At 43.9% G+C, this 144,179-nt stretch overlaps 2 protein-coding genes across 2 annotated transcripts in view; both read right to left on the bottom strand.

Annotated features, from left to right (window-relative positions):
* The window catches only part of LOC146812384 (WAP four-disulfide core domain protein 15A-like), a 45,105-nt gene extending 22,414 nt beyond the window's left edge, over nucleotides 1–22,691 (bottom strand). The window contains exons 1-2 of the mRNA XM_085619389.1: nucleotides 22,556–22,691; nucleotides 8,869–9,009 (exon numbers count right to left, since the gene is read on the bottom strand). Of these exons, the coding sequence (XP_085475515.1) occupies nucleotides 8,869–9,009; nucleotides 22,556–22,667 (253 nt within the window). The 5' untranslated portion in view covers nucleotides 22,668–22,691. The remainder of the gene's footprint in view (nucleotides 1–8,868; nucleotides 9,010–22,555) is intronic.
* Nucleotides 22,692–55,475: 32,784 nt separating this feature from the next.
* Nucleotides 55,476–120,937, bottom strand: LOC146812383 (uncharacterized). Its single transcript, XM_085614595.1, has 4 exons — nucleotides 120,797–120,937; nucleotides 119,498–119,711; nucleotides 63,465–63,640; nucleotides 55,476–58,136 (listed from the first exon to the last, which is right to left on the bottom strand). Exons 1-4 carry the CDS (start codon nucleotides 120,914–120,916, stop codon nucleotides 58,068–58,070), a joined length of 579 nt encoding a protein of 192 aa, XP_085470721.1. The 5' UTR covers nucleotides 120,917–120,937; the 3' UTR covers nucleotides 55,476–58,067.
* Between the last annotated feature and the right edge of the window lie 23,242 nt (nucleotides 120,938–144,179).

The raw sequence follows: 144,179 nt of genomic DNA, 5'->3' as shown, positions 1-144,179 counted from the left end.
AGGAGAGGGGGGGGGAAGTAATTTGCGTGAGAAAAAAGGGGGGGGGGGGCAAGTGACTTCAAATTTTAACAGTCACAAATCAATTGTTCGGCATACTATTCAATTGCCACATAATCAGACAGAAGTGCATTCGTTGGATATACAATCTTTTGAGCAACCATGTACGTTAGAACAAACACAGTGCAAAATACACTATTGAAGGTACTGGTATCCGTTATATGTCGACGTTTCGACCCCATAAACCCAGGTAGGTTGATTAGGTCCTTACTGACGGGGTCTTCTTCAGGACAAGGTGACGGTGGGGAGGGGGGGGGGCACCCTTTAGGAAGGATTAGAACCAATTAGGTACTGGCTGGACGTCGAAGACAAATGGGCTGAAAGGCTCCAAGGGCAGTGGAAGTAAAAGACACTTAATGAAGATAATTCTGGAAGGGTAACTTTGAAGCAATGTCGCTGGCCGTGAGATACCGTGAAATGGATTCACAGTGAATTATAGCCTCATCAATCACACGAGGGGCTTGTTTCTTCCCAGAGTGAGAAAGGAAAAATCTGCTGCATCAGTCACTCATTTGTAACGCGGGAACGCCGGCCGCAACCCATAATTACAATGCACACAATACGACAAACCCACAAAACAATAACACTCAATGCCATATAATTACACATCACAAAATTACTCTTCACTAATTGCAAGATACACTCTTAATACCAGTAAATGCCACCTACTTACATGTGACATAATTACCCTACACTCAATGCAACATGCAATCCAAATAGCACTCAGTTCCTCATAATTACACTGCGCTCAATGCAACATACACTCCAAAAACAACTCAATGCCACATAATTACACGCAACATAATAACACTGCGCTCAATGCAACATACACTCCAAATACCACTCAGAGCCACATATTTAGACACAACGTAATTACACTGCACTAAATGTAACATACACTCCAAATGCCACTTACTGCCACATAATTACACACCACATTGTTACACTGCACTCAATGCAACATACACTGCAAATGCCACTTACTGCCACATAATTACACGCCACATATTTACACTCCACTGAATTCAACATACACCCCAAATACCACTCAGGGCCACATATTTACACAACACATAATTGCATTGCACTCGATGCAACATACAGTCCGAATGCCACTCAGAGCCACATAATTACATGCCACATACCTACAATGCACTCAATACAACAGACACTCCAAAAACCAATCAGTGCCACATAGTTACACACCACATAATTACACAGCGCTCAATGCCACATACACTTCAAATACCACTCAGCACCACATAATTAAACACCACATAATTACACTATACTCAATGCCACATGCACTCCAAATAACACTCAGTGCCAATTAATTACAATGCAAACAATGCAAGATACACTCAAAATAACACTCAATGCCACATAATTACACGCCACTAAAATCAACATACACTCCACACAAAACCACTCAGTGCCACATAATTATATTCTACATAATTACACTCTATCTATCGCCCTCACTCTCTATCTATCTATCTATCTATCTATCTATCTTATCTATCTATCTTATCTATCTATCTAATCTATCTATCTTATCTATCGGACTATTGCACTCTATCTATCTATCGCATCACCACAGCATCACTTAGCACCACCACAGCATCAGTCAAGGGCACCACTACATCACTATGCGCTACCACAGCATCAATTAACGCCACAGCATCACTCGACACCACCACAACATCACTCACCGCCACCACAGTATCAATCTGTACAACCATTCAACAACAACTGGCTCTAATATGTTCTCTCAATATTTAGGCTTTATTACAATTGCACAAAAAAATGATAATATTTAACTTCCGTTCTTGGATTTTAGGTGCAATTAAATACACTAAACATAATCTTCACAAGAGTTATTAACAAAAGTTTAAACGATTGCCATTATAATATACATTAACTTTTATTTAAGTATTAATTATTTGCAAAAATTAAAAGCCATTGTTATTTGTAATATCAATACATCTAAATCACGTAAATACAACACATATTGCATTACAAATGCTATAGGTGTCACATTTGCAACAGTTAAAACTATTGACATTGTACATGACAAAGCTAGTAATTTCAATATTTTCAATACCAACACATAAATAAAAAATTAGTCAATTTACAATACAAAAAGCTCAAACTCTCCTAATGTGAGACCTATTGCATTGCAAATGCTTGTTTAATAAAGCAACATTTTCTTTTTGTACTGTAGCCCATTTTCCTAAAAAGGGAAAGGTACCAGCCGGAATCATTTACTCCTGCCTTGGTATCTCTACCTCTTTCAGAATGTCTCTCAATGGGGTCCTTTGTCTCAATGTTGTCTCAATATTGTCTAAATCCCTCCTCCCCTATCCCTCCTTCACAGGGCCGGCTTTAGCACTGGTGGTGCCCAGTGCGACAATGGTTGTTGGCGCCCCCACCGTGACCACCTCTGCCATGCATTCCCTCACTACCACCCTTTAACAGTGCCCCTCATGTCTCCATAACCACTCCATCGCTCAGATGCATTAAAATAGTTCTATAGCGCCACTTAAACCAGTGTAGGGTGTCAGACCACTTTACATCACACGCGCAAAACACAGAGATAATCATAGGTGTGCAAATCAGTGTATAGGAAATGTTACATAAATAGAGGACTATTAGGTGTAGGAGTCACAGCCACACTGGTAGACAGTATAGTTTAATAGCTCACTGTTCCATGCTAGGATGTTAACTTTTTAACTGCAAGTAATAAAAGGATCTCTCAGACAAAAGCAATGACTCACTGAGCTATTGAAATTCTACTTTGTGATCTGCTGGTAAAGGATCGTTTGTGATCTGCTGTTACAGGTTCTTTGCAGCAGGCATATTAACCATCTGCGCTACCCTCAAATCTTCCACTAGACAAACCTCCCATCTTTCTGTGGAAAGAAAATTAATCACGGAGTTATCTTGACATTTTTATTGACGGCTGAAAACTGCTGGAGGCCAGAACGCTGGCAGAAGGTGCTTTTAAAACTATTATTAACTTGCAAACACGGCGCCCCCACCGAAAGTCAGCGCCTGGTGCGGTCGCGCCGGTCGCACCGCCCTAAAGCCGGCCCTGCTCCTTCACATGCTTAATTCTTCATGATGAGGGAGTCTCATCTGTTACAGACGGGACGCACTGCCTCTTGCAGTGGTAATCGCAGCACTTCTGGGTCCCTTGGCATGCCCCGTCACTCTCGCACAGGTAGGGCTCCCTAATCCCGCACTTCCATGTGTTGACTGGGCAGTTACCAGGTTTCTCTGCAACAGAAAGAGGTCCCATTAAAGAATGCTGGCGAGTGGTGGGAATTTAGCTTTGTTTCTATAAAAAACAGTGTTCAGTACAAAAACAGTGTTCAGTACAACTACGGGTTAACTAAAGCTAATATCACATAGTTAGAATTCAATCTATTTCAGCTTCCTGCTAAGAATCGCATGTCGAGTTTCTGTGAAAATTAGAAGAGAAACAAACAAATTAATTACTGAACGATCCAGCCCTTTAATGCTGCAATCAGAGCACATGTAGCTTTAAACATGGAATAGCAGGTGGAAACTGAGTTTTTGGCACATTACTCTGCATGTTAAACAGCAGAATTGGCACTATTATAAGTTACATCTTTCCAGTGATTTATTGTGGCATTACCACATTGCAAATTTAGTATTAAATACCCAATGAAAGTAGTAGTGACATGCAAGAATTTCTGGGCCTGGACATGACATATTTTTAGGCCCCTTCTTAAGAGCAAACTTGAATTTTATTACAGTTTTTCCTTATTTAATCCCACACAATAGCAAATAATTTTGAAATATCTTTTAAAGTTTAAGAAACCGTGTCACATAAAAGTAGGTGAAATATGTCTTGCCCAAGGCATTAAAAAATCCACAAGGCGAGAGTGGGCAGGTGGAGACAGAGGAGGAGATTTACCTACTTTTCACGTAGCTCACTGCAGCAGCCACAAATGCTGCACTGCGCTACATGAAAAGGAGAGAGAAGGAGAGCGCCTTATTTACTAAAATAAGACACTCTCCTCCCCTCTCACTAGTGCCGGCGGTGGAACCAGCTGCTGTGTGCCACGGAGACACCTTTGCGCAATGGTGTAAGGGTGTCTCCATGACTCTACCATAGGTCTTGTACTGGAAGGATACCCTTCCAGTACAAAATACTATGCTGAGACTCACCTCAAACTTTTTTTCCTCTTTGAATGTGTGCTGTACAGGGCAGCACACATGCTAAGTCGGGGATGAAAGGAGAAATAAAAGCATTTCTCCTTCCTTGCGCCAACTTGCACAGCGCGCAGTTTTCTAATGCTAAACTCAATCTACTTTAGTTAGTAAATTGGGTTTAGCGTGAGAAACCTCGGGTGGTTGCATGGGAATGCCCATGCTCCACCTATCGTACTCCCTCATGGCGCAAAGTTTGGCGCTGGAAAGTAAATTGGGAAAAAAAGATTTTGCACCTATTTGCATTACTACTCAAACACAGCACACAATATTAGTAAATCTCCCCCAGAGTGAGAAGCTGAGGCAGGCAGAGAGAGGAAGAGAAGTCAAGGTAACAAAATAACCACAGGAGTGAGAAGGAAAGAGAAAGATAACGTCCCTCCTCAGTTGCCCACTTTGTCCACGCTGGCTCTGCAAGAAATCAATAAATGTGTGATACTTTTACTGCAATTTAACGTTACTTTTGCATGAGTATGACAGGTGATCTCCTCAAACTCAATTAAACAGTTCTCTTTTATATATCACATACTGTGGAATTTCGGGATATGCAGGGAATATTTTGACCTAAAACAGTCACTTCATAACTTGCTGATCCTGTCTTACTCGTAATGGAAGGCGTGTCCAGCTCGGGTCCAGGAGAGCTAGATCTATGTCGGATTTTCAGGAGATCCACAAAAGCTACATAGGCATAAAAGGAATGGAAATTATTTATGTTATCATTGGATGTCCTAAGAATCTGGAATGAATCCTAACTGAGTCCTCCATGGAAAGAACAAATTCACAGAATTTTACTGTTTGCGACAGATAAAAATGCATTTTGGTATGCATCAATCCCAAATTGGGAATCAATAACATGTTACCAAATCGCAGTTTGGAATTGCAATTACGTAACAAATCGGTTGCAGGCAGGGGCTTGTTTAGGGTGTCTCTTCACAGAATCAGTATGGTATGTATTACCATTATGTAACCAAATTCCGAATCCCCTGGTGACCACTTCCCCTTCGACAATGTAAATAAAGTTATTTTGTAAGATCAGGCAGTGATCCCACAGACTACTACCTACTCTTAAAAAAGAAACCGAAAAAGTTTCATTTGTTCTTTTTAAATGCATCCCGTTTTCCATTGCGGCAGCTTTGGAAATGTAGTGGTACAGTGGGGCAAGCTTCATACCAGGCTCTTACCTGCAGGCTGTCTTATGAATTCCAAAAGGTACATCTCTTGCTTTTGCTTTCATATTTAAATTTGCTCATTATCTATTCTCTGTGATGTCAGCAAGCATAAACCCACCATTGTGATAATTATAAGTCATGGATGCTATAAAGAATTATGCTCACTATTTCAAAACGTCTATGGGTCATTAAAAGATTGAGAATAATCAATAAAAATCAATAAAATACTTGTTAAATTTTTGATTTTATACAGGTGAAATTGACTAAATTAATGAGGATGCCCCCTATGCTGACACAAATTGAGAGTCGGATTTAAAGGCAGGCAATAACATATAGAATTGTAGACAGGGAACCATGCATTATGGGGTTGTTCTTCACCGCAAAGTTCTGAGTGACATCAATAGACAGCAATGGCGAAGCTCGAGTCAAGCCTGTTCTCTGGATCACCAAGAATCAGCACAGTGAGGTGGATCTGTGTGCCCCTACCTTGACAGGAGATGGAGGTCACCCCAAGTCGAGAACCAACAGCAAAGGGAGGAGGAAGGTGGCGCTGGCTGGCTTCATGGTGAACTCGGCTTCTGTATGGATCTCAGCAAAGTCCCAGGTTAAGCTGGAAATAGCCCTATACATTGGGCTGGAGCAGGGTTTGGCAGAATGGTTTAGCAATTCCTGTCAAAACTGAATGTCACAACTGTGGGAACTCCTTTGGTTTGCCAAGACAAAGAAATGTCCAGATCAAGAAAATTGTGAAATTATTTGTGTAATTTTGCTCTCCTTATTCCACTGCATGTATGCAATTCATTATTTTGCTTATTCATCTTCTCATTTCTGTTTGCCAATCCAAATGTCAAGTGTGCTTGATCATTTCCTAGTTGTGAGTGTCACAAACGTGGTCTTTACTTCCATGTTGCAGCTACACAAAGGAAAGAAGAGGCTGGTGCACTATGTGCAGACAGCCCTTCCAAACTATTCTCTAGCCATGCAGGCCTCTTTCATTGTACCTCTAGTCTTCCCAGCCCGATTGCACTGTAAATGTACATTTTGGGAAGCTCTGCTTTTCAGAAGTGATCAATGATACACCCAACTCTCAGGATTCAAGCCAGCACAGGTTGTTCCCGTTCACCGTGGTTGCATCACTTGCACAACAATAGGGATCTGTGCACAGCAGACGTTTCTTTATGTCAAACATATAATCCATTGGCGCCCAGCCCGATCTGTTGTATCAGTCAGTGAGGAGGAGGGCTGATCTAGTAACTAAAAACAGTTCTGGCAAATTTACTTATACTATACTCAAAGTGCAAGGAATGAGTTGCAATAAGCCCAACTTTCTCCTGCGAGGATATTTGGGCATCTCATCTTAAGAAAAATGAGGCAAACAACGCATCTCTCAAATACAATATCTAAAAAAATCATAGGTTTTACAAATAGTTAAGAAAACCAAATAATGGAATATTCCAGTGCATCAGTTCCCAAAAAGACTAACTGTTATCAGCAGATCATGCATGTGTGCAAACATGGAGATCCCCATTCATAGCAGCGGGTGCACCGTGAGCAAACCTATTTGTACCACAGTGCAAAATACCTGTTTGATCCCCGTGTCACAACTGGAAAAAAATATAAAAAATCCGATGACAGGAAATTAGCATGAAGCTGCTCAGTACTCAGGATGCAGGTGTTGTCTCTCAGAATGAAAACAAATTACAGGTTACTTCTTTCACTTTGGTCATTGGTCTCAGTCAGATTGCCCAGTGTACACAGCATCCACAGCAGTTTCCCTTTATTACATAGGTTACACATATATTAGACGCAGAGAGAGAAATCCCTGAAGCTGCAGAGATCTTGTAGGCTCGGGCTTCAGAGATATTGCTTAGGCTACATAGGTTGTACAGGCTCAGACTTCAATCAGCAGAGGTTATCCACCATATTAGACAAGTTTTAAAGTACAAAGCCATCATATTGGTTGCACATATCTTCCAGAACACTAGCTTCTGACAGCAGTGTTAAACCTCAGATTACACTAATCTTACAGACTCAGCCAACACACAGTTGAGTTGTCCATGTTAAAGTAACATGAAAGCTCAAGCAACAAACACTAGAGGTATCCCTGGTTTTGGTTTGCTCGTGGGCTGGTTCAGGGAAGATGTGGCCTGGCGGCTCAAGCTAGACTTTTCTTATTGGACCAGGGTCAAGACAATGTTCTACATAGCTGGATCCAAACTGAGGTGGCATGGTGGGTAAAAGAATGATGGGTTGGAATAATAACACAAGTGATTGTCAGTGATGAGACTATTTGCAAGCGTACCTGCCATCACCTTTTATGTATTTGATGTACTACCCTAAGTGGCAGGGGAATGCCCAGACATGCTCAGACATGGGTCACGTACTCACTGTGCCACTGGAACCAAGCTACACCTGGCTGATGAGCCCAATCAGGGGAAACGTGTTTTAGGTTGTTTATGTTTCGGTTCAGTGAGGACCTGGCCTGGCAGTTCCGGTTGGACTAATCCTATTGGGGCAGGGTGAAGACTGATTTACTTATAGCTGGATCCAAACTGAGGTGGCAGGACGATGAGTTGGGATGCTACCCGAAGAGATTGCCAGTGGTTGGACAAATTGCAAGCCTTTTTCCCATCACCTTTTAGGTGTTTCATGTACCACCTTAAATGGCATAGGTGTGCCCAGCTTGGTCCCATTCCCATTATGTCACTGGAATCAAGCTGTACACAGCTGATGAACTCTTAACTAGGGCAAAACAGTTCCTGGGCTACTTTTGTTCTGGTTCAGGCAGAACCTTACTTGGCAGACCGGGCTGGACTGCTCCCATGAGGAGCAGGGCAAAGACTGATTTGAATCTGGTTGGGTCCAAACTGAGGTGACAGGCAAGTAAAAGACTGATGGGTTGGAGTGCTAACCTGAACTATTGCTAGTGGTTTGACTTATTGGAGGCAGCCTCCCATCACCTTTTGTGTGTTTCATAAGTGAGAATTGAACCTGACTGTCAATATCATAATCTTAGCCTACCAGACTGTCATGGAAGAAAACACATTGTGCCTAGGTCTGTGACTTACACATGCCAACATTTGGGAGAAAACAAAAGAATTTGTTCCTGAGAAAACACTGAAAATGTGAAATCGAGGCAGCAGTCTAACGCTGGGGTCAGCAGACCACCATGTTTGTGATTGCTTTTTTAATTAATCAACATTTTCTTTTTGTACTGCAGCCCATTTTCCTTAAAAGGGAAAGTTACCAGCCGGAATCGTTTACTCCTGCCTTGGTATCTCTACCTCTTACAGATGGTCTCTCAATGGGGTCCTTTGTCTCAATGTTGTCTCAATATTGTCTAAATCCCTCCTTCACAATCCCTCCTTCACATGCTTAATTCTTCATGATGAGGGAGTCTCACCTGTTACAGGCGGGACGCACTGCCTCTCGCAGTGGTAATCGCAGCACTTCTGGGTCCCTTGGCATTCCTCGTCGCTCTCGCACAGGTAGGGCTCCCTAATCCCGCACTTCAGTAGGTTGACTGGACAGTTACCAGGTTTCTCTGCAACAGAAAGAGGTCCCATTAAAGAATTCTGGCGCATGGTGGGAATTTAGCTTTCTTGCAATAAAAAACAGTGTTCAGTAAAACAACGGGTTAACTAAAGCTAATATCAATATATCAATGTATGGAAGGAGTGGGCAAGTACTCTGTCAACAATAAATTATTGTAGTCCACAGAAATTATTTTCTGAAGTCCAAGAAATTTCTTCCAAAAAGATTCTTTTATTCTTTCAAATTATTTTCAAGTTGACGCTCCAACACATTCTTAGAAGTCCAAACACAATCTTAGTTACATATAAACACAGCCAACGCGTTTCGTCCCCCTTGGGACCTCATCAGGGCTGCAAGAATAAAAAAGAAATTATCACTAATGAGTAAATCATACGTTTCTATAACCCAATTCCTGCTTACAGTCAAATTAATGTTATCCAGTACATCTATAACCTATACATCCTGCCTATATGGCAATCTTAAATTTGCAGATTTTACCTCTACATCCTGCCTAAATGACAATCTTATTTTTGAAGAATTTACCCAAAACCATAATCACATAATATCGAAAAGAATAACATGTTAATTTGTCATGCTGAGATTTAGATCACACAAAATGATCTGATAGAAGATTCAAAACACATCATTGAAATCATTGTTCATGTACTTTATTACAATTCTCTATCCAATTTTGATTATAATAATCTCTCATTGTCGTTTCAATATATTGACCTGTCACATACCTCCTAAATAATGACACGACGGCTTTAAATACCAATCTTGGAAGGATATCAGTATCATCCAGGTCTTATTTAGTTCTCATCAATTTAAACGTTATCTAAATAGGATAAAATATGATTGTCAATTTTCTAATTACTTTATTCCTAGACTTTATTATAATTAGGGCTCCCGGTTTTCCGTTTTTACGGATTTTTACATATAAATACAGACGGAAAACAAGTTTTCCTTCATCTGTATTTATATATAAAAAACGGGAAAATACTAGTAAATGTTGCTCTGCTGCCGTCTGGTGTCTCCCCCCTCCTTAAAGGGTTAAGAGGTGTCAGCCCGGGCTGAGAAAGCTTCCCGGGCACACACAGAGCTGCCGAGTACTTCAGATGTCTTTGAAAGGTTAATGAGGCGTTGGTTTTATTTCACCCCTTTTAGAGCCCCTGCCAGAGTCAGATTAGGAGCCTCTATTCACAGCATTGTGGTGTGAGTTGTGGCTCTTGCACCATGTTGTGACGATTACAGCAATGGAGCATTTGGTGACAGGGTGGGACTCTGCTCCCTGATGGAATTAGCAGGTCTGGGAGGCAGCAGCTGCCTCTGGGGATGCAGAGACGGTGCTTGACACCTGGATATCTCGAGAGGGGAGGGGGATGTGGGAATGCAGACAGCAGACCGGGCTGTGAGCCGGGAGGGAACTCGAAACAGGAGCGCTGTGTTCTGACACATAGAGGCAGCCGTCTGGCGCAGTGCGGCCCTCTTAAACTCACATTGTACATCCTCCGCTATGGATACAGCACTTCTAATAGCACCATTTAGGTGTTTCTAGTTACACCTGGCCAGGGACAGCTTTTAGCACTGGTGGGGCACAATTGGGTTGCAGTTGAAGTCCGTGTGAGTTTCTCTCTGTGGGGCAGTATGACAGAAACTGCAAGGCTCTGAGACAAATGGCTTGTGATAGCACTTTTAAGCATATTTGGGACATTTTGCAAATGGCAAAGTTTTCAGGTGAATATATAGTGTTGACCAATAAAAACTGAGCGCATGTGTGCATTGTCCATTTAAATAAATGTGGAAAAATACTAGCTGTAGCGTTGTCTTTTGCTTGTGGCAAAAATAAATGTGGATAAATACAGAAAAAATGCCCGAAAAATAAATATGGATAAATACAGACGGAAATGGCAAAAAAATAAATACCATAAAACCGGGAGCCCTAATTATAATTGGCTATCCCATTTCATCCTTAGTATCATTAATTCTTTTTACGATAAGATAATCTATCGCATACCTCCTAAATATTACTGCGGTGGTGTGAAATATTAGTTCTGGATTAGTGCCAGTATCATCCCAGTCTTTGTATTTCCATCAATTCAAAAGCTTTCCAAATAAGAAAAAACATAATCAAATTATTCCCATATTACTATTTACTACAGTAGCCTTCGTTTCCCATCCTTAATCCTCACCTCATTCTGTGTCCGTTCTAGTTAAATAGAGGGTATTCTCCACATATCAAATCCTGTAACATGACACAGAAGAACCATATCAGTATTCCTTTCTGAACCTAATTAGACAGAACATCATCCTGAAACAACCAAATCTTCAGTTATATCCTCATACCTTCTATTCTGGCACTGGGTTCCTCGTGACCTCCTCCTCCTTTCGAATAACACCACTATTACCTTGTGTCTTTTACTTTTCCTTTATATACTATTATTCAGCCAATCACGTGTCCCGCCATTCCCCTCCTTAATTAACATAAACAGTTTCCTCTCTGGTCCGTACGTTGTCCACCAATCAAATTCATTATTCAGCCTTCTCCATTGAACCACTATACTGGTGCGTAGAACGTTCCCCACAAATATCGTTGGCCAATCATCTTTCCCACTCTCTAAGCCTGCAATTTGCATAACACAAGAGTGCTTCCAACTCGGTCCTCATACCATTGGCCAATCAGATCCGGCTTCCCGTATCCTTACTATTCTCAAGCATTCTCACAATCCATCATGATTGTAGTGCGCTGTGTCTTTAACTTAATGAATCCATTAGTGCTTCCTGCCTGGTCCGCATGGGAGCGGTCGCGCAAATCCAGCGTATTCCCATATATTTACTTCAACAGAACAATAATATTATCCAATAACTTTCACAGTTCAGCGCCACTAATTGCGAGTTTGTCAAGGCTTTACAGTAATCCACGAGTGCTTCCTAGCCGGTGGCCCATCAAATCAGGCATATATAATACTTGCTACCCTTGGGAACGGTGATCCTGTGTGCTAAATTTTTTAAAACTCAATTGATAAATCCAGTACTAAGACAACTGCAGTGGTATACAATTTGTCAATCATAGATGCTTTCAAAGTATAAACAACTAATCTTATTCTCTAAATAAATAACTCATCGAGAATACTGAATGTTCCAAGTTAATTAAAATTCACCTTCTTACTGTATGCGTATCCCTGGTTGCTATTGTTTCCAAATTTAAAGTATACACTGTCTTATTTGACACATTAAAAAAAAATCCACAAATTATGTGGTCGATGGAGGGATACGTATTCGCTGGGCCACAATAAACCAATCCCCAGAAATAATGTCAAAAATGTATAATAGTATTATTCCCCTTCTAGAAAAGGCAAGCTTCACATCCGGTAATCCTGCTAATCCAAGACACGGTGATGACCTGGGGAAAATTAACCAGGTAATGGTTACAACCTTGGCGAACTTCTTTTATAGTAGTAGGCCTTCCAAGTGTAAACACCGTGGTGATAAAAACCTCTGGTTTAGCAGGGGGTGTAGGGAGGCAAAGCGAACCCTGTTAGCATCTCTTATGGGGGGCGACAACCTGTGTATCAGGGAAGCTAGGACTGCTTTTAAGAAAATTCTTCGTAAAGCAAAATCAGAATGGGAAATAGATAGATGGCAGGCTATTAAGATTGCCCTAGACTCAAAAGACGCGAGAGCTTTCTGGAACTTGATCCACACTGGAAAAATAGAGGGCAAGACTAATATTGAACCAAATATTGGTGAGGAAGCCTGGCGTCTATATTTTAAGGCGTTATACTCAACTTTGCCAATTGAATTGAGTGAGCCTCCGGTCCGTTGTCTTACCCCTGATACTCTATGGAATATACCATCTTGTACCTTGGTTGGGGTATTATCAGCCTTAGCTAAACATCAACTGAATAAAGCGCCAGGATTAGATAGAATCCCCGGGGACCTGTACAGAAACGAACAGGTAGTGTGGGCTCCTTATCTCCAATCACTTTTTAACGCAATTCTTCATGGTCTCCCAGCTCCCCCCATGTGGGCCGGGGCAGAGATTATCCCTATCTAAAAAAGGGTCCACCATCGAACTGGCCAATTATAGGCCAATTAGCCTCATCGATGTATCACAATTTTTTTTTGCAAGGGTGCTATGGGAAAGATTGCAGGAATGGATCCAAGACCATGACATCCTGACCCCGTTGCAAGCAGGCTTTAGAGCCAAAACTTCCACTGTAGACCAGTTGTTCAAGCTCCAGTTAATTTACTGGAAGCATGTAGTTCTGGAAGATGGGAGCCTGTACCTAACCTTCGTGGATTTGAAATCAGCATTTGATATGGTGGACCGTAACCAGCTGTGTAGTATTTTGCTGGCCATGGGAGTTCCACCATATCCTTGCTTTCAGTTTAAATGCCTCCACGAAGGTACATTTGATAGAGTAAGGTATGGCAAGAACGGGCAACTGACGGCACCGTTTCCCGTTGGCAAGGGGGTGAGGCAGGGCTGTGTGCTTGCTCCGACCCTTTTCTCCCTCTTTCTCAAGGGGCAATTGAAGATCTACTTGCCATCAAGGATATAGACTCCCCGAAACTGGCACTCCGTAAATTTCCCGCATTAATGTTCGTGGATGATACCCTGCTGCTTTCGAAGTCAGATATGGGACTGCATCGCATGCTAAAGGAATTTAGCCAGTTCTGCAAAAAGAGGAACCTTGTGGTTAACATCAACAAAACCAAATATATGGTCTTTAATGCCATTTCCACCAACTGCCCGCACCCTATGATGGATGACAGACCCCTCGAGAGGGTCCCTATATTTGATTATTTGGGCCTCTCCTTGAACGACAAAATGGGACGGGGTCCTCAAATCAACAAGGCTAATTTAAAGCTAACCCAGGCTGCCGGGGGAATTTTAAAAGTTCAGAAGAGTTGCGTTTTAAAGATTATAAGCCTACCGCTTGAAATTTACAAAGTTCAAGCTAGGTCAGCATCCCTATATGGGGCGGAACTTTGGGGGCACAGTCCATCTAATGCTCTCACACTAACTGAAAATAATTTTATTAGACAAATTCTGACCCTACCAAAAAATACACCACTTGTACCGCTAAGGATGGATTTGAATATCCTCCCAATAGCGGATCTTATCTCGTCTCGTCCGTTGCTTTATTGGGGGCGGCTGTGGAGCACTCCCGAGTTGGGCTGCTACAGGGAGGATCTAAAAGCGGTAATGACATCATTGGGGGCTGGCAGTATACCCTGGCTATCATTTGTAAGGCACTGTTTCCGTGCAATTGGAAGGGAGAATCTATGGATCAACCCAGAAGAATCCTGCCCAGCCATTTCTAAAAAAAACTTGGCAACTGCACTGAAAGAGTATAAACTGACTAAAATCTTGCAGTCAGTTAATCCTAAGAGTTTAATTTATGGGTTCCTGGATTTTAAGTGTCACTATGAATTTGAGCGGGTGCTGGACTCTATACAACCGTCATTAGCTAAGAAGTTGCTTTTGCAATTTAGGTATGGGACACTACCGCTATATGCGATAACAAATAAGTGGGCGGGAGTATCCCATCGCCTTTGTCCTGGTTGCCATGTGGAGGAAGAGGCAACAGTCCATGTCATGCTCTTCTGCGTGGCATACAAACAGGTTAGGCTGAAATGGATTATCCAACTTTGTAGAAACCTGGGCATTAGGAACTATCGTGAATCTTTTAGGATCCTAAAATCTGACACCGACCCGGTTCATGTGGTTGCAATTTCGAAATTTCTATTTTCTATGTGGTCAATATGAAGGAACTTGTTAAAACCGGATCAGACCACAAGCAATTCTTAGCCTTTTTTTCTGCACCCGCCACATTGACTTATCCTGTGATTTTTATGGTTAGTAGGATGTTACTGGAGGTAAACTCAAGAGAGTGGCAGAAGTATATACCAGCAGGCTGGAAGTCGACCCTGGGCTTTTTAGATTTTTATGAATTTTTTTAACCCAAATTATATTCTTATAGTATGTTGTAACTTATGAAATTCCCATAATGGTGATTTTCTGTTTTTTATTACCGTAGTGGTATTATTATTCATATATGTTTACATTCTAATGTATCCTATGATCTTGTATTTTTTATGTAGCATGGATTCAAAATTGCTGTAAATTTTCAATGTGCTTTTATGGCTGTAATAGCCACAATAAAGTTTTCATGAATTAATGTAACTCATTTACCTTTGATTCTTCGATTATCCAAGATGAATAGGGGAGAGGAGTTGGCCTAAGGGCTCGGTTGCTGGACCTCGGACCTGGGGAACTGGGTTCGAGTCTCGGTAATGACGCTAAACATCCAGTGATTCTGGGCAAATCACTTAATCTCCCTGTGCCTAACAAAAGATGAATGTACCCGCATGTAAGGTAACTGTTGCTATGTAAAGCGCTCTGATACCTGAGTGGATTCGGGTCAAGTTCGCGCTATATTAAAAACAAGCATTTGCAATGCAATAGTCTCGCATTTATGCGAGTTTAAGCTATTGGCATTGTAAATGACAATGCCTTTTAGTTATGTTTTAAAAATGAAAACAAAAATAAAAGGCATTGTCATTTGCAATGTCAATAGCTCAAACTCGCGTACATGCGAGACCTATTGCATTGCAAATGCTTATTAATGTAGGGTAGGGTTGAGGGGGTTTGTCTTCCTCCTTGCTTTCGAGACAACTTTTAAAAGACTTTGGAAAGGAGCAGCTCAACCCTTACTGGACTCCTGCTGTTCGCAATCAATCCCTCCCTTTCTTCTCTCACTGCTTGAGGCCCACCTGGGGGGAGTGTAGCTCTAACACCCCTCACCTCCAGATACAAGCTGCGAGAGAACCGACTCAAACAGGCCAGAGCAGCTCCGGCCCCAGTAACACCTTCCCCCTCCCATGAGTTCGCACTTCAGCACTGCTCACATTAGAACCTATACACACAGTGACCACTGCTGAGTGCGGAATTCTCTTCCATCTGGGAGAGGAAACGTAATTAAACAAGTGCTGAAAGAACAACAAAAGTAGCAGCCGTAACAGCAAACTCTGAGCTGGAATGCTATTTATTCAACTAGCGCCAACCAGACGGCCAACTCGTGTTGCTACAAAAAACGAAGTTGTGACCTTCGGTAACGTGACTGCTTCTTGTGCACTTATGTAAAGCACTGCGACGCCTTTGGGTCGGTTTCTCACTATATAAAACGGCAAAAATAACAAGCGCTGAAAGAACAACAAAAGTAGCAGCCGCAACAGCAAACTCTGAGCTGGAATGCGATTTATTCAACTAGCGCCAACACAACTAACACCTCTGATACAAAGTATGTGCCCCGAACAGACTGTGTGAGTGCGAAAGGCGAACAGGAACAAACAAGAACACAAACAGCTGTCGCCACGCGTGTTACAGCCGGGGGCAGTTGGTGTGCACGGACATGGATGCCTAAAAAACCATTTAAACCGTTAGCGTCGCAAGCGAAGACATGATACACGTTCACAGCTGCCGCTTTCCGACCGTCATATGGTCTTTGCGCTATGGACATCGTGTTGCATTCTGGTATTCGTAGTTTCATTCTGAAATGACAAATCCCGTTTAAAGTGCTGGTGGTGTATGACGTCACACACGGCCTGGGGTCACCTGAGACCTTTGTAGCACCTGGTATCCTTTCTTTTGCGCTTGCTGCGGTCATGACCGCTGCGACCAGAGATAGCAAGGGCAGTTCCAAGGATAGCAGGGGCAAGCGAGGGGCAGCGGCTGCTGCCCCTGATTATCCTTGGCATCTCTGAAGGGACCGCCTGAGGTCGGGTCTCTCCTTCACGCAGCCCACTGAAGGCTGCTTTTAATGTGATGAGTAAGAGTGCCTGCAGCTTCTCATTTTCCCTTAACTAAATCCTAAAAAAGGATGAATACGTGTCTGTCACCTTCTTCTTCTGCTGCTGGGATCTAAGGTTATGGGCCGGGGTGGGGGTGAAAAGCGCTCAAGTTTCCCTACTACATTGATACTGTAAACCTGAATTTTTATTAACATGAATGCCCGTTTCATATAGCTCCTCTCCTTCCCTCTTGCCCGTGTGCGTGTTTAGATTTCTGAGTCTCTCTTCACGGAACCAGAAACAGAGCACCTTTGATGAACGCGGCCGCGAAAGCGAAAGTGATCACGGGGACGCGCGCTGTGGTGGGGCGGACCGAGGCGCGCTGAACTGCGACGGGCAAAGGCAGAAATGTCAATAAAATAAAAGTCAAATGAAAAGAAGCGGGACGGGACAATTCAACATTTCTGGGCGGAAGGCATCAATGTAAAAAAAACATTCAAATTAAAAGAATGCAAGACGGCCAAATGCTATGTTTCTGTCACAGACAGAAGATAAACGCAAGATAAAATCAAGAGTGAAAGCAAGCGCGGCGCGCGCGCTTGGTGGGGGGCGGGGGAGCGCATTACAGGCGGGGGAGCAGACCCTTTGAAGTTTGATGCCAATTCCCCGCATTCCTGGGTGGCAGCGGGTGACTGGATTCGCTCGGCCGCTTCCATCTTGAGCCTTGTGGGGGCATTTGAGCCCAGGCTGGACTGCATGCAAGGACTAGGCGAATACACAGGAACGCCGCCGGGCTCTCGGGGTCCGTATGCACATAGTAAACGCTCACATTTATCCTTTCAGTTGTTTGTAAAGCACGTAAACTAGCCGATTTTAACATATGCTATTTTTAACGCATAGAACAACTCAAGTACGGTAATTGGTGCTATATAAAACCGGTTGACAGGCCACCTTTGGTAGGTTTAATCATAAAGGTGGCCTTCTATCCCCGTCAGTTGCCAGTCCCTGAAATCATCAGTCTGGGCGAGTCGGTGGGACCCTGTGAGGTGTTAAGGGCTCCCTTTGGGAACATACCGAGGAAGGCGACGGAAGAAGATTACGGGGTGGGGGCGATGGGGAGTGGTTGTCTGGGGTGGTGTCAATCCTTGTACACAGTAACCTGTGAGTTCCCCCTAGCCCGGGTAGCAAACGCCTTATACACAAAAAAAACACCACACACACTCCTCTCTGGGATGCCCCTATTTTGGGCTGCAGACCTGCATTACACAAACAGCTGTGCACCACGCTGCCTGCATGATATAGTGCAAATAGCAACCAGACACGCCATACTAAGGCCTGTGCTACGTGCCCTCAGAGCACCTCTATGTGATAGTGCACACAGCCATCGTCCACGGTCTGCACTGATGACACTACTAGTCTGCAGACAGTAATATCCAATCTGGGCACCATGCTGTCTGCATGCGAGCACGCAAATAGCACCCCCAGCACAATAAACAGATGCTCGTGGTTTCTATGCGGCGTGAAGCGCCCCACGACTCTTGCTCCGTGCTGCCTAAATATGTATCCTGCCAACATACACTGCATATCGAACCTTACACATACTTCCTACTCTGGGCTGTAGACGTGCACCACCCAAGCAACAATGCCAGCAAAAAGACCAAGTAGAGAACGGAGAAATAACCAGGGAGAGAGGGTTGGAGAGATGCGGGGGGGGCTCGTCGCCTCACAGGCACAAGATGGGACAGGCCAGTGAGATGAGTGGGGGGGGTTGTCAGTCCACTACCATCATAATCATTGCTGATCTGGCTCCAACCCTCACGCATAAGGAGAGGACGCAGGTGCCTTGGATAGCACATGCAGGGAAGAGCGCAAATGAGGGAAGAGAAAAAAATACAGAGGGAAGAGCTCATGTGAGAGCAAAGAGAAAAATACAGTGTGGGTAGAGCGCATTTGAGACCAGAATGAAAAACATAGAGGGTAGAGCATATGTGAGGGTAGTGAGAAAAATATAGAGGGAAGAACACATGCGAGAGCAGAGAGAAAAATGCTGAGCGAAGAGCGCATGTGAGAGCAGAAAGAAAAATACAGAGGAAAGAGCACGTGAGAGGAGAGAGAAAAATAAAGAGGGAAGAGCACATGTGAGTGAAGAGAGACAAATACAGAGGGAAGAGTTCATGTGCGAGCAGAGCACATGAGGGGAGAGCTCATGTGAGGGCAGAGAGAAAAATACTGAATGAAGAGCATGTGAGAGGAGAAAGAAAAATACAGAGGGAAGAGCACTTGAGAGGAGAGAGAAAAATACAGAGGGAAGAGCTCATGTGGGGACAGAGAAAAATGCAGAGGGAAGTGCATGTGAGGGAAAAGAGACAAATACAGAGGGAATAGCGCATGTGAGACCAGAGAGAAAAATACAGAGGGAAGAGCACATGTGAAGGCAGAGATTAAAACATAGAGGGAAGAGCACATGCGAGAGTAGAGAGAAAAACAGAGGAAAGAGCACATGTGAGGACAGTGAGAAAAATACATACGGAAGTGTTCATGTGAGGGTAGATAGGAAAACAGAGGGAAGAGCACATCCTAGGAAAGAGAGAAAAATACAGAGCAAAGTGTGCATGTGAGGGCAATTAGGAAAACAGAGGGAAGAGCATGTGATGGCAGAGAGAAAGCTGTAGAGGGACGAGAACATATGAGGGCAGAGAGAAAAATACAGAGGGAAGAGTACATGTGAGGGCAGAGCGACAAATAAAGAAGGAAGAGCACATGTGAGGCAAGAGAGAAAATATAGAGGGAAGAGCCCATGTGAGAGCAGAGAGAAAAATACAGAGGAAAGAGCACGTGAGAGGAGAGAGAAAAATGCAGAGGGAAGAACACATTTGAGGGCAGAGAAAAAATACAGAGGGAAGAGAGCAAATGAGGGAAGAGAGAAAAATTCAAGGGATGAGTCCATGTGAGGGAGGAGAGAAAAATACAGACGGAAGAGCTCATGAGAGAGCAAAGAGAAAAATACAGAGGGTAGGGCGCATGTTAGACTGGAGAGAAAAACATAGAGGGAAGAGAGCAGTGAGAGCAGAGAGAAAAATATAGAGGGAAGAACACATGCGAGGGCAGAGAGAAAAATACAGAGCGAAAAGTGCATATGAGTGCAGAGAGAAAAATATTGAATGAAGAGCACATGAGAGGGCAGAGATAATAATACGGAGGGAAGAGCACATGTGAGGGAAGAGAGACAAATACAGAGGGAATAGCACGTGTGAGGACAGAGAGAAACATAGAGAGGGAAAAGCACATGTGAGAGCAGAGTGAAAATACAGAGGGAATAGTACATGTGAGACCAGAGAGAAAAACATAGAGGGAAGAGCATATGTGAGGGCAAAGAGAAAAATAGAGAGGAAAAAGCATGTGTGAGCAGAGAGAGAAATACTGAATGAAGAGCACATAAGAGGGTAGAGAGAAAAATATAGAGGGAAGAGCACATGTCAGAGCAGAGAGAAAAATACAGAGGGAAGAGCACGTGAGAGGAGAGAGAAAAATACAGAGGGAAGAGCACATTTGAGGGCAGAGAGAAAAATACAGAGGGAAGAGAGGAAGTGAGGGAAGAGAAAAAAATACAATGGGAAGAGTACATGTGAGGGCAGAGTAAATACAGAGGGAAGAGTTCATGTGAGGGTAAAGAGAAAAATACAGAGGGTAGAGCGCATGTCAGACCAGAGAGAAAAACATAGAGGGAAAGCATATGTGAGGGCAGGGAGAAAAATATAGAGGGAAGAACACATGCGAGGGCAGAGAGAAAAATATAGAGGGAAGAGCACATGTGATAGCAGTGAGAGAAATACAGAGGGAAGAGCACGTGAGAGGAGAGAGAAAAATACAGAGGAAAGAGCTCATGTGGGGACAGAGAGAAAAATGCAGAGGGAAGAGGACATGTGAGGGAAGAGAGTCAAATACAGAGGGAATAGCACATGTGAGGGCAGAGTGAAAAATAGAGAGGCAATAGCACATGTGACGGCAGAGAAAAAAAACCAAAGGGAAGAGAGCATGCGAGGGCAGAGAGAAACATACAGAGGGAAGAGTACATGCGAGGGCAGAGAGAAAACTACAGAGGGAAGAGCACATGTGAGGGCAGAGAGAAAAATACAGGGGGCATAGCATATGTGAGAGCAGAGAGAAAAATCAGAGGGAAGAGTGCACTTGAGGGCAAAGAGGAAAACATACAGGGAAGAGTATGTGAGGGCAGAGAGAAAAATACAGAGGGAAAAGCACGTGAGGGCAGAGAGAAAAATACAGAGGGAAGAGTCCATGTGAGGGAGGAGAGAAAAATAGAGAGGGAAGAGCTCATGTGAGAGCAAAGCGAAAAATACAGAGGGAAGGACGCATGTTAGACCGGAGATAAAAACATAGAGGGAAGAGAGCATGTGAGAGCAGAGAGAAAAATATAGAGAGAAGAACACATGCGAGGGCAGAGAAAAAAATACAGAGCGAAGAGCACATGTGAGAGCATAGAGAAAAAATGCAGAGGGAAGAGTACATGTGAGGGAAGAGAGACAAATACAGAGGGAATAGCATGTTTGAGGAAAGAGAGAAAAATAGAAAGGGAAAAGCACATGTGAGGGCAGAGTGAAAATACAGAGGGAATAGCACATGTGAGACCAGAGAGAAAAACATAGAGGGAAGAGCATATGTGAGGACAAAGAGAACAAGTACAGGCTATGCCAAGCGGAAGTGATCGCGTTTGCGATCAAACATCAAAGCGGCGAAAGTGAAAGTAATCGAGTAGAGCATCAAAGGGCTGGGTGAGAAGGGAGGGGGGAATGCAAGGAGCAGAGGAGCAGCTGTGCACGCCATCGTGCACTCAAGCTCTAGGCCAGCAAACCATGTGGGTAGCACTTTTGAAAGCCCACTTACAAAATGTCTCAAAGAGACAGCTTTCGCTGTCTCAGCGAGACCTAAAAATGCATACTCGATATCGGCTCCCATCACATGGGCTCCTGTGAAGAGCTGATATCACACAGTGGCCGGGAAAACCAGCTGAAAACCACAGTAAATAGTGGCTTTCTGAGATTTTGAACTGCTGACACCTATTGAGGGGTGTGAAAACACCCTAGGACATCGGCACCAGCCTCAGCAAGATATTGTTGGGGAGTGGGCTTGGGGTGTTTTCACACCCCTCAATAGGTGTCAGCGGTTCAAAGCCACCCGGGTTCATAAGTACCTCCTAGGTACTTCTTCGCGAGAGGCTACGCTGCTTTCAAGTCCCCGCCCCTCCTCCCACTGTGACATTGTTCTGCAAGTTGGCAGTTATGAAGATGGCAGATAAATTATCTCCAGGTGGGAAGTTCAGACTATGAGTACTGGGAGGAAAAGATAAGGGGATAGGATGTGGTGTAACGGCCTGAGCTGCCGAGTTTGGAGCTGTGGAGCCAGGTTTGAGTGTCGGTGTTGGTTAAACATCCTGTGATTCTGGCAAATCACTTAATTCCCCTCTGCCTAAAAACTAAAAAAAAATAATGTCCTTGTCTAATGCAACTGGTACTCATGTAAATACGAGACTCTTTGAGAGTTATGCTGTCACCCCCCAGTACATATACTACCTTCTCTCACAGAGACTCTCCTCTCGCTTACAGTCAGTCACTGTCCGCCCGTCTCCTCAAATCTCCTCGTCCTCGGCCTCCTCTCACTGTCGTCTGAGCTTACCTGGACGCCCCAGAAGATTATGGGGCGCTGACACGTCAGCTATGCGGTTTTGAGACAGAACTCACCTCTCTGTGCCGCGTGGAGGCTGACTCCCCGTGCCGCCGCGTGCACCCCGAGCCCGCAGAAGGCGATGGTCGCTGCCAGCAGCAAGAAGGATGTTCTGCACCCTCGCTTCATAATGACGCTATGATCAGTTTGACTGCAGGCCTTACCTGGTCTGGGCTTTTATATCCTCTCCGAGGTGGCGCCGAGCTCGCGCTACGTGCGAACCCGCCGGTCGTCTCAGCTGAATAATAATTCATCGGGCGTTCACCTGTCAAGCACGTGCCGGGAACAATTCCTATTTAGCGATATAACATTCAACTCTGAAAATGAATCACACGTGTTTAATTATCTTTTTTTGGCCTTTCCACTTCCCGCATGTCTCAAGAAGCTGATAATAACCACACCACACTGTGCAATGGCTGCCTTGTCCTCTAAAAGTAGAAATATTCTTTCTTCAGAATGCAGGATTTTTCTGGGAAACCTCTGGATGCTGGTACCCGAGGCACGGCCAGGGGTGGCAGACCTGAACTAGAAACCAAGACCGGAGCTGCAGTAGCCCTGTAGGAGGCCGCTGCCTTGGGCGCCACTGCTATGGCCTCCAGATTGCACATTGCTGCAACCAGGGGAGAAGGAGCGGCAAAGCAGCAATATTACATCTTTACTAGGTTACAAAAGTCTTCTTCTGGAGCTGCTAAATGGTAAATGCCCGCCCAAACCCACCAAGTCACACACACACTCCAAGGGACAGAAATAGTTACGTTTCAAGTTTTATTAAACGCGTTATGACACATGACTTGAATGCACCACTTTAAGACAACATAAATCACAATTCTTTAACTTGTCTATTATTAAAGTATGATAAATGGCTCTTCCAAATTAAATGTCGAACCTGGTCTGACATGTAGAGCATGGATTATATCTGAAACTATTTTAATCACAAAGTCCAAAACCCCTAGACCATGGCCTTCTGGTTTTGTCTCCCAAAAAAATAGTGAGAAGCTGAGCCAGGCTTCAAGGTTATTTCAAGTTATTTTAATTGTGCACGATCACTTCAAGTGTCTATTCTGTAATGGAGGGGCTTCACCATGTTGGTATACCCATAATATACCAACGCATAATCAATGGTGGGTTTTAGTGAACCTGGACCCCCAAGTAGGGGATACTAAGAGGGATGGAGATAGATAAAGGAAGAGAGTGAGAGAAAGATAAGGGAAGATAGGGTGGAAGAGAGAGCAAGAGAGACAGATATTGACAGAAGGCCAATGCTGACTAGGGCTCCAGACAGGCGGGCAACTAGAGCCAAATTTCGGGAGGGGCTGAAAAAGATTTCAGGGGGTGCTAAGTCTTCCAGCCATAGGCAGAGTGGCTGTAAGAAGGGGTAAAGACACAACAAAAGCCTCATTAACGAGTAAATGGTCTTTTAAAGACCCGTGAAGTACTCTGGTGCGGCTGCAATTAGACGGACGCCAGCCCGCGAGGCTGTCTCAGCCGGGCTGTCACACACAACGGGGGGGGGGCTGAAGCCCGGTGAGCCCAATGGGGGTTGCGCGCCTGGCTCCAGGCAGTGGGAGTGATCTCATAGAGTCCATCTTTACATGGCTCTCTGGGTTGAAGCATCCTTAGGAGTCATCATGCAATTACGCTGAGATATGCCAGGGTTGTGTTCAAAGAGCTCTCTGAACGAAGACATCAAATCATGTCAATGCTTCTAGAATGAGACCACCTGGAAGAAACTTGATAGACAAAGACTCCGGCTGGTTTCACCCCTTTCATGACAATTTATTAGAGCTGAATTTAACTATGGTGCCCAATTGAGTAAGGATTTACCTTTGACATCAGAAATTGAATTATATCGTGATATTACTTTATAGCCCGCTGCCAGGGGCTAAACTAGTTGTTAAAGGCCCTGAGCCCCAGTTATAGGCCTGAGCCACAGGCAAGGGACTATAGCGTGGGAGAGGGCCCTTAACAAGCGATATAGCCCGAGGCAGGCAGGCTAACAGGCTATTAGAAAATTCCACCCACTAAGGGTAGAATGTTCTCACTGAAAAAGGAAGAAACAGAAAGACACACATTGGAATGTTGGAGTAGAAGGCTTACACCAACCATCATTAGCCCCGAGCCACTCCATTGTATTGAATGGAGCTCCAAACAATCTAATGTTATAATGGGGAATATAGTCCCAGAATCTCATACAACTCCCATAGGGGTGTCCTAAGGTATGGGGATGATGTTTCAAAAACATTACAATTGTCCACAATAATAGCAAATACGTTTGGTTTAATGTTCATTATTCTACAGAGCACGGCCATAGTCTCCTCTGACTTAGAATCATAGCAACTGCCCGGTGACATGTACGTGTTAAATGTCAATACAGGAGAAATTGTAGATCTCTCCAGTTTCAAAGCAAACAATGATTTGAAAACACAAACATGATCAAAATTCCAATGAACATTTTTATCTAATAGTTTAGCTATGCCCCCTCTTCACATTGTCAAGACTAGAGAAAATTGCAGTGTTATAATACACTCTTTAATCTGAAAGCCCTTGGTCCTGCATTAACCAGGTTTACCGAAAACAAACATTACCTTGAGAACAGTAAGATGATCTAAATGGGCCCTACTTATTAGTTCATACAAATCTGTGATGTTCCAGGAGGTATGGTTAATTTAGTATCAGGCGTATGACTCCAACCTTTGTGATTGTTGTCAGTGCATTTATATTAATCAGAAAAAATGCTTAATTTAGACATGGTTTAGTTAGCGTGACTAGGCCTCATAGAGTGTTGACATTAACTAGGTCAATGGAGAGCCTCTGTTACTTGCTGCCAATCTGTCATTGTCTTAGAGATGGAACAGATTTGTCTGACCCCTCTTCAGGCAGTTGTTCTCCAACAAGTAGCATCGCATAAGTAGGATTTTGAAGTGTGCTTGTAGAAGTATAGATGGAATTAATACAGAAAACTCAATGGAGGAATGATGAACATCTGTAACACTCTTACAGAGGTTGCCAACGCAAACTCAAAACATAGCACATTCTCTATATTCTATGTTAATGAGTCATATTCCATGCTCTCTATAAAATCTATATCACTTGACTAAATTACTCTTAAGTCAGGGGTCATGTGGAGTAGTTCGAGAACATGAGATGGATTCATGGAGGAACAAGCATTCTCATCGGCCGGGGGAGGAGCAAAATGGCGGATTGACGCTGCCGTGGAGCACAGACTCACAGAGAGGCTCCTGGACACCCGTTACTCCCGGCGATTCTAAACCAGGGTAAAATATCGGGAGAAAGAATGCGGAAGATCTAAAAGTCAGTATGGCACTTAAAGAAACAACAGAGAAGCCCAGAAAAAATCACAGAGATTTCTGAGCTTACCTGACAGGCAAAAGCGAATGCAGGTGATAACGGCTGCTGGCACCGGACGTTTGCTGTACACGTCCCGGCTCACACATTGAAAAGTCGGACACGGCTCGGAGGGCTAGTGGTTGAGACTGCTTTCAGCCCCAGCTTCAGTTTTCCTTCTGAAGAAGATATGACGCTGCCAAAAATGGCTCAGAGAAGCACACGGGCAGGTCGGATTCCAGCGAATGCAGCAGGAGCTCTGGGGGCTTAAACTGACACAACTGAAGAGGGACTCACGGCACAGAAGGAGAGCACTTCTAAGAACTTTTCAAAAGTAGGTAAGCCGCTTTTGCGACTGTTGCAGTCTGGAAAAGTAGCAGGCCTTCTCATAACAGGCGAACCTAATGAGCTAATGACTGGCAATAAAATAGCAGACGTTTTATTAGATGCTATTCCGGCGTGCCATAATGTAGCTAATGAAACGTGTAGCAGTAGCCCAAGGGATCCTGGGTTTGAGAAGTTGAATTCTTTAGGCCAGTCGGAGAGCGCTTCAAGCCCAGAAAATGCTGTAATTCTTTTACCTGAAATATGCTCATTGTTTTCTGACCCACAAGAGATGGCTAATGTGACTAGAGGAGGGGAAGCTAGTTGCAGACAAATGGAAACATCCCTAGAAGCTGTGAAAGAATGTTTGGTACTTAAGGATCCGGCAAGTTTCTTATTAACGGGCGCAGAGATAGCGGACAAAGCGGACAGGGCAATGACTTATCCGAGTGGCGGCTCAGTTGTTGACGCAATCCTGAAATCGGCTTCTCTGGTATTGAGCCGCGATGGAGTAATTACTACTACAAGTTGCTGGTTAGGAACCTGATAACCCCAAACTCCTACTAATAAAAAAGAGAGACTTGCCAGTAGCCCTTAAGGACACAGCGGAGCAAGCAGGGGCTGTGACTAAATCACCTAATGCATCCATCAGCAAAAAGAAAAAAGAAAAGGCCAAAGTAACGAGACCTGGAAAGAAAACACCTTTTGGATGTGATAAACTGCGACAAAGTACAGCGCCCTTACGAGCCAAAATTACTGCAAATGGTAACCCTCTTCGTAGATGGGTTCAGTCAAAAGGGGGAGTCAAGACAATGGTATCACGGCTATCAGGTACCAGCCCTACAGATAGCTCTCCTACAGACAGTGGCCCCGCGGAAAGCAGTATGGAAGGCAGGGGAGCAGGCGGAGCTAATTCTATGCTAGAGCCAGCGCTAGCTTCAGGACAATTAATCAGTTCGGGTCCTGTAGTCTTGTCATCAACATTGGCTCCGATGAATGTAGGGGCACAACCAACTGAAAAACAATCAGCCAAGGCACAAGACTATGACGAGCCATCACTTCTTTTGATTCTTCAGGCTTAAAAAGATCAAAGGCTCGAAGCTCAGGAGCATTATGCACATGTTAGAGTGGATAATCACAGCATCCAACAGTCATTACAAGAGGTGACGATTAAAATAGGGTCACTCACAAAAGATATTTCAGAACTACAGCAGAGGGTTGCTGATACTGAGGAGTCTTCCACCCTAATGGCTAGTTCGCTGCAGAAGCATGATACTCAGATCTTAGCAATGCAGACTAAGATAGAAGACTTAGAGAACCACCAGCAATGGCACAACCTAAGGCTATTCGGGTTCCCGGAGGGGAAGGAGGGCTCAGACCCTAGGGTATATGTGGTTCATCTTTTTCAGAAGGCCTTTCCCGAACTAGCAGATTGGGACTCAGACCCTCAGCTACAAAGAGATCATAGACTCCAGCTGGTACAACATAAGCAAGGATCTCAATATCCTCGGCCTTTTATGATTTTTTTCAGAAATGTTCTGCTCAGACAGGCTGTATCTCTGAAACCTCGCCATATTTCTCCTGTTACAATTGAATCTATTACTTTCTTTGTACGGTCTGAACTTTGCAAGATAACAATGCACAGACGCTGGAAGTTATGCCAGTTAATAGATCCGCTAAAGGCCGCAGGAGCACAAGTATTCCTACAGGTGCCTGCACGGCTAAAAGTCTTGAAGGGAGGACAGTCTTATTTTTTTTCTGATGAGCAAGAGACTAAAGAAGTGATTCGCAAGTGGCAAACAGAGGCTGCAAATAAGATTTTAAAGGTCTATACATTGCTCTTTGATAGGTGCATAAAGATAAAAGGGAGTTAGGATCTAATTTGAGATCTGTTTGCTTTTTTTTCTGCTATGGTATTTGTGACTTCTCTGTTTGTTTGTTTTTTCTTTTTCTTATTGATTTTTTCTTCTTCTCTTTATGGGGTAGGGTGCGGGCGCCACCGTGGTGGTACTGTCTCTGAGGAGCTGCCCAGACAGCGGCAGCTGGTAAAAGGGGAGGATTCCTCCTTGTTGGAACAGGGTGGGGGTGGGGAGGTCAGGGGTCAAAGGGGAGATGGGTGGCTGATTCGTAGGAAGATGGAGGGGCAAAAAAGGGACATCAAGGGGGCATTTCAGGGATCAGACAGGAAGATGCTATGTAAAATGTTTGATTTAGATAGACATGCAAGAATAAAGAAGGGTACTAGGAGGAAAAGCAATCTGGCTGAAGAGCACAGCCTTTATTATGGATTGGGTTAAATGTCTGGCAAGGAATGTTTTGCCGTCTGAATAGCAAAAATAAGCGGCAACTAGTATGTGAGGAGTTAAAAATGTATCATCCCCAGAAAGTTTTATTAACATAGACGCATCTTGCATATAAAGATCGGAACTTTCTTAAATATTTGGGGTGTAAAATAATAGTATATACCACACAAACTATCTCGATAAGGGGCACTGCCATATTAAAGGATAAGAGATTTGCATGCATAATACATAAGACACTGGCTGATCAGAGCGGGAGATGGGCACTTGCACAGTTAGAAATTAGAGGCAAGAAATATGCGTCTTGTTCAGTCTATGGATCTAATATGATCCTACTGTTTTTGACTTACTAAATTTGGGAATGTTAAATTGGGAGGGGGAACGGTTGATCATGGGTAATTTTATTTGTGTTATGGACCATAGTATCGACTCAACAAGACAGGGAGCTACTCCCAGAATGCGGAAGACGCGCGCTGCAATATTGGAAATGGGTAGGCTGCAGTCCATAAGAGATGCATGGAGGCAGCTGTACCCAGCTGTCCCTGGTTATACGTTTTACTCTGCCCCTCATAGGCTTTATTCAAGAATAGACATGGCATGGGCCTCGGATAATGCAATATCGACATCAGAAATGGAAATATGCCCTCGGATTACTTCTGACCATAATCCTATTATATTATCCTTTCAGGCTAAGCCAGATGCAAAACAGCCAGATCTTTTTCATTTCCTAGATATTTATTCACGGATAACGGATACTTGGCTACCATTAATAAACAGCTTGAGGTTTTCTTTTGGCAGAATATGGTGTCAGCGTTCCCGCTTACTGTTGGGAAACAATGAAAGCTTTTGTTAGAGGTTTCACTCAACAATTTATATGGCAGCAGAAAAAAGAGCGGAAAGCTGATGATCAGGCACTTATTCAAGCGTTAGGTAACACTGAAAAATAACATGCTGAGGCAGGTATGCTGGATACTAGCGATCAGGATCAGCTGCTTCTCTCTTTAATAGATGCAAAGACAGCAATTAAGAAGTCTTTTAGGGAGAGAATTGCAGTTAGGTATAATAAATATCGGCTATCGCAATATGAATATGGCGAGCAAATAGGAAGGGTCTTGGCTTTTAAAGTAGCAGATGAAAGGGCTAAAACAAGATAAATGCTATAAAGGGAACAAATGGAATCTTGTACATTTATCCACAAGCAGTTCTAGAACAGTTTTTCATATACTATCAGAAGCTGTATACACAAACTTTAATACCTGATGAGGGAGATATGCAACAGTATCTTCAGGACAGTAATCTCCCGGCTGTGAGTGAAGAACATGTGGCCCTATTAGATAGTAACGTCTCGACAGAGGAAATAAGCTTGGCAATCTCTGCGCAGCCATCCGGGAAAGCTGCTCTGGAGGATTCAATACCTGCAGAATTCAATAAAGTTAAAAAAAATATTTGATTGTACCATTTAGTATGGTCATACAACATATCGGCTCAAGTGGGAAGATACCACAACCATGGAATTTGTATTTACATTTATAAAGCGCACAGCTACCCAACTGGGTCTCCCGGCGCTAGACATGTGAGAGCCGCCACAACTCAGCAGAGAAATAGCAGGAATACAGAAAGAAAAGGAGAAAAAAGAAAGAGAAGAATATGACACTGATAGTCTTTTTTCTACAAAACGACAAACCCCCTGCCAAGTGTGGTTCTTATCGTCCGATTTCACTTATAAACGCGGACGCCAAGATCTTTGCAAACATTTTGGCAAATCGTCTGGCTCCAATATTGCCCGGTTTAGTGTCAGACCACTAACATGGTTTTATTCTGGGCAGGGATACCACTGCTCATGTTAATATGGCATTGAGGGCCTGCAATATGGCCGGGAAGCAGTCAATAGACCTCGGCATGTTCCTTTTGGGAGCCGAAAAGGCCTTTGACAGGGTGGGATTTCTTGTGGGCTACACTGGCAACTTTTGGACTTACAGGGCAATTTAGGCAGTGGGTTCAAGCTCGGTATAACAAACCTCAAGCCAAATTACCATACTTAGGGTTATATTCAACACCTTTCCGAATTCCATGTGGTACTAGGCAGGGATGCCCCCTCTCTCCTTTGCTGTTTGCTCTTTACATTGAGCCATTCATTTATGAACTACAACCTAATTCACAAATAATTCCATTAGAGTCAGGGGTAACCAAGCTTATGTGGATGATATTGCGGGTTTTTACAACCAATCCAGCTAGGGCGGTAACATTTATTGAGGAAGAAGCAATTCAGTTTGACTCTCTGTCTGGATATCAATTAAATGTAAAGAAAACGCAAGTGCTTATTAATTTCAAACCTGAAAGACCAATATTGGGCATTTGCCCTGTAGCTACGTATTTGGGAGGTTAGGATTTCAGCACAGATTGATCGTATATTTGCTCTAAACTATCAATTATTATTGAAAGAGACCGCTAAGCAGCTAAAGAACTGGCATAAACTCCCAATAGGAATTCTATGGAGAGGTAATTCAATTAAAATGAAATTATTACTTACATTTTTATATTTATTTCGATCTATTCCTCTGCGGGTTCCCAATTTATTTTTCAAGAAACTTGAGGGCGTCCTTAGTAGTTTCATTTGGGGCTACAAAAAAGCCAGATGTGTGATAGACTTGCTTAAGCTCCCATACAACCAAGGAGGACTTGACTTCCCTGATTTTAAAATCTACTTCTGGGCAGCTTTCTCTGGGCGTTTCCGCAGTCTTATAAGACTCGATCAGAAAGACTCTCTCTATTGCTTGATTTTGGGAAGCGATAGTCATATGTTTTTAGATCGGATCAATGACCCAAACTACTTTAAAAGAGTTAGGTTTAAGACCATTTGAGATAGCATATACATATGGCGTGCAATGGCTGCTAGATGAACTTTATCGTTATATTATGATAAACTTCCTCTATGGGGCAACCCTATGCTCCCTGAGGTGTTCCATGACGATGCTGGCAAGCACTGGGCTACGTGCGGGATTTTGTGTCTTGGGAATTTATACAATAAGAACGGTTTTGTGGCATTTGAGACCTTACAGCTCTATTTTAAACTACCTGGCAACTTCTTTTGCAAGTATCTCCAGATCAGGGAGTATTTCGAGAAACTTCTGGTCTTGACTACAACAACTGACTCTGAGATCGGGAATGTTTACATGGGGAAAAAACTAAAGTCTTTGATTAGTGAAATGCATAAATGTCTCAATAGTTATAGAGCGATAGTGAAAGGCTGGCGGCCCGCTGAAGTCAAACTTTGGGGTCGGTGGTCACACCTATCGCTATCAAGCATGCTCTTGGAACTATAGAGGACTCAGTTCATTCTGTCAGTTTGAGATTACAACAATTTCGCACCATATGTATGCTGTACTATACGCCAGAAAAAATTGCTAAATGGGCTCAAGGTGGCTTGGGTGGGGATCAGACAAAATGTCCTAAATGTGGTACATATGCAGCTAATATATTGCATATGTTTGTAACTTGTCAAGAACTACGTACTTTTTGGCAGAAGATCAGCCAAGTGTTTTTTCAGAAATTTGGAATAGATTCTCTCCCCCACAGCCATAGAAATAATGATGGGCTATAAGGAGGGGAATCAGGCACGTACGCGACTTTTCTCAATTTTATTAATTGCGCCCTGACTTGCAATTGCCCGGGTATGGGTCTCTCCGAAACCATCAACCATAACTGATTGGTGGATTATCTTCAGGGAAACGTATGAAATGGATACAGCTTTGGCTAAAGCAAGGGTAGCTCGTTCCGTGGTATAATTAGAGGCAATGTGGGGACAACTGCATTAGATATGTCAGGCTAAGACCAGGTCCGGAGATATTTATTAAAGCCTCATTTGGGGGATTTCTTTTTCTTTTCCTTTTTTTCAAATGAGAAGCTATGTAGCCCTGAATCCATGTGTACTGTTGTTTTTCTCTTCTTTGTTAATGTGTTAGACGGTTCTCATGTTTTTCGTTTCCTGATGTTTTCTTTTTGTCTAATCATAATGTATGATTTATGCCCTCTTGATGACAATAAAAAGATTTTTTTTTAAATTCTCATCTGGAGATACATTTGCAAACATTTGCTTAGTAGTATGTACTGTTAGAAGAGAAACAACCTCTATTGTATCTACAACTGCACCAGGCAGTTTAAACTTTCACTTCTTGGCCTGGATACTTTTGTGGCCAGGCAAGCAGAGACTCCAGAAAGACCTTCCAGGCATGAATAAAAGATTTAGCTGAAGCAGAAAAGTTCAGTGACTACTGGATTGGGTGGCGATTTGTGTAGTTGGGATGGTCTTAGGCCAGAGTGGGGAATTTCACTTTGCAATTCTACTTCTATTAGATAACTTAGGCTAAATAGGGATGGTCCACATTGGGGTAAAATTTGTGTATTTGCCCTTCTTCCCTTTTCCACATTTATTGTCACTTTTGACGCTGACTCAGCAGAAATTTTGATCATACTGGTTGTGTCATCATTTGGAAATGAGAGAGTTTTTTGGGGGGATTATCAGTGTCTGGCAGGGAATCATCTGAAATACACGGTGGATGAACTAAAGTCTTGTGATAGACTTAAATGATAATTGGTCAGAAAATTGTCCTCAGCTGTGTGGATTTAACCAACTTCACTAATGAAACCCCTGTCTTTTAAGTGCTCTTTCAATAGTTAAAGCACTGAGAATAGAGGTTAACATTTCCAGTTTTGAATTGTAAGCTGTTTTGCAAGCGGTTTCACCAGAGAGGCCAGGATTTTTTTTTAAAGTTGCAAATATTTATTCTTTACAGTGAATTTTATGATGCACCATGTGAGGTTGTGTTTATCTGCGTGGCGAGTGTGTGTATGTGTGTTTCTGTGTATCTGTATGTTAAATTGATTAAAGTTATTTATTGTTGATTAATAAAATCATTACAAACAGAAATAAAGAGAGAAAAGAAATCCTTTGGGTTGTGACAAAGCTTAATTGTACCAATTTGGTCTAGCTAAAATCATGTTTTTTTGCATATCATAACATATATAATGCATTAAGTTAAAAATAATAACAATTTACATTATATTTAGATTCAATATTTCATGCCAATTACATAAGACATCACTTCAATTGGGAATTAAAAAAAATAATAATCTCAATAGAACAACCTACACTTCCCCAATTTATAAAATTCATATCGTAATTAAATTACAATACTTAAAGTGCACTAGTACAATGACTTATATTCAGCAGCAATGGTTACAGCCCATTTCGTTATACCAATCCGTTACGTCTAATGGCATGTTTTAATACCAGCTACCCACCTACTCTACCCCCTAATTTAAAACCCAAATTTAAAATACCTTATTAAAATGAAAATTGTTACAGCAGACCTGTGCCATTTTTGACATCTAGCAGCAATTACTAAAGTGCACTTGTGCGGTTGCTTACAGCTAGCAGCAATATTTAGAGTGCACTTGTATAATTTCTTAGGCATGCATCTAATATCAAAAGTCACATTCTGGAAATACTTTTTTACTGCGATAAAGATAAACTTTACATGTCCCCAGAGAGACACTGTCAGACTAATGATGTTTTACATCTAGCAGCAATTATTAAAGTGCTCTTATGCGATGACTTACATCTGGCAAGACTAAAAAAAAAACTGTTAGACCAATCAATAAACCTCTAGGCTAGCATCTAATATCAGTTGTCGCACTCTGAGGAAAGCTTTTTTCTGTGACATTTTGAATAGTGATCATTGTGGCTGGTGTGGGAGGATATGATATTTTAGACTACGGTGCATTTAACATAGGGGCGGATAGTAATTCCTATTTCATCTTTGGTAGCACATAATTCACTGAGCCCAGGTTTATAGTTGAATTTAATGGCTTTTGAGAAGTATTGTTTCCCCTAAGGTGCAATTTTTGGTATGATTGCTTGGTCTCATTATCAAATGATAAAAAACTCAGATGTCCTGTGGGCATTGGTCTGGCATTCAAGGACTGTCGTTGCTCCCAAATTCTAGGACCTTCACTTGGGTTCGTTAAGCCCTCATGAATCAGAGACCTGTTCCCATCCAATGGATCAGAAGCGTTTGAAGTAATAGATCTTTTCACAGGAGAATGATTAAAGTACACAGGGATTGTCAGTTTGCCTTTTTAAAATGTTCATGGGAGCCTAAACAGGAGTATTGTGTGTGAGGTCAGGGGTTGGAGAAGGCAATCTCTGCTCTTTCAGTGCAAGATCATATACAACAACCCTGTGTCTCAGAGGTCTTCTTTAGAAAGAGACATGTGCATGGTAAAATAGAGAAACATGAGTCACAACTCAGAAATAGATAAATACAAAAATAAAAAAGAACAAAGTGAATAATAAATTAACAAATGAGATAATAGTTAAAATATAACATTTCGTAGAGGTTTTTGCATAGCCAGCTATAGGGACATTGAGAGCTAGAATTTCAGGAGGGGCTTATTTTACGGGAATGTCCAAACAAACATTTTTTGCATACTTGCTTAATATGAGCAGAAAATCAAATATTTTGCAAAATCAAATGACAATCTTCCTTGCCATCCTGCATTATCACATTTCTCCTAAAAACAGTACTCCACATGTGTGGGTAGGCATATCAAAACAAACGGGAGCGAGCCAAAGCTGCCACCCCTTCAAGTGACAACTGTGTGAAGCAAAAATCGAGCCACTGTGCCATTGTGGATAAATGCAGTACTTAGGTTCAGGGAGATCCGACATCCCAGGAGCCCTATTATGCACCGAAAATTATTAAAAACAGAAACTCGGGAGAATCCATTCAGGTGTGTTATGCATGGATCGTGCCATATTTTATTTCCCAGAATGCCCTGCAAATTACAGTTAAAAGAACAATTTTCTCAACTTTGTATGGCAAATTTATTAAAATATCGGTGGGGCAGAAATGAAACAACAGTTTATTTTATAAAGTGCAATCTGCACAACACAGCATTAGACAGTCAATAGTGTAGAGACAGTTTACAATCCAACTTGACAGACAAACATCTCAGAGAACCAAAACTATGTGAAACGACATTTCAATAAAATATATGTATCACATTTGTAGGCTCTAAGGAAGACACAGAGGGAGAGATAAGCTGATCTACACAACATTTCAGCTCTATGCTGAGCCTCCCTGATGAGGGCCCATGATTTTGATGTTAGTACTGAACAAAGCCCTATTGTTTCCAAATCTGCTTCCCCTATTGTTCTCTACAGAAGTAAGTTTTCCCATGGCTTCTACCATGGGTACTTGCAAGCATTTGCCCAGGGGGCACAAAGTACTGTCTGTGGTGTGACTGAGGGACGCCCTGATGCCAGCAGGGTGGCAGTACGGGGTCTGGGTGGGTCAGGGATTGTGTATGGAGGTCTAAAAAAATGTTAAATAAACGGGCAAGCATTTATTTGCAGGTTTATAAATATTTGCCTGTTTAAGATTTTTTTCTGAATATTGGTGTTCAGCAACTAAACAGCTCGTGTTGCTGTTCGCCAGGGCGGCCGCATGTAAAGGTCAAGAGGGCTGCAAGCGACCACTGGGCCGTACTTTGAGCATCACTGGCTTATAGTATAGTCTTTATTTCGATCTCGCAGATCATAAAAGACAAAAACAAGAAACACACAGTGCAACATATTAAGAAATATAGATTAAAACATGCAATTTTTAACTCAACGCTTAACAATAAACGCTTGACATAAAGCGGAGTTGATCAGACGGCACGTTTGTGATATTACCCTCATAAAACTTATATAAAAATACAAAATGTAAAAAACCATAAAAACTGGTGCCCATCCATTAAGACTAAGCACGGGTACAGATGCAATTCAATTGGGCTACATTTCTGTTTGTACATAGGCATAAGTTGAACATTGTTTGCATAGCAGTATAACAGTTAGCCAATTTGTTTCGTTGTTCCATCTTGACCAGATTGTTATTATGCCTAGCATGGCCTTGCCATATTCTTTTTTTGCCGCAAGTTACTACTTTAGCTTGCCTCTAGCATCTTGAGAGATTTGGCGCGTATTCTCTGCGCCCAACCTAAGAATTTGGCAACAGAGATCACACACAGCTCGTCAGTTTTTGACCTCATAATTCTTATCGCTGTGGAGCTAGACCTAGTGCCCAAGATAGTGCATAGAGGTTTTAGCCATTTGTCCCGGGGGGGGGCCTTGTAGGCGGGACAAACAAAAAGGTTGTGCGGGATTGACTCTACCTGATCTATGCACAAATAGCACTTATTGTCGTCACTGGCTTATACCAACCATAGTTGAGACCACCACATTAATGCAGGCAACTTCCAAGTGCACGTGAATGTAAACCTTATGGCTAGCAGAATATGGGTGAGAAGTGTCGCTGATGGCATAGTGAGAGGATAATCTGAATTTCATAATGTGTCACTGAGCAACAGGTTCATGAAGTCCATCTTTATTTCAAGAACTGTGATGTGAGATAAGATTTCTTTCCTACAAATTTCGACAGCTCTACAGGAGCACAACATATGGGCGCCTATGAATCGTACATCAATTTCCTTGTATTGGTAACATATTGAGAGCTGCCCTCCAAAAACAGGCTTGACTTGGATGTACTTTGTAAATAACAATACATACAAAGAGACATACATACATACATATATTGCAACATCTTTTGGAGTAGGCGGTCCACTTCTTCGGACTGGTTTTTCCTGGAATTGAGACTTTGGGCACGGTGACTGTCAATCATTGTCACATTGCATATGAGCTTCCCCTATAATTTGTTCCCTTATAAACATGAGGTTAAAGTGAATACACCCAAATGTTCTGCCTAACTTTCCAGTAAGGGAGTATTATGACAGTACTAGGAATTCCACAGTGGTGTGGAAACTGAGTCACACACGTAGGCTCCAGTGTACATTGGCACCACCTTTTATGTATGACTAAAGAAAATCTGACTTTCGAGACACCATTGTCAGCAGGATGGCTGCAGTTTGAAACCACTAACAAATGTCAGAGCAATGGATATGGACATGCAGAAAACCCTACTTTTAAACATTAGCTAGGTCACCAGAAAGTGTGCCTTGCAAGGTCACAGGTTTGTATTGCAATAAATATGTAAATAGGTGTGCCCCTCAAGGGAATAACTGCCAAATGCTGTTTGTCACTGACTAGATAAAGTTGCATTTCCATGGGAGCGGCCTTAATGGTGAATATGTGTCTATGTTTACAGAAGAAAATCATGGACACTTAAAAATGAATGCTCGCAATTTATCAATAATCTAGTTCAGTGGGTGAAGTATACTTTTGAAATCCCAGGGGGAAAATTAAGTTTTAAAAAACAGACTTGCTTCCTGTGAGCCTAGTAAAGTTTAACCGCTCTTGGAACAAGACATTGGAACCAAACATTCCAATTATATGTGAAGAGTTGTGCTACCTGGAAAGAAAAAAATTACTGCAATAAGCTCTTGTGGGTCAAACACTGAAATATTTGGCTGGGACACACCATTTTGGAGGGTACAGGAATTGTTAAAGAAGCATTTTCTGCTCACACTAGTATCCTGCTGATATTTTGCATTTTATTTTAATGTGAGTTATGCCCTCACAAGAAAAAAAAACATGCCTTGCATAAAAGAGTCGCATGAGATACTGGCACGCCAATTTTCATATTAGAAATGTAATTTAGCAAAATGTTGCAAACGTTCATGAAAAAATCATGACATTTTGTACAATCCCAGATAGGGATAGACTTGAAGATGCCCTGGGGAGATTCATGTAACAGATGTTTTTTCATTCAGATTAGTTTCTCGGAAATATGTTTCTGACCACAGCAGATGGGGTAGTTGTTCTCAGATCCAAAAGACAGGTTTTCTCCTAATTTGTATAGGGCTAGATCACGGAAGTGGGTCAGAGCTCCTTAGAGGGAATCCTAACTTCTGTCCATGTTGGACAGAGGCATCTGCAAAGGTTAACAGTTGTGTGTCACAGGAAGTTCTGATAGACAGTGTTGAGGTTTAGTGGAAATTCTGTAGATACTGGGCATAGGGACGCCTACAACTGCTTGCTAGTGCACTAGATAAAATATAGTATCCTTCCACAAGCTCTTCAGAACATTCCTGAACTTGGAAGAAAACATTTGAGTTTAGAAGAATACTGACCGACCTAAGGGTGTGGATGCGGGAAGAACTCTTGCTCTTCACTTGGACCCAGAAGCTGGAACAGCTCTGCAAGTGTTGACTGGCTAGCAGATTGTTGTCTACCTCGAGAACACAAAAGGCTGAAGAAGGGCTCCACCCTCTGTGGGAGCACCATTTGCTCAGTTGGGAGTTGACTGGACCTTTAGGAACCCTGGCTGTGGAGAGAACTAAACCGTAGAACCTTCTGTGAACCTGGGAGATAGATAAAGATCCACCAGGAGTGACTTTCCCAGCATAAAGAAATATTGGAACATAGGGTCAAGTTTAGAGTTTGGCAATAAAAAAATGGCAGATATCACGTCTGCCATATTACAGGTGTGTCATTGTCAAAGGCACTCTAAATAAGATGTTCTATTGACACTTCTGATAAAGAAAATGTGCTTCTTCTGAGAAGTAAACTGCATACCATTATCACTAATTAGGATTCCAGGAATACCTTCCCTCGAAAAGGAATCCCTCAAAAACTCTATCACCTCTATCATCTTCCGAGGAATGTAAGGCCAGCTGAGAAAGCGCAGTCTGTAAACACCTACTTTGACGCTGTTCCATTATCGGGGAGTGGAGTGTAGTCAAGACTGCAACGGCTCATTGTGAAGCCGGGCACCATGTTTACGGCAGACAGAACTATGGTGTTTGCTGCGAGTAGTGCCGTATTACAACCTCCAAGCGCCATCTTCAATTGGGGCAGAATTTAGAAATTAAGCTGCTTTATTACCAGGACCACTAGAATCATGCAATTGTGCGGCTGTGGCAATTTTCACATAATTAGAGATTTGCTGCATTTGCCACATAATCCATTATCTGCCGCCTAATCAGCGGATTGTAACAAGTAAAACAAATTTTTGTTTCTGGCTCAATCAGTTCAAAAGCTACTTAAAATGCGATGAAATGTGTTGCCGCGCAGTAGACGGCTATTTGCAAAGCTGCACCTCTTTCTGTGGCTTATTGCTATATCTGGATGTTAAACTGGTACTAATGAGGTGCAACCAATGCCCAGAGAGTGTTACCATGTCTAAAAAATGATGAAATAAAGAAGTGATACTGTTACAAAATGTGGCGGACTGTGCAGCATGCTTTGCCAATTCTTGCTGCTCAATTTACTCAACGCAGCCTCATAATTTGGCACTCTCCTGCCACATAATATCAGTGGCCCTGCTTATTACCAGCTGATACTGAGGCCGGGTGCCATCTTTGAGAAGGGCAAAGTTGCTGAGTGTCTATCCTCCTCTGTTTTCCTTCACTTCTGTGTGGTCGAGTTTTTCCCATCCCTGTTTTCTTCAGCACCTTATCCTTTGGATCTGCTCACAGGAGACACCTCAAGCACGTATGGTACTGAATTTCCTTAATTCTTGCACGCGGTTCAATTCAGAAGCTGTAAATCTCTGAAGGGATTTTACTGTGTACTCTGTGGTCCATTAAGCAGCTGTTATACTTCGGATCTATTGGCTTGGAGATATTGCAAGTCTGTGTGGTGGCATGGTTTTGACGATACTCAACCATTCTTTGTGAAATTACACAGCAATTTGGTAACATGGAGGGCCAAAAGTAAGGCAGCTGCAAACATGTTCCAGCCACCCACTTCTTATCAGAGAAAGATGATCCAGTTCTACCCTGGAAACGATGGAAATAGATATTTGACTCAGACTTCCTAGCTATTGTTGGTGGAAACGTTTTTGCGGTCAGAAAACAAGCTGTCTTACTCCGTAACCTTGATGTGGAGGGTAGAAACCTATGAACATTTGGATGAAATTCGATTAGGGACTACAGAAGGTGATCCTAGTAATGTTTTATGAAATGTAGGTTTGTATGCTTGAAATACGAATATGAGACGTTATTTCGCATGCCATTACTTCGCATGCCATTAATACGCAGTTATTACTTAGCAATAACCATTACTACGCAAGTTTTTACTTCACATACCTTTACATTGAAAGTGTTAATGTATACGAAGTAAAAGCTTGCCTAGTAATAAAAATGGTATGCAGAATAACGTGTCATATTAAAAAAAAGACATTTAACCCCTTTTTTTAAATGTTTAAAACACAACAGTACATTAAATAATAAATAAAAATACACTACCCTACACATCTAAAAATGGAAAACACTACCAAAACACTCAAACACTACACTACCCTATACTACTGAAACACCACTACACTACCCTTAACTCTAAATCACTACCCCCTGCACGAACATACACATTCCCCCCCTCAGATCCCTACACTCATTCACTACTCATCACAACCCCCGAACACTACACTAAACACTAAAACAGTAACCTACACTACACTAACACCCACAACACTATCCTAAACCCTAAACACTCCCCCAGCACGACCCTGCCCCTACCCCCAGTCCTGTCCCTACTCCCAAACGCTACCCTTCACCACCCCCAACTCTACCCTAAACTCTAAACCACTTCCCTACACTGCACAACACCACAACACTACCCTAAAACCTAAAACACTACCCCCTGCACAACCCTCCCCCGACCCCCAGTCCTGTCCCTACACTGAAACACTACCCTGCACGACACCCGACACTGCCCTAAACCCTAATACACTAACCTACACTACACAAACACCATAACACTACACTAAACCCTAAAACACTACCCCCAGCACGACCCTCCCCCTACCCCCAGTCCTGTCCCTACACCCTAACACTCCTCTGCATGACCCACCCGACACTACCCTAAACCCTAAAGCACTACCCTACACTACACTAACACCACAGCACTACCCTAAACCCCAAAACACTACTCCCCCTCAAACACAACACTACCCTTAATCCTAAAAGACTACCCCCTGCACGAGCCTCCCCCACCCTAAACCCTTAAAAACAGAGCCTCTTACCTCTCTATCCTCGTGTCCTCTGTTCTCCTTCCTGCCTACGTCGTCAGAAGGGCGGTGATCGTTGCACGTCGTTGTGAGGAAACGCCTCAGTTTCCTCACAACGATGTAGTTCGCATTACAAAGCATGCGTTGTAATAACATGCGTAGAAATGGCTACGCGTTATTACAGCGCATGCGTTGCAACGCTTGCGTAGTAATGGTACGCGGTGTAATAACCACGTACAAATGGATGTTTACCTTGAAATACATTTTGGGCCAAAAAGTATTGTGGTCCTCGAGAGACACAAGCTTTTCACAAGGGTTCAAATGAAAATGGCAAAGAATGGAAATTACCTGGCGTCCTTGAAGACACTGGTGTGAAACTGCGATTTTGAGAATCTTACTGACTCACAAATTAGGGACTGGTTAGTGAGGTGCGCCAATAACTAGAGAGCACAGGAAAAGCTTCTTATAAGGAATCTAAATTTGAAGGAGGCTATAGCTATTATAGAGGGCATGGAAAACATGGATTTGTGGGTGCGAGAGATGAGAGATTGTGAAAATGATGCTGAAAGTATGACGAATATGGTTAAATAAATCTAATGTCAATATTGATCCAGGGTATGTGCAGAGAGTGAAGTAGGAAAGTAAAGACATCAAATGCAGGGAAAATAAGGAACAGCATTCCAGATGCTATCATTGTGGAAGTGAAGGTCATCTTTCAAATAGCCAGGGATTGCTTTGCCAGATTTGCAAGATGTAAAAAATGTGGGGAAAAAGGAACACTATGCTCTATATCTTGTGGTGGTTTTGCTGAAATACGGTTGTGAGTGCCACGGACGAGGAAAGGAAAGTGGCGCGGAGTATTCTGGATGATGGTGTGATTGATGGTGAGCTGTTATTGATGCCTCAGTGTGAAGAGGAAATGGGCGATAAGACTGTCATGGTTCTGGCAGGATTAGGATCACCTTACTCAATGATTGGACATAAGAACTGGAATAGTATATTTGGAGAGGAGGTCATAGAATTTTCTCCTGGGTTTTTCTGTAATGAAAAATCGGTTTGAAGACAGGGAAACTGTGGGGAAGGTGAATGTGGCCACATGAGGTGACAATTTACTGCGATGGAGACACCAGGGTGATATGGGTATAACATTGAATCCTAATTCACCACAGTGTGAGGCTGGTGTTGCATGGTGAGATGCCATGTGAATTTATGGATGAGTTCCTGAGTGTGTTTGATGAGAAATTGGGCATGGTTAAGCAATATGAACATAAGATCATATTGAAACAAAGTGTTGTTCCGTATGTATATAAAATGAGGAAGGTACCACATATAATGTTGCAACCACTTAAGGAGGAACTACAGAAAGTGCTTGACTTTGGATTGATTGAGGAAATTAAATCATCGGAGAGGCTTGGCCCTGTAGTTTTGGCACCAAAGGATGGAGGTAAGAAGATAAGAATATGTGTGTATCTCAGAGGATTGAACAAACCTATTTGGGTGGATCGCGAGCCAGTGTCCAATATTTCTGAAACCTTGGCTTCGAGAAGAAATTCTACTTTTTCTAGGGTGATGGACCTGTCATCAGCCAGTCATCAGGTTCTTCTAAGTCCAGAGTCAAGGCATCTTAAATCATTTATGACTCCCTTGGGGGCTTACAGATTTATACAAATGCCTTTTGGCCTGGCATCAGCTGCAGTGTGCTTCCGGAGGGTGATGATGAGGATCTTGGAAGGCCTTTCTCAGATGTTATTCTTTCAGGATGATATTGTGGTCTATGGGAAGGATCAGAGAGAACACAATGCAATACTCAGATCTGTTTTGTGTAAATTATGAAAAGCAGGCCTTAGCCTTAAAAAAGAAAAATGTAAGGTTAGGCTAACAACAGTTACGTATATTGGTCACACTATATATGGTGAAGGAGTCAGTTCTAAGTTGGATTTGGCTAAAAGTATTGGAGAAGCACCCGTACCAGTTAACAAGGACCAAGTTTGTTCATTCCTTGGGTTGGCAGAATTTTGTTCTAAATGTATTGCCAATTCTGCCAGGCTATCACTGCCATTGAGAATGCTGTTAAAGAAAAATGTGAAGTTTGACTGGACTAATGAATGTGAATCAGCGTTCAAAAGTAAAAAGAACAATATTGGAACTTTACCAATATTTGGTCATTTTGACCCTTGAAAGAAAAAAGTACTTTGGATGTTCGGATGCACGTTTGTGTGGATTGGGTGAAGCATTGACTCAACATGTGGATGGGGAAAAGAAGGTAGTAGCTTTTGCTTTGTGCTCTCTATAGGGTGCAGAGGAGAGCTATTCATTTATTGAGCGCGTGGCACAGGCAATTAATTGGTCAGTGTTGCACTTCAAATTTTACTTATGGAGAATACCCTTCATTGTGAGATCTAATAATTGCCCTGTGACCCAAATTTTCGCCTGCAGGTCATCTGATTGTATTTCAACTAGACTAAGAAGATGGAAGGAGGGCCTAACAAAATTCAATTTTTGTGTGCAATACTTTCATGGACCTAAAAATATTGCTACTGACTGCTTGTCCAAATTACCTACTGAGAGTGGCAGTACATTGGATGATGGACGTTTGATGGAATGGATACGTGAGAAGGCAGATAATGATGGTGAGTGGACTGATGCCTTAGCGAAGGATGAAGAGTTGCAGTTTCTGAAGTGATATATAGTAAAAGGATGGCTGGACCTTAAGACAGTAGCTGAAGAGTTGAAGGGATTCTGGAATGTGTTGGCGGAACTTTGTATTTGGGACAATATGATCTGTAGGGGTGATAAGGTAATTCCTCTGGTGGCTTGTGGGAAAAACTGGCCAACTTAACACGATAGTCATCTGTGTGAAAACATGAGTAAGTCTAGACTTTGTGAGTGGTCTTGGTGGATCACAATGTTGAATCTGTTGTTAAAGAGTGTTTGTTGTGTGCTCAAAATGACAAGAACAAAACTGGTACGAAATGCTCCCTTAGCAGCTGTGGAGATTTTTTCCAAGTCATGGACAAAATTAGGTCTTGAAATTGTAGGACCATTTGATTTGTTGGCCCATAGTGAGCAGTTTGCACTCTTGCTGGTAAATTGCATTTCAAAGTGGGTAGTGACCAGGTGTGTGCCCAGAGTGGATGCAAGTGTGGAGATAGACTTTTTGAGGGATAAATTATTGTGTGTAGGTAGTCCTGAAACCCTTATAACTGATAATGGGGTGCAGTTTACTTCTCAGTAAATTAGTACATTGTTATCAGGATTGTCAATAAAACATCTTCAGACAGCGTTGCACTCTCCACAAGTTGATGAACTGACAAAACTGTATGTCATCTAATGTGGATGAGGTAATGGGAAGTGGTGGTCATGGCCCTGGGCGACCTGTAAGGGAGTTCATAAGAAGACCCTCTTGGCAAAGGGATTTCCTTATGTAGGTGTGAGTGGGTGTGACTAAATGTGTCCTCATGCTATACTATAGGGCAAACATATTTATCTATTTATTTATTTTTCGAGTTATGTATAGCGCTAACCTGGCCCAATGGCATCAGAGCGCTTTACAGAGTTGAACATATTGTGATTACAGATGTAAAACAGCCGGCTGCATACAGGAAATATAATACAAGTAGGAAGTATATGGTAACATGCAATATAAACAGGGGTTGAATATACAATAAGGAAAGGTGAAAATTGTCAATGCAGTTCTGAGGTAGTTACAGGAGCTTGCGGCATAGGTCATGGCATCAAAGGTCAGGATGCAACAATATCTTTCAAGGTCGGGCGGTGTAGCTGTTTTGATTTAGGAGGGAGGGCTTAGGTATTTGTGGAGAAGATAAAATCTGACGTTTTTCCTGAAGTGTAGGTAAGATTGATTGTCACGCAGTTCTGCTGGAAGGCCATTCCAAATTCTGGGAGCATTCCCTGAGAAGGAGCAGGTGAGAGATTTATGAGTCTTGAAATTGGGTGGAATCCAGAGAAGAGCCTTAGAGCTTTGAAGTGGTATCTTTTGCTGAGCTTTTGAGAGTTTGTTGGCGAGGTAGGTTGGTATTCCAGAGTAGAGGGCTTTGTGGGTAATGCAATCTGTTTTGAATATATTTCTCACTTCAATTGGAAGCCAGTTAAGTTTGTTGAGTGTGAGAGTGATGTGGTCATTTTGTTTCTCTCCAGAGAGAAGTCTGGCCGCTGTGTTGATTGTGGACTTCATTGGTAAAAATGGATTTTTGGGGTACTGGTGATCATTGCGCTGCCGGAGTCCAGTTTGGAGAGGACTAGGGACTGCGTTATGGTCTTTAGGTCGTCAAGGGGATAAATGATTTTTTAAGGTGTTTTAGCATGTTGAAGGCGCTTTTGGCTGAGGCGTTTATATGGTCCATGTTCACGTTTTTGAGAGGGATCCCTTGAGATTTAACAGAGTTTGAGATGGATACATTACATTTTAGTGAACTTAGGTTCTAGAGCAAGTTATGGATGGAGTAAGGGCTAGTGATTGGCTGGATGAGAAGAAGTTCAGTTTTGTTGGGGTTGAGCTTTAGTTGGTTGTTGGTCAGCCATGTTTGAAGGAGAGAATGTTGTTTAGGTGGTGGATGTCCTTGAGTGACAAGATTTTGATGTAGATTTAGGTGTCATTTGCGTACAGATGGTAGGCTGTTCTGGCTTGTTTTAGGATTAATGCAAGAGGTTCATTGTACAGGTTGAACAGTGCAGGGGATAGGATTGAGCCTTGGGGAACTCCCTGTTTGACTGGTGCTGCTGGTGATGTGGAATTATTTATTTAGATTAGTTGAGATCTATCGCTCAGGTATGATACTAACCATTGCAACACAGTACTGCTGATACCAGCACGTTGAGAGAGGGTGTTTACAAGAATGTTGTGGTTGAATGTATCAAAGGCGGAAGAAAGGTCCAGGAGGATTACAAGACAGGCATCACCATCGTTGAGGGATCTATGTAGATCATCAGTGATGTTCAAGATTGCAGTCTTTGTGCGGCAGCCTTTCCTGAATCCTGACTGGAAGGTGTCGTGTAAGTTAAATTTTTCAATGTGGTTGTTTAGCTGGGAGAGCACGCATTTTTCTATGGTTTTGGATAGGAGAGGGAGGTTGGTTATAGGTCTGTAGTTGTTGAGGTCCTTCAGGCCGGCATCAGGTTTTTTGAGGAGAGGGAATGATTTGGCCGAGTTTAAGAGAAGCCGGCATGGTACCACTTGATAGAGTTGATGACTGTAGTCCGGGTTGGTGCGATGATGTGTCTGAAATTTTTGACAGGAGGGGAGGGGAAAGGGTCAAAGAGGTGGGAGGGCAGCTTCAGGCATAATAGTATTTTGAAGATTTCATTTTCAGAGATGTTTTCAAACTTGAACCATATTGCATTGTTCTTAAGGTGTAAGTGATTGATGATGGTGTTCTGGTTCTCTGATGGGGTGGATTTGGAGGGACCATCTTCAGTTGATGATGAGGCAGGCAGGGGGCATCTTTGAAAGGGAGTCAATTTTAGTTGTTGGAGAGAGGGTGAGTGGGTCCAATGAGAGATCAATGTTTGTTATTTTATCTGAGAAGAATTTAGCAAATTCTTCACAGGCACTTGGTGGAGGTAGCAAAAGGATGTTGTGGGATAGAGGAGGTTTGGTGTTTGATGATAGTGAAGGGGTCTGTTTCTGGAATGATTTATTTGGGTTCGGAAAAAAGAAGATTTTTCTCTGTAGATGTGTTTTTTATATTTTGTGCGTTCCGCTCGAAGGAGAGAGAGATGAGCAAGTGAGGGTTGTTTTTTCCAGACTTTTTCAGTTAGTCTGAGTTGTCATCTCTGCTTGTTATCCCTTCCATGCGCGGGGAATTCCCGCGCCGTGCGGGCATTTTTATTAGTGGGCGGGGATTCGGACGGCCGGGAGCCGTCGTGCGCACACGCCCACCGTGACACGTGACAGCTCCCGGCCATCCTGCGCATGGAAGAGGTTAAGATCTGTGTTGAACCAGGATCTGGAAGGGATATTTCTTGATTTGTTTAGTTTTAAAGGAGCGATGGTGTCCAGCAGTTCTGTCATTTTTGTGATAGTGGGAGGTGAGGTCAGTGGCAGAAGTAAGTTATGGAGGGGGGAGAATTTTGGTGCTGATCAGGGATTCTAGCTATTATTGCTGGATTTGATGTATGTTCCTTGTCCAGTGCTTCAAACGAACGGTTTGGTAAGGGGGCTTGGGCCTGTTGAGGTTGAGATCGAAAAGAATTAGGTGGTGGTCAGTCCAGTCAACAGGAACAATGGATTGGCGGGATAGGCCTGTATGGTTTGTGATGATTGCATCGAGGGTAGAGTCTTTATTTTATTTTATTTATTCATGTATAAAGTTTTATATAGCGCGAACAAGATCTCGAAGGATATCAGAGCGCTTTACAAAGGATGGAAGGAGTTAACAAAAGCAATAACAGCATCAGATAAGAATAACAGATGGAACAATTACAGGACAAAGGGGTCAAAGGAGAATAATACACTACCTGGTCAATAGCGGGCTAAGAGGGGAGCAAACAATGGGGTAAAGAAGAGAGGCATCCAATTGAGGTCTTATGGTTGTAAGATCAGTAACTTAGAGCAGATGGTCCTAACCCCTTTAAGGTAAGAACTTGTTCATAAAGAATCTTTTAGCTTCCAATTTGAAAGCAACTGTGGAGGAGATTCTGCGTACTTCCGGTGGAAGAGAGTTCCAGATCTTCAGGGCAGCAGTGGAGAAGGCTTGATGTAAAGTTCGCTTTTTGCTAAAGATCTGTGGTTTCAAGAGGAAAGTGTTAGCACTTCTTGAGGGTCTACCCCCTTTGAGTAATTAAAGCTTTTGCGCTAGGTAACTGGGGGTTTTGAAATGGAGGGCTTTGTGCGACAGACAAGCAATCTTTAGCTGAATTTGTGCTTCGTAGGGCAACCACCTAAGGGATTTTAGCACTGGGGATATGTGAGCATTTCTTTTGGTGCCCGTGACCAATCTGGCCGCAGCGTTCAGTGATGCCCTTAGTGGAGCCAAGGTATATTTGGGGAGGCCACAGAGCGTAGCACTGCCATAGTCTAGTCTCGGCAAGACAAGTGCTTGGACCACCTGCTTGAAATCAGCTTGTGGAAGGAATGGTTTGATATTTGTGAGTATCCTCATCAAGTGATTAGCTTGTAGGTTTGTTTTTGCAGTGTTGAGTGAGACCTTTCGATTCAAGGAGGGTGGATAGGGCTTGTACTGTTATGTCATTAGCATCATTCAAGTGCAAGTTAATGTCTCTTAGTATAATGTCTGTGGAATCGTTCATGATGTTTTGTGTCATAAGGTCTGTAAGCTCTTCAACAAAGAGTAGCTTTTCACCTGCGAGTGATAAGTGGAGTAGAGTTTGATGGGGTTGGAGTCTTTGGCAGGGGGTATCAACTCCTAGGTATTTAAATTTGAGTATTCAATTGAGTGGAAGGGTTTTAGGCGGAGGTCCATGTTGTGTATGATAGCTAATCGACCATTAGTATGGCCTTTGCGATCACGATGAATGTTTGAGAAGTCCAGTGGGGTGAGGAAGTCAATAATGGCTGATGAGTTGTAATTTAGACAGGTTTCGGTCAGGAAGCATATGTTAATTTTATGGAGAAGGATGGTTTCCACTATTTTAGTGGCTTACTTGGCTGCTGAGCGACAGTTGAGAAGCATCTAGTTTATTGTGTTTGAGGATTTCAGTTTGCAATGTGTGAATTGGATGGAAGTGAGTTGGGGTTGACGGTTGGAGGGGGGATCCTGCTTGAGCCGAGGATGACCGGGATCTTGAAGTAGGAGCATTGACTGGGGGTATTAGTGTATGAGTTAATCAGTTTCCGCTTCAAGTTCAAGGAGTCAGTTGACCGGGTGGTGGCACTGTTAGTGGCAGACACATTGCTTAGCGTGGTTGGAAGCTTACAATACGAGTTGGTGTAGGTCTTGGTGTGCTTGTGTGATACAGTACTTTTTCATGTAAGGTGTTGATTTTGACTTCTAGATGGTTGATTGTGGTGATCATTTGGTAAAGGGTTGGCTCTGGGGAGAGAGTAGGGTAGACTGGTGGTCATCATCAGAAGGGGTGGGTGTGGAAGTTGGGACTGGTGTATTGTGGTTAGGGGCCTGTGTTGGTTCCAGTGTGGTATTTAGGGTAGTTAGTGTAAGAGGAGTAGGGAAAGAGGACGATGAGTGTGGAGTGAGGAGGGAGCTGGATTGGATGGGATGAGGGGGGGTGGATTCAGCTGGGTACAGAGAGGGAGCGAGGGTAAGCTCCGGAATGGGGAAGGTAAGGTGGGCTTGACGGCAGAGGACAAAGTGGTGTAGAGGATGGGGAAGTGGCGGTCGAAGATTGCGGGATTGTGTTCTGTGGCTTGCATTAGGACGTGGCCATTTCTGTAGCTGGATATGGACAGTTCACCGCCAAACTTTTGGGATGGGGTTATAGCGAGTTTGGATCCATATGGGATGTTTGTGGCGTTAGTTACATGAAGGTGCTGTAGGAAGTTGTCTCTTCATCTGGCATGTATTTTAGGGAAGAAAATTCGATCTATTATACGGCCTTCATGTGTTGCGGATTAGTAGATGTTGGTTATTAGAGTTTCTGGGTGTTCTTTGAGGAGTGTGTGTTTGTGGGTTTGAGAGATTCGGTGGAAATTTGATGCAGTGTAAATTGAGACCATGTCTTTCCATTGGAGAGTCAAGTGGGGTCATGTATGGATGCAGGGGAGAGGTGTGTCACCAGAGGGTAAGTGGCCCTAGGGTGGAGCTTCTGGCAATGGCTAAAGTAGGCTGCTTTAAAAAAAATCTCTGAAGCAGGTAGATGGTCAGGTAGATGGTCTAGGGCAGTGTTTCCCAAACTGTGGTCCGCGGACCCCCAGGGGTCCCTGACACATTCCTAGGGGGTCCGCAGGCAGCAGTTTTAAAAGCACTGCAAAGTATCTTGTTTAATTAGCAGTTTTCAAAGAACAATAAAAGTGTCAAGATAACACCAGTGATTAATATCCCTGCTGGAGAGAGATGAGAATTTTGTCCAGTGGCAGCTTTGACTTATCTTATCTAATGTAGCGCAGAGGGTTAAAATGCCTACTGCAAAGAACGTGTACCATGCATTTAAAAAAAACTGTATTTTATATGCATAGGTAGGTCAGTGGGTTACTGCTTTTGTCAGAGAGATTATCTTGTTACTGTGCAGTTCATAAGGGACAATCGTAATCTAGCACAGTGACCTATAAACTTTCATCAAACAGCTGCTTGCAAACTGCAAGGTACAAGTTAGTGACGTATGTTTTTTCCCAGTCTTTAATTATCCTGATGCTGCTAAAAAGGTTTATTTGGGTGGAAATACATTTTTATTGTTAAAGTCAATGCCAACAACTGTGCTATGTTCTGAATCCTGAGTTTATGCTTCTCCAGACCAAGCACTCTTTAAAAATGCCTACTGGTATTAATGACATGTGAATTCTACACCTTGTAGTCCCCTTTGCCTTATGTAACATTTTCTATACACTGATTTACACGTATGATTCACTGTCTCTATATGTGTGCGATTTAAAGTGCTCTGACATCCTACAATGGTATGAGAGATGCTATAAAAAATGAAATACAGGTGACAGAGGGGCTATGGGGAGATGAGAAGCGCTGTTGGAGGGTGATAGTGGGGGAATCATTGAAGACCCCCCAGAAAGATTGTCGTATTGTGGTGCATAGTCAGGTCTTCGTTTACTATTCTTTAAAAGCTAATACAATTCAATATATAATGATAAATGTGTTGTAGACTGCACCATTGTTTCCTAAATGTTTTGGGGGGAGAGCCTCCCAAAGCCCCCTTTGTAGTGGTCAGGCTCACTCACTGCACTTGGTGTGCACCGTATGGGGACTGGTCTGAAATCATTTGCCAGGGCTGCTTTGGATTTCCAGTCTGGCCCTGGCAGGAGCAGGAGCCTCGTACTGCGAAATAAAACCAACCATTGAAAAGTTAGTCACGGAGATCCAGCACCAACCTTCCCATTAACCTTTTTCGTTTTCTTGCAAATGCTTTCAATATAAAATACAACAGAAGTGGCGGAGAGTATCGTTAGCCTCCTTGGCTTAACAACACACTCCGCCACTTCAGAAACGCAGGGCTGCACCATATTTACAAGAATATGGTGCAGCCCTGCGTTTCCCCTGCGCTGGCGCTACACTTAAGAGGGGAAGATTGTTTATGTACAGGAAGGTCCCCCTTCCTGCACATAAAAAATCTTGAAATGTCGTTTTGTCACTTCTATGTGTGCTGCTTAATGCAGCACATATGGAAGTTACAAAATGTAATTTTTTTTTTTTTTTAAAGATTGTTGTTCAGCAGGAAGGTTCACCTTCCTGAACATAAATAATCCAAGGCGTTTTGCAAAAACGAGGAGTATTGAAGAATTTCTCCTTGTTTCGCCAAGTTAAAACCAGGTTTTCCCTGGTCTTAATTTTGGCGCTGCATCCCATTTACGCTGCCCTTGTACATAGGGGGCCGCGTCAAAATCAATGGGTGTTGCAGGGGAAACGCCCACCGCAACACCCACTGCCCACCCCTTTCACCCTAATCATTGGGTGAAAGGGGGTCTTATTTACAAGGCAGCGTTTAGCCACGTGAAGTGGCTTAACGCTGCCTTGTAAATAAGGCGAAGCCCTTATCGCCACGGGAATGTCTCAAAAAGTGATGTTCCCATGGTGATAGGGGCTTATAAATATGCACCTAAAATCATTAGTAATTCGAGTATTTGTATTGTGTGCACACGTGTGTTACTTTTTTTCGAATTACTGTTTTAATGTTTGAAATTTAAATCCTACAAATTGCTTGGGGGTCCCCAGCTTCCAATGGTGACTCAATGGGGGTCCTCAGGATTCAAAAGTTTGGGAACCACTGGTCTAGGGGCTGGGCTTCGATCAGAGTCCTAACATTGAGCCAGGGGCTGCTAAGATATTGTTATATGGGGAGTATGGGATGGAGGAGAGGTGGCTACAGAGAGGGAAGGGTAGAGTATAAGTGGCAGTAGGTTAGGGGTGGAGACAATGGCAAGGGTTTACACTGTTGAGGGAGAAATGTCTAGTAGTGAGCTGGGCCGAGAATGTGTGTAGAGTACTTCAGAGGGAGTGTCTGATAAGGAGAGTTTCTCTGATTATATGTGGGAGACCTAAGCTGTGTATCGAGCGTTGAGGATGGGTGTCGGTTGTGGGTGTTATGTTTGATTAAATGTGGGAGACAGTTGTCCTAATGGGCCAGGCTGCAAGTCAGGGACTGGAGCAGAGTGGGTAGATGAGATACCACACTCACAGAACCCTGTAACCCTGATGAATTGGCAGGACCAAGAGTGGATAGAAAGTAAAATGTACCTCATGTGAGTCAGCCCAGGGACCCCGCATAAAAGGTTTACATAGTCCAGGTGGGGATCAGCCGAGGCAAGTGACTGGGGCACAGGTAGCTGGTGCAAAAACTGCATTTAAGAAGCCCTAAAGACTCTACAGCACTTTATCAAGTACAAGTGGGAATCAGCCCAATGCCCTTAAAAGAGGGCAACTCCATAGAGGCTCGGGAGATCCTGACTGTTAGGAAGGCAGAGTCTGACTTTCCTTTCTATGTGTCAGCATGCATGTTACATATAGTACTTTTTTCCTTTCAGTGAATCGGCAAACCGCAGGTCCTATGTTGGTTTCAATTCAGACCTAACTGCCACCATCTTGTGGATGAGGTTCTCGTGTGGTGAAGAGAGGGATCCACAAAATGGTGTAATGCTCACAGGCTGGCAAGAAACCCATCGAGATACAAAGCCAGAGGAATGACGGTTATGGGTGCAACGTCACGATTGCACCCCAGCTGGTCGACTCAAGTCCCGTCCGGCACTCATGCCAGGGCAAGCTACAGCCTGGGAGAACATCGGAGGGGCTTGAAAGTAGGAATAGAACAGAGGACGCAGCCCTAGGGGGAAGCAGAAACAGCTGCAGGATGTAGGGGGTGTCTCATGAGGGGGGTGGTATCCCCTGATGGAATGCTTCAGGTGAAAGAAAGTCACTCAGCTGTTCTGAATCAGCATAGCACCATAATGTTGCTGGAAATCCCTGTGGGAAAGAGAGTAGCCACACAGGAGGTGGGTCAAAAGACGATGGTGAGAGGGCGTGTGTACAGCCAGAGCAGGGCACAGCCATCCAGCACTCACCAAGCTACTGTGTCATGCTACAGCAGGCTAGCCATTTTCATCCCTGGGGAATAAGCAGGTTGGAGGTAAGTGAGGAATGCAATGGGTCATCAGCAGGGCTTAGCAATCATGAGGGTTGAGGGTCGTAGTATTGCCAGAAAGTTCCCTTGGGGGATGAGGATAGCCACGCCACGGGCAGGTCGAAGTATGATGGCAGATGGGGGTCCGGAGCACCAGCCAGCATGGGGCACAGTTGAACAGCACTCACATGGCTACAGCGTCATGCAGCACCACTCCAGCCAGCTTCATTCCTGGGCATTGGTAGGTCAAAGACAAGTAAGGGCGAGCGATCGGGTCGTCAGCAGGGCTTAGCCATCATGAGATATTTCATCTGGTTACTCTGGGTTTTTCCACCAGGCTACGGCAGCGCAACGTCTCGCTGATTCATGTCATGGTTTGACAATTGCTGAATTGTGGGGTATTATAAAAATCACTTAGATATTTGTATTGTTGTTAATTAAGTATTACTGTTTATTTATACTTATCTCATTTGTATAGTTATGCTTTTGTTTCTATGCTCTTACATTCATATTTTGTTTTAAGTGGAAAATGTGTGTTAAGTGTATCTTGGGGCTTGGAATCTTGGGGGTGGAATCCTATGAGGTGTTGGGGTTCCTGAGAAGTAAAGAACGATTGTTTAGCGAGAACAAAGAAACGATTGTTGTGGATGGATGTTGTAGCTACTGGTGGTCCAATACGCTACGTTTGAATAAATATTTCAACCTTCTTACCTGACTTCTAGAGTTTCTTCATTGTAACACACTCCTCCACTCAAAACAAGTACATGATCCCATTAAATCCTCATTGACTACAGGCTTCTATCTTGCACTACTGAAGAAAACTAAGAACCAAAAACAACAAGACTAAGCAAGAACCCAGAGCTTGTGACTTGTGCAAAGAACAAATTCGCCCTGGGGTGAACTAACTTTGGTTGCTACAAAATCCATATTTGTGCCATTCAGAGCTTTCGGTGTAAAAACTGAAGACTTTGAGAGGTGCCTAAAGACAGTGTATCAGTCTAGAGGACCGTAAACAAAATCCCTGTCTCAGTGGTCTTCCTTTAGAAGGAGAAGTTCATGGTAAAATAGAGAAACATGAGTGGTTAGTGAGAAATAGATAAATATAAAACAACAAATAAAATAAGTGAATAGCAAGTAAATGAAATAATGAAATTTTATGAATCTAGGTAAAAACATAACAGTGGGTACTGCATAAAAAGAGAGGACACTGAGAAGTGGAATTACAGGTGAGTTTCACTGTAAGTGTCCAAATAAATATTTTTTGCAAACTCGCTTTAAATAAACAGGAAGTCGAAAAGTTTGCAAAATCAAATGATAATAGCATCTGCCTGACCATCATGTATTCACACATTTCTCCTAAAAAAAAGTACTCCACTTGTGAGCAGACATATCAAACTGGACAGGAGAGAGCAGGACTGCGGCCCCCTCAAATGTTATTCTAAGAAGCAAAAACAGTACCAAATTGCCATGGGGTATGAACGCAGGGGCATATTTATGAGCCCCTTGCGCCACTTTTGCGTCACTTTTCCCATGTTAAAAGTGACGCAAAAGTGGCGCAAGGGGCTCATAAATCTGCCCCGCAGTATTTAGCTCCAGGGTCAGCTGACAACCCAGGAGCCTTACACTTCACAGATAATTATGAAAACTAAAAACTCAGGGGAATCCATTGAGGTGGGACATGAATGGATCATGTCATATTTTGTTTAGCAGAATGGCCAACAAATTACAGCAAAAAAATATGATTTTCTCAACATTGTTTGACAACTTTATTTAAATTTTGAGGGGAGAATATGAACAAATAACAGCTTATTTTACCAATAGTACAATCTTAACACAGCATTAGGCAATAGAGTAGAGACAAGGTACTATCCAATGTGAAACAACATATCAATATAATATATACATCTCATTCAAGGACGATTCAGAGGAAGAACAAGGCTGATAACTGTCTAATCTACTCAATATACTTAGCATCTACCCTTAGCCTCGTTAATAAGGGACCATACTCTTGATGTAAGTACGGAACAAAACCCTATTTTTTCAAATCTGCTCACCCTATTGTTCTCTACAGAAGTTAGTTAGTGGAAAGCTATGTGCCGCTTTTGCTGCAGGGGATCGATATTGCAGCTATGTTGGAAAACTGGCCCCTGGTAACAAAAACAGCCCCCAGGGGTCTAAAACCGGCCCGACCCTGGCGGCCCACCGGGAAAATGCCAGGTGCCTGCTACGGCCAGTCCGGCCCTCGGAGCATCCCTTGACCATAATAAGCAGACTAAACAACTGACAGAGACCTGCATGAGGACAACCATAAAAATAACTCAGACAAGTCAAACCAGGGCATACAGCCCACCCAACATGGATCAAATCAGCACATACAGCTCCAAGAACCCGTGGATACAGCACTACACAAGTATCTGAATGGAGTCTCCCAGACAAAATGAGCAAAATAAATGTGTCAACTGCTCGGATTGTCATGATGTCTCACAAAGTATTTCATGTAGAATGAATGCAATGTATGGTTGATGTTTGATAAAATCCAGCATCCGTTAGCTGTGGATGGCATTTATGCTTCTCAAATTTAACTTCTTCTTCAATTACAGTCTGCCAATCGCTAATTGTTCACACAGGGCCAGATGTACAACACTTTTTAGCATGTGCAAACGGGTCTTAGACCCGTTTGCACATGCTAAAAAGCATGGGCCCATGTAGAAACAGTATTTTGCGACTCGCAAAATACTGTTTTGCGACTCGCTATTAGGAAGGGGCGTTCTCTTCCTAATAGTGACCGCAAAGCTATGTACCAATATTTTGCAACCGCAATTGCAGTCGCAAAACTCTCACAAATTACCACCTACTTCAAGTAGGTGGTAATGCATTCTAAATGGGAAGTGCTATCCAGGGGACCCCTTCCCTTTTGCAAATGCATGCAATATTATTTTTAAGGGCAGACAGTGGTCCCAGGGACCACTGCCTGCCCTTAAAAAATTAAGCGAAAACGTTTCCTTGTTTTTTTTGTTAAATGCATCCCGTTTTCCTTTATGGAAAACAGTCTGCATTTAAAAAAAAAAGCTGCATCATTTAAAAGCAGTCCCAGACTTGGTGGTCTGCTGAGCCCAGCAGGCCACCATCCCTGGGCAGGCCTGTCATTCCCAATGGGCTCGCAAATTGCGAGAGGCTCATTAATATTCATGAGCCTCGCAATTTGCGACCCCATTGGGAATCGCAAACAGTGTTAAACACACTGTTGTACATGCCAAACAGCGCCTCCCAAATTGCAATGCAATTTGCGAGGCGCTATTTGGCAGGTCGTACATCTGGCCCACAGTCTTCAAAATTCGGTTTTACATCAGGCCTCACCAGAATATTTTATGTTACAGCATTGGACATAAGTAAGTACAATGGCTCAGTGAGTTAAGCACAAGCAGATGTTATATGTATGTCAATCACAGGATCAGGCCCCGTCAGTGTTGACTTTGTCTTTCCTCATAAGAAGGTCAAATAAATGAGTACTAATTTCTGTTTAATATAAAAACATTCACTGTGAATAACTTCCGGTATAAGTGCTTGATAAGGAGCAAACTGCTATTTTACATTTTAATTAACTGTAGCAGATACAGATTATAGTTATTTCTGTCATGCATGATATGATCTTCAAGCTGACATGAAGACATTTCTGTGTGTGCCTTCGAGCAGTAGATCTGTGAAGGGCCATATTCACCTGCCTCCTCAGAGTGAGATTAAAACATAGATATAGGTGCCACCTTCATGGTTTCCTTGCCCATTGCAGCTCTCCAGACAGACCTAACATGGATTTATAACTAAAGCAATGCCGGATCTGCAGGGACTCAACATGAACAGCAGAATATGGGAAAATTCATCAGGGTTTGGGTTGTGTGTTTTTTGCGATCCGAGAATGTATCTATTTGCCTTCTTAAGTAAACGTGTGTTACAAAATATACATTTTTGGCAGAAACAAAGCTTATTTTAATTACTGCAAGCTTCTTTTGTGTCGGAATGTACAATACTTTATGATACATTAATGTGAGAAGACAACACGTCTGCCAGTCTATTTGAGTTGCTGAGATGCTCCAGGTGTGTCAAGTGCTGGGATATCTTCTTTTCCACCCATACGCTTACAGTGAGGTCAATGTTTGAATGGTCCATGGTGGGCGTGGTGTCTTCTGCTAGTTGAAAGTCTCCCAGGGCTCTACTCTGGTTGTCCATTTTAGAGTGTCACCTTTTCTCAGGACCAACCCCACAGAATGGCTGCTCATCTGTGCACCTCCAGCCATCGCTGAGATCAGACTCATATCTACTGTCCGTTCTTCATAAATTCATACCTTTTTCCAGTGGTTCATTTTAGTCTGGTTTGTAATTCTTCCCTTAATGACTTTAGCAGCAACCTGAAGAACAAAGAATAGACATGATGAGAGAGGTAAGTAGAAGAGTTTGGATTAGGAAGAGGGAGAGCAAGAGGGAAAGAACGAAAGAAAGAAAGAAAGAAAGAAAGAAAGAAAGAAAGAAAGAAAGAAAGAAAGAAAGAAAGAAAGAAAGAAATGAGAGCGAAAGAGTGAGACAGAGAAAGAGTGTGACATGATGAGAGATGTTAGACCTGGCATCCTTGACGTAATCTTCCCATACGGTATTGCCTCCAGACCCCTTGTTTTTTTTGACTTCGTTTTTGCTGGCCTTAGGACTCTGCGCACCTTACCACTGCTAACCAGTGCTAAAGTGCTTGTTCTTCCTCCTTAAAACAGGTTGAATTGGCTTATACCCAAATGGCATATCTAATTTACTCGTAAGTCCCTGGTAAAGTGGCACTACCTGTGCCCAGGGCCCGTAAATTAAATGCTACTAGTGGGCCTGCAGCACTGTTTGTGCCACCCTCTTAATTAGCACTTTAAATATGTCTCAGGCCTGCCATTGCAGCCTGTGTGCAGTTTTATACTGCCGTTTCGACCTGGCAACATAAACCTTTTGCCAGGCCCAAACCTTCCTTTTTAATACATTTAAGTCATCCCTAAGGTATTCCATGGACAGCCTCAAGGGTTGGGTGCAGTGTATTTAAAACGTTGGACATGTACTTTTAAGTTTTACATGTCCTGCTAGTGAAAAACTCTTTCATTCGTTTTTTCACTTCTGCAAGGCCTAAGTCTCCTGTAGGAGAAACATTGAAATTATCTTATTACATTTTATAAGTGTAATTTCCAAATGGAAATAGGTAGCCCCTCTGTGTTTGATGTCTCTGGAATCGCAATTCAAAATGGTAACTTATGGTGAAGTCAGATTTTAAATTACGATTCGAAATATGCCACTTTAAGAATGTTGGCATTTTCTTGCCTTAGCCATTTGATGCCTGCAGCCTGTCTCTGGGTCACATGACTGAGTGTAGTTAACAGTTGGGCTTTGTGTATTCCTCCTTGACAGACACACACAATGGGGAGCTTAGGTGTAACTGGATGCACCATCACTGGCAGGATGGGAGGGAGGAGCTGGACCCAGCCCCACTAACACTTGAATAGGCTGTGTCCTGTCTCCACACAAAGGGCTGCATACCCCCTGAGGTTAGTTTGCAGCCAGGAAGGCAGGGCACCTGCGCACTTCAAAGCCATACCTGTAGAAACGTCGCCCACTTCAAAGGACCAACTGGGTATATATACTGGACCTGAGGCACCACCATTTCAGTACATTTCTGGACCTTTGGATACTCTGCCAGGATGAAGGACTGCTGTGCTACTACAAGGACTGCCACTCTTCTGGACTACTGCTCTAGGGGAACTGCTGCCCTGCTGTGCTGACCTGCTGCCTGTGCCATCTTGCCTGGGTGAGAAGGACAGGGACTCCATCTCTTGAACCCAGGCCCCAGGGTGACTCCAAGGGCTAGTTGCCTGGCCTTCTGATCAGAAGCTTCAGGGACATAACAGGCTTCCAAAAACCTTGTAGCTGCACCTGGACTCATTTGTGAGTCTACCTTGCCAAGTGGTGCCACCCCAGTCCTGGACCCTGGGAAGTGGGCTTAAGGTGCTCTGCCAGCCTCTTTGGATCCGGCGGAACCGGCGCATCTCCTCTGCTGTGCAGTGCAAACCTGAACTGATCCAATGCATCAACACTGCTGCAAGGATTGGACCCATCGCAAAAGATCCAAACTCATCACCCTGACTGCGTGATGCATCCTTTGAGAAGGCCCTTGCATCTCATCAACGGCAGCCTAGACAACGATGTTGGACTCCGTAGCGCAGCCTCACAGCTCTTTGGAACCGACACATTGCCCCGACTGTGTGCTGCCTCCTTGACGCCAGACTTCGCTCCTTCGACACGATCCTCAGTGACAACGCCCTCGCATCACACCCATGCTGCATCTCGGAACCAAAGCATTGCTTAAGTTGTGGGACACATCAAAGTGGGTACGTTGGTCTCGCAGCAGTTTGAAGTAGATCGCGGCACCAGGCAGGGTTGTGCACTATTCCCCCTGCTGTTCGCATTAGCGATAGAGCCCTTGGCGGCTATGGCTAGACTGGGCAACTATTTCGGCGGGCTGGATTTTAGAGGGCACCGCCACTATATATCGCTATACGCAGACGACCTCCTTCTCTTCCTGGAGGACTCCGACAGTGCGGTGAGGGGTGCGGAGAGGCTCCTGGAACGCTTTGGAAGAGTGTCTGGTCTCCGAGTTAACTGGAGCAAGACCTGCCTGTTCCCCCTGCGGCACGCGGAGGCGCAGCCCCCCGCTTGCCAGTCGATTAGATGGGAGCCTCGCTGCCTCGACTATCTGGGGGTGCACATTTATCACGATGCCCCGGACTTGCTGGAGGGCAACATAGGGCGTTGCATCCGGGCCCTACAGGGGTGCATGTCTTTCTGGACTACCCTGCCACTGTCAGTGGCGGGCCGCATATCCCTACTGAAGATGATCGCCTTGCCCCGCTTGCTATATTTCTTCCGGACCCTTCCAGTGTGGGTGCCTGGAGCGATTTTTAAACACCTCAGGTCTCTAATAATATCCTTCCTGTGGGGTTCAGGCAGATGCAGAGTAGCGCTCACGACGCTGACCCGTCCAAAGGACGACGGGGGCCTGGCGGTCCCAAACTTCGAGCTCTACTACTTGGCCGCGCAGCTGCAGTCTTTCACGCAGGAAATAGCGAGAGTATACCGTGGCCCGGAGAGTGAGAGGGACGCTGGAACTCCCCGCCATGTCCTAGCTTACATCGCCCTCCAGCAGAGGCTGGCACCTGGGGATCTGACCCAAGAAGAGCGCACCTTCCGTCTATGCTGGAATAGCTCGCAGAGGAGAGCTGGAGTCAGACACCCATATGCGCCCGAAATCCCACTGGGCATGGTGACGGCACTCCCTCATGGGGGTGATTGGTCGAGGCTGCAGTTATGGGAGGAGGCGGGCCTGCAGATGTTGGGGGACCTGTATGACGATGGCGTGCTGTCCCCGTTCCAGACTCTGCGGGATCGCTACGACCTCCCGAGAGGGGATTACCTCTTGCATGCGGCGGTGGTGAGGGCTATACAGGCGCACTGGGGCGAGGGCCTAGTTGAACCTACAACGACACAGGTGTGCCAATATACGATGATGTCGGCTGGCACCTTTAAGGCAGTGACGTGCCTTTACTCGCGGATGGTGAGGGAGACACTCCAGCCCCTAACTGCATTAAAAAACAAGTGGGAGCTGGATCTGCAGGTGGACATCCCTGACACCACTTGGGCGCAATTGGTGCGCAGAGCCAGAAAAAGCACGAGAAATGCGCGATTCCAATTGATACATTTTTATGTGCTCCATAGGGCATACCTTACCCCAGGAAAAATTAGGAAATATTTTGGAGCCGCGGAAGCTGCGTGCCCTAGATGTAATAGAGTGGGAGCGGACCTGGTCCACATGCTGAGGACCTGCCCAAACCTGCAGGAGTACTGGGAGGGGGTCGGCGACACGTTGAATGACGTAGCAGATAGGGACCTACAATACGACGCGGCCGTTTGTATACTCCACTGGTTCCCGCACACGCCCAAGAATAAAATGTCCAGCAAGTTTATAGACATGGGCCTTCTCCTAGCTAAGCGAGAGGTGACGAAAGGGTGGAAGTCGAAGGCGGGGCCTACACACCGGCGATGGCTCAATGAATTTCTCAAATGGGCGGCTAGCGAGAGCACACTCAGGTACCAACTAGCTCACCGAAAGCCGGACGACCGGGCTCAGGCGGCGGCAATGGTATGGGAGGTGATGGTGCAGGCCCTGCGAGATAGCCCAGCCAGTGGGGAGGAGGGTGAGAGCTCTGAGGAAGCAGCGGACGAAGTCGTACCACTGGCCCCCCTGCCAAGCACGCACGATTAGGGATTACTCAATTTTTCCTGTTACCCGCCACACATGCTATATGTTCCTGACCAGGCGCAATCGGGAGGGCACTAGGGAGGGGTGGGTGGAGGGGGAGTTTTCAAGTTTAAGGTTTGCTGAAAGTAGGTTGTAAGTTCTGTAGGTAGTTAGGGGAGCAGAGGGACAGCGATCAAAAGCGGGCAGCGGGGTTCTTCACCGGAAGTATGCTCCTGACAGTTTCGTATTAATGTGCCATGTTTCTATATGACGCCGCCCGGCCTCTGGGATGTGGGCAGTACGGCTGTGTATACTACACGGATTAATGATTAAGGGGAGGATGGGAAACCTGCATTATTGACATGCATCCTGGTTGCTTTAAGTTGTACTTGGTCCTGCAATAAAAACGGTTTGACACACTTAAGTTGTGGGACACATCCTTAATGCTGATTCCTGCAATGCTGTGCAAACCCGGATTTAGGGTACTTTTTTAAACGGGCCTAACTGGGCCCATGTAGCCTGCCTGTGGTCCATCGTGGTTGGCCTGAACTTGGGCCTTTGTCAGGGTGTTGCACGACCAGATATCCCCAGTTTGCACTTTGTACTTTTTGGCGCTATTTTTACTCAAATCTTTAAAAATGAATATCTACAGATTTACTGATTGTATGTTTGTTGTTTTGGTCTTGTTTTATTTATTAACAAAGGTTCTAGTTTTCTAAATTGGTGTGGGAACCATTTTTGTCTGGTGTATTCACTTTATTACTGTATGAAGTGTTGCACAAATACTTTACGCATTGCCTCTGAGTGAAGCCTGATTGCTCTGTGCCAAGCTACCAGAGGATTGACCACCTTGACAAGGATTGTGGTTGCTGTCTGATCAGGGTTCACACCCTAGTCAACCAACCACCCCATTACTCAGAAGAGAGATGAGCAGAAGAGTTTAGATTTGAAAGATGAAGAGCAAGAAGGAAAGTAAGAGAGAAAGCAAGACACAGAATGGGAGAGAATGAGAGAAAAAATGAGAGAAGGCATGATGAAATGGAAAAGAGGAGCTTGGTTTTATGGGGGCAGAAGCAACCTTTCCCAAAGTCATCAGCCTGGTTGACATAAATAAAGAGACAGCTGCGCACACAAGACTATCATGATTGATCAATTACCATGATATAACCTCATGTTGCAAGCTACCTGGTCACTATAGAGACCTGATGCCTTCTGAAGGGGATGTATGGTGTTTTTCTGCAGTGCTTCCAGATTTCCTACATACAGGAATCTTAGAGAGCAATGTTTCTGCCTAGGAAAGAGTGTAATCCTGGATGAAGCCAGGAAAAACAGTTGACTCTTACTTCCACTTCCACATGAGTTTCCTTTATCTTTTCCACAGGCCCTTTCTCTGATTGAAGAACTGCCCTCTCACACTTACCACAAATACAACAGAGCTGGCCAGTGCCTTGCCCAGGCTCAGAAACAGGAGCCACAGCATGGAAGTCAGGAAAGGGAGAGGTTCCCCTTTGCAGCAGGTAACGTTGGGTGTGTTACTTTTACTCGTATCCAGCTCCAGAGTCCCATCTGAGGTCAGTGGCTTGAGCGTGGGGCATTCTACAGAAATAAAAAGGGCCGGGAATTTCTGATCTCAGAATTATCACATCAATACCCAGACAAATTCAATATGCACAGAGCAATCCTGCAAAGTTCATAGTTGTCTTCCTATGTGAACCTGCTTCTCATTACTGTTTATTGATCTCTAATGACAATTAGAAAGGGGTTTTGGTGGGCGAACGGTCACTTCCACCTATGTCAATCACTCCTTAAGGAGTTAAAAAGTTTATACAGAAGCTATTGTGTTTCTGTTTGGTTGCTAAATGTGGCCTAGAAGGAACATGCGGCAAAACAGTTTAGCCAAGCAGCATAGCATCAACCGATGCTGTGCCGCATGTCTAAACAAAGAATAAAAAAAGCTGGGCTATGTCATTTTTTTGGCATGTGCAACAAGCATGCGAATGCCTATTAAATTACACAGTTGTTTTTTTTCTTTTTAGTTACTAGTCCCAGCTGGATCAGTAATTAAAAAGAAAAAATGTGCAAAATTGTTCTTTATTGTAAAAAATGGATGTTGGGGGGGAGCAACACCTGGAAGGATTGAAGCAATACATGGTGCTCTGGTGGGGAGGCAGAAGCAACATGGGGAATGAGCGGCAGACGCAACTCTGAAAACAGATTGGGCCAGGTGGTCATGCTTGCACCACGCAATGTGATGCATGCACAACGCAAACCTCTAAGTCATATTTATGAAGTCACGCAAAGACACTTTGCATGGCTTTATTTGTACTGTCTGTACTTACCGAGGAGCCTGAGCAACCTTGGCCGATGCCCAGTGGAGCTGTCCTATGCAGCTATAGAGGAGTCTGGCTCTGGTTCACCCCCGTGACCGTCACCTACCCAGCTGGACATCGGACATTGTTTTCCTCGTCTCCCCATTATGTTTCCTTCCCTCCACCACCTCCTCCCTCCGTGATGCTGTGGCTGCCTCCCCTTTTCAAGCCCTGCGTGGAACCGTTGAGTCAGCTACCTTTATTGTTTTTTTTGTCTGATTTTGTATATCCCTCCAGCTTGGGTTAATGCTATCTGTCTTTCACTTTGACTGCTTTGTTCCCCCTGAAGACTTTTCCCCCTTGCCGGTCTGCCTGACCCTATCAGCATTCCTTACCCCTGTTCACCATTCCCCCTCTACCTTTCATTCCCCATAAGACGTGTCTTGGCTATGCTAAGCACCAACTACTCAAATTTTGTGTAATCTCATGTTTTTCTCCTTTGTCTTTACTTGGCCCCTGTAATTGATGTAATTATGTAATCTGTAACTCGCTGACCCTCATGTTAAGCTCTCTGATACCTCCGGGTCTAGCCAGCGCTATATACAATTTTGCAAATAAATACATTAAAAAAAAATGGCATTGAATGGCTTCAAAAATATGGAGTAATGCAACATAGCACAAATCATTGTGATGAGTTACTCTGCACAAGGTAGTCGTTCCATGGGCGTTGCGGTGGGTGTTCCCATGCAAATCCCATGGTTTTTGACGCATTTCCGGATTTACCAAACCTGGTAAACATGGGGAATGCACCAAATAGATACTCCTCCCCAGCTGAGGCGTAACAAGGAGAAATATCTTTATTTCTCCCCGTTTGTTCCACATAGAAAGAGTAAAAAGCCTCTATGGATTGCTTTTGTGCAGGGAAGGGCCACTTCTTGCACAAGAGCAATCCTGCCAACAACACAAACACCCTTGCATCATGGTGCAAGGGTTCCTGCATTGGCACTAGGCTGCCAGTGCAGGGGAAAGGAGAGGAATGCGCTGTATTGGATAAATATGCCGCATTCCTACACTTTCCCTGTGACGGAAGGCAGCACAGCAAGGTTATTTGCGCTGCCCTGCGCCATTATTCCCATAAATATGCCCCTCAATCCAAGTTGCAAAAGTCCCGCACATCCTGTGTCTGCACCAAGTTTTTGATTGGATGGAAAAGGATAATTTCACCACACCACGATTTTATTCAATACAATTTCTCCAGGAATAACCAAGAGGAATCTTTCCAATGTATTTCTTCCTCTTCACTTTTGCATGTCGGCACTGTGGAAAACATGCAAAGGAAGCATGTGGTGGAACTGGATCTGCAGATTGTTCTTCAGTTTTATATGCTAAACTGAGATGTAAAATGCTGTAATATTTTTTCCTGAGCAATAAAACCGGGAAATGGTCAGAACAACGCGGGCCCAGCCATGCGCATCCCAACAACTCAAGTGCAAGCGCGCTTGCCTGAACCATGCATACTCCTTAACCACGCATATGCGTGGTTAAGGCAGTGCACGGTCTAGCTGCTGGAATGGGCGGGCTGAAGAAGAAGAAGGAAGAGCAAGGATCAGGAGGAACGCGATTAGGTAAGTGGGGCTGGGTATTTAAGGGTTGGGGTCATTTTCATGGCTGGGGGTCAGGGTTATTTTCAGGGGTTGGAGGAAGATATTTGGGCTCAGGAGGGGGTCGGAGTAATTTTTAGGGCTCGAGGTAGTTTTCAGGGTTCAGGGAGGTCGGGTAGTTTTTAGGGCTCAGAGGTGGTCTGGGTAGTTTTTAGGGCTTAGGGCCCTAGTTTTTAGGGCTCGGCAGGAGGGGTTTGGTTTTCAGGAGGGAGGGTGTAGTTTTAGATCTCATGGCTTGGGCTCAGGACAGGAGGCAGGGATCGGAGTACTTTTTAGGGCTTGGGGTGGGGCATGGAAGTTTGTAGAGCCCCAAAGAGTAGGGTTTTGTTTTCAGGAGGATTCCACTTGCCTGATAAGTCTTAACCACGTATATGTCTTTGCCATACATGCCTTAACAATGCATATTTAGTTGTAAAAGCATGCATGGTAAAGGCATATGCGTGGTCAAGACTTGCGTGGTTAAGATCGCATGGAACCAGCATGCGTGGTAATCGCATGCGTGGTTCCGTCACACAACCAATATAACCTGATATTCCTGCACTGGCCGGAATGCGGATCAGTTTGCATTTCTGCTTAAACAATATATGCCTTTGTCTATTAATACATCCTCCCTACTTGAAGATATTGGAAACTATTCACAAAGTGCATTCTGTAGTATGTTTAGTCTTACTATAGTAGTACTACTCATGTACCACAAAATGTTATTCACTAATCTACGTGCGGAGGCCGCTGTCTCTCCTATCTTTTTGGTGTGGAGATCACAGCCCCAAATGCAGAAATCTCTGTACATGTAAGCCTATGTTTTAGTGGTAAATGTGGGAGGGGGTGGCTGGAAAATTAGAAAATGGGGAATAATTACTACAAATATGAAATGAACAGGAAGAAGTAGTGACGGTTTTATCTGCGAGTTCAAAGAGGGACATGTACCTACTCAGAAAAGAGAAACCCTGTTGCTGTTTACAAAATGCACTTCAATCAGTAGTACAGCCAAAAAAAGGACCGAAAGAGTTAATATACTCTAGCCCAGGAGTGAGTCCAGTACAGCACATGGTCCACCGCTGGTACAGCAGAACCCTTCCATATAAAATAATGGAAGTAAGGTCTTAATTTATTTAAACTTTTTATAAAATATGTAAAGTTGATATATTGTTAATAAAATTATATGTAAATAATATTTTATTTTAAAACAGTGTAATAAACTTTTGAAAAAAGATTTTTTTAATAATTAAATTAATTTAAATTGGTTCCATAGATAACTTTTGGTAACTTTTAAGATATAAAAATACATTTAAATATTTTAATTTAGGTGGGTATTTTTTCAATTAAAATATATTTTAATTGATTTAATATACTTAAATCAATTACATATTTAATTCAAAATTAAATCAATAGTTGTGTAGTTTAATTTCTTTTTTACAATTGCCCTACATTTTACCATATGGAGACATCAGCTCCGGAGGCAGGGGCCCCGTCAACTTTCGGTCACATGTGAAAAGTCAATGGTAGTGAAGTGGTAGTATAGTGGCAGTAGAGATGTAAATCTCCACATTATATTCAGAAATGGTGAACAGTCAAAAGTAGTAAAGTTTCTACAAAGTGTAAGGGTGAATTCACATGTGTAGATTTACGCACATGTAAATTTAGCTTTGTGAGTAGGCCTCTATATCATTAATCACTTTATACAGGTGGCAAAAGAGCCTAGTGGGCTAGAGAATAGCTTTTTGTAACTGGTCAAAGTTCTTCCTAAACCTAAGTCTGGTATCCATGAAATGTGGATGCTGAGATAGCAGAGGCACACTCTTGAAATTAAGCCACACCATAGTGAAATAAATGATTAGATAAAAAAAGGAAAGCCTTCAATCCAGTGTTTGGAGCTGGGATAGAGTACACAAACCAGTAGTTTAAAGGAATACAATTCCAATTTCCTGAAGGTATAAGAATGTGGTTGTAGTCTCTCAGATTGGCTAGACTAACTCTGTTAACTCTTAACCATGGTGGGTAGTGGCACAATGCAAAATGATGCACCCCCCCCCCCCTGCAGAATGTGTAGAGGGCACCCTGAGTCTCCCATATCATACAGATATTACTTGGCCTTTGGCTGAATAGGGGAACCATTGATGGTTTATAGAGGCATTGGAATGGTTAGGGGGCCTTCCTGCACTGCAGAGGTTGTGGGACCTGCATTACACCCCTGCTGGTAGTTTGTGGGCTACTTCTAACTTTCTTTAATGTGAACAGAAAGATTTAAAGTGACCACTTTCACTTTTTTGCGGATTGCAAGCGTAATATATGGGTAGAAAAGTCCAATATATTCCTGTAAAAACAAGTGGAACTCAAATGGGGCTGAGTTTTTATTGGTGGGTGAGAAGACACTTTTAGAACAACGTGTCTCATGAGGTCTTATTCCCAATATGTAATATGTAAAGTAGACACATTTAAAGTAATATATGGCTATGCAGTTAAACATTCTGTGGAGCACCATCAGATTCAATCCAGAGAAACCAAGAATCCAAAGAAGAGGAACATGATCTGGTCTGGAAGAAATGCTCCTTCGAAATATTAGCAAAAAATATATCAGAAGGAGCCTTGACTGCAAGCATGGAGCTAGCCAGAAGTAGTAGATGATAACACTTCCTTGCCCTTTGGCACTTGTTCTGTGTATTAACTTCAGTACCATATTACTTCAGGACTAATCTTGGGAGAATCATTTTAGGATAAATGTAATTTCATTGAAGGCTGTAGATGTACTGTTGTGTTATCAAAGCGCACTGATTTTTATTTTTTTAAATTATACATTTTGCATTTTTTTTAAACGCATTTGGCTTATTTTTCTGTACGGAGGAGATCCCCACAGCCCTCTTGTTAATCATTTCCTATTCCCCTATTCTTTAGTTCTATTTATTTACTGAAACACTTAACACGATTTATTGTGCCTTCCTGTTATTTTCACTTCCAATATTTTTATTATCTCAATGCCAATACACCGAGATATTTGTATCCTGAGGTCAGTCAGTCAGAATGTCTTTATTCGACTCAATTAAAGTCATACAAAGAGATTAAAAACATTTCATACAAAAAGTTAGGAGCATTTCATGCGTGTTAAAATATGACAGTAAAATAATTTACATTAAAACAAATCTAGGCATATAAAAGTTAAAAAGGAATAACAATGGATCTAATGGGTATGTTTTTTCATCCTAACTGCAGCTACCAAGAAATTGGCTATACAAAAGGTGATATGTATGTTAGGCAATGATTGCAAGAAGAGCAGAGCCGGTCTCACTTGTGTGAAACCCGCCTCCTTCAAAGCTGATACCAGATATTTTTTCCTTGGCTCTAAATAAAACCCACAAAACATAACAAAATGCATGGTGTCTTGTGGTGAGAAATGATCGCAACTGCAGGGTGAGGCTATTTGCGGTTTTTCCCATGTTTTAAAAGTGCCTAAATAAAAATGTAACAAATTAAACCTGAACTTGGTTAAAAGAAACCTATGGAATGGAATTGTAACGAAACCAAGATACGGTGCTAAAGAAAATGAATTAACAAGTAAGTAATGACCCCTTACTGATGGTTTCACTAATTCCCTTTCTTCACGAAGTGCTCTTGCCCTCCCCATAAAATGCTTTTTAACAAGATCGATGTCTTGGACCTTGATATCTTGGGGGGAAGTAAAGAGCTCTGGTCGTCCCAAATCTGAGAATACCTTCAACAGATAGGCCAGCCAGGGGATCTTTTTACAATGGTCTAGGGACAAGACGTCGGACATGATCTTATGGTTCAGTGGGAGGTCTTCATTAAGCCACGTCTTTAACCAAAAGATCAGGGGGGCCATATTCAACCCATCAGTAAGGAAATCTAGGCCCACCTCCAAGTGTATTGAGTAAGTCGGTGTTGACTGCGGCACAGAGAGGAGTGTCCGTATGAATCTGTTCTCCGCTCTCTGGATTGGTTCCACGTTTACATAGCCCCAAATTGGTGAACCATATAACGCAATGGCGACAGGTTTACTCTTGTAGATTTTTAACAACGCTTCCATGGGCCTGGCACCTAACCTGCCCGCAAAGCCCATGAGGGCAGACGATGATCTAATAACCGCCAACTTCTTCGCCCTCACTTGAGGACCCCAAGTTCCTCTCTGGTCAAAAAGTACCCCCAAGTAGGGAAAAGTGTAAACTCTGGTAACCATATCCCCTCTACATGTAAAGGTTATTGTTCTCCTCTTGCTACTTTCTCGGCCCACCACCATGGTATGTGATTTACTAGCATTTATCTTTAAATCAAGCTGTTCCATGAATGTGCCAAAGGCATTTAAGAGGCGTTGAAGGCCGACACCCGTGCGCGCAATTAGCACGGCGTCGTCCGCGTACAGGAGCGCTGGGATCTTAACTGCTCCCGCACGCGGAACGTCGACTTCCTTCTCCTCCAAATGTGCACCCAGACCGTTAATATAAATTGTGAAGAGCAAAGGGGCCAATATGCAGCCCTGCCTTACCCCCCTCAGGGATTTAAAAAGGGACGTGCACCTACCCTCATTTGTGACTCGTACGGCCGAAAAAAGCTCCTGGTATAGGGAAGCCATAAATCTTACCAATGCCTCATCGATCCCCAATTTCAGCAAGGTCCTCCATAGCTTAGCCCTATTCACCAAATCGAAGGCCGAGGAGAGGTCCATGAATGCTAAAAACAAGGACCCCTCCTTGGCCACCGTATACTTTGATATGAGCAGGTGTAGGTTGGAGCATTGTTCGATTGTACCTTTCCTCTCTCTAAACCCATACTGGATCTCTGACAACCCTCCACAACTCTCGACATTATCCCTCAGCCTGGACAAAAGGACTCTGCCTAAGATCTTCACCGACGAGTCCAGGAGGGATACGGGCCTATAACACCCGGGGTCGTCCCGTTGGCCCTTTTTAAAGATGGGGACAATGGTGGAAATGTCCCAGGAAGATGGTGTAGGGTTGCTATTAACGGCAGTAAAGACATTGGCCAATACCTCGGCCCACAACTTTGGGGCATGTATGAAAAAATCGGCTGGCACCCCGTCGGGGCCCGGGGCCTTATGCTTGGTTGTGGCCAAGATAGCTTTTTCCACTTCTGTACTATGGAAATGAATAGGAGTGGCGTCTAAAGTGGCCAATGACATATCCTGGGTTGCCTGATCATTATCCCCATACACATTTTTGAAATGATTCAACCACTTGTCATCTGGGATGACACAGTCCATGGCCTCATTATTTTGGTCGGAAAAGAATGGTTGTTTAATTGTTTCCCAGAATTTCCGACTGTCCTTCAGGACAGCCACGGATAGGAGATTTTCCCAGGCTTCCCGTTTGATGCTTTCTTGTCTGATTTTTATAGCTGACTTATAGGTTTTCCTCAATCTGACAATCTCGCCCCTTACCCTAGCTATTTTTTTCAAAGCTACCATCAAAGACCTGTGTGCTTTTGAACATGCGGTGTCGAACCAGCGCTTCTTATTCGGTTCTCCTTTCTTTGGTCTAGCCAGGAGATCATGCGACACCTGCCCACAGATCGACTCAAAGGCCCCTATAGTTTCACAACCCGGGGCACGAGGGTTCTGGCAAATCTCAACCTGTTCTTTAATTTTCGGGAAAACCTCAGCATAGAAGTTTTCTGGGACCACCTTAGCCCACTTAACTCTCCTACCCTGATCAGAGGTACGCAAAGTATGGTCCGACCTCACTTTCCCCGGATCTGGCCCCATGTAATCTCCCCAAGCCACTTCAAGTAAGACAGGGTTATGATCACTGTGGTGAGATAACACAGTGCAGTAGGAAAGCACCTGATTTAGAATACCTTGTGTGGTGAAAATATAATCAATTATGGTTCCGGGATTGGTGCCAGTGAAGGTAGCTATTCTTGGGCCCCCCTCTGGTTCGTACAAGTTGAAATTTGCCAGGAGGTCCTCTAGCTCCTCTCCCTCTGTGGTATGTTCAAAGTGAGGTCCCTCGGGACCATCACCCCATTCCTTGTTACTTAAACTGCATGCTAACGTGCAGGGATGAATGTTAAAATCACCTAGTAGGATATACTCTGTGTCAAGCTGAGTAATCTGACTGTCTGACCTTAATATAACATCTAAAGTGGCGATATTGCTACCGCTGTTGTCCCTATTCCCTGAGTTATAAAAATTGATATACAAGGACCTCCTAGTGGGGTTGATCTCTCTCTCTACAATAAGTATGTTATACGAGTCAGTACTAATCTGTTTTAGGGAACCCTTCAATTCTAGAGAGAATAACAATAACAGGCCTCCCTTAGCTCTGCCGCTGCGGCGAGGAATAGCTGCCTTGGCGAAACTAGTGAACCCATCCAACCAAAAGTTAGCAGTTGTATCCCAGGTTTCCTGGAGGGCAATAATATTATGTCTTACGACAAAGCTTGACCACTCCTTATCATTACGCTTGGAATTAAGTCCCGCTACATTCCAACATAGTATCTTGCATGTTTCTATGGTTCTCTTCGCCAAAAAATCGGTCAAGGGGACCCCATCTTCTGCTCTTAGGTGGGGGCTTCCATTAGCCGATAAGTTGCCCACTCTCTCTGCTGCATTTGTCTGAACATGCGAAATGTCATTATCATTAACAATAACATTCTCGTACTCCTTAAGGGAGCCACCAACGATCACACCCACAATTTGGTCAGGAGCAGTTTCTCTTTCTGGAGCAACTTGCGCTTTGCGGCCTTCCTGATTAATTATCTCAAACATGTTTATACCATCTATAAGACCTCTGCCCCTATCTTTGGTGTGGCTTATTATGCATGGGACCCTTGATCCATTTTTTAGCGTATTTGGGCCCCCCATGCGTCAATCACAATCATTTAAGTTTGCCAAGACCCCATACCTATTCACTGTACCAAACCCCCAATCATAGGGTGGGGCCTCCACACCCCATCCATTTGTTGCTACATTCCACCTTGTTAATGGGGTATTGGGACGCATCCAAAACTGCTCATCAACCGGCCAAGCTCCAAACCCATTTCCACAGAACCCGGGGTCATTTCGGTCATTTACCGGGACACCTGCCCCCCACCTATTCGTTATATTCCAGTTTGATCTAGGGGTCTTAGAAAATAACACATTCTGATGATCACCTGGCCCTGCAGCAAATCTATTTGCTGGGCCAATACCGTGGTCATTATGTATGGGTCCAAAACCCCCACCCCATCTGTTACTTCTTGTGACCCACCCTGGTCTTGGAATATTTGGATGGATCGCATTTTGCTGCTCACTATAGAAAAATTTTAGGGTGAGAGGGATTATGTTTCCACTCCTTCGTTGGGGGGGGGAAATATATTTGACAGGACATTTGGGAGCACGTCTGCGTTTGAGAAATTTAACACTACACAGTCCCCCTTGAACTTTTTTTCCCTGTTCCCAATCCATTTCATCCTCCTCGCCATTACAATTTCCCCTGCCAACTGCTCTTTCCCATGATGTGCCATCTGCATGTTGCTTGACAGCCAGTGTAACGCCTTGCTTGTCAGAGATGAAATAGATTCCGTCTGGCCAGGGGGTAAGATGGGTACATTCGCTAGTACCAGTACCAATGGTGAGGCTTCCACTATAAATTGTGTGGGGTTATCCCCTAGGGATGGCGGTGTTGGTGCGGTAGATGGGGGTATAGGGGCCTCTCTTGCTGCTTCCTGGCTAGGTACAACTGGTGGTACCTGACCAGTCGGAATGATCTCTGATAAGCCTTCATCTGCTACTATAACACCCCCATTATTTCCCAACACAGTGTCTACTGGTTTAGTGACAATGGTTACTACATTCTCTAATTCTTCTACTAGCTTACGTTGCAACCCTCCCGACCTTTTCACCTCTGCGGTAAGCTTATCAATTTTACCAATCAGTGGCTTAATGATAGTCTTTATCTTTAGATCTATCATATCCGCTATCCTGTTAAATAGATCATCATCTATGATTTGTCTAAGGTTATCTCCCTCATGCTCTTGATTTTTTTCTTTAGACTTTGGTGGGGAAGCGGCCTTTTTCCTCCCTGACCGTGATCCCCCGCGTTTAGGCGGGCTTTTTCTACAGGTTCTCACCGCCCTAGTCACAGGCACAGAGGGTGAGAATTCCTCTGCTATGAGTTCCGCCTGAGACTCGGGGTCAGACTCTGCATTTGTCTCTAGGTCAACCAACAGTTCTATGCTTTGATCATGGTTTCCAACGTCAAGGGGGTAGGTGTCAGGGATGTTTGTGCTAGGGTCTTGCGATAATGTATCAGTCATTTGCGCACTAGTGGAGGGGCTTGCTGAGTGAAGGTCAGGGAATTAACTCAAACCTAGCGATTGCCTTCTGTCATTGTTTATTTTATTTACCACCTGAACCAGATAGTTATCTATGGTGTTAAATGTATCTAAGGCTCCAGAGACAATTTTCTTAGGCATGTTTTCTGTTGTTAATAAACACTGCTATACAACACAAACAGATAACAACAGCTCTAACAAAAGAATAAGTGCGCGCTAGCTACAATCACATGAAAACTACGTCGATAAAATAGATGGTATAGTCTTACTACAACCGACTAGTTTTGATAATTGTGCGGGCAGGGTGGCGGGCCCAGTCCAGTCCCGGCCAGTCTAGGACTGTCTAAGACTGTCCCGCCCTTGTCCCGGGCTTAGCCCGGCGCCGCCCGCGTGCGTCCCGTGACGCGGAAGGAGTCTCGGTCTTTTGAGCGCCTCCGGGCGCGTAGGTGGCGTCAGGGCGTGAGGGACCACTAGTAGATCTGGGTAATGTAGTCTCCCCCTCTCTCTCGGCCTCAGAACACCATGGCGGCGTCGACGGGGGAGAGATGCGACCAAGGGAACCCTCGCAGCGGCAACAGCAGCGCTGGCCGATAGAGCAGACCAGCGAACGAGACCACCAACAGGTAGGCAGGCTTCAGAGCTTGAATTTCTATCACAACTTGCCAATGATGCAGCAGTTTGCTAAATATCACAACATATCTGTAGTGCAGCAGTTAGCAAGATAAAAGAGTAACAAACTAAAAGAGTGTTCTTTTTTGGGTGAATAATTGCTCACACTGTTCCCAGGTTAAAGTCTTTTCCTTCCAGTTCAAGTTTAAATGTTCGTAAGAACTGCTGTTGAACTTCGAGTCATAAATACTAAAAGGTCAGAGTTTAACTTGAAGATATCTTGAAAAACGGGTTCTTTAGCCTTGTAGTAATGCTGTTATCTCTAGTATGCGCCTCGTTGCATTAAAAGTCAGCCAAATGAAGAGTCTTACCTTGCGTTAGGAAATACTCGGACTGGAAAAGTTGCTAAGCACCGATTTATTTACCCTGTTGTTTATTCTTTATCTCTTAGGTTACTGGAGCGGAGCGTCGAAGGAACTGAAGAGCGCCGTGGGAAACGGAAGACGATCCAGCCGGACCTTCCTTCCGAAGCACCCTCGAGGAATCAGGAAGTGTTACAGCTCGGAACAGCTCGGAACCGTATTCAGAGGCGTTGAAGGATCAGGACGGGACGGGACTGGAGCTCGCTGGCGAAGAGTGACTTCACGGAGTCCATGCCTTGTCCTCGAAGCACCTCTCAGAAGAGACTGTAGTAGTTTTGTAGTTGAAGCCCTCGATAGACAAAGGCACATCCAAGAGAACCGGTGAATGCTGAGCACAGAGGGGGTCTCTACCTCATGTCCCAGCGCGCCAGAGTCCTACCGCAGGCATGTGTGACCGGGAGCTGCCTCAGTTGCTGTCGCTCACACGCTTCTCTTTCCCAACAAAGAAATGGAGGATTCCACTTGCCTGATAAGTCTTAACCACGTATATGTCTTTGCCATACATGCCTTAACAATGCATATTTAGTTGTAAAAGCATGCGTGGTAAAGGCATATGCGTGGTCAAGACTTGCGTGGTTAAGATCGCATGGAACCAGCATGCGTGGTAATCGCATGCGTGGTTCCGTCACACAACCAATATAACCTGATATTCCTGCACTGGCCGGAATGCGGATCAGTTTGCATTTCTGCTTAAACAATATATGCCTTTGTCTATTAATACATCCTCCCTACTTGAAGATATTGGAAACTATTCACAAAGTGCATTCTGTAGTATGTTTAGTCTTACTATAGTAGTACTACTCATGTACCACAAAATGTTATTCACTAATCTACGTGCGGAGGCCGCTGTCTCTCCTATCTTTTTGGTGTGGAGATCACAGCCCCAAATGCGGAAATCTCTGTACATGTAAGCCTATGTTTTAGTGGTAAATGTGGGAGGGGGTGGCTGGAAAATTAGAAAATGGGGAATAATTACTACAAATATGAAATGAACAGGAAGAAGTAGTGACGGTTTTATCTGCGAGTTCAAAGAGGGACATGTACCTACTCAGAAAAGAGAAACCCTGTTGCTGTTTACAAAATGCACTTCAATCAGTAGTACAGCCAAAAAAAGGACCGATAGAGTTAATATACTCTAGCCCAGGAGTGAGTCCAGTACAGCACATGGTCCACCGCTGGTACAGCAGAACCCTTCCATATAAAATAATGGAAGTAAGGTCTTAATTTATTTAAACTTTTTATAAAATATGTAAAGTTGATATATTGTTAATAAAATTATATGTAAATAATATTTTATTTTAAAACAGTGTAATAAACTTTTGAAAAAAGATTTTTTTAATAATTAAATTAATTTAAATTGGTTCCATAGATAACTTTTGGTAACTTTTAAGATATAAAAATAAATATAAATATTTTAATTTAGGTGGGTATTTTTTCAATTAAAATATATTTTAATTGATTTAATATACTTAAATCAATTACATATTTAATTCAAAATTAAATCAAAAGTTGTGTAGTTTAATTTCTTTTTTACAATTGCCCTACATTTTACCATATGGAGACATCAGCTCCGGAGGCAGGGGCCCCGTCAACTTTCGGTCACATGTGAAAAGTCAATGGCAGTGAAGTGGTAGTATAGTGGCAGTAGAGATGTAAGTCTCCACATTATATTCAGAAATGGTGAACAGTCAAAAGTAGTAAAGTTTCTACAAAGTGTAAGGGTGAATTCACATGTGTAGATTTACGCACATGTAAATTTAGCTTTGTGAGTAGGCCTCTATATCATTAATCACTTTATACAGGTGGCAAAAGAGCCTAGTGGGCTAGAGAATAGCTTTTTGTAACTGGTCAAAGTTCTTCCTAAACCTAAGTCTGGTATCCATGAAATGTGGATGCTGAGATAGCAGAGGCACACTCTTGAAATTAAGCCACACCATAGTGAAATAAATGATTAGATAAAAAAAGGAAAGCCTTCAATCCAGTGTTTGGAGCTGGGATAGAGTACACAAACCAGTAGTTTAAAGGAATACAATTCCAATTTCCTGAAGGTATAAGAATGTGGTTGTAGTCTCTCAGATTGGCTAGACTAACTCTGTTAACTCTTAATCATGGTGGGTAGTGGCACAATGCAAAATGATGCACCCCCCCCCCTGCAGAATGTGTAGAGGGCACCCTGAGTCTCCCATATCATACAGATATTACTTGGCCTTTGGCTGAATAGGGGACCCATTGATGGTTTATAGAGGCATTGGAATGGTTAGGGGGCCTTCCTGCACTGCAGAGGTTGTGGGACCTGCATTACTCCCCTGCTGGTAGTTTGTGGGCTACTTCTAACTTTCTTTAATGTGAACAGAAAGATTTAAAGTGACCACTTTCACTTTTTTGCGGATTGCAAGCGTAATATATGGGTAGAAAAGTCCAATATATTCCTGTAAAAACAAGTGGAACTCAAATGGGGCTGAGTTTTTATTGGTGGGTGAGAAGACACTTTTAGAACAACGTGTCTCATGAGGTCTTATTCCCAATATGTAATATGTAAAGTAGACACATTTAAAGTAATATATGGCTATGCAGTTAAACATTCTGTGGAGCACCATCAGATTCAATCCAGAGAAACCAAGAATCCAAAGAAGAGGAACATGATCTGGTCTGGAAGAAATGCTCCTTCGAAATATTAGCAAAAAATATATCAGAAGGAGCCTTGACTGCAAGCATGGAGCTAGCCAGAAGTAGTAGATGATAACACTTCCTTGCCCTTTGGCACTTGTTCTGTGTATTAACTTCAGTACCATATTACTTCAGGACTAATCTTGGGAGAATCATTTTAGGATAAATGTAATTTCATTGAAGGCTGTAGATGTACTGTTGTGTTATCAAAGCGCACTGATTTTTATTTTTTTAAATTATACATTTTGCATTTTTTTTAAACGCATTTGGCTTATTTTTCTGTACGGAGGAGATCCCCACAGCCCTCTTGTTAATCATTTCCTATTCCCCTATTCTTTAGTTCTATTTATTTACTGAAACACTTAACACTATTTATTGTGCCTTCCTGTTATTTTCACTTCCAATATTTTTATTATCTCAATGCCAATACACCGAGATATTTGTATCCTGAGGTCAGTCAGTCAGAATGTCTTTATTCGACTCAATTAAAGTCATACAAAGAGATTAAAAACATTTCATACAAAAAGTTAGGAGCATTTCATGCGTGTTAAAATATGACAGTAAAATAATTTACATTAAAACAAATCTAGGCATACAAAAGTTAAAAAGGAATAACAATGGATCTAATGGGTATGTTTTTTCATCCTAACTGCAGCTACCAAGAAATTGGCTATACAAAAGGTGATATGTATGTTAGGCAATGATTGCAAGAAGAGCAGAGCCGGTCTCACTTGTGTGAAACCCGCCTCCTTCAAAGCTGATACCAGATATTTTTTCCTTGGCTCTAAATAAAACCCACAAAACATAACAAAATGCATGGTGTCTTGTGGTGAGAAATGATCGCAACTGCAGGGTGAGGCTATTTGCGGTTTTTCCCATGTTTTAAAAGTGCCTAAATAAAAATGTAACAAATTAAACCTGAACTTGGTTAAAAGAAACCTATGGAATGGAATTGTAACGAAACCAAGATACGGTGCAAAGAAAATGAATTAACAAGTAAGTAATGACCCCTTACTGATGGTTTCACTAATTCCCTTTCTTCATGAAGTGCTCTTGCCCTCCCCATAAAATGCTTTTTAACAAGATCGATGTCTTGGACCTTGATATCTTGGGGGGAAGTAAAGAGCTCTGGTCGTCCCAAATCTGAGAATACCTTCAACAGATAGGCCAGCCAGGGGATCTTTTTACAATGGTCTAGGGACAAGACGTCGGACATGATCTTATGGTTCAGTGGGAGGTCTTCATTAAGCCACGTCTTTAACCAAAAGATCAGGGGGGCCATATTCAACCCATCAGTAAGGAAATCTAGGCCCACCTCCAAGTGTATTGAGTAAGTCGGTGTTGACTGCGGCACAGAGAGGAGTGTCCGTATGAATCTGTTCTCCGCTCTCTGGATTGGTTCCACGTTTACATAGCCCCAAATTGGTGAACCATATAACGCAATAGCGACAGGTTTACTCTTGTAGATTTTTAACAACGCTTCCATGGGCCTGGCACCTAACCTGCCCGCAAAGCCCATGAGGGCAGACGATGATCTAATAACCGCCAACCTCTTCGCCCTCACTTGAGGACCCCAAGTTCCTCTCTGGTCAAAAAGTACCCCCAAGTAGGGAAAAGTGTAAACTCTGGTAACCATATCCCCTCTACATGTAAAGGTTATTGTTCTCCTCTTGCTACTTTCTCGGCCCACCACCTGGTATGTGATTTACTAGCATTTATCTTTAAATCAAGCTGTTCCATGAATGTGCCAAAGGCATTTAAGAGGCGTTGAAGGCCGACACCCGTGCGCGCAATTAGCATGGCGTCGTCCGCGTACAGGAGCGCTGGGATCTTAACTGCTCCCGCACGCGGAACGTCGACTTCCTTCTCCTCCAAATGTGCACCCAGACCGTTAATATAAATTGTGAAGAGCAAAGGGGCCAATATGCAGCCCTGCCTTACCCCCCTCAGGGATTTAAAAAGGGACGTGCACCTACCCTCATTTGTGACTCGTACGGCCGAAAAAAGCTCCTGGTGTAGGGAAGCCATAAATCTTACCAATGCCTCATCGATCCCCAATTTCAGCAAGGTCCTCCATAGCTTAGCCCTATTCACCAAATCGAAGGCCGAGGAGAGGTCCATGAATGCTAAAAACAAGGACCCCTCCTTGGCCACCGTATACTTTGATATGAGCAGGTGTAGGTTGGAGCATTGTTCGATTGTACCTTTCCTCTCTCTAAACCCATACTGGATCTCTGACAACCCTCCACAACTCTCGACATTATCCCTCAGCCTGGACAAAAGGACTCTGCCTAAGATCTTCACCGACGAGTCCAGGAGGGATATTGGCCTATAACACCCGGGGTCGTCCCGTTGGCCCTTTTTAAAGATGGGGACAATGGTGGAAATGTCCCAGGAAGATGGTGTAGGGTTGCTATTAACGGCAGTAAAGACATTGGCCAATACCTCTGCCCACAACTTTGGGGCATGTATGAAAAAATCGGCTGGCACCCCGTCGGGGCCCGGGGCCTTATGCTTGGTTGTGGCCAAGATAGCTTTTTCCACTTCTGTACTATGGAAATGAATAGGAGTGGCGTCTAAAGTGGCCAACGACATATCCTGGGTTGCCTGATCATTATCCCCATACACATTTTTGAAATGATTCAACCACTTGTCATCTGGGATGACACAGTCCATGGCCTCATTATTTTGGTCGGAAAAGAATGGTTGTTTAATTGTTTCCCAGAATTTCCGACTGTCCTTCAGGACAGCCACGGATAGGAGATTTTCCCAGGCTTCCCGTTTGATGCTTTCTTGTCTGATTTTTATAGCTGACTTATAGGTTTTCCTCAATCTGACAATCTCGCCCCTTACCCTAGCTATTTTTTTCAAAGCTACCATCAAAGACCTGTGTGCTTTTGAACATGCGGTGTCGAACCAGCGCTTCTTATTCGGTTCTCCTTTCTTTGGTCTAGCCAGGAGATCATGCGACACCTGCCCACAGATCGACTCAAAGGCCCCTATAGTTTCACAACCCGGGGCACGAGGGTTCTGGCAAATCTCAACCTGTTCTTTAATTTTCGGGAAAACCTCAGCATAGAAGTTTTCTGGGACCACCTTAGCCCACTTAACTCTCCTACCCTGATCAGAGGTACGCAAAGTATGGTCCGACCTCACTTTCCCCGGATTTGGCCCCATGTAATCTCCCCAAGCCACTTCAAGTAAGACAGGGTTATGATCACTGTGGTGAGATAACACAGTGCAGTAGGAAAGCACCTGATTTAGAATACCTTGTGTGGTGAAAATATAATCAATTATGGTTCCGGGATTGGTGCCAGTGAAGGTAGCTATTCTTGGGCCCCCCTCTGGTTCGTACAAGTTGAAATTTGCCAGGAGGTCCTCTAGCTCCTCTCCCTCTGTGGTATGTTCAAAGTGAGGTCCCTCGGGACCATCACCCCATTCCTTGTTACTTAAACTGCATGCTAACGTGCAGGGATGAATGTTAAAATCACCTAGTAGGATATACTCTGTGTCAAGCTGAGTAATCTGACTGTCTGACCTTAATATAACATCTAAAGTGGCGATATTGCTACCGCTGTTGTCCCTATTCCCTGAGTTATAAAAATTGATATACAAGGACCTCCTAGTGGGGTTGATCTCTCTCTCTACAATAAGTATGTTATACGAGTCAGTACTAATCTGTTTTAGGGAACCCTTCAATTCTAGAGAGAATAACAATAACAGGACTCCCTTAGCTCTGCCGCTGCGGCTAGGAATAGCTGCCTTGGCGAAACTAGTGAACCCATCCAACCAAAAGTTAGCAGTTGTATCCCAGGTTTCCTGGAGGGCAATAATATTATGTCTTACGACAAAGCTTGACCACTCCTTATCATTACGCTTGGAATTAAGTCCCGCTACATTCCAACATAGTATCTTGCATGTTTCTATGGTTCTCTTCGCCACAAAATCGGTCAAGGGGACCCCATCTTCTGCTCTTAGGTGGGGGCTTCCATTAGCCGATAAGTTGCCCACTCTCTCTGCTGCATTTGTCTGAACATGCGAAATGTCATTATCATTAACAATAACATTCTCGTACTCTTTAAGGGAGCCACCAACGATCACACCCACAATTTGGTCAGGAGCAGTTTCTCTTTCTGGAGCAACTTGCGCTTTGCGGCCTTCCTGATTAATTATCTCAAACATGTTTATACCATCTATAAGACCTCTGCCCCTATCTTTGGTGTGGCTTATTATGCATGGGACCCTTGATCCATTTTTTAGCGTATTTGGGCCCCCGTGCGTCAATCACAATCATTTAAGTTTGCCAAGACCCCATACCTATTCACTGTACCAAACCCCCAATCATAGGGTGGGGCCTCCACACCCCATCCATTTGTTGCTACATTCCACCTTGTTAATGGGGTATTGGGACGCATCCAAAACTGCTCATCAACCGGCCAAGCTCCAAACCCATTTCCACAGAACCCGGGGTCATTTCGGTCATTTACCGGGACACCTGCCCCCCACCTATTCGTTATATTCCAGTTTGATCTAGGGGTCTTAGAAAATAACACATTCTGATGATCACCTGGCCCTGCAGCAAATCTATTTGCTGGGCCAATACCGTGGTCATTATGTATGGGTCCAAAACCCCCACCCCATCTGTTACTTCTTGTGACCCACCCTGGTCTTGGAATATTTGGATGGATCGCATTTTGCTGCTCACTATAGAAAAATTTTAGGGTGAGAGGGATTATGTTTCCACTCCTTCGTTGGGGGGGGAAATATATTTGACAGGACATTTGGGAGCACGTCTGCGTTTGAGAAATTTAACACTACACAGTCCCCCTTGAACTTTTTTTCCCTGTTCCCAATCCATTTCATCCTCCTCGCCATTACAATTTCCCCTGCCAACTGCTCTTTCCCATGATGTGCCATCTGCATGTTGCTTGACAGCCAGTGTAACGCCTTGCTTGTCAGAGATGAAATAGATTCCGTCTGGCCAGGGGGTAAGATGGGTACATTCGCTAGTACCAGTACCAATGGTGAGGCTTCCACTATAAATTGTGTGGGGTTATCCCCTAGGGATGGCGGTGTTGGTGCGGTAGATGGGGGTATAGGGGCCTCTCTTGCTGCTTCCTGGCTAGGTACAACTGGTGGTACCTGACCAGTCGGAATGATCTCTGATAAGCCTTCATCTGCTACTATAACACCCCCATTATTTCCCAACACAGTGTCTACTGGTTTAGTGACAATGGTTACTACATTCTCTAATTCTTCTACTAGCTTACGTTGCAACCCTCCCGACCTTTTCACCTCTGCGGTAAGCTTATCAATTTTACCAATCAGTGGCTTAATGATAGTCTTTATCTTTAGATCTATCATATCCGCTATCCTGTTAAATAGATCATCATCTATGATTTGTCTAAGGTTATCTCCCTCATGCTCTTGATTTTTTTCTTTAGACTTTGGTGGGGAAGCGGCCTTTTTCCTCCCTGACCGTGATCCCCCGCGTTTAGGCGGGCTTTTTCTACAGGTTCTCACCGCCCTAGTCACAGGCACAGAGGGTGAGAATTCCTCTGCTATGAGTTCCGCCTGAGACTCGGGGTCAGACTCTGCATTTGTCTCTAGGTCAACCAACAGTTCTATGCTTTGATCATGGTTTCCAACGTCAAGGGGGTAGGTGTCAGGGATGTTTGTGCTAGGGTCTTGCGATAATGTATCAGTCATTTGCGCACTAGTGGAGGGGCTTGCTGAGTGAAGGTCAGGGAATTGACTCAAACCTAGCGATTGCCTTCTGTCATTGTTTATTTTATTTACCACCTGAACCAGATAGTTATCTATGGTGTTAAATGTATCTAAGGCTCCAGAGACAATTTTCTTAGGCATGTTTTCTGTTGTTAATAAACACTGCTATACAACACAAACAGATAACAACAGCTCTAACAAAAGAATAAGTGCGCGCTAGCTACAATCACATGAAAACTACGTCGATAAAATAGATGGTATAGTCTTACTACAACCGACTAGTTTTGATAATTGTGCGGGCAGGGTGGCGGGCCCAGTCCAGTCCCGGCCAGTCTAGGACTGTCTAAGACTGTCCCGCCCTTGTCCCGGGCTTAGCCCGGCGCCGCCCGCGTGCGTCCCGTGAGGCGGAAGGAGTCTCGGTCTTTTGAGCGCCTCCAGGCGCGTAGGTGGCGTCAGGGCGTGAGGGACCGCTAGTAGATCTGGGTAATGTAGTCTCCCCCTCTCTCTCGGCCTCAGAACACCATGGCGGCGTCGACGGGGGAGAGATGCGACCAAGGGAACCCTCGCAGCGGCAACAGCAGCGCTGGCCGATAGAGCAGACCAGCGAACGAGACCACCAACAGGTAGGCAGGCTTCAGAGCTTGAATTTCTATCACAACTTGCCAATGATGCAGCAGTTTGCTAAATATCACAACATATCTGTAGTGCAGCAGTTAGCAAGATAAAAGAGTAACAAACTAAAAGAGTGTTCTTTTTTGCGTGAATAATTGTTCACACTGTTCCCAGGTTAAAGTCTTTTCCTTCCAGTTCAAGTTTAAATGTTCGTAAGAACTGCTGTTGAACTTCGAGTCATAAATACTAAAAGGTCAGAGTTTAACTTGAAGATATCTTGAAAAACGGGTTCTTTAGCCTTGTAGTAATGCTGTTATCTCTAGTACGCGCCTCGTTGCATTAAAAGTCAGCCAAATGAAGAGTCTTACCTTGCGTTAGGAAATACTCGGACTGGAAAAGTTGCTAAGCACCGATTTATTTACCCTGTTGTTTATTCTTTATCTCTTAGGTTACTGGAGCGGAGCGTCGAAGGAACTGAAGAGCGCCGTGGGAAACGGAAGACGATCCAGCCGGACCTTCCTTCCGAAGCACCCTCGAGGAATCAGGAAGTGTTACAGCTCGGAACAGCTCAGAACCGGATTCAGAGGCGTTGAAGGATCAGGACGGGACGGGACTGGAGCTCGCTGGCGAAGAGTGACTTCACGGAGTCCATGCCTTGTCCTCGAAGCACCTCTCAGAAGAGACTGTAGTAGTTTTGTAGTTGAAGCCCTCGATAGACAAAGGCACATCCAAGAAAACCGGTGAATGCTGAGCACAGAGGGGGTCTCTACCTCATGTCCCAGCGCGCCAGAGTCCTACCGCAGGCATGTGTGACCGGGAGCTGCCTCAGTTGCTGTCGCTCACACGCTTCTCTTTCCCAACAAAGAAATGGAGGATTCCACTTGCCTGATAAGTCTTAACCACGTATATGTCTTTGCTATACATGCCTTAACAATGCATATTTAGTTGTAAAAGCATGCGTGGTAAAGGCATATGCGTGGTCAAGACTTGCGTGGTTAAGATCGCGTGGAACCAGCATGCGTGGTAATCGCATGCGTGGTTCCGTCACACAACCAATATAACCTGATATTCCTGCACTGGCCGGAATGCGGATCAGTTTGCATTTCTGCTTAAACAATATATGCCTTTGTCTATTAATACATCCTCCCTACTTGAAGATATTGGAAACTATTCACAAAGTGCATTCTGTAGTATGTTTAGTCTTACTATAGTAGTACTACTCATGTACCACAAAATGTTATTCACTAATCTACGTGCGGAGGCCGCTGTCTCTCCTATCTTTTTGGTGTGGAGATCACAGCCCCAAATGCGGAAATCTCTGTACATGTAAGCCTATGTTTTAGTGGTAAATGTGGGAGGGGGTGGCTGGAAAATTAGAAAATGGGGAATAATTACTACAAATATGAAATGAACAGGAAGAAGTAGTGACGGTTTTATCTGCGAGTTCAAAGAGGGACATGTACCTACTCAGAAAAGAGAAACCCTGTTGCTGTTTACAAAATGCACTTCAATCAGTAGTACAGCCAAAAAAAGGACCGAAAGAGTTAATATACTCTAGCCCAGGAGTGAGTCCAGTACAGCACATGGTCCACCGCTGGTACAGCAGAACCCTTCCATATAAAATAATGGAAGTAAGGTCTTAATTTATTTAAACTTTTTATAAAATATGTAAAGTTGATATATTGTTAATAAAATTATATGTAAATAATATTTTATTTTAAAACAGTGTAATAAACTTTTGAAAAAAGATTTTTTTAATAATTAAATTAATTTAAATTGGTTCCATAGATAACTTTTGGTAACTTTTAAGATATAAAAATAAATATAAATATTTTAATTTAGGTGGGTATTTTTTCAATTAAAATATATTTTAATTGATTTAATATACTTAAATCAATTACATATTTAATTCAAAATTAAATCAATAGTTGTGTAGTTTAATTTCTTTTTTACAATTGCCCTACATTTTACCATATGGAGACATCAGCTCCGGAGGCAGGGACCCCGTCAACTTTCGGTCACATGTGAAAAGTCAATGGTAGTGAAGTGGTAGTATAGTGGCAGTAGAGATGTAAGTCTCCACATTATATTCAGAAATGGTGAACAGTCAAAAGTAGTAAAGTTTCTACAAAGTGTAAGGGTGAATTCACATGTGTAGATTTACGCACATGTAAATTTAGCTTTGTGAGTAGGCCTCTATATCATTAATCACTTTATACAGGTGGCAAAAGAGCCTAGTGGGCTAGAGAATAGCTTTTTGTAACTGGTCAAAGTTCTTCCTAAACCTAAGTCTGGTATCCATGAAATGTAGATGCTGAGATAGCAGAGGCACACTCTTGAAATTAAGCCACACCATAGTGAAATAAATGATTAGATAAAAAAAGGAAAGCCTTCAATCCAGTGTTTGGAGCTGGGATAGAGTACACAAACCAGTAGTTTAAAGGAATACAATTCCAATTTCCTGAAGGTATAAGAATGTGGTTGTAGTCTCTCAGATTGGCTAGACTAACTCTGTTAACTCTTAACCATGGTGGGTAGTGGCACAATGCAAAATGATGCACCCCCCCCCCCCCCCGCAGAATGTGTAGAGGGCACCCTGAGTCTCCCATATCATACAGATATTACTTGGCCTTTGGCTGAATAGGGGACCCATTGATGGTTTATAGAGGCATTGGAATGGTTAGGGGGCCTTCCTGCACTGCAGAGGTTGTGGGACCTGCATTACACCCCTGCTGGTAGTTTGTGGGCTACTTCTAACTTTCTTTAATGTGAACAGAAAGATTTAAAGTGACCACTTTCACTTTTTTGCGGATTGCAAGCGTAATATATGGGTAGAAAAGTCCAATATATTCCTGTAAAAACAAGTGGAACTCAAATGGGGCTGAGTTTTTATTGGTGGGTGAGAAGACACTTTTAGAACAACGTGTCTCATGAGGTCTTATTCCCAATATGTAATATGTAAAGTAGACACATTTAAAGTAATATATGGCTATGCAGTTAAACATTCTGTGGAGCACCATCAGATTCAATCCAGAGAAACCAAGAATCCAAAGAAGAGGAACATGATCTGGTCTGGAAGAAAAGCTCCTTCGAAATATTAGCAAAAAATATATCAGAAGGAGCCTTGACTGCAAGCATGGAGCTAGCCAGAAGTAGTAGATGATAACACTTCCTTGCCCTTTGGCACTTGTTCTGTGTATTAACTTCAGTACCATATTACTTCAGGACTAATCTTGGGAGAATCATTTTAGGATAAATGTAATTTCATTGAAGGCTGTAGATGTACTGTTGTGTTATCAAAGCGCACTGATTTTTATTTTTTTAAATTATACATTTTGCATTTTTTTTAAACGCATTTGGCTTATTTTTCTGTACGGAGGAGATCCCCACAGCCCTCTTGTTAATAATTTCCTATTCCCCTATTCTTTAGTTCTATTTATTTACTGAAGCACTTAACACGATTTATTGTGCCTTCCTGTTATTTTGACTTCCAATATTTTTATTATCTCAATGCCAATACACCGAGATATTTGTATCCTGAGGTAATTGAGCCAATAACCAGACCTCGCCTTTGGCACCATTGGCTCGGCACCTTCTACCCCTGGTGTCAGCAGTCATGAAGGCAGTAACAAGCACAAGAAGTAACCAGGGCTCAAACAGCCATGCCTGATTTACTTGATTGCTCTCCTTGCACTTCCCACCACAGACCCTCAGAAGAATACTGGACAGTGTTGAGGGTCTACCGATGCTATAATGAGTCATCCCTCGTATTTCATCGGGATCTATGGTTTCAGGATGCCACCCCATAGCCATATCATGCTACCTAAGAGCTAGGAAACATAAGCATCTTACAAATGAGAACAACAAGCTTTTACCTGTTAAAGAGGTAATGCTGGCTATTCAGGATATTCATGAAAATGGCGGTGGAGCCTTCTGGACGTGACTGTAAAGCTAATTCTGTTTTTCTTAAATCACGACAAGACTCCTATAGAGCTGATGGCATTAGCTACCTTTTGATAGTAAACTATATTGAATGTCTCTTATTGTAATTTGTATTTCGTATTTGTAAAGAACGCAACTGATCCCCAGAGGGATATCCAGGCACTAGTCTAATATCAATACTGGTTCTAACCGTGGGACTAAAGTGAGTATAGCAATGTCTTCAATTTCTTTCGAAATAACTGCAAATCAAACACAGTGCGTAAATCCTGAGGAGCTTATTCCAATGAGTGGAGGCAAAAAAGTTAAAAGAACTGCCACTCATCTGGGATTTTTGATTCTTTTACAAGATATCAAACAAAGCCTTGTTAGGTGATCTGAGGTTCCGTGGATGTTTGTGGAAATTGACTTTGTCCAAATATAGCGTAGGGCCATTTCCATAAAGTGCTCTGTGCGTATGGCACATTTACTTAAAAAAGGCCAGTTTGCGGACTGGAACCCAATGGAGCTGGTCGAGGCAGGCGGATGCTGAGCTCCTTTTGCTTTTATTACAAATAAGTTTAGCTTCTATGTTTTGAATAGTCTGGAGCCGTGTGAACAGGTACTCAGCCATGCCTACATATAATGCATTGCCATAATCAATCCTACCCAGGATTAAAGCATGGTTTGTGTTCCTTCTTCAAGCTACTTGAATCCTCTGAATAATTTCTGAAGAGTGCGTAACAGTCCGAAACAAACCACTTGAACCCTGGTCACTTGCTCTTGCAGGGTCAGAGAATTATCAATAATAAAGCCCAGGTTTTTAACCACTTTCTTGGGTTTGGTTGTGGGGCCTAACATTGTTGGCCATCATGTATCTTTCCAGAGTTTTTCAGCACCTCCAAACAACAAACTCTCTTCATTTAGCCTAAGACAATGGGTGTGCAGACACTCTGCTACTTCAGAAAGTCACTCAACTAGATTATCCTTTATTTCATCATACTTATCGTTGATAGAGATAATTAGTTAAGTGTCATCAGTATACTTGATGATCTCAAATCTTCTTTTTTTCCACAATGTTAGCCAGTGGTGCGAGATAAACATTGAATAGTGCGGGGCTCAAAGAACAGCCCTGAGGAACTCCACAGTGCAGATCTTTTGGGCTAGATCTAAAAGATGAAAGCTGTACTGATTGCAATCGATTACTTAAAAAAGAATAGAACCAATGCAAGGTATCTGAATGTAGACCAATTTCTGCCATTGGCGGATACCTTATTTCATAGATCAAAACATCTCTGCTTTAAAACCCTATCCCAGCAACCCTAACTGGTATTAATTTAATATATCAGAAAGTAACTGGAGTAAATGCATTCAATTTTGTCTTGAAAGCAGGGTATGTCATGTTATGCTAGAATATAGCACTTTACTAAGCGATGTATTACATCGCGTGCTATTGCAACGCAGGAGTTACAACGACCGCGTTGTTAGTACGCGATGCATTTACATCGCAAGTCTTTACAACAACTTCCACTAGGGGGCGCACTGGATTTAGGAATAGTATTATTTCCTATTCCTACTCCAGTTTGCGCAACAGTAGGGAAGGTGTTGGAATTTATTTCCAGTACCTCAGCACCCCCTAGTGGAAGTCGTTGAAAGACTTGCGATGTAAATGCATCACGTACTAACAACGTGCTTGTTGTAACAACCGCGTTGTAAAGGTATCACGGTGTAATGACCCCGTTGTAAAGGTTGTTTCCCGTTATGCTATGTGTATTTGTAAACTGCACTATCACAAGTGAGGGTATCCTGATGCTGAATGACATGACCAATTGCAATAACTAACATTTAACTACTCTATTAACCACTAACCTTGGCTTCCGGAATAGCGTGCTAAATAAATACAATTACAATATTAATCTTCATTTGTCTTGCTTTGACAGTGTCCACAATAATATAGGAGCATTCGCTAAAAATCCCTGCAAACCAAGTGATTCAAACTTATCTTCATGCAGATCAGGGGTTGTCACTGAAGAGTGTTGAACGGATGTCATATTGTACACCAGAGTGGATCTAAATGTCTGTGTCCCTGCCAAGACATTTTTTGTGCCAGACACTAAAGCACTCAGAGTCACTAAAGGAAGAGAGGCTGCAATTTATTAAATTCTTGCTTAATTAAAGTTAGTTAATCTCGTGTTGTCCTTGATCATATATTTTTGTAAGGGATGCCGCTAGTCTTCAGGTTGATGCCAGCCTTGAGGGGAAGCTGATCATTTCTTTGAGGGTTGGGAAAATGTCATCCAAATTCTTCAAGCCCTTAATAAGAGTTGCTGAAATATGTATGAGATGTTTCAGCATGCCAATATGGTGTCTGGGATGCTTTTGAATAGTATTGCCAACAACCAGGTGAAAAATGAACAAGGGATGTTACTGTTGTTCTGATATTGACTTTTGATTTGAAACAGAGAGCTTACATTTCTCTAGGAAGGATTGCTAGTACTATGCAGCCTTCACTTTGTGGGAGATATGTTCTTTGAATATGATATGCTGAGGGTGAATCCTTATAATTTGCATTGTTGATCACTTGTGGGTGAAGTCATCTAGATTCGAGGCGGACTGCAAGGCTTGAGGCTGTGATTGTTTGGGTTTGTTAGTGAAGAAGAGGAATTCTTCCATCAACAGGATTAGCGGATGGCAGGATTTGAGTCACTGAATGCTATTGGTCGAGAAGGATTTCAGGTACAGTTTAGTAATATTGCTGCATTGTAGGATCTTAATGTTGTTGTTAGTGGTTATGGATCCAAGGGTTTCCATGCAGAACCTGAAGATGATGAGGGAGTGTAATGAACCTTGGGAACTACTCTGAGATGGAAACATCCTGAGATCTTGTGGTTCCTAACTGTCTTAGTTGATGGTATTTGGAGAGGTAGGAGGTGGACCATTGTGGGACTGTCAGCAAAGTCCATGCACTAGTCTAATGTTTTGACAAGTGCTTGATGTTTGACTTGTTGAAGGCTGCAGAGAGGTCAAGCACGATTAGGCGGAAGGGATTGTTTATGTCTCTAATGAGGATAGGGTCATTGGCTACTTGAAGAGTAGCTGTCCCAGTGCTGCTGCATGTTCTGAAGCTGGACTGGTAGCCGGGTAGAAGACTGCTTGCAGATATACTTTTGGAGCTAGGTGGATACAGCTTTTTTATTGAACTTTTCTATGAAGGGTAGAGGGATGATGGGGCAGAAGTTAGTGAAGTAATATGGCCTCTGGGTTAGTTTTTTCATCGGTGGGATGATCTTTCCTATATTTTTGGTGCCCTGAAAGGTTCCTTGGCTGTTTGACTAATTCCCAGTGTTGAAGAGAGATGTCAGTGCGACTTTTCAAAGACTTTTAATAAAGGTGGGCAGTGGAATGCCATCGTTAAAGGAGGTGGCCTTGCCAAGTTTAGAATATGTTAACCTCCTTTAGCTGCTTTGTTGATGGTAGTAGCCTTGTCGAGGATGGCTTTATTTGTGGAAAGAAATGATAAGGAAAGAGCCCTTTTCTGATGGTCACTGCTATAAGTGTAAATGTTACAAGTTGCTGGCAGGAAAGGTGGACAGAGGGCAGTCTTTATGCAAATTCTGCCAGGAATGTATCACAGTTCTTTCTTTTTTCTCAGTAAATGAATTATCATTTGGTGAACTGCTGGAGGCCACAGGGAAACCTGCCTTTGGAACACAAGACAAATGTGCAATAGCTGCTCCTGCCCTTAGCTCCTCCTATGGCAAAATTACTATGCCTTTTCTTGTGTCAGCTACATAGAGATGGCATTGCCCACTCAGGATGCAGAAAGGGGTAAACAAAGGAGGTTATTACCTATCTGCTAGGAAGACTCCTCCTTTCTTCATCCCTTGGATTTCAAATCACAACCCTGCAGAATTCTGAAAACCTTACAAAAGACTTTCTATAAAACCTCTTAGAGAGATAGTTACTCAAAACAAAATTGCATATTTATTAAACTTTTGCTATTTCTCCAAACTGTTAAGTCAGAACTCCAAGACTGTTAAATCTGATGAACAGAGATTTTTCTTCCATGTTCATGCTTTTACCATGTAAAAGTTCTGCATGGGTATCAAATGGATATTACTTTTACGGTAATATGTTGGAGTTTTGATTAATGAGGTTGTATGTAAAAACACACACATTTGGATATTTCAGAGTCAATCAATCAAATATCTTTATTCGATTGTAATCTTTACAATCATAAAAGTTCATGTCACAATTATACAATCATAAAACAAATTTCACAGATAAACAATTAAAAAAGTTCATATCACAAACATACAATCATGAGCAAGATTTCACAAATAAACAATAAAAAGATAAGTCCTCCAGTTCCTTTTTTGGACAGCAAAGTTATGAGAGAAGATACATTACAAAATTATTATAAAACCAGAACAGCAGACAAATTGAACCAGTTAAAAATATAAATAAGTATACAAGATTAAAAATAAAGGAGAAGTACAATATTAAAAGCAGCATAATTATCCCTCCATACTATTCCTGAAAATAATGGCTAGTTTCAAGAAGCTGCATATATATAAAGTGCAGTCACTATTTAGGAGTTGAAGGTAATAAAGAGCTGGTTTAATCTGTGTAAAATTCAACTTTTTTAAACAAGGCTTTAGATATAACTTCCGCGGTACTGTGTAATAAGGACAAATAAATAAAAAGTGCACCAAATCTTGCGGAGACTTCCCGTCGCAGCCGCAAGCAGGAAGCACTTGACCTCGGTGTGCCCCTTTCGGAGTTGCCAACAGGAGGTGAAATAGATCAAAACGGAACCTTGTCAATAAAAAGCGTTCAAAGCCAGACATAGGCCATGTTAGATACGGTTCCATACTTAGGCTTGTTTGGAGTAAAGCATGTTTCCTGATGCTAGCTTTCAACAATTCGCCCTCCTCCCGGGCAAAATACCTAGTGGACGAAAATGATTTTTTCACAAAGGTAACATCAGCTCTAGTTATAATCTCTGGGGCTAAGAACAAGTCAGGCCGTCCCAATTCCGTGAGACGGTCATTTATATACCTCAACCATGGTACCTTGAACCTGCCGTCCCAAGTTAAGGCTTCTTTTAATATATCATGTGTGAGAAGTATATCTTTGTTTAGCCAGGAGGTCAGCCAGCATAACAGGGGACTTGCTGCTAATCTATCACTGAGAAAAGGTACACCTAGCTCCTCATGCACCGAGAAGTTTCCAGTTCCCCTTGGCAGCCTCAAAACCTTCTTTAAAAAATTATTTTCTGCAATCTCCAGGGCTTGCGTTTGACTGTAGCCCCAGAGCTAGCAAACCCGAGTATGGCTGCATTAGTGCGTGTTACCTCGCCCTTCTTTTTTACAACAGCTGGGCCCCAGGTTAATTGGTTATCAAGTAGAACCCCAAGGTATGAGAAGGTTTTAGAGTTTGGAATTTTTTCCCCATTTATGGAAAACAAATTAGGCTTTCGCGACCCTTGGCCTATTTTCATCACATATGACTTTGAGTTATTAATACTCAAGCCTCGAGAGCTCATAAAATCATGAAATGAGTTTAAAAGTAACTGGAGGCCGTTTGCCGTCCTGGAAATAAGGACGGCGTCGTCCGCGTATAGCAGAACCGGGACGCCTTTTCGGCCGACGTAGGGGTAATCAGCTCCTGTTTTTATCAGGTAATCCTCTAGCTCATTAATATATAAATTGAACAAAAATGGTGCTAGGATACACCCTTGACGGACTCCCCGGTTAATTCTAATGTCACTTGTTACTTTCAGATCTTGGGTGTAACGGACATTAGCTCTAGTATCTGAGAGCAAGTCAGCCAAAACGTAAATTAGATTCTGCTCAACGCCCATCTTTAACATGATGTCCCACAGTTTACCTCTATCAACACAATCAAAGGCGGACGATAGGTCCATAAAAGCCATGTGAATGGTTCCCTGCCGGGCCAGAGTGTATTTGCCTACAATCAGATATAGATTCAGGCATTGAGTTATTGTAGAATGACCAGGTCTGAAACCATATTGTATAGAGGATATGACTTTGTTCTCTGACGCCCATGTTGATAACCTATTCAAGATTACGCCACCTACCACTTTAGCTGCAGAATTAATTAACGATATTGGCCTGTAGCATAGTGGACTACTACGGTCGCCCTTCTTGAACACAGGGACTATGGTTGATTGTCCCCAAGACTTTGGGCATCCAGAGATTATAGCTGCATTTATCACCTTTGTGAGAACAGGTGCCCATACCGAGGTACAAGATTTAAAAAGATCCGGTGGCAAGCCATCTGGACCTGGAGCCTTATTTCCAGTTAAACCTTGGATAGCCTTTTCTATTTCATTGTCTGAAAAAGATAAAAAGTTCTCCTTTGGTATTAAAAGATCATATGCTGTCTGTTGATCATCACTTTTAAAAATTGCACTAAAATGAGTAACCCAATCTTTCTCTGGAATGTTTGTACCTAGTGCAGTATCACTCGGGTTATCAAACATAGGTTTGTTTATAATTTCCCAGAATTTACTACTGTTACCCAAACCTGAGGGATCAAGTAAAGACTCCCAGGTATAGGCTTTTATTTCCTTTTTCCGTTTAACAAGAGTTTTTTTATGTATCATACGGAGATTTTTAATATTACCTGGGTCTCTGGGTTTATTTTTTAACGCCTTTCTTAAGTTTTTACTTGCCGAGGAACATGCATAATCAAACCATTTAGGATTGTTTTTAACCTGCCCCTTCACTGGAACTGATAACAACGACCCTACTGTTGTCACTATACCTTCAAAAATGACTAGAATTTGCTCTGGGGGCAAACATGTTGATACACAATCCATTAGATCCCTGCCACATGTTTTGTTAATTTCTTTATAGAAATTTTCTTGATTTACCAGATGCCATTTCAAGCGACGTTTTCCATTAATGCATTTTAATATGCCCACATCTTCACAGTGCTTTCGCTGTTCAAATACACCCCCACTCAATTTAATGGAAAGTGGGTTATGATCGCTGTGGATGTTTGTTTGAATCGTAAAATTAGAGGCCTGATTGGCAAGATCGGCAGATAGTAATATGTGATCTATGAATGACCCAGGACCAGCGCCTTTGAATGTTGGGACATCGTAGACTTTGGTCTCAGGGACCAGTGACATAGCTACAAGCAAGTTATTTTCATTTAGCAAGTCATTTAGATATGACCCTTGCCTAGTGTGACGAAAGTGGAATCCATCCATGCTGTTACACCCCAGGACACCCATAGGGGTGTCTCGGGGGTTACCGCAGGGATGAACATTAAAATCTTCTACGATTAAAACGTTACACGGCAATGTACCTGGACCTTCTTTCAACAGTTCATTCAATGATAGTATATTACACTCCCCTTCGTCAATTATAGCATTATAAAAATTAACTAGTGTTAGAGCATGTTTACCTCGCTTCAGTACAAGCAATTGGATATTACAATTTACAGTTTTAAGGCTGGTTATATCACACAAAAGAGCCAAATTAACAAATATAGCAAGACCCCCCTTTGCTCTGCCACTAGCTGAGGGGGCTGCTGGCCTAAGGAAGCTTTGATATCCTTCAATGAAGGCATTATTTCCTTCCATCCAAGTCTCTTGGAGGCATATAATTGCAAATTTTTTAACAAGGGCGAGCCAGGTTGGATCACTTATTTTATCAGCCAGGCCTGCTACGTTCCAAGAGACTAAATTCATATTACAAACAACAACATTCTCAATATCGGGTGCAGCCTCGATGACAATGGGAACTAATGTTCGATCAGGTTGTTCAACATTAATAGCTCCCGCAGTTTCTGCTGCAATGGGTTCTAAGTCTATATGAATTGGATGAATATTAAAAGCTTCTAACTGATAATGCATTGTACTAGTGTGCTCAAAGCCATCAAGTTCAGAGCTAGCTAAAAACGGATCTGTGACTATTTCTGTAGGGTCATTACTATCTAAATTAATAAAAGAGGGGGAAAGGTTCTCGACATGGACAAGGTTACTAGGTTTAAAATCGATAGACATAGATGTGGCTGGTAAATCGTACAGTCAGTCAACACCCTCCAAACCATTACGCTCATAGAGGGCGTTGAACCTATTTGAGATAGGAACATTGTATTGGATGTTAGGATATGTTGATCGGGGAGTATTATGATTATTATATAATCCATTTATGACCTCCCGATTCTCAGGATGAAATGTTGAGAAATTAGCTTTACTGGACACACCTAATATATCATTTCTAAAATGACTTCGATCCTTTATAATAAAGGGTTCATAATTCCTCAGGATTGCACCATTATAATTTGAATTATGCATAGTGTAATTTGCCTCGTCCTCAATATTAGGATATAAATTGCTATGATTTCTTGATGGGTAGAAATAGCTTAAATCCTTAGTGCGAATTAAGCTGTGGATCAGATTGTCCTTCCAACTGGTAATATGCCTTACCGCTCGATTGTCATCAAAAGTAACAATAATACAGTCACCCTCGGTTGATTTAAATCTATGGCCCACCCAATCGACCCTCCTAACATTTGTGATCTTACCATTGATGTGACGAGGGAGCGGCCTATGGCTGGTTAACCAATGACTAACTTTGTTCTTCAAATCACCATATCTCTCCGTCTTACCCATTTCTAATTGCGGTACACCTATCATCACTATGGTGTAAAATTGGGATTCAGGGGGGAGATTAATGTGAATGGGTTTCTTGTTTTGTTGGGGCTGCGTGTACTTTTGCGCTGGTCGTGTATTATGGGTTGATGGTACTGTGAGGGTAGGCCTATCAGGCTCAACCTGAACGTCAGGTGGTATGGAAGATGTACCTTCCGTGGCCCATTCACTTTCATCACTACCGGGTGAGGGTCCCATCATAGTAGTAGGCATAGCCGGAGAGATTAAAGCAGTATTACATGTACTTGTATGTTGATTAGGGTTAATCTGGACTTTAGCATTCAATAGCATGGAGGATTTTAAGTTATGACCCATGATGTCTAAGTTATCTGTCTGAGTGAGGGTATTAGTACATTTAGGCAAATTGGTAAAATCCTTAGGTTGAAATTTATCAAAATTCATTAAGGTTTGTTCTATACTAGATATTTTCTCATTTATAGGCTGGAATAGAGATTTGATCATCTGTTCCAATCTCAATAAATATGATTTATCAATTACACACACCTCATCAGTCTGTGTTGTCTCATTTATAGCAGCTTTGCTATTCTTGAACGAGTTTTCATTAGGCAATATTACTGCTTGCTCTACGGCTGTTGTAGTTATATTAGAAGTACTGGTTGTTGGTTTAGCCAATCTAAAGTTTAACCATACATCTTTAGCTGAAGATTTGTGTTTGCCTATCGGTTTATATGTCTTCCTCATAATCGATTTTGGTTTTGTTTTTTTCCTTCCATAGCGCGGTCTCTTTAGTTTTGGGGAAGGAGATTTATCTGCATCTATGGTGTTAATTAAAAGGGAGCTTTCTGCAAGTACAACCCCTGGGGGAGTCAATGACATGTTTCCTAGATGTAATGCACATGGAATAGCCCCACCAGTAGAAGCAGATTGGGGGCTGCCTTCAATACTGGTCGGTAGAATGAGAGGGACTGGAGACGTGTTTCTTCTGCAGCTATTACCATTAGGCAATCCCGAGAAGGACTGCAGTAATAACGAATCCTCTGCACTAGTAATATACTCCACAGTGTTATTCTGCACTGAAGTGTACATAGACAGGTTGGGAAAACACAAATTAGGAGTAAGTGAGAGGCGTCTCTCCGTGTTTTGAATTGCATCAGCGACCACTCCAATGGTTTTTTGCAACATTAGGTCTATGGCTGTAAGGGATGGTAGTGGTGTTACTGGCACAGACTTATTTCTCGTAGTTGATCTAGTCGCCATAGTGGTCTTTCTAGACTTGGACATTTCAAACTAGATATTCAACTATTTAGATATACAATAGGATACAAGTGCCGGGATGATACAGAATAGGATTTCCAAGGCACACAAATCTGCCCAATGGCATTTAAGTGTCACGATGATATCACCTTACAGCGATGGCACCCGGATGCAAGTTGTTAGGGGGGTTGCCCGTCCCGTCTCCTTCAGTCCCCTGAGGGCCACAGAGGGCCCGCCCTTTGCCCGGGCTTAGCCCGGCTGAGACCGCGCGCGAGACCGCGACGCGGGGAGTGATTTCAATTTTTAAAGCGCCTCCTGGCGCTACTTCTGGGATGTTGGGGCCGGGGAGGCTGGGAGCTGTAGTTCTATCCCCCTCCTGCTCCGCACAGCGGCCACGCGATGAGAGGCGTGGCAGCGGGAGGGAGGGAGCGCCAAAGACAGCAAACTCTGGTCCACGCTGTCGGACTACGGTAAGAGTTCAAAAAGCACACTGCGCTGACAGGACACCCGCTCCACCGGGAGTGATTTCAATTTTTAAAGCGCCTCCTGGCGCTACTTCCGGGATGTTGGGGCCGGGGAGGCTGGGAGCTGTAGTTCTATCCCCCTCCTGCTCCGCACAGCGGCCACGCGATGAGAGGCGCGGCAGCGGGAGGGAGGGAGCGCCAAAGACAGCAAACTCTGGTCCAAGCTGTCGGACTACGGTAAGAGTTCAAAAAGCACACTGCGCTGACAGTCCTCAAACAGACCACCAAGATCCTTTCCAGAGCCCTTTCTTTTATCACTTCACACAGAACAGTTAGATCTTGGTGAGCATAAATGATCTTATACATTATCAAATAGATTAGCTGTAGGGTTCATATCATTGTACGTCTGCATTTTCTCAGACCTAACTATTGGAGATGTCAGAGATGATTAGGTCCACTGTAATATGTTTTTCTAGCATCTGCAGACTTAGGTCCTGATTACGAGGTGTGATTTGACACATCTGATAAAAAAAACAATACCACAGGGTACATTATTTATTGGGTGCGACAAATTTTACCTATTTCAAGTTTGTGCAGAAAAACATGCAGTTTTTGGTGCTTGATGCACCAAAATCCAAATGATACGGTAAATACCATTTGCCCTTCCCCTGTTAGATTTCAGAAGGTTTGACCTGTTGAAATTTAACGAATGTTAAGTTATTTAACATATCCGATACAGGCGTGGCTTGGCACTGGCTCAAGATGGCGGTGCGGAGTTGAGGCTCTGCGAAGGGGCACACGAAGAAGCCTTGGAGGAGTGGCATATTCTCTTACTGCATTGAGCTTTCTACCTGGAAACTATCCAGGAAGCTCTGCGATGCTGCTCGCTCCGTTTTCCAGGTTTGGTAGTGTATAATTTTCTCCTTTCTGAGAGTGAGCCTTCCAGTCACCAGCTTATTCAGATTTATGGCATGCTGAGGACACTGTGCTGGAGCGTGACAGCAGCTGTCTCTTCAGCTAATTATGAAGATTAATGGCTGTGGCTTGGATGGGAGGATTAACCCTTAAAGCAGAGGCACGTTTGAAGCTGATACTTTCGTCTGCTTGCAATATCATGTGAATGGAAGCTCACATTTTCCTGTATGCTCTTACCTATGTCTAGCGCTGGTGCATACTCTTACTCAGTCATGTCGGTCGCAGCTGTTCAGCCTGTTACCAGCAAAGATACAACTAAAAGGCTCAAAACAGATCCGCCGTTGCCCTCTAAGTCTTCTCCCAGTGCCTCTTTAAACCTGCTTTTAGAGTAAATAAGAGCTTTACGCCCCTTTATGGAAGAAACAAATATTAGATTACAGAATCTTTCAGAAAGATGGAATCTTACGGAGGAGCGCATTTCTACTGTAGAGCATCAAATCTGTGATTTCAAAGACACTTCACCTAAGGTTACTCTTCTTCAGGAACAGGTATCTAGTCTGCGTAGACATGTTGAAGATTTGTAAAATCGCAGTCGAAGGAACAACCTTCATATTTAAGGTTTGCCCGAGGGCATGGAGGGTACCAATCCTACATCTTTTTTCAAAACTTTCCTGCCATAGGTTTTAGGTCTCCCGGAAGGTACCTCTTTTAACATCCAACAAGCTCATAGACTTGGACATCTTCCTAAAACTCCAACCATATCTAGGAAACCTCGGGGAGTCATCCTGTATTTTCTAGAGTATACAGAGCTAATGCAGGTCATTACCGCTGCCAGGCAACTTAAACATATATTTTGGTCTGGACATGATTTATTCCTTTCTCAAGGTAATGCCAAAGCTACTGCGGATCGACCTAAGGAGTTCTTAAGTATGCGACCGATGTTTCGTACTCTTGGAGCTCGAGTTGGACTATTTCATCCATGCCGCTTCAAGGTCACCTACAACAATAAAACTTCTGCCTATGAGGATCCGTCTCACTTGAAGGACTTACTTGCTGATCAAAGAGCAGAGACCATGGATGTTACAGCATCCTCTTCCTTCTTCAAATGATACTACATTGTTTTGTTCTTTTTGCCTCTTTCAGCATCATATGCATTGTTATCTTGTATGATGTATGCAACTGTATTAGACAGATGTATTTTCATTGTTAATGTATGGTTTTGAGTCCTGTTGCAGCATTTGAGATGTTCCTGGTTACTACTTGCTGTATCCTATTAATTATAACCTTTTCTTCCTACAGGAGTGTTTCGTCTTGTTTCATGTTCCTGTCTCCCGTCATTTATATTACTGCCCTTCGTGTGCCTCTCCTTCCTCACCATCCCTTCCCGTTCCACTTTCCGGTCTTCATCAACGGTTTATGTAGGTATTATTAGTTTTTATTCTCATATTCTTCTTTCTTCATTTCTTTCTGTTCTTATACTACGATCTTTTCTCCTTCTTTCTCCTTTCTCATTTAATATACTTGTTCTTACTTTATTTTTTTTCCATATTCTGTATTTTGTCAATGGTTAGATATCTTTGTTTTTTCCTTTACTGCATTTCTTTTTCCCATTAATTATGTGTCAATTTTTCACTTTTTTTAGGATATGTCCGAATGTACTTATTACACTGCTTCTTTGCAATGTTCTTGGCAATTGTTTCTTGGAATGTTAGGGGGTTAAATTCCCCTCATAAGCATCAGCAAGTTTTATCGCACTTGTCTACTCTCAATGCTCACATTGCGTTTCTACAGGAAACGCACCTCAAAGAACAGGACTGTATGAAAATGCGCAGGGGTTGGGTGGGAGATGTGTTTTTCTCCCCAGGCACTGGTAAAAGAAATGGTGTTCTTTTCCTGTGCCATAAATCGTTAAAGGTTCAAATGCTTACACAAGAGTCAGACTCAGAGGGTAGATGGTTATTACTTGCACTATCTATCAACAAAGTTCCTAATATTTTCTATAATGTGTATGGTCCTACTGCTCCTGATTGACAGTTTGGACTACTATTGCTCAGAAACTTGCTGGGGACTGTAACCATTGTTTTGATCCCATTGTAAATAGGCACTCTTCAGCTCATTATATCCCCAATAAAACATAAAAAACATTTGTTCATCCTGTCCGTCAACGCCACCTGACCGATGCCTGGTGATTATGCAATCCTTCCTTGAGGAAATACACTTATTTTTCTAGAGTCTATCATACCCAGTCTAGGATAGATCTTATTTTTCTCTCTCAGCATCTTACTCAATCTTTACATAGTGCAGAGATTGGCACTATGTTAACCTCCGATCACGCCCCAGTGTCAGTTCAGCTTGATGTTTTACCTACACGCAACTTTCATTAACGATGGAGATTCAATAACTCTCTTTTGTTGGGCACTGATTTTGCATCCTCCTTCACTTCCTTTTTCCATTAATTTTTTAATTTCAATCTTTCTGATGCTATTCCCTTTTGTACCATTTGGGATGCTTCTAAGGCTTCGTCCCAAGATTTTATCATACATTTTGTCTCTAAGAAAAGGAAAGCTTCCCATAATCTTTCTAAAACATTACTTCAGAACATCAAAAGTCTTGAACATATTTATTACACATCTCGCACACAGGAGTCTTTACAACACCTTATTGCAGCTAAATTATCTTTTAATAAAGTTTCCACGGAGCTTGCCTCCTCTTATCTTCTTAAGTCTAGTGCCAAATATTATGGAGGCCAAAATAAATCTGGCAAGTTGTTAGCAAATTATCTTAAAATTAAACAAAACAAGCTATTTATTCAATCTATTACAGATGATTTTAGTCACACGCACTCTCTTGACCCATTTTGAACCAATTCTGCTCCTTTTATGCCAATTTATATACACCTGAATATTTAACTTCAGATCACGACAATCTGTATTATCTTTCCTCTATTCAAAAATCGGATTTTTCTCATATAGATTTTTCTTCTTTGGAAACGGAACTATCGCTTTCGGAGTTACATCTTGCTATGCTTTCCCTCCAAAAAGATAAAGCCCCTGGGCCCGTAGGCTTTACCACAGAATTTTATATTAATTTCTCTCATATTCTTTCACCCAAATTACATACTTTAATCAAATCTTTTTCTGATTCCTCCATGACTTCTGGTTCTTTTCTCGAAGCACTTGTCTTATCCCGAAAAAGTGTGAAGATTTACATTATTGCAAAAATTACAGATCATCTCTTTGGTCAATTTAGATTATAAAATGTTTGCCAAGGCCCTGGCCTTCTGCCTAATCTTCTTGGGAAGGAGCAATCAGGATTTATCTCAGGGCGATACCTGTCTGATAATACTCGTCTGTTCTTTGATGTTATACCTAAGGTTGCTGACTTCCCTGAACCCTTGGTAGCCATTGCTTTGGATGCTGAAAAGGCCTTTGACAGGGTAAATTGGTCTTTTTTATTTCATGTTCTTCGTTTATTTGGTGTTGGCCCTAAAATTATTAACTTGGTTTCCCTCTTGTACTCATCCCCACAAATTGCCATTGTGCTAATGGTTTTACTTCTGCTTTTTTTCCTTTGGGCAGAGGAGTTAGGCAGAGTTGTCCCCTATCTCCATTTCTCTTTAATTTGGCTGTTAAGCCTTTCTTGTCCAAGATTAGACAAAATCCTTCTATCAATGGGATTTCTACAATGCTCAACATATTAAACTGGCTGCATATGCAGATGGCATCTCATTATTTATGTCTCAACCGCAATTCTCCCTTCTTGCTTTCTCAGAAGAGTTTTTATCGTATAACTTGGTCTTCGGCTATAAATTAAATAGTGACAAATGCAAAATGCTACCTTTAAATAAACTTACTTTTAAACGTGACTTCTCTTCCTCTAACTTTATATGGAGAACTACTCAAATTAAATACCTGGGTATTGAATTCACTCCTCTTGCTACTTCAATATCTATCACCTTAGATGCGTGCATTCAGAAAGTTACTTCCTTAACTTCTAGATGGCATCGTTTGCACTTATCTTGGTGGGGCAGGCTGGATACAATTAAAATGGTGTTAGTTCCTATAATTTTATTTATTATTTCTTATATCCCGTTAAATATCCCGCTTAAAGCTTATAGGAAACCTTTTTTCTTTGGAATAACAAAAAAACTTGTATGTCCGTATCTAAATTGAAGCGTCCCAAAGTGGAGGGAGGTGTACATTTTCCAGACTTTGCTAATTACCACAAAGCATTTCTTTTAAAGCAATCTGCTCATTGGATTTCTTCCTCTTCTTTATTCACTCCATTATGGGTTGACTTAGAACAAGAGTTTCTCTTTCCGTTTTCTTTTTCTGAAATCATCACGTTCACGCACACGCCTCGGAAGATATGTACTCCGATTACTCGCAATACAGGTAAATTGCTGAGTTTAGTAATTCCGTGTCACCCTATAAACGTGGAAACTTTTTTGGATTCTCCAATCTGGCATAATCGTTTGATACAACTAAATAATAGATCTATTTATTGGCCCTCTTGGAGAACTAAAGGGCTATTTTGGGTCAAACATTTGTATAAAAATGATTCTTTTATTTCTTTCTCAGAGGTTTCTACATTGTTTGGTTTATCTTCTGCTTCTCATCATAAATTTCTGCTCCTTCAAATTGTCATATTTCAGGCATACAATTCCTTTCAATTGGATACTCTTTTTAACTCAAGGGGGCATATTCTCAAGGATCTATCGCTGAATTAACGGCACCTTATCGCAGCCAAATTGGCGATAAATTTATCGCCCCCATCACAAGCTGGTGCAAACAGCCGATATCACCAGTTTTCCATCGATAGCATCCTCAAAAAACATCGCCACAGATGACACCGGCAACTATCACTAATGAGATGCAGAGTAGGCATTCCCGAGCAAAAAGCCACAACAACACCACTCCACAACATTCTCAACAACCAGCCAGATTGGCGTTAAAATCATAAAACAGGCGCTAAGGCGTGTTAGGAGCAGGAAATTAACACCTGCTCCGACCTGGTGCAAAGTTGGACGACAACCGGCTCCAGAAATGGGAGCCCAGACCACAGCCACACATGAAGAACAACAGATGCCATGGAGCCATGGATCATGCAGCTCGGAGCCCTAAATGGGCTACAACACCCACCATCACCCCCCCCCCGGATCCACCCGCCCCCCCAGACCACCAGAGAGGCAGCGCAGACCCAGACAGCGGACCTTCAGAAAATGCACCAGCCTCACAGACCCAACACCAGAGAATGTCAGTGCCCAATACAGACTCAAAAGGACAACCATTCCACGCATCCTGACCACCATTGCCCACAGGCAGACGGCACCAACACAGTGGACAACCAACATCCCACCACAGACAAACCTGCTGGCCGTGCTGCACATGTTGGCCTCCGGTACCTTCCAACCAACAACCGCCAGAGTCAGAGGAGTCCAATCCAAGACCCCCACAACTGTCTTGGATGCCATCATCAGCTTGGTACCACACTACCTATACTTCCCCCATACTGCGCAGGAACAGCTGGAGACCAAGCAAGGCATCTACGCCACAGCTGGCTTCCCGCACATGTTAGGGGGCAATTGACTGCACACATGTACTACTTGTGCACCCTGCACACAAGAACCACAACAGAAAGCACACATATTCCATCAATGTGCAGGCAACAGTGGTCCACCGGGGAATCTCCACCAACATCTACGCCAACCACCCAGGCAGTGTGCATGATTCCACTTCTACTGACAGTCCATCATGAACCAGCGCTTCCAGGTTGGCACATACGGAAATGCACTGCTCATTGGCAAGTACCAAATGAACACACCCCACACCTCAACTCCACAATCATGCAACTCACAACTCTGGGAATGCACATGTCACAAACTCACATAAAACATGCCAAACAACATGCCCACCCACCAGACACAACAGCACAACTTACTGTGACAACCTGGACCAGCCATGCACCTAAGCCATCAACGGCATGGCACCTCAGCCACACAATAGCAGATTGTGGGAAGAGGTGGGGACCAGGCATGTGCGCAGGAGGCAAGTGACCGATGAATGAGAATGTACACAATGCCAAGTGTGACGTGGATGTGGTGGACAGACTGCAGTATGCAGACCACACACATATCCATGTCGACATACACCGCTGTTGTTTGGAGTGTAGTGGGCAGTGGACGCAACCATGTCACCCCAGTCAGTGGGGAAGATCCAGGAAATGTAGCTTGTTACGTCCCCCCCTGTGAGCGTGAGCAGAGTGGGATGGCCCGGCATACGCCAGGCCAGCGTAGGGGTGTGAATAAAAAGCACGTAGCTCTGGGCGTGGTTCTCTTCCGGAATGTCCAACATCTCTGCCAGGGCAGCGCCCCTCACCCTGCCATGAGGCGCACGCCATCGCCGTGAGTGGTGTTCCTTGTGATCCTGTGCGCCTGCTGCACCCCGGGCCGTTGGTCCCCGAACCAGTCCTACCCGGACCTGCGCACTCAGGCCTCAATGCACACCTGCCGACACCGGTGTGTGTTGAAGAGGGCCCACCACGTGCTGGTGCAAGCTCCAAGCCCGAGTGCCGCGACCCTGGCAGCCTCCTCAGACCATCACGGCCTCTGCGACACAGGCCTGCAGTACTCCTTTCTTGTTGACGTACTCCACCGGCATACACATCGGACTAGTGGGTCACACATTTGGAACTGAGTCTTGATTACACTATGGAGAACATTAATTTTGGCTGCTTTTATGTCACTATACTTCTTTTGATGTGGTGACAACAAGTCTGTGTATAGCATTCCAACACACATGTCTGTGGGCCCACGCAGACTACTGCCCTCGAGCCACACTGCGCTCGAGTAGGTCACACATTTTGAACTGAGTCTTGATTTTTCAAAGGCAGAATACATATCATTGCACGCAAGGAGAGGTGTAAGAGTTTCACCCCTTTCAGTCAGGAGGAAAAAAGGACCATCGTTACAGAGGTGATCGAACACTACCAACAACTGCCCTGGTGTCACTAACTCTGTGCATCGCTAGCCTACGACACGTGGCTGTGGGCCACTGCTGACCGCGGCATCCGGCCTACACTGCGGTCGAGTAGGTCACACATTTGGGACTGAGTCTTGATTATACCATGTCCGAGTACACACATTAATGCAGAGTTTAAATCACTATACTCCCTTCGATGTGGTGACACCAAGTCTGTGCATAGCATCCCAACCACACGTGTCTGTGGGCCCTTGATGACTACGCCTTCGGCTTACACTGCGGTCCAGCAGGCCTCACGCCAATCCAATCCAGTCCATTCCAGGCAGGACACGGCATCATCGCGGACTGAACACCCGCTCAGCTATATGGTCCTACCCCCGTCAACCACAAGTGACCCCATATGCCATTTCAACGTTGTGTGTTAGAGTTCCAGGAGGTGCTTGCTGAACAGCGGTTGTCCAGCGCTGACCGCTGCCTCGGGCCTACACTGCAGCCGAGTAGGTCCCACTTTTAGAACTCAATCTTGATTCATTAATGGCAGATTTTATATCATACTACAGGCCTTGATCCAGCGCAAGACTGAGAAATGGGGAACAACATATACCGATATCCTCCCTGCGTGGCAGACCCGTCGTCACGCACACTCATTCATACACACATTAATTGGAGGGGCCCATAACACCAACTCACACACGTCACCATTCACGAGTCTACACACACAGGAGGGATGAGTAATTCAAGCGCTGGACATGTGGGGGGAACACCTTATAACCTATAGGGAGAGAAAACTTATTTTACAAAATATACATTAACATCCGTTGCCTATAGATCCCTAATCCGAAAACATCAAGGGACTCCACCCACTTGGTCGACGGACCAATTAGTTGGATTGGTCGATGGTGATTTAGAACCAGCTAAAACACATTTAAGACTCAGAATCCTTATTTCCCTTAATGAAAAACCACAAACTCATATTTCTTGTTAATCAATATTTGTTTATCTAAATTTTCATGATAATCTATATTATCATTTGTTTCGTCAAAAGTTTAGAATTTTAGATCAATTTTGAATAAATCACAGAACATCATATTTACCTAACTTGCTATTTTGGAGTCCTCTAATTCATTGGCTCTGCATAACCAAATTTGCCGTAAATTGTCCGACTAAGCAGGCCAAGGCTCAAAGTTCAAAGTCCTCCGCTCAGCGCGTTACAGTCCCCAATTTTATCAAAGGACCAGAAAACGTGCAAGCATCTATCATAGTCCGTGGATTTGGAAAAAGTTTGCAGTCATCAAATGGTTGGGCAGCATCTGGACCATCAGGAAAGGCGTCACAAACTCCATCAAATATATCCCTCTCTATTCTACTACCCTTTTTATAATAATATCAGGTTAAAAAAGATACATTTTTAGGCTTAGGAAAGTTGTGATTGGCTTGTTGGGATCGTCCGATTCTTATTCCCAGATTCTCAGTACAGTTCGAGGGGTGAGGTCACTTGTCAGCTAAAGTGTCGGCTTGTTCCGGTGTACTGTACGGTTGATTGTTCCCCTATCTTGGCTGACCACCAAATTCACATCCTTGACCGGGAACATGATGAGCAAAGGTCGCTAAGAGGTTCACGATACTTTTCGCACATGCGCAGTTCACTCCGCGCCTCACGAGACAGTGGCCACTTCTGCGAGCGATGTCAGCGGCCATATTGAATTAGGCCCAGATGTCAACTTAAGTTAAACAAACACAAAAGAATAATTAATACATAGAAATGGTGATTCTAATGTTGACCCCTTACTAATCCCTCTATGTGCTTGTATTTATCTAGCGACATTTAAAGCCATTATATTCACCTTTTTCGATCCTCCTCGATGATGCAACATCACAAAGCAACATATATCATGCAATATTCTATTACCACATATACTATTCATTAATATGCGTACAGATTTTAGTTATTAGAGTTATTTAGCCATGCAAATAGCAAATCCCATGTGTAGTTTAAGTTTTAATAATGTTGATTAGTATACATGCAACACTCGTTTAATAATATTATAGTTAATAGATTCTATAATTAGTATTTTCATGCAAGAATAGAGGAGGTATGCACACTTTTGCACTACCTGCTCCTTCAGCCTCATCGCAGACTGCCTCCCCTTTCAGCTCCGGTGCCACTAAGTCTGTTCCCCGACAGCCATTGACACTTTCTGGTTGTACTTTGGTGGCGACTGAGTATATGGACTGGAGGGTGTCATCATCATCTTGTCGGTGATACTGACTTGGTGGCAAAAACGAGGCAGTAGCATTCCACTCCTCCATTTGCAGCTTCTGGACGGATTCTACCCTCTGCATCATGCCCTGGAGGACACCTTCCACTGTCCCCCGCAACCCTCTGCCACATTCACCTCGAACATCGATGAGGGCCCGCTCAGCTCACGTGGCCCTATCTCACTTCAATGCAAGTCACCGTCCTGTGGCGGTGTGCCTGTGCCGGCCGCAGTGCATCCGGGGCCACTAACTCTGTGCAGCTCAAGTCAGGGACCCTGTCTGCTGAGATATTGGATGGCCTCTGAGACGATGGCCTTGGGTCATCGACGCCATGTGTCTGTGGCCCTGCGCTGTCCGCTGCCTCCGGCCTCAACTGCGGTCCACCAGGGCTCACATGTCAAATCGAGTCCTGACCGGCCCGGACGTCGCATCACTGCAGGAGGCACACGCCACCCCCGCCAGGACCACCTCCAAACGCCAACTGCCGGAGTCGAAAGTGTCTTACGGCCAGACAATCAGAGTTGCTCACACCTGTCGTGGATGCTATCATCTGCCTGATACCCTGCTCAGCACTACAGGTGCCACTGACTCAGTGCACCACGGCTCATGGACACTTCTGTTTGCTCATTGGGTGACCTCTGAACTCTGTTGACATTGTGTTGACATGTATGTTTCTGCATTGTTCTTGTTTACATGCAGTTTGTATGACAATGTACATTGTTACTGTTTGGGTGGTGCTGCAATTTGAGGCGGGACAGTGGACATGTGGACTACATGACGGATGTGTGTTTGTACACGTACATTTCAATCTCACAGTTTCCTGCTATGTTAGATGTGATTGGCCTGTTTCTGCGCATGGGCGGTCCCAGTTGTGTCCTCTATTCTGCAGTGTTGGTGTTGCACTTTGTACCACATTGTCGTGGGATGTGCTGTGATTGCTATGTGTGTGTGCTGCAGTGTGCCAAGGGGATGAGGGACATGATCCAGGGTCATTGTGGGTGTGCGGTGTGCTACACGTCGTTGTGCATGTGTGCCATTGTGCCCATCACCCCCGTGTCCCCAGTCCCTGGTCGTTACTCACCCTGTTGATGTTGTGTCGGGTCCTATTGAGCTATGTCCGTACTCCCAACTCCTTGCTCCTGCTCATCCTGTGATGCATGACTCCCACCTCCAGTCGCCGTTGCTGCCTTCCTGTTGGCAGCGGGTTTGTGCTTGGTTTGGCTTTTCACATCATGCCAGCGCCTCTTGTCCTCCTCCATAGACCTCCTTGACACTCCGACTGCATTCACGTTTGTCATATTGACGTTCAGTTGATGGTAGTGTTCTGCCACCTCCGTGGCGCTGATCTGGTTTTCCTGCGGACTGCACCCCATGTCTGTGGGCCCTTGATGACTGCGCCTTCGGCTTACACTGTGGTCCAGCTGGCCTCACGCCAATCCAATCCAGTCCGTTCCAGGCAGGACACGGCTTCATCACGGACTGAACACCCGCTCAGCTCCGGTGCTCCTACCCCCGTCAACCACAAGTCACCCCCACATGCCATGTCAACATCGTGTGTTAGAGTTCCAGGAGGAGCTCGCTGAACAGCAGTTGTCCTGCGCTGACCGCTGCCTCGGTCCTACACTGCGGCCGAGTAGGTCCCCTTTTCAGAACTCAATCTTGATTCATTAATGGCAGATTTTACATCATAGTACAGGCCTCATCGCAGACTGCATCCCCTTTCAGCTCCGGTGCCACTAAGTCTGTTCCCCGACATCCATGGACACTTTCTGGTTGTACTTTGGTGGCGACTGAGTCTATGGACTGGGGGGTGTCGTCATCATCTTGTCGGTGATAATGACTTGGTGGCAAAAACGAGGCAGAAGCATTCCACTCCTCCATTTGCAGCTTCCGGACGGATTCTACCCTCTGCATCATGCCCTGGAGGACACCTTCCACTGTCCCCCGCAACCCTCTGCCACATTCACCTCGGACATCGATGAGGACCCGCTCAGCTCACGTGGCCCTATCTCACTTCAACGCAAATCACCGTCCCGTGGCGGGGTGCCTGTGCCTGCCGCAGTGCATCCGGGGCCACTAACTCTGTGCAGCTCAAGTCAGGGACCCTGTCTGCTGAGATATTGGATGTCCATGAGACGATGGCCTTGGGTCATCGACGCCATGTGTCTGTGGCCCTGCGCTGTCCGCTGCCTCCGGCCTCAACTGCTGTCCACCAGGGCTCACATGTCAAATTGAGTCCTGACCGGCCCGGACGTCGCATCACTGCAGGAGGCACACGCCACCCCCACCAGGACCACCTCCAAACGCCAACTGCCGGAGTCGAAAGTGTCTTACGGCCAGACAATCAGAGTTGCTCACACCTGTCGTGGATGCTATCATCTGCCTGATACCCTGCTAAGCACTACAGGTGCCACTGACTCAGTGCACCACGGCTCATGGACACTTCTGTTTGCTCATTGGGTGACCTCTGAACTTGCTCCAGCTACCACCATGATGCTCCGCAGTTGTCTCTTTAATGCTGGTGTTTTCTGTTTCCGTTTTGATGGTGTTCACTGTTGTAGTTGTTGCCAGCACCAACCACTCCTTGCGGGCTGGCTTACACTCACCCCACACACATCCAGCACAGGCGTCACTGAACATGTGACCCTGCCAATAAAGGGTCCGGACGCACGTTTCCATAGCCAGTCCCACAAACTATCTGCGTGTGTCCGTGTGGTCATGATGTATGCATGAGGGCCCCGAGCCCTACAACATTACATTGTGCTGTGTACAGTGGACGCAACCATGTCCGTGCTGGCAAATTGGTAGGACTTTGGACGTGTAGCTTTGTCGTCACCCACTCTATACGTAAGGGGAGTGGACTGGGCCGTCGTACCGAGGTCCGGCATGGGTGTGTGAAAGGTAATTCCGGGGCTCTGGGCATGGTTTATTACAGGACATGTGCAAATGCATGTGTCTCTGTCGCAGTGTGGGTCTCCTTTATGGGGTGTAGGTGGTCCCTGATGGGACTTAGACACCCACGTATGTGGTCCAGTTCAGCTTCCATGAGCTCTTACCCCACCCACACCTGTTCGGCCACCTCCTTTTGACATTCTGACACCTGGCATTGGAATGCGATGTGTGCCTCGGTGGAGTGTTGGGAGCCATCCGTGGTGGCGGGTGCTTCCTGCTGTGTGGTCTGTGCAGGGGCTGGGGTCTCCTCTATGTAGCTTGACAGCCCTGCTCCTGGGGGTGGGTTGCCTAAGATGTCCATGAGCTGTTGTAGGGAGTCGGTGTCGGAGGTGTGGTGGTCGTCTCCAGCATCACTGATAAGTTGTCTGGTCTGCTCTGCTGGAGGTGTTGTTTGTCCCTCTGCAATGTGAAGGGGAGATGCATGTTGCCATTGTGTTGACATGTATGTTTCCGCATTGTTCTTGTTTACATGCAGACTGTATGACAATGTACATTGTTACTGTTATGGTGGTGCTGCAATTTGTGGCGGGACAGTGGACATGTGGACTACATGACGGATGTGAGTTTGTACACGTACATTTCAATCTCACAGTTTCCTGCTATGTTAGATCTGATTGACCTGTTTCTGCGCATGGGCGGACCCAGTTGTGTCCTCTATTCTGCAGTTTTGGTGTTGCACTTTGTACCACATTGTCGTGGGATGTGCTGTGATTGCTATGTGTGTGTGCTGCAGTGTGCCAAGGGGACGAGGGACATGATCCAGGGTCATTGTGGGTGTGCGGTGTGCTACACGTCGTTGTTCATGTGTGCCATTGTGCCCGTCACCCCCCCGTTCCCCCAGTCCCTGGTTGTTACTCACCCTGTTGATGTTGTGTCGGGTCCTATTGAGTTGTGTCCGTACTCCCAACTCCTTGCACCGTCTCCACACTGTGGCCTCCATTTGCTCCTGCTCATCCTGTGGTGCACGACTCCCACCTCCAGTCGTCGCTGCTACCTTCCTGTTGGCAGCAGGTTTGTGCTTGGTTTGGCTTTTCACATCATGCCAGCGTCTCTTGTCCTCCTCCATAGACCTCCTCAACACTCCGACTGAATTCATGTTTGTCATATTGACGTTCAGTTGATGGTAGTGTTCTGTCACCTCTGTGACGCTGATCTGGTTTTCCTGTGGACTGCACCCCGTCTTCCTCTCCCTCTTCTCCTTGGCCTTCCCCGACACAGTTGTTCCTTGCTGGTGGTCTGTGGGGCTTGTGGGGTTCGCGTTGCCCTCTGCACTCGGTCTGGGGGCACGCATGGTGCTACGCAGTTTTTTTTTTTATTTTGGTGTGGTGTTTTGTTGCTTTTATAGTGCATTTTCCCGCATGACGCTTGGGAATTGCAGGCCTGTCGCTGATTTTTGTATCGCGATTGGCGTCATCGCAGCTTTTTTTGCGTTTGTGTTTCACATTTTTGCTGCGTCGAGTTGACTTTATCGTGGACATTTGACACGTTCTCGTGAGCCTATAGCATTATACCGCCGGCTTGTGAATACCAAGTTAACACAGAGTTATTTTCCCGCGATAGACTGCGATGTGAAGGGGTTCGTTAAGCTACTTTTGCGGTAGTTATCACACGTTCTTGAGAATATCCCCATCGTCTTCCATCAATTTGACCAATCTTCTGCTTACAAATCCAAAGGTCTCTTCCATATATTCCCTCCTCCAACATTAGTGATCGTCATAAATCCCCAATCAAACGTGCTTGGCAAGCTGACCTTCAAGTTACCATAATTAATCACAAAAGGGAGTTATCCCAAGCAAATGTCAGTAAGGAATACGGAAGACGAAGAAGAGGAATAGAGAAAAGGAAAAATGATTCCTTTTTAAAAAGAACCCTCACTCACCAACCTAGTTGGTGACATGCTTCATCATCGGGTTCCCACCCGAGCAGCTGAATGTCACTCGGGTGTGCTTCGATGCCTGATTACAGCGGAGCGGGTTGATGTTTGGTGAGAACAGTGCAAGTGAGTGAATAGAGAAAGTGAATAAAAATATCTTTATTCCTTACATTTTTTTCACATATTTTCACTACCTGGATGCCATAGGTCAATTTAAACGTACATAGACGTCCAACTCTGCTTTTAACCTTGTCTTATTGCTCCATTAAATAAATCCTAGGGAGGAATAAAGACATTTTTATTCACTTTCCCTCTTCACCCACTTGCACTGTTCTCACTAAACATCAACCAGCTCCGCTGTAATCAGGCATCAAAGCACACCCGAGTGGCATTCGGCTGCTCGGGTGGGAACCCGATGATGAAGCATGTCACTAACTAGGTTGGTGAGTGAGGGTTCTTTTTAAAAAGGAGTAATTTTTCCTTTTCTCTATTCCTCTTCTTCGTCTTCCGTATTCCTTGCTGACATTTACTTGGCATAACTCCCTTTTGTGATTAATTGTAATACTAACAGGGGACTGGGAGTATTCCCCCCAAAAAATCCCTTTCTCTCTTTTTTTTTTGTTGATTGACTTCAAGTTGCCATACCTGTCTCTAAGTGGAAACAGATTTGGATCAAGATTAGAAAATTCTCCCATGCAGCCAATACAAGCAAACCAATTGTTTTGTTTATAATAGGCATTTTACAACACCCGTTCTTCTTCATAGAATTTATTCCGATACTCCAGATACATGTTGGACGTGCTCTGCACAACAGGCTGACCTTAAACATGTACTTTTTACTTGTTCCTATGTCTTCACTTTCTGGCATCAAGTTTGGGATCAGATTAATTCCATATTTCGTTTAAATATACCCTACTCTATTTTAAAACATTTCCTAGGACGTGTATCAGGTGTGTGGGCTAATGTTTCATTTATTGTGCACATAATAGACCTTTTATTTGCAGTTGCTTTTCAATTAATCACAAAGCATTGGAAAGATTCTATGCAGTTATCGTCAAAAGCATGGTGGTATGCAGTCTGTTATAATCATAGATTAGATATTGCATATGTGCATCCTTTGTCTCTGGTTTTGGAACGGCAACAATTGTGGTCACCAATTACTCAGTTTTTAGATAACTCTGCCAAAGGATTTCCTATATTTTCGCCTGCAATTCAATAAGTTCTTAAACCCCCTTGATTCCCTTCCTATCTGTAATGTTTTTCCTTATTCTATTGTTATTGGTTGATTACATAGTTATACGTTTTTCTTGGTTCTTGCAATTGGACATTATGCAGTGTGGTTCCATGTGTATTTCAGTCCTTCTCCCCCACCCCTCTTATTTATTTATTTATTTATTTTTTAATTGATCAGGCTTCTTATTTTTGTATTCCCTAATGTTGTATTCATATGTATTTCAATTAATGTAGACCCTTTATGATTTTAATAAATCTTTCTTTAAACTTAAAAAAAAAACATATCCAATAATTATTGGATGCGTTAAATACCTTCACACTCATAATTCCATCCCATATGTACATATAGATTTATGCGTGGGTCAGAATTAACCGACCCACTGATAATCAGAGCCGAGGCTAAGTAATGTGGAAACTTACAGTGGATTCCCTGCTCCAAAAGAATGTATAGCATTCACCTTCTCTCAGCCTCATGGCATTGAAGCTTCGCAATCCAGCTCCAAAAACATTCACAAGCTCATCGATATCCCTCAAAGGTACATTCTGCTTCTTTAAAAGAACCATCATTTTCACAGGCTTCAGATCATTTCAGACAGGGTTTAGAAAAGAACAGAAGACCAAAACGATACAGTGGGTAAAATATTTATCTCCAACATTGTAACTCAGTTCACACACACAAGCACACTCACTGATGCCACAAAAACATTAGAAGGTTCCCTGACTTACACAATACTGCACCACGGCCATTCAGCAGGCTGCGGAATGCTTCTCAACAATACAACAAGCACACCAGAACCCAACACTCACAACAGGACACATAAGACAGCCTACCTGCACCAATTCTGATAAAACTTAGCACCAGAAGCACATAATTTGGCCACCAGACAACAAGACATAACCAGTTGGGGAACAGACAACCATTCATCCATGGAAAATGGCAGAAATGACAATGCATTTTGACTTCCTCACGCATACCCAATACAGAAGGACCACATACTAATCTCTCTGGAACCACCACCAAGCACTACATAGAATAATCACAGATCAGGCAGAAAGGTAATTGACTCCCCTGAGTCTGGTCAATGAGAAAGTACAAAATTGGGTGGAAGGACAGCCTCCACACTGCGGAGAGAGCTGAGTGGCTACACTAAAGTTATACATGTGCTTTACAAACGCTCATAACAACACATCAGATGGAGCCAGTCATCCAATGCAAGCTTCATTGTTGCATTGTCTGCAGGTTAGGTGATGATTGGCAGCTTTGCAGTTGCTCATGTTGGTATCAAGTCTGGAAAGTACAACTGTACTAAATTAGCTTGTGAAAGTTTACTTGAAATGTTGAGACACACATAAGCAGAATGTGGTTGTCTCTGTTCAGGCTCAATATCAAGTCAACTCTAGCCTTCTGATCTCACTAGAACCCACAAATGAGAACAGGAGTGCAACTGGGGCAAATTAATTTGCTGTATTCAAGGTTCGATTATATTGACAATTTACAACAGTCATTCTATGCATCAAAATGAAGAAGGCATTATTTAATTGCAGGTGAAATACTCAGGAGCTGGAAAGCTGTGCAATTTAATGTGCCAAAGTGAAGCTACCGTTAAGAGAGTTGCCAATGCTTTGACTGAAGCTATGGGCGTGGGGCAAGGGTGGAAAGCTGAAGAAGTGCATAAAAGAGAGTAAAAATTGTTGGCAACACCAAGTAGCTTCAGCGAATCCTCAAGCAATCATTGTTGGGTTTCTGACTTTAACGGACAAAGTGTTCTGGTTTTTGTCCATCCTGACCAGGATCTGGAAGTGGTCAAGATAAGAATGGAATGTAAAGCAGAACAAGCAGAGCAGGGTGGCTTAGTAGAAGGGGGGTTAGACAGATGTTGAAAATATAGTGAATAGAAGAGGAGGAGTCCTGGGCAACACTGCAAGTAGGGTTCTGAAATGTTTATTAAAAATTTGGATTAGTGATGATATGGCATCAGTCAGAGATAAAGGAGGTGATCGACATTAGGGCATTGGCAGTGATGGTAGCTATTAAAAGACGGAATGTGGTGGTTAATGGGCTAAGCGTTGCCTAAATAACTAACATGCTGGAGATGTCAAGATCACTTCGGTTTGTAAGCATTTGCATGTCCTTTTGAGATGAACTGACCACTGACTCAGTGCCTCTCTGGGGTGAAGAAGCTCGTTACAGAGGTTTTGATAAGAAGGGGAGGCTGGAGATTGGTCTTTAGTATTTTGAGGAGACAGAGGTTTTAAAGGAGTGAGTTTTCAGAGATAGTGTGGCAACTGCTTGTTGAAATGCTGACAGGAAAGTATCCTGAGGTGAGAGTAGACTGGAGGAGGTTCAGTTGGAAAAGAGAGGTGCAAGCTCCTTTAATAGTCTTGGTGCTCAGTGGATAATTGGGTGGCCAGAGGTTGTGTAAGTTAGTTTTCTCAAAAGGATTGGAGGAGTCATACACTTTCTAAGGGGGGTGTAGTGAAGCTATTGGGTAGATGTCATGGAGATCTAGGACGTGAAATGGGTGATGTGCTAGTATTATCTTGGCTATTTTTGTGTACAAAGAAGCTGAAAAGTTATTTGCAAAGTATGATGGAAGCTAGGGTTTAAGAACCAGTTATCGTTGTGTGGAGAACCTCAAGTATTGTTTAGGTGTGTTAGAAGCCCAGCTGATCCAGAAAACATGGTTGTCAAGGACTGTTCACAGTGTGGGGCTGTTGAGTGCTTGTGGAGACTGTCTGAGAAAAGGGTGACTCCTCCCAGTAGCCATGGTGCCACTCTGCTCAGAAAACGATCTAAGAAAATTGATAGGTGTCTACTTTAAAGGAACACAGCTAGACCTAAAACCCCACAGGGAGAACACAACTAATTGGAAACCTGTGTAGATTTTGATTGAAGATATTGTTTTTGTTGCTGGGTATTGACAAGGCACCAAACTCCCCCTGACATCAGGGTTGAGAACGAGAGCCAAGCAGGGATTGCAGGTCCAGAGCCAGTTAATCCGTAAGAAGTTGGTCCAAATCTGTGTAGGAAAATATTCAAGAAAAATAGCATGCTTTTCTGAATGAAAGATAACATTTGCTGAGAAAAAATCAGGGACAAAATGTTAAACGAATGGATGAAGAGCGCCATGAAAAATAGAGGCACTAATGTACTGCATTGTGTCTTGCCCATGCTAATGCTGCCTTTTATATACCTGAAGAGGAGCTGATCTCATAAGAAGAAACTCTACCACACCTTGGATTGGGAAGTATGCACAGCTTCCAATATAGTGACCACCATCTTGCTCAAGCACTATATATGGATGAACTGCACCCCAACCAGGAATTCATGGTGCAGTGTTATCAACATGAGGTTGAACTTTAACATTCCATACATCATGCAATATGTTGGAGACCTGCCATCGCTGTCTGCCTTCCAGGCTGTCCACTGCCTGGCTAAAACATTTCAGGGTTCCTGTAGGGGCATGGATGCATAAGTGACATCTTCGATACAACAGCCTGCCTCTGACATGATGAAGCTTCAGCCAACACACTGTACAGGCATGTCGAAAACTTCTCTTAAGAGTGGACAATTTCTGAGTCTTGCCTTAGTGCTCGATATGAATGTGACATTGGCTTGACTATTTTGTCTCTTAAAGGGTCACCAAAAAGAGATGGGGTTTGGATAGAGGCATTAGCAATGGGGCTGTCCTTGTGCGAGGTAGTGAAGGTGAAACTGATACTATGCAATATAAGGCATGAACCATATGGTTTAGCTCGACAGCAATGTTCAATGCTACTTTCATCCCCACATTACCAATTGAAGCAATCCACATTGCTGCTCTGTAGCAAGCAACTCCCCAAGCTCATAGGCCACTGATTTACTAATTCACAAGTCACTATTCTTTAAAGATAACAATCTAAGGCTGCACACCCTCCACACACCAGTCCTACAGTCACCCTCCACTGTGGTCAACCATTGTCAAAGGCAGTGCTGATTTCACAGCTTGACTTTCTCTCTAGAGTATATTTTACCCAAAGGATATCTTGGACATGAACTCACATTCCTACTTAACCTGTAAGTGGCAAATTCAATACAAACCATATCACTTCCTTGTTGAATATTTGGAAAGATGTAGTAATATTAGTGTTTTAAAAAAAAGAGAATTTGGTTTTCTGTACAGCACTTAACTTGTCCACAACAGTGACTATGAGGTTGGACCACCAAGGACTGAAGTGAAGTTGGGGGAAATGGGTAGCAGTCAGACAAGTGCAGAGCTACCAAATTGGTGGAGAGTTGCTACCACGCTCAGGTGAGTTGCTTATATGGGTGTGGGGTTGGTGGGGAATGCTTTGTGAAAGGAGTGCCATAATGATCTGACCAAGGGATATGTTGTGTGTACCAACACCACAAACAAACTCCTGCAGTATCCAAAAAACAATTTCCGAATCATACAGTTATTATTTTTTTCTTTTTTTTAAATAAAGGTGCTCATCACCTAGTTTGTATGACAGTCAAAAACTTCCCTTTGGATAGGTAAAAGAGCACTTGGCAGATTGAGTGGATGGAACCTTACATTGATCTAGTACATGATTACCCCCTTCTCTTCATTAGTCTGACCTCACTTTGGATCTCAAGGCAGAACATTTCTTATGCTGATAGTCAGTACTTAATATCCTCACCTGGAATAATTAGTTTGTATTCTAGCTCCAAGTTCTTCTCTCCCAATGGAGCACGCAGCGAGCAGCGATACATCCCAGCATCTTCTACCTGAATCTCATGAATAATGAGTGACTCGTTATCATTCATCTCAAATTTGCCATCTATATTTGCTTTCCGTGGATCTTTAATTCCATAACTACTGATGAGTACATTTAGGTCGCTGCCATTGAGCACCTGCAGGGGAGGAGAGAAACATGTCCTGTGAGTATGGTACAAAGAAGAGCAGCTTATCACAAACTCTATCGTAGAGATAGTGTGGAATGTCTATGTGGGATTTTGCCCTAGGGGTTTGGTTGGGTGAAGATCTTTTGGAACTGTAGGTCTGGCATTTTGTTTCAGAGGTGTGTGTTGAGATCTGGTCAGATGACCTGTAGCTTTTGAGCCCAGACTCTGCCAATGCAAAATCCCCTCTAGCAGTTTATTCTGCGCCATTTCAAACCTCGATGGAAAACTGGGAGTCTCACTTGGTAGTTACTTCTGCTCACACTTTAGGGTTTCTTCTTAAGCACTTACCCTTCTTCTATAGTAAGTGTGGGTGCTTCTAGGTTTGACCTCATTTTCAATAAACCTCTATAATGCATTTACAAGGACTTACACTCTGAATTCCACTTATCTTTTTCACTTTATTGGATAATTGTCACAGAAGGGTGACCTGCCATCAAGTGTTTTGTGCAATGACAGAGCTTTATCAATGCTATGAATAACTTTACACTATATCTTTAAATGATATTTGGCCAATTACATCTCATATGTCATTAGTTAACACATTTAAAAATAAAATGATAATTCACTGTATTATTCCTTCTCAATGATATATTATTTATATATGATATAAGGCACTTAGAATGTATGTGTCAAAAAATTATGTTCTTGACCAAAATATTCTGTGACGCAATATTTAGGTATAGACGATATTTTTGATACGATATTTGGGTATCACAAAATTAAAAACTCAATATATTGTACTACCAACAAACAACTTTAAATTTCAAGGTTTATTTTTGTTTGTCTGTGGCCACTGAGTATTGATCAATATACTCCCCTTTCATTAAATAATGAGAATCTTAATAGGGTGCATTTCCACCTATAGACATTATATCTCGGCCTGAAATTAGGTCCTTTGCAAATCTTTTCTAAACAGAAAACCTTGCTACCCAATTACTCACTTGCAGCTATCCTTTTCATACCACATTCTGGCAACAGCTTTAGTAGTATCATTGATCCTCTTAAGGGTTTTAACTGAGGATTGGTATTAGTACCTTGTACCATGTAATGCGCAGGTAGCGAGCTCCATGGGCAATTGGGCAGTGCAGAACAGCAGGCATTCCACATTCTGCACTTTGGATTCCAGGTGATTCAGTCTTGGACAAACTAAGCATCACTATAATTACACAGGAGCAAACACCTGTGGAAAAAGCAAAAGGAGCATGGTGGATTTTTTACTGAACTTAGGTGAGCTTAAAGAGCGATTAAGGAGAGAATTGAGGCAACAGCAAATAGAGAAGGTAAATATGAGAGATCCAGTTGTGTTCCAGACATCATTAGCAAGAGTGATTTGGAGTAGTGGACTAAACATCCACAAATTCAAATATACACGTATATATAAATATTGATTGAAAAATCAAAGGTTAAAGGGACATTATTCTTAAGTGAAGATGGTTGGTTAAAACATAATGTTTTAAACTAACTAAAACAATGAAATTCACCAATTATAGTTACCTCAAGTGAATATAACTTGTGCTAAACTAACTATTACTCCTGGCCCTTCCATGCACAGTGTTGTCATCAATGATGTCATTTGAGATGCTGCAGTGATACTATCAATGATGTCATAGAACATGCCATGACTGACGTAATATATGAGCTAATGACGAGTGAATGGCAAGGGTGCGAGTTATAGTTACTCTAGGACACGGGTTATAGTTATTTTTTAGAATAGAATAAAAGAAAATGTGTGTTTGGAAATTCTTCAGAAGGTTCGTCAAACTGTGCCAAAGTAATAAGCAAACCATATATATATATTTATATATATATATACCTCCAATCCCGCTTTCAGTAAAAACGGGTCTGACACATGCTTGGGCTGGCCAACACAATTTAATGCCTCCAGGTTGCACATAAAATCAACGCGATGTCCACGCCATCAGCCCCTGGCAGACGCGTTTCGGCGGATGCCTTTCTCAATGCCGGGCGTTTAGCTGAAAGTTCAAAATGGTAGGTTTTCGCGGGGGTTTGTTAAAAGGCCATTCCGAGGGTTCCCATTGGCTGTAGAATGTAAACACAGAAAGAGGACAGGGAAAGTTCCTCATAGTCAGTACCAGCCTCTTTCCAACCAAAGATCCTCGTTCGCCGTGCAGAGCGTCCCACTTAAGGAAACAGGACAGTCCATGATCCAAAGCCAGGTACAGTGACCCGCTCTCGCATACGATAATGCGTCTTGGTCAGCCAGCTCCTAAAAATGTGGGGATCGTCCTGGAGGACTACATCGTTGTTGGTCAGCCCATTAAGCAGTGAAATCTGCTCCCTCTCCCCGATACCTTTAGCAGAGTCCAGGTCGGGGGGGCGCCGCGTTGTGCAGTCCATGCACGCAAACCAAGAATTTGCCGGCAATACGCGGAGCTCCAAACCGAGGGGCGTGCCAGAAAAGCAGAGCCGACATTCGCTTCACATACACCTCCAATCCCGCTTTCAGTAAAAACGGGTCTGACACATGCTTGGGCTGGCCAACACAATTTAATGCCTCCAGGTTGCACATAAAATCAACGCGATGTCCACGCCATCAGCCCCTGGCAGACGCGTTTCGGCGGATGCCTTTCTCAATGCCGGGCGTTTAGCTGAAAGTTCAAAATGGTAGGTTTTCGCGGGGGTTTGTTAAAAGGCCATTCCGAGGGTTCCCATTGGCTGTAAAATGTAAACACAGAAAGAGGACAGGGAAAGTTCCTCATAGTCAGTAGCAGCCTCTTTCCAACCAAAGATCCTCGTTCGCCGTGCAGAGCGTCCCACTTAAGGAAACAGGACAGTCCATGATCCAAAGCCAGGTACAGTGACCCGCTCTCGCATACGATAATGCGTCTTGGTCAGCCAGCTCCTAAAAATGTGGGGATCGTCCTGGAGGACTACATCGTTGTTGGTCAGCCCATTAAGCAGTGAAATCTGCTCCCTCTCCCAGATACCTTTAGCAGAGTCCAGGTCGGGGGGGCGCCGCGTTGTGCAGTCCATGCACGCAAACCAAGAATTTGCCGGCAATACGCGGAGCTCCAAACCGAGGGGCGTGCCAGAAAAGCAGAGCCGACCTTCGCTTCACATACACCTCCAATCCCGCTTTCAGTAAAAACGGGTCTGACACATGCTTGGGCTGGCCAACACAATTTAATGCCTCCAGGTTGCACATAAAATCAACGCGATGTCCACGCCATCAGCCCCTGGCAGACGCGTTTCGGCGGATGCCTTTCTCAATGCCGGGCGTTTAGCTGAAAGTTCAAAATGGTAGGTTTTCGCGGGGGTTTGTTAAAAGGCCATTCCGAGGGTTCCCATTGGCTGTAGAATGTAAACACAGAAAGAGGACAGGGAAAGTTCCTCATAGTCAGTACCAGCCTCTTTCCAACCAAAGATCCTCGTTCGCCGTGCAGAGCGTCCCACTTAAGGAAACAGGACAGTCCATGATCCAAAGCCAGGTACAGTGACCCGCTCTCGCATACGATAATGCGTCTTGGTCAGCCAGCTCCTAAAAATGTGGGGATCGTCCTGGAGGACTACATCGTTGTTGGTCAGCCCATTAAGCAGTGAAATCTGCTCCCTCTCCCCGATACCTTTAGCAGAGTCCAGGTCGGGGGGGCGCCGCGTTGTGCAGTCCATGCACGCAAACCAAGAATTTGCCGGCAATACGCGGAGCTCCAAACCGAGGGGCGTGCCAGAAAAGCAGAGCCGACCTTCGCTTCACATACACCTCCAATCCCGCTTTCAGTAAAAACGGGTCTGACACATGCTTGGGCTGGCCAACACAATTTAATGCCTCCAGGTTGCACATAAAATCTCGCGATGTCCACGCCATCAGCCCCTGGCAGACGCGTTTCGGCGGATGCCTTTCTCAATGCCGGGCGTTTAGCTGAAAGTTCAAAATGGTAGGTTTTCGCGGGGGTTTGTTAAAAGGCCATTCCGAGGGTTCCCATTGGCTGTAGAATGTAAACACAGAAAGAGGACAGGGAAAGTTCCTCATAGTCAGTACCAGCCTCTTTCCAACCAAAGATCCTCGTTCGCCGTGCAGAGCGTCCCACTTAAGGAAACAGGACAGTCCATGATCCAAAGCCAGGTACAGTGACCCGCTCTCGCATACGATAATGCGTCTTGGTCAGCCAGCTCCTAAAAATGTGGGGATCGTCCTGGAGGACTACATCGTTGTTGGTCAGCCCATTAAGCAGTGAAATCTGCTCCCTCTCCCCGATACCTTTAGCAGAGTCCAGGTCGGGGGGGCGCCGCGTTGTGCAGTCCATGCACGCAAACCAAGAATTTGCCGGCAATACGCGGAGCTCCAAACCGAGGGGCGTGCCAGAAAAGCAGAGCCGACCTTCGCTTCACATACACCTCCAATCCCGCTTTCAGTGAAAACGGGTCTGACACATGCTTGGGCTGGCCAACACAATTTAATGCCTCCAGGTTGCACATAAAATCAACGCGATGTCCACGCCATCAGCCCCTGGCAGACGCATTTCGGCGGATGCCTTTCTCAATGCCAGGCGTTTAGCTGAAAGTTCAAAATGGTAGGTTTTCGCGGGGGTTTGTTAAAAGGCCATTCCGAGGGTTCCCATTGGCTGTAGAATGTAAACACAGAAAGAGGACAGGGAAAGTTCCTCATAGTCAGTACCAACCTCTTTCCAACCAAAGATCCTCGTTCGCAGTGCAGAGCGTCCCACTTAAGGAAACAGGACAGTCCATGATCCAAAGCCAGGTACAGTGACCCGCTCTCGCATACGATAATGCGTCTTGGTCAGCCAGCTCCTAAAAATGTGGGGATCGTCTGGAGGACTACATCGTTGTTGGTCAGCCCATTAAGCAGTGAAATCTGCTCCCTCTCCCCGATACCTTTAGCAGAGTCCAGGTCGGGGGGGCGCCGCGTTGTGCAGTCCATGCACGCAAACCAAGAATTTGCCGGCAATACGCGGAGCTCCAAACCGAGGGGCGTGCCAGAAAAGCAGAGCTGAACTTCGCTTCACATACACCTCCAATCCCGCTTTCAGTAAAAACGGGTCTGACACATGCTTGGGCTGGCCATATATATATATATATTATCTACTGGCGGTCGCCAGTAGATAGTTATAGTTAGGATCGTGTTCCCATAGGAAATCTGAAAATTCTATTTTGAATAACTTTGGCGCCGGTTGACGAATCCTCGCGAATTTTTCAGAACTAATGGGGCGCTCTGCTCAGCTCCTACACTGAAAGTCTCGGGGTGATTCGTCAAGTAGGGGCCGAGAAAAAAGGGGGGTCCCAAAACGCGTTTTCCCCATGCATTTTCCTATAGGACCTTTAGACACAGCTACAGCCCGAATGGCTGAACAGAATTACTTGAAATTTGGCAGAGAGGTAGCCATAAGGTCAAGGAAGTGCCTTTTGCAGGTCTGGTGTAAATCTGTTCAGTATTTCCTGAGAAAATAGCATTTAAAAGCATATCAATATCTATACGCACGCAGGGTGCGCGCACCGTGCGAGCACCCTAACGTGCGCGAGCGTAATTCTGATTGGTGGTTACATGTTAGTCAACGTTCGAATCGGTCGAAATCAGGAAGTGTCGGCCGCCATTTTGTTTGTTTTCAGTGCGAGAGTGAAAAAGGAAGGTGGCGAACGTGAAAAGGGGGCAGGGTAGAGAGTTCCTGACCCCCTAGCCTTTGTCAGGGGGTCCCTGAAGAACCCATTAGCAGGGTCTATGGTGTGTAGTGTAAGGTTGTGCTGTAGGGCAGTATTGTAGACATATCCTTCATGAGATCTGGTATGCAGTATAAAGTTGCTGCAGAGGAATATTTGGTGTGTAGTGGTAACCTGTACTGAGTCATGTGGCCTGCGTTTAGTTAACTCGCTAGTTGATACTCTGTGCTCACCCAAAAAAATTAGAAGTTTCTTTTAAGGTTCCTTGACCAAGATTTACACAATCATTTTCTGATTGCTTGTAACAGGGCTTGAGATCACAAAATGGATTTTACATTTTTTCTTTTTTTTAAATCGCGGGGGTGCGCGCTCGGTGAAAACCCCCCCAAAAAAAAAATGTTTTAATACGTAGTTTATTGTAAAATAAATATATAAAAAAAATAATAATACATAAATAAATTAGCATTTAAAAAAACCGTACAAATTCACTGAAAAAACCATAGGTTTCACACACGTTATAGTTAGAAATTAGCATTTAAAAAACCTTGCAAATTCACTTAAAAAACCATAGGTTTCACACATGTTATAGTTAGGTGGATATTTCACTCGTAAAACACCAATGAAATTCCCCCGTTATAGTTAGTTCAGATAACTATAACTCGCGCGACCGCCACTCTATCACAAGGATGATGTCATCAGTGATGTCATGAGTGATGCCACTGACCATGTCATGAGTGATGTAATATGTGACGTCATGAGCAGTGGATTGCGGACGCGCGAGTTATAGTTATCTGAACTAACTATAACGGGGGAATTTCATTGGTTTTTTACGAGTGAAATATCCACCTAACTATAACATGTGTGAAACCTATGGTTTTTTAAGTGAATATTTATATATATATGCTTTCAAAACGGCCCACTTTTCGGCTCCTGGGCGCTCTTGGGCGGTGCGTCAGAGGTACGGCAGAGCCAAGCCGTTTGACTATTCGTACTTCGTACATGGTCAGTGACATCACTCATGACATCACTGATGACATCATCCTTGTGATAGAGTGGCGGTCGCGCGAGTTATAGTTATCTGAACTAACTATAACGGGGGAATTTTAATGGTTTTTTACGAGTGAAATGTCCAGCTAAGTATAACATGTGTGAAACCTATGGTTTTTTAAGTGAATTTGCAAGGTTTTTTAAATGCTAATTCCTAACTGTAACGTGTGTGAAACCTATGGTTTTTTGAAGGAAATTTGTAAGGTTTTTTAAATGCTAATTTATGTATGTATTATTATATTTTTTATATCTTTATTTTACAATAAACTACCTATGTATATAGTTATAAATTGACTGTATCCTGTAATATGGAATGGCTCACCTCTTTTTTTTTGAATTTGGATAAAGTTGAACAGTATAGTTAATATCTTCTATAAACGTATAAACAGTTTAAAATGTATTTTTTTTTTTTACGTTTTTTTCACGGTGCGCGCACCCCGCGATTTTTTGAAAGAAAAATACAATGTTTTTTTCACCCTTCGGGGTCCTTCAGGGACCCCCTGACAAAGGCTAGGGGGTCAGGAACTCTCTACCCTGCCCCCTTTTCACGTTCTCCACCTTTCTTTTTTCACTGTCACACACAAAATAGCGGCAGACAATTCCTGATTTCGAATGTTGACTGACATGTAACCACCAATGAGAATTACGCTCGCGCACGGTGCGCGCTTATAGATATTTATGTACTTGTAACTGCAATTTTCTCAGGAACTACTGAACAGATTGACAACATATATGCAAAAGGCACATGCCTGACCTGAGGACTACCTCTTTGCCAAATTTCAAGTAATTCTGTTCAGCCGTTCGGGCTGTACCTTCGACTAAAGGTCCTATGGGAAAATGCATGGGGAAAACGCGTTTTGGGACCCCCCTTTTTTCTCAGCCCCTGCTTGACGAATCACCCCAAGACATTCAGGGTAGGAGCTGAGCGGAGCGCCCCATTAGTTCTGAAAAATTCGCGAGGATTCGTCAACCGGCGCCAAAGTTATTCAAATTAGAATTTTCAGATTTCCTATGGGAACAATTTGCTCAAATTGTTCGTATAATTTTAAAGCAACAGCATAAAAATAAATGCATCTCTGCCAATAGCCCTGTCTTTTTATAAGGGCGTGAGGAATTTAAACGTTTGCCCGAGCATTTCACATATGAGATATTCTCTCGTAATTATAATTGGAAGACTCAGTGTAAGTTATTCTAGCATGAGCAATCAAGGAATAAGCATTTTAAACATTTTAAAATAAAAAATTCAAAATGTCAGTTCTGCCCAAGTGGGCAAGCAAGTTTTTTTAAAGCAAATTCATCAGTAAAAAATGCACCGAAAGTAAATATTTGAATCAAATCAATGATAGCGTGATTTGCTATCATTGATTTGATTCAAATATTTACTTTCGGAGCACCGTAACAAGCTCTCCTTTGTTTGCACTTGCAACTGTTGCACATTTATGTTTTGAAATGTCTGTTTTCCTAGCTCTGAAAAACCCATGTATACGGAGAATCTGTTTTCACTCTTTATTATTTGGGTGTCACATGACTATGTTAAATGAAGTTGTCTTACTAACGCTCTTACTCGTGAACAAGGAGGTGTTCTCCGAAACGCGTAGAGTGACAAGACCGTTGAAATAAAAGCACGCTGAGACGAAGTTTTGTGGCCATGGCATCGTTCTTGTGAAAACGCTGTAACGATTGTTTTTGGATATATATATATTTGATCTCCTCGTTTCACTATTTCTCCAGAAAAAAAACGAGTGTGGACCCAAATCCGTGCTTCAAATTTGTTTATTGATTACACACCACCAGTTAGTCCGCCATGACGCGTTTCGGCCGTCCCTCGGCCTTGATCACATGACATATATATATATATATTCACTGAAAAAACCATAGGTTTCACACATGTTATAGTTAGCGGAAATTTTACTGATAAAAAACCAATGAAATTCCCCCGTTATAGTTAGTGCAGGCAACTATAACTCACGCGACCGCAATCTTCTGCTGATGCTAATACTGTATTTAGACACTTATATACATATATTACAAATATTTTTTTTTCATAAAGACACATATGTCATCAGCAGAAGATTGCGGTCGCGTGAGTTATAGTTGCCTGCACTAACTATAACGGGGGAATTTCATTGGTTTTTTATCAGTAAAATTTCCGCTAACTATAACATGTGTGAAACCTATGGTTTTTTCAGTGAATTTGCAAGATTTTTTAAATGCTAATTCCTAACTATAACGTGTGTGAAACCAATGGTTTTTTCAGTGAATTTGTACGTTTTTTTAAATGCTAAGTTACTTTACGCCATTCGTGGCGTGCGCGCCCACTTAATGCAGTTCGTTCCGTGCGCGTACGGTGCGCTTCGCGCACCGTGCGCGCACAGTGAGCACGCGGTGCGCTTCGCGCACCGCGCGCCCACTTTACGCAGTTAGTGCCGTGCACGCACGGTGGGCACGCGGTGCGCTACGCGCACCGCGTGCCCACGTTACGCTAGATGGGCCATGTACGCACAATGCGCTTCGCGCACCGTGCGCACATGGAGGACATATGATGCACTTCGTTTTGAAAGGTAATATTTTAATTTTTCACACGTGTAATAAGCCATGCACAAATGGTGCACCTCCGGGCACCATTTGCACACGGGGTGGGGAGAGTGTGGATAATTTTTTTTTTTTTAATTTTTTTACCGTACGCGTACGGTAAACGTAATCGGCGAAATTAGCGAAAAAATAAAAATTCAGTTTTTGGCCTTGGGGGATCTTTGGGGACTCCCTCAACATGGCTAGGTGCTTTGGAGCTGTCCAAACAGCCCCTTTACATGTTTTTCTGCTTTGTATTTTAATCCACACTCTCAGTGCGAGAGAGAAAATGGCGGCCGCCGCTTCCTGGTTTCGGCCGATTCGAATGTTTACTAAGATCTAAGAGCCAATCAGAATCGCGCTCGCGCACGTCACCGTACGCGTACGGTAAGCGCACCGTAAGCGCACCGTAAGCTGGCTCAGATATATATATTGATTTAAAGGCTATTTTCTCAGAATCTACTGAACAGATTTACACCAAACCTACAAAAGGCACTTCCTTGACCTTAGGACTACCTCTCTGCCAAATTTCAAGTAATTCTGTTGAGCCGTTCGGGCTGTAGCTGTGTCTAAAGGTCCTATGGAAAAATGCATGGGAAAAACGCGTTTTGGGACCCCCCTTTTATCTCAGCCCCCGCTTGACGAATCCCCCCGAGACTTTCAGGGTAGGAGCGGAGCGTAGCGCCCCACCTATTTTGAAAAATTCGCGAGGATTCGTCGACCGGCGCAAAAGTTATTCAAAATAGAATGTTGCGGATTTCCTATGGAAACGTGGTCCTAACTATAACTACCTACTGGCGACCGCCAGTAGGTAATATATATATATATATATATATATATATATATATATATATATCTCCAATGCTCGGTGTCACTGCCAATGGTCCCGCACTCATGAACGGGTGCTTTGGTCCAGCGGCAGCGCCGCAACAATATCCTGCTCCTCACTTCAAGAAGTAAAACGGACCAGCACTCTCGTTAGTTAAATCCAACCTTCGTATTTATTGCGATACAATTTCACAAACAAAGGCGTTTCGGCATTTACCCTTTGTCAAAGCAAAAACGGACAAAAGTAATGACTCATTTTTTAACCCCTTCGCCGCGGCAGGAATTCCGCCGCGGCGCTGGGGGGGTTTGGGGGCAGTTGCGGTGCCGCCGTGCTCGTGACGGAACCACTCCGTCATGAGTCACGGGCGAGCTGTGCTCATGACGGAGTGGTTCCGTCACGACTCCGCCCACTGCGCTAATCGCCCGCACAGGCAGGGAATTAGCGCCGCGTGGGCGGAGCAGCCGCCAACGGCCGCAGCATGACGGAACCACTCCGTCATGAGCACACGGCGCCCGTGGCTCATGACGGAGTGGGTCCGTCATGAGCACGGAACGGGTTAAACGCCATCTTGGAACATGTTAAGACTGTATTCAATAAATCAAGCAGCCTATTAATTTAATCATAAGCATACTTCCATTGCTGTAGTCACTATGTCATTTCATACATCATTCTAGATCGATCAATATTTACAATAGTTACAATACTCGAAGCGTGAAAATCATTCCTTCACAGTTTACCATATATGCGGAAGACCTGATTGCATGCCACAGATTATTGATATTATTAAGATTTACATAACCTGATCTTGGTGGCACACATAATACAATAATTGTCCTGTGACCCCATACCGCCCTGTATGGGCTACCACATTCATCAGGTTAGATAACCTGATTGTTGGGACCACCATATAATCACATTACGCCTCGTATAGGCTATCTTATATTCAGCTATCGCGCTCAAATTGCATTGATAATACACGCTTATTCCCTAATCATTATCATGACAGTGTTTCATGTTATGCTAGCCATTACTTAATATTATCACAAAGAACCAACATGTGTTTGTAATCCCCCACCTCCTCTTGGTATTTTCAGAACAAATCTGAAACAATAATTTTTACCATCTTCATTTTCACCAGTGTCCAAAACATTTAAGGCAGCCGCCCAGGTAGGTCCTCAAATACGTTCAGAGTGGATGCTAGAACCTTACACTATATCAAATGAAGTGAATGACCATTTCATTCCTCCCTCCCGTCATTGAAACACTTCAATATAGCCTTGTCCAGATCACTAGATTGGTTTAAAGCTGCACATTTTGCCATGCACCTTCAAATATATGATCCCTCTCCTAAAGCACAAAACGGCGTTCTAAGTCAATTCATCTTTATTTCAAAAACACTTCTAATAATGTTCCAACATGTTACATTTTTGATATCTATATTTAGTTTCAGACAATTTGTAGTACATTTTTGTCCCAGTTTTGTTATCAAGTTATAGTTCCTGGAGAGTATGGCTTAACTGCCCTTGTCGCCTGCACATAAGGTGTATTGATAGGGTTAATTCCCATTTTTGGGGAGGAGCTGTTTATAAGATTGAATTCAGTAAGAAAGAGAGCTGAAATTGAATTCAGAAATAGACAGCCCGGTTTGATTACAACAGTGGCGGCCTACCTTCACGTTTACTCAATATCATGCCCTTCTTTGACAATGGCCCAAATATTGCTTTGTAGAAGTTGAATCCCATGTATTGGAGTTGGCAAAACCCCTGAAGACGTGGCCATTCTCTACAGATGACTTTGGGTATATTGTGTTCAATGCAGATCATATATCTATACCTTCACCGAACAAAAAAGAGCATTCCTTACAATAGACTTTTTTGCTAAAACAATCAAATCGCTCAGCTCCAAAAATGGGATATTGTTGAAAAATAATGCCAAAAGCCCAAAAGGATTACTGTATCCAATGCATCATTAGACTGGGAAGCATTGCATAACACCTATAGTTAAAGGCTGGTAAGGTCACTCTTTTTATGTACACGTATCAGCAGAGATCCTCCCTGTTTTAGTAATAGCTTTACAGACAAGAATGAGTACTGGTGACCAGTGTATATGGTAATTCTGAAAGATGGTCCCGCCTACCCTTCTAGAACATGTGCCCTAGGTAGCATAAAGGATTACTCAATGCCAATATGTGTGGTTTTCAATACCCACCAATAATATTTGATTAAAAAAGTAGGGCGTTTTGAACTTGATTCATAAACACAATTATTCATACTACAGTTCAGCAAATGGAAATATATGGCATAAAGATTAAATTAAGAACCCGTAATAAAGAAATATAATAAACTTGCATTCTAATGAATTAAGCTAAGATATAGAAAAAGCAAATATTAAGGCAGCGGACACCTTCACTTTTTTGGGGGGGAAACTAGCAATGGAACTTTACAAAGAATTTAGATGAAACGTAGTTCTGTTGTAATGTTCAAAACAGGAATAGTGGTAGAGTTAAAGGTGTGACAGGGAAAGAGTAAAGGTTTGTATTAGGGGAAGGGTAGGGCTAAGGTAAAGAAAAGGATAATAGTTAGATTCCACATTAGTGCCATGAAGCCCTTATCGTGATCATCATTAGCATTAATGTTAGGTTTGGGATAGGTTAAAGGGGTAAGGAATTTTGCTATGATTGTACTCTTCATTTAAAACTGCACCATGCTTTTCTTCCTCGTACCCCTGTTTCCATTGATATAGTCTGTGCAGTTTGCTTATGATTCCAACATTCTATTGTATGAGAGGGGTTGCTCCCTCTCCATGTGAATTGGGGAGAGGTTGTCCTGACAATGTGTGTGGTGCTGAATACTATTCAGCTGATAAATGTATCCTCTACTGATCTTTTGGCTGATGGTGTGTTTATAAGTTATTATGAGGGTTAGGGGCCTATGGCACATTTTCTATATTTCAGAATTCTGTATTATGGTTTCGTCATTGTGGTTTACTGAATGCAAAATAAAAAATGTGCTTTTTGTTTTTTTTATGCAAAACTAACAATTGATGGACAGAATGTTGAACAAAGTCAAACATTCATCCCAGTACAGAAATCTGGGCCTAAATCCATCGCTGGTTTGCTCCCAATGCCATTCCAGTTTAAACCCAGCCATATTCAAATCAGTTTTGACTCTGCTCCCATGGGAACAGTCCAGCCCGAAATGCCAGGGCAGGTCCTCCCTGGACCTGATACAAGCATCCTTGGACCGGTTTCGGAGTTTCACCCCTCATCAGCTAGGCTAGCTTGGCTCTAGTGGCACGGAGAGCATGGGACCCCTTCTGGACATACCCATCCCACTCGGGGGAACACATGCAAAAAGAACAATTGGACAGTTCCCTTGAGGAACAGGGGCAAGACTGATTTGCATATGGCTGGGTCCAACCTGGGGTGTCATAGTGAGCAAAAGAACAATGGATTCAAATCAGATCCCTTGCCTGGGGGTGAGTGGTTGAGAGGTTTCATAACTCCGTCCATCTTGTTGTGTTTGCTATGTGCGCACTAAGTGGCAAAGAGTATGCCCAGTCTCTTGTTTGCCGTGCCATTGGATTAAAGCTAGCCTGGCTGATGAGGGGTGACACTCTGAAACCGGTCCCAGGCTTGTTTACAGTACAAGGAGGACCTGGCCTGGCAGTTTGGGCTGGACTGTTCCCATGAGGAGGAGGGTCAAGACAGATTTGCATATGGCTGGGTCCAAACTGGGGTGGTGAAGTGAGCAAAAGAACATGGATTAAACCCAGATCTCTAGACTGGCGATGAGTGGTTGAAAAGTTTCAAAACTCCGTCCATCATCTTGTTGTGCCTGCTATTGTTTTTTTATGGCATAATTATTATGACAGCCCTTTATGGGAGAAGAGGTCATGCTGTTCATCCACCCCCAAATGTGCTTGCCCTGAGACTCAGCCAGAGAGATACTATTGGATATATAAAACTCTGCCTCACCTGGCACTTCTGTCCCTTTGTCAACATCTTCTCTTAACTGCCTTCTCTCCATGTCCCCAATTTTTGCCATATCTTCTCTCCATCCATGTCTCTTTCCCTTTATCTACCCACACATTCCAGACCTCCTTTTTCCCATGTCATCCTTTCTTCTCATGTTGTCCCTACTCCCTTCCTGTGCTCTAAAACCCCTTGTTTCCTGATCTTCTTCCCCTTGTTGCAGTGTCTCACAGTTTCTCTCTCTGCCTTGCTGCACCCTATGTCACCATGTCTCCCTCCCTTATAGTCATGCCTCTGTATTGCTCACCCGGACCCTTTTTAGGTGTCCCTGCCTATCTATCATTCATGTCTATCTTCTCTTTCTTACCATGTTTCCCTGTCACCTCTTCTTGGTTCTCCTTGTTTTCCACATTCAGATGTTTCTGTTACTGTCAAGTCTCCCTCTGCATCGCTCAAGATAGACCGTATTTTTCCTTGGTGAAGGTAACGTCAACTAATATTCTTCTCTTATGCAGCATATGCGGGCTCCGTCCCAGCCCCGTCTACCCATCCACCACTGCAGAGTAGGCGTGGAAGTGCAGGGGTCTAATCCAGTGTCCAATAGACTGTCATCGGTCACCATCAAAAGCCTCATGATGATCCTGTTTACCCTACCTTGCATTTCTTCCTGCTTCAGAAAACAGAAAAGTGTGAGACTATAAAAAATGGCCTTATTGGAGGCAAACATTGACTCTCCTGATGATTCAAATTTCTGTGATGGTTCTACTTTAAGCTGCGTTTCTAAATCCATTATCACTCCACCAGACAGTCCATATGGACAGTTGTCACACTCAATGGGACATGCTCTGGATGCACACCTCTGTTACTGTGCCACTTGTACCTATAGGTTGCACACCACCTAACTCTCCCAGGGAGAGAGGTCCTCGGATAGATTGTATGCGTGGACATTAGAAACATTGCTTGAGAAAGCAGAACCTCGTCAATAAGCGTGAATCTCATAGTGGGAGTTCTAAGAATCTGGCAATAGTTCTGCACCATGTTCAGTCTCTGATGAAGTTTTGGCACTATCACTAGATGAAGTAAGCCAGCAGTAGGACATGATCCTAATTTCTGGAATTGTTGTTATAGAAGCAAGAGGGAGCACTGCCTTCTGCTGTGTCCATCCCAGAGGCGTGAATGCCCCAGCAGTTGTCCTTGCACCCATGGAGTGTAGTCATGATGTAACCTAGGTGGAGCACTGGTCAAGGTGCTGTGGCAGGCTTCCACCACAGGACTGTGTGAACCTCACTCAGTAGAATGCCTCCTCATTTGTATCTTAAATAAGAGGAGCAGTATATTGGGTCGATTTCAGTTACTCATTCCCTTTTAGAAGTATACATGGAAAAAATACATTATATTTAACATTTTATTCCACACAAGGATCAATATGGGATGTTTGCATGCTAAAGCAGCCCTCCTTCACTAATACTAGCAGTGCTTGTTTATTTATTTATAAAGTTTTATATAGCGCAAACATGACCCTTACGGGTTTTAGAGTGCTTTACAATAATCAAGGCGACATGTATTAAAAAACAACCTCATCAAGAAGGGATAGGGTATAGGAGAATACCCTAGAGAGAAAACAACAGTTTCCAGGCAGACAACAACCCGTAGAACGGCATACGGACATAGCCTGAGAGAAATAAGCATGCGTGCAGGCTACGGGTTAAACCATGTCCTGGAGTATAGTTCATGCGTTCTAGGGCATAAATGTGTTCATCAGTACCCTTCTAACTTCTTTCTTGAATGAAGGTGTTAAGGAATTCATTCTGATTTCAGGGGGAAGGGCGTTCCAGATTCTTGGGGTCATACCTGAGAAGTGCTACTCCTATAGCTACAACTAGCACTACTATCTCTACTACATCTGTAAGCAATATGTCCTACAAAAATGCTAAAGATACTGCTATTCATACTGGACCTACTAGTACTACTATTATCATTGATACCACTGCAAAAGGTGCACTATCATGCCCTATGCTAGTACTAGACCTACTATGGGCCCTGCTACTATAACTATTATTATACTACAGGTACCACAAGCCCAGTTTCGACCTTTAAAAGCAGTGAACCGAGTACTACTGTTCACTGTTGCACTACTGCTATGGCTTCTTCCACTGTTATCATTTCTACTGGTATCAGTAAAACTGTTACTGCTACCACTACTGTTGCAACTCGTTACGCCTACTGCTACAAGTAGTGCAATAACTACTGGTACTATTGATAAACTGCAGGTGTCACTTCTACCGGTCCCACTGGTATTGTTATTGGAAGTAGTATAAATATTGCTGCTACTAGTAAATCTACAACAAAACACTCCTTGTTACTCCATTATACTTACCGTGTCCTCTTTCTGATTGTTAATATCACAAATGGTATGAAAAGCTTACTCAATGACTAAGTCCCATGTCTGTCCACCTGAAACACATTATAGACATGTTCAGCACCAGTCTGATAGCCTCCCTGTCACCTACCTATCGGTATGCCCTCTTACCCTCACACTTACAATACATACTTTTTGCATATAAATATGTTAACTGCTTATCATGTGAAACTGTGCCCCATCTTGCTGATGTATGCTGCTGCCCGTCAGTTGTACGTGTGTGGTGGTGCATGTGTGTTGTAACGCTGTGACCATGCAAGTCACTAACCAGTTTATAACATCACTTACGCTGACGTTATTTCGCAACGCGCTGTTACAACACGGATGTGCGAAATCGGCATGCACAGGTGAGTATGGCTGAAACACTAAGTTAATTTAGCTGACACCCCTCGTCCCCAGTGGAAGTGACAGCAATGGCAGTGTATCTCTTTACTCTTACTCCTGCCTCACTCTTAAAGGCTCTGCCTACCTAAATATGTGAAAATCATGTTTCTTCCCCTTGATTGACACCTTCAGTTGTACCCGCTGGTTCGCCAAAGCTTCCATACCTAGCGGACACAGGTGCATTTTAACTGTTATCAAAGCTTGTGTCCTAGTTAGGGAAACTGGGCACAAAGTAGCAAACAAATAGAAGGTAGTGGGCGCAACTCTCTTGGCACACACTGCGGGCCACAGTCCAGACAGGTGACTGACAGCACAGTCCAAACCACCATCAATCAATCAATCATTTGTAGAGCGCATGACTCACTCGTGAGGGTCTCAAGGCGCTTGGGGGGGGAGGGGTGGCGGGGGTGCTGCTACTGCTCGAACAGCCAGGTCTTGAGGAGTCTCCTGAAGGCCACCAGGTCCTGGGTCTGTCGTAGGCAGATGGGGAGGGTGTTCCAGGTTTTAGCAGCGAGGTGGAATAACGATCTGCTGCCGGCGGTCACTCGACAGATGCGGGGGACGGTGGCGAGGGCGAGGTCAGCGGAGCGAAGCTGGCGGTTCGGGGTGTAGAAGGTGAGTCATTCGTTGAGGTACGTTGGTCCGGTGTTGTGGAGAGCTTTGTGAGCGTGGGTGAGGAGCTTGAAGGTGATCTTCTTGTTGACAGGGAGCCAGTGAAAGTCTTTCAGGTGGGCTGAGATGTGGCTGTGGCGGGGGATGTCAAGGATGAGGCGTGCAGAGGCGTTCTGTATGCGTTGTAGTCGTTTCTGGAGTTCGGCTGATGTTCCTGCGAAGAGAGCGTTGCCGTAGTCCAGTCTGCTGCTGATGAGGGCCTGGGTGGCTGTCCTTCTGGTACCGGTGGGGATCCATCTATAGATCTTGCAGAGCATGCGGAGGGTGTTGAAGCAGGAGGAGGAGACGGCGTTCACTTGCTCGGTCATTGACAGTGCAAGATGACTCCTAGGTTGCGTGCGTGGCTAGTGGGCGTCGGTGCAACCCCCAGTGCGACCGGCCACCATGAGTCATCCCAGGCGGAGGGGGTGGATCCGATGATGAGGACCTCTGTCTTGTCCGAGTTCAGTTTCAGGGGGCTGATCGTCATCCATTCGGCGATGACCTTCATTACTTCGTGGAGGTTGGATTTGGCGGTGGTGGGGGCCTTGGTGAGGGAGAGGATCAGCTGGGTGTCGTCAGCGTATGAGATGATGTTGAGGTTGTGTGATCTGGTGATGTTGGCGAGCGGTGCCATGTAGATGTTGAAGAGTGTCAGGCTGAGGGACGATCCTTGGGGTACGCCTCAGATGATCTTGGTGTCTATGGAGCGGAATGGGGGGAGGCGGACACTGTGGGTTCTGCCTGTGAGGAAGGAGGTGGTCCAGTCCAGTGCTTTGTCGCAGATCCCTGCATTGTGGAGGCGTGTGCAGAGGGTGTGGTAGCAGACGGTGTCGAAGGCGGCTGTGAGGTCCAGGAGGATGAGGGCTGCAGTTACTCCATTGTCCATCATGGCCCTGATGTCGTCGGTTGGGGCGATGAGGGCTGCTCGGTGCTGTGCTTGCTGCGAAATCTGGATTGGGACGTTTCCAGGATGTTTTTTGAGGAAGGAGGTCAGTTGCCTGTTGATGATCTTCTCGATATCTTTCTCTGGGAAAGGGAGGAGAGAGATGGGCCGGAAGTTCTTGAGGTCCTGGGGGTCAGCTTTGGGTTTCTTCAGTAGGGCGTTGATATCGGCGTGCTTCCAGCTCTCCGGGAAGGTGGCGGTCTTGAAGGAGCTGTTGATGATCTTGCAGAGATGGGGTGTGATGGTGGAGCTTGCTTTGTTGAAGATGTGGTGCGGGCATGGGTCGGATGGTGAGCCGGAGTGGATGGTGTTCATGATTTTGATGGTGTCTTCGTCGTTGACGTGGGTCCAGGAGAGCAGGGGGTCGATGTTGATGTGGCTGGGGGGCAGTGTGTCTGATGTGTCTGTGTCTGTCGGGGGGCCTGGTTGCGGAAGCTGTCGTGGATGTCTGCGATGTTGCGGTGGAAGAAGGTGGCTAGGGAGTCGCAGAGGTCTTGTGATGGCGGCATGTCGTTGGAGTTGGAGCTGGGGTTGGAGAGTTCCTTCACGATGTTGAAGAGCTCTTTGCTGTTGTGTGCGTTGTTGTCAATGCGATCTTTGTAGAAGGTCCTTTTGGCGGTACGAATGAGTTGGTGGTGTCTGCAGATGGCGCTCTTGTAGGCTGTGTTGCTGTCTGGTGTCTGTTCGTGGTGCCACTTCTTCTCGAGCCTACGGCAGGCCTGCTTGGATGCCTGGAGGTCAGCGGCGAACCAGATGACTTTTCTGTTGGTGCATCTGTTTGAGGGTTTCTTGATCGGGGCGAGGGTGTTGGCGCAGTCGTCGATCCATTGCCTGAGGTTGCGGGCGGCGGAGTCGGAGTCAGTGGTGTCCGTTGGTGGGTTTCGGGCGAGGGTGGTGACTAGCTGGTCTTCGGTGACTTTGCTCCAGCTGCAGTGGGGGATCGGTTGTGTGCGGTGGTGCGTGGTGGGCTTCTCGAAGATGAAGTGGACGCAGCAATGGTCGGTCCAGTGGAGTTCGGTGGTGTGGCTGAGGGTGACGTGGTTGCTAGCTGAGAAGGTGGGGTCTAGCGTGTGTCCGGCGGAGTGGGTGGGAGTTTTGACGAGCTGTTTGAGCTTGAGGTTGGCGAGGTTGTCGAGCAGGGTGGTGGAGTTGCTGTCGTTGGTGTTCCCGAGGTGGTAGTTCAGGTCTCTGAGGAGGATGTAGTCTGTGGACGCAAGGGCGTGCGTGCTGTTGAACTCAGCAATGGTGTTGCTGAACTGCAGCCGGGGGCCGGGTGGTCTGTAGATGTGGGTTCCTCTGAGGGTGGTGTTGGGGTTGGTGTGGATCTGGAAGTGCAGGTGTTCGGCGGTGATAAGCGTGTCTTCGGTGCTGGTCAAGATTTTGAGGGTGTTTCTGTGGACGATGGCGATTCCTCCTCCTGTTCCGTTGGTGCAGTCCCTGCGGGTGATCTTGTAGCCGTCCGGGATGGCTATGGCGATGTTGGGTGCCGAGGAGGGGTTCATCCAGGTCTCCGTCAGGAAGGCGACGTCTGGGGAGGTGGAGTCGAGTAGGTCCCAGAGTTTGATGGCGTGTTTGCGGGCGGAGCAGGTGTTGAGTAGTAGGCATCGGAGGCGTCCTACCCCATTGGGCGTGTGGTGGTTTGGATGCTGGTGTAGCGGCAGTTCCGGCAGGAGAAGGGTCCATGGATTCGCTTCGAGGTGGCCTGGAAGCAGGTGTGTGATCGGCCGGTGTTAAGAGCATGGAGGGTGCTGGCGTCGTAGTGGCGTAGGGTGTCGTGGCGTTCGTGGGGGCCAGGGGTTCTGGAGCTGGGTGCGGTCCAGGCACGGCTGGGCGCAGATGTGCTTGCCTTAGGCGCGCCTTCGGTGTGCCAGCGGTGCGCCTGCTGCGCGCGGCCACGCAGCCGCCGCCTTAAGAAGGGGAGGTGGGAGGGAGGAGCAGCTGGGAGGCGGGAACGGGACGAATGGGCGAGCGGGGGGCGGGGCCGCAGGGGACGCAGCGGCGGGAAACAAGAGAGCAGAACAGGCAGAGAAATCAAGGGTACAACAATGCAAGGAATACAGGGACTAAAACAACAGAATACAAGCACAATAATACGGAGAAATCAAGGGCACAACAATGCAGGCAATACAGGGAATAAAACAACAGAGTACAAGCACAATAATACAGGGTACAATCAAAATACGGAGCGCAGAGTCAAACGGAGGGAAAACAGGAAAGGGAGCAGATCAAGCGCACAAATACCTACGGCCTACCACTGGCCACCAGGGATGAGGCGCAGGTGGTAGCCTGCGGGTGGAGGAGGGTCTCGAACTTGCGGCAGTGGCAGCAGCAGCGAGACACCCAGGCTAATCAGCAGGACATCCGCCATCACTTAAAGAAATGAGTCCGACTCAATGAATTTGAAGGCACACAATGGTCTGAGGTGGGACTGATACTGCTCATCAACCAATTACGCTCGAGGACCGTTGCAACAAACCTTAAAGCAAATATGACAATTTTGGAAAGCAGGTCACATACATGCTGGCCCATGTGTGCCGCGATGAGTCATACCATTATATGCAGCGGTCCACTCATTCTCAGTTGCACGGTGAGAGTACCTTTCTGGCTCACCTGTGTCTCACTTTGGCCCAGTTTCCCAATTCAGGGCCAGAGGTCTTGGCCTCAATGATGGAACAGTCATAACCATGGCGATGACACTGGGCAGCTGTGACCTGTGTTCCCTTAAGGCTGCACAGTTGCAAACGCGCAACTTGAGTTTACCATGCACCAAGGGCCTCACTGGAAGTGTGCATGCTGCCATTGAGAGACTGCACCAGTGGCGGTTGGTGACATACGAAAATGGTGAGGCACCTTACTAGCAGAACTTCCCCGAGGAAATGCAGAGCTTAACGTGAGCACCAGTTACATTACATTATTAAAAATTTTAAAAACAGTTTAGAAAGAAAAATTAAATACAAAAATGTTAAACTTACCTTAGCAGACCGCAGCATGGTCCAGCAGGTCCTCGATGTTTTCTACTCACTAGCTCCGAGCGGAAGGTCCCACAGCCAACTCCCTCACCCAATACAGAGGCTGCTCACATGCTGTTACCTATGTTAAGAAGCATGAGTGAAGTGCCAGGATTGGCTGTTGTGGGCTGGTTCACCGCTCCTACAGGCCCTGGAGGTCTGTGCCTGCTCTCCACCCAGCTTTCCAAGACATCTAGGTTGGAGAGGTTTGAATTGCTTATGTCGGGCTGGCCGTTGCAAGATAAACAGCCAAACCGACATGCACACTACAAACTGAAGTGGCTACTCCTCACTGCTGCCAATCAGCAGCAATGGCCCACTGACCCCCCCCCACCCTCATTCTCAGTTCGGTTCGGCTGGCAGTGAAACAATAAAATGATAATAAATTCATTTTATTACCATTTTATTTTTCAGGCTTTCTGCGCAGCTGTCAGGAGGTCAATGCTTCTATGCCCTTATGGAGGAACCGCCACTGCACAGCATCACTTTGTTTAGAAAAGATAAGCGGCTTTTCTGAACACTGCATTATTTTCTTATTCGTCTGGCCTCACAATTAAAGTTTAAAGTTTTCCAGTTGCTCGGCAGTGTGATATATTTGCTCATGTGTGCTGTAGACTGTGAGCTCCACTTGCGAGAATAGTTTAAAAACATGGACTTTGTTTGACCTCGCTCTAAAGTGCCTTATAACACACCGGTCCCTCAGTTATCATCTTCTAATCATGCACTTGGGAGGCAGTCTTAACCTGTCAACACTGCCTCCCCAGATGCAGCACGAGATACCTAATTCACAGTCATGGGATACTGAGGTCATCGTTTATTAAGCGCAGTGCAAAATGGCAAAGATGATAATGAGAATTTTTTTTCATGGGTGGATAGGCAGGAGAAGCAACCGCTACCCTGAAAGTGTATTTGCTACCTCCAGCAAGTAACTTGCAATTTCTAGCTGCCAACAAATCATATTCTAGGAATATATAGCTAGGTGCTGATGGAAATTTAAATCACGCCAGGGGAATTTGCGGAATTTGGGGAATTTCGCATTACACTTGTTAGGCAAAATTCCTGAAATTACGGCATCATGCCACATTGCTTAATTGTACACTGTTCACTGCTAAATCTTACCGTGCGTGCACAGGGAAAATGCAAATGGCCAGAACAACAATTGTGTTTTTCCTGCTACTTTTTTGTTTACCTCAAAATGTGTCCTCATAACTAAAATTTATGCAAGGATACATTTTATCCTTCAATTTAGTGCCAAGTAACAGAGTTGCATTTCGCATAATTTCTTTCGCTAATGCAAATTATGTGAATTTGTGACACTCCTTGAATCGGTGTGTCCGACACTAAAAATCTGTCAGAAACTGACTTTGGGGGCCGGTAGCAGGCCCCCCTTCATCCTGAAGCCTACAGTTGGGGCCTGTGGGGGTACCCATGGGACCCCTCTTTCCAACCATGCACAGTGTGGCAGGCACCACAGGGTGCCTGAGACAGGGTGCAAGGTTTTCCGCAACCACACCTTTTTTCAACTGGAGCCTGTATTGTCGGTCGGAACACAGGATCCCATTAAAATCAATGGGAGTCCAACCGAACGGTGCACGGAAACATCATAATCGATTGCTCGGACTCACCGAACCTGAGTCGATGGGAAACGATTACGACAAGGAGTTGGTTGGAATGCTTTCGGACCAACATCGTAATGAGGCCCTTAGTTGTATATATTGCACAGGTATATGAAACCTAGATCACATATAGTAAATGGAGGTGTGTAAAGGACCTTTTTTTAAAAAAATAAACTCACATTTGTTATTCACAAACTGTGAATATACACTTTCTGCTTGTTTGAGCATATATCTTACTTTGCACGCTGCCTCTTTCAGGAGGTCTCTTTCAACATCACGCTGTTTAAGTACATTTTTATAGAAGTACAACATTTTCAGTATTCTCATTTCTGTCTCTGTTGAGCGCTGGTACTACTGGAGTACATTCTGCATGTAATCATTGGGGTGCTGATGTGATGTTAGTCTGTGATACGATTACTTTACAACAACTGCGTCAAAATTCTCCACAACAAGCAACATTGAATCAAAATGACTAATTTGGACTGATTTTGAAACAAATATTTGTTTATGATAGCTGGCACACTGCACTCTCTTGCATAGCAATGTGTTGTCTATCTTCAGTGCATGTAGGCATCACTGCATTGCACAGAGCCCCTTCATTGCCGCACACAGACACAAATAGTTGCAGGGAACATTGGCTGTGACGTGTCCAAGTCTGTTAAAAAACTAACCCCAGCATGTGTGGGGAGCAGGCCTGTGCTGGGCCTACTACATTCAATGCACATTAATGAGGTTGGGGCCCTGTTTTGCATACACTGGCCAAGTGTGACATGTGCATGTCTAAAAAAAGCAGATTTTCCAAAGACCATTTACTTTACCAATTCAGGAAGGACCTCAAGATCTGGCTTTTCGACTAGACTGTAGATCCTTACCACCCCACCCCCCCCCCCCCCCCCACTCAGAGACTTGAGACCCACCCGGGTGCTTTATAAGAAACCTCATTGATTGACTGATTGATAACTCTTCATTCATCAAACACTAGTAGGACAAAATGAAGCAGCAACACCACTGTAGATGACATGTGACCTGTATCTGGAAAATGACATCTGATGAGGGAGACCAACACCAGTGCCAACCAGGAGGTGAAGGCCATCAACATCCCAGGAAGGAATAGTGACTGAATGAAGGAAGATGTGTATCAGGTGGACACCAGCACAGCCCCACAGGAATCATCAGAAGTCTGGCCGTGCATCTACCTCATGCCAGCTATGGAAGCCATTAAGATTCTTTCTCCATCAAAGTCTCATTTTGCTCCTCACACCTCAACACCAGGCTGTCCTTCTGCCCCCAGTAAGCATCTGTCCATCTCCTGCACCCAACACTCGCTCACCTGCTCCCA

Source organism: Triturus cristatus, chromosome 7 (assembly GCF_964204655.1).
Source record: "Triturus cristatus chromosome 7, aTriCri1.1, whole genome shotgun sequence".
NCBI classification, from domain to species: Eukaryota; Metazoa; Chordata; class Amphibia; order Caudata; family Salamandridae; genus Triturus; species Triturus cristatus.
This window is presented reverse-complemented; position numbering and strand designations above follow the sequence as displayed.

Bases quoted from the DNA above. Each gene is read 5' to 3' on its own strand.
- LOC146812383 (XM_085614595.1), bottom strand. From the start codon at position 120,916: ATGCTTAGTTTGTCCAAGACTGAATCACCTGGAATCCAAAGTGCAGAA. The intron at 119,712-120,796 runs GTACTAATACCA...CCTCCCCTGCAG, and splicing joins TGCGCATTACATGGTACAAG to GTGCTCAATGGCAGCGACCT. The intron at 58,137-63,464 runs GTAAGTGTGAGA...TTTGTTCTTCAG, and splicing joins CCAGCTCTGTTGTATTTGTG to GTTGCTGCTAAAGTCATTAA.